The 144,179-nt window shown below is 46.7% G+C and overlaps 3 protein-coding genes and 1 pseudogene across 3 annotated transcripts; 2 read left to right on the top strand and 2 right to left on the bottom strand.

Moving 5' to 3' along the window:
- Positions 1-45,946: 45,946 nt before the first annotated feature.
- Positions 45,947-112,859, bottom strand: LOC137542637 (cholecystokinin receptor-like). The gene is made up of 6 exons (XM_068264624.1): positions 112,451-112,859; positions 75,145-75,627; positions 56,234-56,479; positions 54,423-54,681; positions 52,639-52,775; positions 45,947-46,766 (listed from the first exon to the last, which is right to left on the bottom strand). Exons 2-6 carry the CDS (start codon positions 75,341-75,343, stop codon positions 46,234-46,236), a joined length of 1,374 nt encoding a protein of 457 aa, XP_068120725.1. The 5' UTR covers positions 75,344-75,627; positions 112,451-112,859; the 3' UTR covers positions 45,947-46,233.
- LOC137544651 (E3 ubiquitin/ISG15 ligase TRIM25-like) lies at positions 89,707-91,485 on the bottom strand. The gene is made up of 2 exons (XM_068265746.1): positions 90,466-91,485; positions 89,707-90,309 (listed from the first exon to the last, which is right to left on the bottom strand). Exons 1-2 carry the CDS (start codon positions 91,483-91,485, stop codon positions 89,707-89,709), a joined length of 1,623 nt encoding a protein of 540 aa, XP_068121847.1.
- LOC137542605 (E3 ubiquitin/ISG15 ligase TRIM25-like) lies at positions 98,268-100,517 on the top strand (annotated as a pseudogene).
- On the top strand, positions 112,479-114,592 carry LOC137542621 (E3 ubiquitin/ISG15 ligase TRIM25-like). Its single transcript, XM_068264623.1, has one exon. The coding sequence runs from the start codon at positions 112,480-112,482 to the stop codon at positions 114,346-114,348; it is 1,869 nt and encodes a 622-aa protein (XP_068120724.1). The 5' UTR covers position 112,479; the 3' UTR covers positions 114,349-114,592.
- The last annotated feature ends 29,587 nt before the right edge of the window (positions 114,593-144,179 follow it).

The raw sequence follows: 144,179 nt of genomic DNA, 5'->3' as shown, positions 1-144,179 counted from the left end.
ACCGTGGTATCAGTTATCACGGTTTTAGTGAATGTAGCCCCTGGTGTGGTGTGATCGCTCTGCAGTATTAAGACTCCCTGCTGGACAGGAACTACTACACTAACGTTACGCCGCTCTGCGCATGCGCATTGCACTGCAACCGCGACCGTGCATTCACAATTAACGACAGTAATTGCCATTGACTTGCATCGCTGCATAATCCATCCACAGACCATGTGGCAATGCTCTGCAGGGTTAGCGGCAGCCTTGTGTCAATGACGCTAGCTACTTCCGCTAGCTACTTAGTGTGTAAATCACTATTGACTTGCATGAGCTCTTATGTTCTCCCTGTGTCTGTGTGGGTTTCCTCCAGGCACTCTGGATTCCTCCTACATCCCAAAATCATACAGATAATTTAATTGGATTCCCCCTAAACTGGCCCTTGACTACAATACATATGCTACATAATACATACATAAACATACTGTATGACTACTGTATGGTAGGGATTAGATTGTGAGCCACACTGAGGGACAGTTAGTGACAAGACAATATACCGTATATACTCGAATATAAGCCAAGTTTTTTTTACCAAAAAATTGCTCCAAAAGTGGGGGTCACGGCTTATATTCGAGTCATATCACTTAGCCTGTCCCCCTCCGCCATATAAGCATTGCATCAGCGTTCACTGTCCCACCTGGAGACCATTATATAGCGTCAGATCTGTGCTGGCAGCATTGAAATCAGCAATGTGGTGAGCTGCATACCCCGATGCCTCCGCCTCCTCCCTCAATCTTCAAAACCTGCGGCAGAGTCAAGCAAGCAGTAAAGTATTTATTGTTTTGCGTGGTTCCCCTTCCTTCCTGTATATGCAGCGCAGTGTAAAACAGGAGCTTTCACTCACTGCTCCTAGCTGTCAGAATTCCTCTGCTTGCCGCGGTCCCGGTCTCACTTCTATGATGCATGACAAAGCACCTCGTCATAGAAGTGAGACCGGGACCACGGCAAGCAGAGGGGTTCTGACAGCTAGGAGCAGTGAGTGAAAGCTCCCGTTTTACACTGCACTGCATATACGGGAAAGAAGGGGAACCACACGAAACAAATACTTTACTGCTTGGCTCTGCCAGAGGTGTTGAAGATTCAAGGGGGGAGGCATCAGGGTATGTGGCTCACCACATTGCTGATTTCAATGCCGCCCGCACAGATCTGACGCTATATAACGGTCTCCATGTGGGACAGTGAACACTGATGCAATGCTTATATGGCAGAGGGGTGGGGTGGGACACAGACCCCTGCTGCACTGTATGGCAGAGGGGGCACTTGGAGTGGGACACAGACCACTGCTGCACTGTATGGCAGAGGGGGCACTTGGGATGGGACACAGACCACTGCTGCATTGTTTACATGGAAGAGAGGGCACTCAGGGTGGGATACAGACCACTGCTGCATTGTTTACATGGCAGAGGGGGCACTCAGGGTGGGATACAGCCCACTGCTGCAAAGTTTATATAGAGGGTGGGATTCCAGAGGGGGCACTCTTATAATGGATTCCAATTTACTTTAACCATATAGGTTTTACAGAAGTGGAGAGTATTTATAGCTGCTGCATTTCCTAACCTCGGCTTATACTCGGGTCATTCATTTTTTTCCCCTTTTTAAGGCAAAAGTTGGGGGTCGGCTTATACTCAAGTCGGCTTATACTCTAGTATATATGGTACTCTGTACAGCGCTGCGGAAGATGCTGTCGCTATATAAATACTAATAATAATAATAATTGCCCTCACAATGAACTGCGGCAGGGGAGAGTACCGTGACACTACAAAACACGGTAAGTGTGAAAGGGGCCTCAAATGGCGCTTCTTCCTGATGTCCCCCATCAATCACAACACTTAAAGGAATACTGTAGGGGGGTCGGGGAAAAAAGAATTGAACTTACCCGGGGCTTCTAATCAGGGCCGGCCCTAGACTCTTTGCCGCCTGAGGCAAGTTTTGAAAGAATTGCCGCCTGCTAGCCCCCCCCCCCCCCCCCCCCCCCCGTGGGGGGCCGCTGAGCTTCAGGGGTATCAGGGGTAGCTGGCAGGACGGAGGTATTGGGCCGAGCGGTGGAGAGGGGGGTCGGACTCCCCCTTCCCTCGCCTGGGTCCCCCGATCTGCGCTCCCCTCCAGCTTTAAATGTAGCGTAAGCTTGCGACAGACAGTAAGAGGCACGGGCGGGGGATCACTCACCTTCCTCGTTCCAACGTGCGCTCCACTGACGTCACTTCCTGCAACGCCGGCCATATACAATACAGTGGGCGGCGTTGCAGGAAGTGACGTCAGTGGAGCGCACGTTGGAACGAGGAAGGTGAGTGATCCCCTGCCCGTGCCTCTTACTGTCTGTCGCAAGCTTACGCTACATTTAAAGCTGGAGGGGAGCGCAGATCGGGGGACCCAGGTGAGGGAGGGGGGGGTCCGACCCCCCTCCCCACCGCTAGGCCCAATACCCCCGTCCTGCCAGCTACCCCTCCAGCTCGGTGGCCGGCACCCCTGCACCCACGGATGGGCGGATGCCGCCCCTAGAACTTTGCCGCCTGAGGCAAAAGTTTCACCCCGCCTCATGAGCGGGCCGGCCCTGCTTCTAATGGTCCCCCACAGACATCCTGTGCCCACGCAGCCACTCACCGATGCTCTGGCTCCGCCTCCGGGTCACTTCTGGAATTTCTAACCTTAAAGTCTGAAAACCACTGCGCCTGCGTGGCCGTCTCCTCGCTCCCACTGACGTCACCAGGAGCGTACTGTGCACACAGACCGTACTGGGCCTGCGCAACCCGCTCCTGGTGACATCAGCGGGAGCGAGGACACGGCAACACAGGCGCAGTGGTTTTCAGACTTTAAAGTGTGAAATTCCAGAAGTGAACCGGAGGCGGGGCCGGAGCATCGGTGAGCGGCTGCGCGGGCACAGGATGTCTGCGGGGGACCATTAGAAGCCCTGGGTAAGTTCAACTCTTTTCCCACTACAGTAGTCCTTTAAAGCGTAACTGCAATAAAAAAAGTGTTTGACTTACCTGGGGCTTCTGCTAGCCCCATGCAGCCTTCCTGTCCCGCGCCGGTCCTCCACTATCCACCGTTCTCTAGCCGCCAACTATTTTCAGTACTGTCCTACCGTCAACCTGTAAGTCGACAGCAAGCCACGTGTATCTTTCCAGCCCGCAATAGTGTCCTGCGCTAATAGCGCAAGACGATATTGCGGAGAAAGATACGCGTGGCCCGGGGCGTGCAGACGCAGTTGCCGAGACCAAAGAATCAAAAGTAGCTGGCGGCGGGAGAATGGAGGATTGTTCACAGAAGCCCCTTGTAAGGGAAACTCTTAGTTTTGTTTTTTTTATTTCAGTTCCGCTTTAAAGCCGGCCACACACATATAGATTTTCACCCAATGCTCCAAAATGATTGACTACTCTCTGAGGGGTACCGATTCCTACCACATACAGCACATTACAGCAGGGAATATACTAAAAATCGATCAAACCACAGCGTTCAATGTACTGCAAGCTACAGGCCATCCGTCTACTGCTGCTCCGCCCCTGATCCAACTAGATTTTCGGTCTTGTCTGCTCCATACTTTTGATTGACTGTTAGTCATTTAGTCAATATCAATTGAAACTCAATCAGCCATTGTAAGTGAATCGATTCCCTTTTAATTCAACCAGAGTGATCACATTTGCAGGAAATCAAACAGGAAAATCGATGTGTACACAAGTACCTTCAGGGCCGGAGCTACCATAGGAAAAAATGGGCAATTGCCCCAGGGCCCCAGAGCCTGTAGGGGGCCCCAAGGTGTCCCTCCCTATCTTAGCTGTTGCTCCCCAGGGACTCTGCAGAGTCTGTTAAAGGACTTCTGAGGCCAAATTCTGCCCCCAAAACCTAAAAAAAGTTAATTACCTGCATGAGTTTGTATGGCACGGAGGACGCCGTCCGCGCCCTCCGTGCCGTTCCGCCTGGTCCCCTCTGCGCAATAGCCCCCCGATAGGCTGCGACCCCACGGTCCGGGTCGGGATCTGCAGCCTGCAGAAAGATGGCCGCCGGAGCTGGCCACGGCTGCGCAGTCCGCATAGCTGCTACTGCGGCTGCGCAGCTCTAGGGCCAACCCTCCGATCACGCTGCCTTTTACGTGGATCGGGGGGTTGGCCCTGGAGCTGCGCAGCCGCAGTAGCGGCTATGCGGACTGCGCAGCCGTGGCCAGCTCCGCCGGCCATCTTTCTGCAGGCTGCAGATCCCGACCCGGACTGTGGGGTCGCAGCCTTTCGGGGGGCTATTGCGCAGAGGGGACCAGGCGGAACGGCACGGAGGGCGCGGACGGCGTCCTCCATGCCATACAAACTCATGCAGGTAGTTAACTTTTTTTAGGTTTTGGGGGCAGACTTTGGCCTCGGAAGTCTTTTAAGTTGGGAGGTGATTGGGGGAGGGTCAGCAGCCAGCTCAGGGGCCCAGGAGGGAAATTTGGCTGCAACAAAGGGCCTCTAATGGCGCTTTTTGATCGGGGGTGTCTGTTGGGGGGGCGCCCAGGCTAATTTTGCCCTAGGGCCCAATTGTTACTTGATCCGGCCCTGAGTACCTTAAAGTGGAACTTCAGCCTAAGCAAACATACTGTCTTTAAGTTACATGAGTTATGTTGATTCGATTGGTAATATAATCTCTTACCCACCCTGTTTTAAAAGAACAGGCAAATGTTTGTGATTTCATGGGGGCAGCCATCTTTGTTATGGGGGCAGCCATCATTTTGGTTGAAAGGAGGTGACAGGGAGCATGAGCAACTATCCGGGTATCTCCCGTATCCGGATTTGAGCAGCCCTACTCAGCAGCATGTTGTCTATTTAGGTGTTTCTTCACGTTTGGGAACAGGTAATAAACTGAAGGGGCCAGGTGGGGGGGATGGTGGACCAATTGGAAACCCAGGGTGTTCAATCTGGCAGCCATAATGTTGGTCGTGTGAGCAGGAGCACTGTCCTGCAAAAAGAAAAAAAAAAAAAAAAAGATGCAAGGATGCTTTGGTGAACTTCCCACTGCATTTCGTCTTAACTGCCTCCTTTCAATGGTCCAGAAGGTTAGCTTGAGAGTGCCTTGTGATACTAGAGCCCCGAGTTAGGTAGTCCACCAACATACTATCTTTGTCCAGAAACAGGCAGCACAAGTGTTTTTACCTGATTTCTCAGCGTGGAACTTCTTTGGCCGTAGGAGCCCATTGTGGCACCATTCCTTTGACTGTTCCTTGGCTTCAGGATCTTGGATGTGGAGCCAGGTTTTATTCTCTGTCACTAACTTAGATTAAAAAAAAATTCAAAATCGGCCAAAACAGCTTTGGATGCTTCAACTTGTTCCTCCTTCTGATCACTATACAAACATTACCTCAGGCTCACCCACATCACTGAAAGCTTGCATGTCTAGTATAACCCAACATGCTCCCGTGAGATGTCCAGTATTTGGGCTGCTCACCAGCCCTCTCCTCAATAATCAGCGCATGGACAGCATTGCAGTTTGCCGGGTCAGTTGAGGTTGGGATGCCCACTGCAGGGCTCAACTTCAACAGTGAAACACCCATTCCTAAAACAAGATATCCAGGTTTTGACAGTGTTGGAGGAAGGACACTTCTCCCGCTGTGTTGGTCATAATCAGAAATATTTTAATTGGCAAGCATGACTGGGTCGTGCTCGTAATTGGGTTTAGCAGTGCGGAACACAATGCATTCACATATCATGTTTGCAGGGGCGTAGCAATAGGGGGTGCAGCGGTAGCGACCGCATCGGGGCCCTTGGGCCAGAGGGGCCCCGAATGGCCCTCCCTCAACAACAGTATTAGCTCTATATTGGTCCTGTGCTCATAATAATCATTTATATATATACTTTGAATAGTGGTAATCATTAACAAACTATTCCCCATCCCCTTCTTGCACCTCTGACATTGTAGTTGCCATTGGCAGCTTTTAGTGCGCCGTTTCAATTGCTATGTATAGAGTGCATGGGGGCCCCATTGTAAAACTTGCATCGAGTCCCACAGCTCCTTAGCTACGCCACTGCATGTTTGTGTCATGTTCATATCGCAGTTAGTGTATACAGGTCCCAATTCTGACTCCGAAAATTATTTAATGAAAAAGCTGGGAGTTTAGCTCCGCCTCCCTCATATCCAAAGAATTATGCAACTATGTTCTGGGTATTTTTAGTAGCAGGAACTTTCCGTTCCTTTTTTTCAGTCTGCTGAAGCGATGGCGTCTGCTGATCTGAGCCAGGAGCTGGAGTGTCCCGTCTGTCTGAGCATTTATACCGATCCTGTAATCCTGAGATGTGGTCACAACTTCTGCCGGGTCTGTATTAATCAGCATCTGGATACACAGGAGGGGTCTGGAGGTTATTCCTGTCCTGAATGCCGAAACTCATTTACTGAGAGGCCAGCTCTGCAGAGGAACATTGCTCTGAGGAAGATAGCAGAGAGTTTCCAGTCTACTCAGCCAGATCAGGAGGAGGCCGGAGTCTGCTGTACTTACTGCATTCACTCTGCAGTACCGGCTGTTATGTCCTGTCTACACTGTGACGCTTCTCTGTGTGATAATCACCTGAGAGTCCACAGCAAGGCACCAGAACATGTCTTATGTGACCCCAACACCTCCCTGGAGAACAGGAAATGCTCCGTCCATAAGAAGATCCTGGAGTATTACTGCACTGAGGATGCTGCCTGTATCTGTGTGTCCTGCAGGCTGGATGGAGAACATCGGGGACACCAGGTGGAGATGCTGGATGAGGCATCTGAGAAGAAGAAGAAGAAGCTGAGTAATTATCTGCAGAAGCTGATGGCAGAGACAGAGGAGGCTGAGAAAAGAGTCCAGAATCTGGAGGAACGCAGGAGAAAAGGACAGTTAAAAGATGATGCACCAGAGAGTGTTATGGCCAAGTTGACAGACCTGAGGAGTAAGATTCAAGAGAATCCACACCTGAGTGACATCATCATCAGGCAGGCAGAGCAGTTGTCTGTCTCACATGATGATGTCATTCAGAAACTGGAAACAAAGCTAGACAGGCTGTCCAGGAAGATGCGTCACATTGAGGAGCTGTGTAACATGACTGACCCACTGACTGTCTTACAGGAATCAGACACAGGTGACTTGTGTGACACGGAGGACAGAGAGAGACATGATAAACAGCTCCATGATGGAGGGGATCTGGATGTGGCCGGCATCTCACACACATTACACACAGGACTATCTGATATCATGTCTGGGGTAATTTTGCAGAAATATACAGACACACAGGCCTATCCACATTCTAGTGCAGAGGACAAAGTTCCCGTCACTGCTAAACTATCCAGGCCACACCCCCAACCCACCCCTGAGGGGACAAATACCGGGGTTGTTCAGCCAACATCAGGGCTGCCAGTGTATGCAGACATATTGCTGGATGAAAAGACGGCTTGGAATTTTCTGATTGTATCATATAACAAGAGAACCGTGTCCTGGTCAGGTGATAACCAGAATCGACCAGAAACATTGGAGAGGTTTGAGAACTCTCATGTGTTGAGCAGGGAGAAATTCTCCTCAGGAAGACATTACTGGGAAGTGAAAATTGGGGCATCTAAGAGCTGGAGTGTTGGGTTGTGTTACCCCAGCATAGAGAGGGGTGAGGGTCAGTCACTGTTCGGATATAATAACAAGTCCTGGTGTTTAGACAAGGATAGTGACCATTATTCAGTGATACACAATGGCAAAGTCATTTGGTTACCTGAGGAGATCAGCAGTGATAGAGTCAGGATATATCTGGATTATGAGGCCGGGCAGATCTCCTTTTATGACCTGTGTGACCCGATCAGACACCTCCACACCTTCACCGGTGCCTTCACAGAGCCCCTTCATGCTGCATTGTGTGTATGGGAAGGTTCTCTAGAGATAATTAGGGAGAAAGCATCGTGTCCTGTGCAAACCAATCACCATATAGGTAAACAACAATTCACTTAACCACTTCTCCTCCCCCGGGACGAGTAACTACGTCCCTGCAAAATGCCATAACTGCTTACAGGGGTGTAGCTACTACGTCCCTCCCCGCCCCGCGTTCCCGCTCGCCCCTTCCCCCCCCCCTCCCACGCTCATTACCGCCGCTGATCGTTAGTCGCTAGATCATTGAATGGGAGCACAGTTCCCATTCAGTGATCTAAGTCCCCAGGTGAATGTCTATGAGACGGCGCCATCATTCACAAAACCCATCCATGCATTGCTTCCTGTTTGCATAGTGATACTACGCATAGGGAACTGAGCAGTGAGGACATCTTGTGGCCAAATAGTAAAATTACATCTACATTTTTTTTTCAACAAGGGACCTATTTTTAACTTATTTTTACATTTTAAATGAACCCCTGACCTCCCACACTCCCCAATAGTTGTTTTTGAAAAAAACAAATAATTTTCAAATAAAAATAAAAAAACATAGTTACCTTAGGGACTGAACTTTTTTAACCATTTCAGCCCTCAGTCGTTTTTCACCTTATGCATCTGAGCAATTGTCACTTCCCATTCATTTGCCAATAACTTTATCACTACTTATCACAATGAATTGATCTATATCTTGTTTGTTCTGCAACCAATTAGGCTTTCTTTAAGTGGTACATTTTGCTAAAAATTATTTTTTTCTAAATGCATTTTCACAGGAATATTAAGAAAAAATGGAAAAAAAATCATTTCTCCGTTTTTCTGCCATTATAGCTTTAAAATAATACATGCTACAATAATTAAAACCTACAGTATGTATTTTATTTGCCCAGTTATTACATCATTTGAATTATGTCCCTATCACAATGTATAGCACCAATATTTTATTTGGAAATAAAGGTGCATTTTTTCAGTTTTGCGTCCATCACTAATTACAAGCTTGTAATTTAAAAAATATTAGTAATACACCCTCTTCACATGCATATAAAAAAAAAAGTTCAGATCCTTAGGTAACTATTTATGTTTTGTTTAGTTTTTGTTTTTTTAATTGCATTTTTTTTCATTTGGGTAATTTTTGGTGTGGGAGGTAAACAGTTAATTTCAAATGTAATAATATGTGTTTATTTAATAAAAAATGTATGCAGATGTAGTTTTACTATTTGGCCGCACGATGGCCATGGTGAATTTTTTTTTTAGTCCTGGAATCTAATTGGCTGTGGCTCCACTCCTTTGAAAATCAATAGGTGAATTTTGATTGGCTTTTGTAGGCTCCACCCACTTTTCTAAATATTAATCCCAGTCACCCAGTGACCAACTGTGCAAAGTTAAAGAACCCTGCCATTGACAGACAGTGTAAGAATGGCTGCAGTTTACATTCTGGCAGTGAAATTTTTATTTTTCTCCACCCACTGATGTCCTAATGTTTCCCGGGTATGTATTTGGCTGCTGTTGGCTGTGGCCACTTTTTCTAACCCTAACACACAATTGTCAATAGTCAATGACCAAGTTTGTCATGAATAATTTTCATTGAAATGAAACACATCTGATTCGCTGTTTGTAGCCCCACCTCTTTTCTAAATATTTAACCCCAGTCACCCAATGATCAACTGTACCAGGTTTGAGGCTTGTGCCATTAACAATGCAAAAATGGCAGCAATTAACTATTTGCCTTGAAAATCAATAGGTGAATTGTGATTGTTTTTTTGTAGGCTCCACCCACTTTTCTGAATATTAATCCCAGTCATCCAGTGACCAACTGTGCAAAGTTTTAGAACCCTACAATTAATAGTGTAAGAATGGCTGCAGTTTACATTTTCCCAGTGAAATTTGTGTTTGTCTCCTCCCACTGATGACTCGGCATTGCCCAGGTATGTATTTCTGGTGTTGGCTCCGCCCAGTTTTTCTAACCCTAACACAAAATTACTTAATGACCAAGTTTGTGAGCTTTGTGGTCTTTGGCATCAATAATTTGCATTGAAATAAAATAAATCTGATTGGCTGTGGCTCCACCCCTTCTGAATTTGAACCCCAATCACCCAATGGCCAACTGTACCAGGTACAGGTGATTAACAGTGCAAGAGGCTTGTGCCATTAACAGTGCAAGAATGGCATCAATTAAATATTCCCCTTAAAGATTAATAGGTGGATTTTGATTGGCTTTTGTAGGCTCCACCCACTTTTCTGAATATTAATCTCAGTCACCCAGTGACCAACTGTGCAAAGTTTGAGAACCCTACTATTAATAGTGTAAGAATTGCTGCAGTTTACATTTTCACAGTGAAATTTGTATTTGTCTCCGCCTACTGATGACCCAGCATTGCCCGATTATGTATCTGGCTGGTGTTGGCTGCGCCCACTTTTCCTAACCCTAACACACAATTACTCAGTTACTCAATGACCAAGTTTGTGAGCTTTGCGGTCTTTGGCGTCAATAACCTGCATTAAAATGAAACAAATCAGATTGACTGTTTGGGGCTCCAACCCCTTATATAAATTTAAATCCCAGTCATGCAATGATCAACTGTACCAGGTTTGAGGTTTGTGCCATTAACAGTGCAAGAATGGCAGCAATTAAATATTCCCCTGAAAAATCAATAGGTAATTTTTGATTGTTTTTTGTAGTCTCCACCCACTTTTCTGAATATTAATCCCAGTCACCCAGTAACCAACTGTGCAAAGTTTGAGAACCCTACCATTAACAGTGTAAGAATGGCTGCTGTTTACATTTTCCCAGCAAAATGTGTATTTGTCTCCGCCCACTTATGACCCAGCATTGCCCGCTTATGTATTTGGCTGGTGTTGGCTGTGCCCACTTTCCTAACCCTAACACACAATTAATCAATTACTCAATTACCAAGTTTGTGAGCGGTGTTTGGCAACAATAATTTGCATTGGAATGAAACAAATCTGATTGGCTATTTGTGGCTCCACCCCCTTTCTGAAATTGAACCCCAGTCACCCAATGATCAACTATACCAGGTTTGAGGCTTGTGCCATTAACAGTGCAAGAATGGCAGAAATGTAAATATTCCCCTTGAAAATCAATAGGTGAATTTTGATTGGCTTTTATAGGCTCCAACCACTTTTCTGAATAATAACCCTAGTCACCCAACGACTAACTGTGCAAAGTTTGAGAACCCTACCATTAACAGTGTAAGAAAAACAAAAGTTTGCTTTCTTAAAACAGAAAGAATTTGCAATAATTCAGGTTGGAGTGAGCTTGAGATGTCTCCCAGTGCATCACTGCTGAATATATGCAAATTAACCATTGTTACCCTTAGAAGCTAAACACACCTCCAGAACCACTGGAATGCAATGATGTGTCAGCTTGTTAATTTGTACAGAGCCATAATAATCCAACATGCATACAGACTGTTTTGGATTGTTTGATCCTCATCAGTGCATGGCATGGATTAATTTGGCTCTATGCAGTAGGGCTTGTAACACCGAGAGGTACAGACTAACCAGCAAGCTCATGGTGACCCAGAACTCATTGGAGTGTGTAAGGGACTACAATGGTCCTAAAAGCCCCCTTACTAAGATGTTAAGAAAAACAAAAGTTTGTTTTCTTAAAACAGAAAGAATTTGCGATAATTCAGGTTGGAGTGAGCTTGAGATGTCTCCCAGTGCATCACTGCTGAATATATGCAAATTAACCATTGTTGCCCTTAGAAGCTAAACACACCTCCAGTGTAACAGTGTAAGAATGGCTGCAGTTTACATTTTCCAGTGAAATTTGTATTTGTCTGTTTTTGGTTATGGGAATAAAAAGTATCCTATACTTTATTCCAGGTAATGTACTATGTGTGTGCCAAATTTCATTCAAATCCGTTCAGCCGTTTTTGCCTCAATCAGTGTAAAGCAAGCACCCAAGGAGGGGAAAAGGTTAGATGTGCCAGGGCTTGCAGCGTCTCTGCACTCCAGACGTTCCAGTACTCCCTCTCCAGTCAAGCCAGCACTATCTGCAGTATTCAAAGCTCTTTATTTCTTTAAAAAAAGCATGACAAGCTTTTCACTGCTGTGAAAAGCTTGTCATGCTTTTTTTAAAGAAATAAAGAGCTTTGAATACTGCAGATGGTGCTGGCTTGACTTCAGCCGTTTTTGCGTGATCGAGTAACAAACATCCAAACATCCAAAACATCCAAACATTCGAACTTTCCCATTTATTATATTAGTAAGATAGTGTGCGTAATTTTACTTTACGCCACTAGATGGCACTAGAAATACTATCCTGATTTAGCAGGAAGCATTTGCTTGTTTTAAAAATATTTTTACATTTCACATTTCTTTACTACATTTTTTTATGAATGGACCTGGCCCCTGATCGGGGTTATGTCCATTCATTCCTCTAAGTCAGGGATGTCAAACCGGTCCTACGAGGGCCGAGATCCTCACACATTTTTGATACAGCTCAAATGAATTGATGGGTCTGAATCAGGAAAGGTGGGGTCCATCAGGTAGAACACATTCCTTTCTTTCTCAGTCCATCCTAAACACTGGCATGGATCTGGCCCTCCAGGCCTGGAGTTCGACACATGTGCTCTAAGTGGTTAAACTTTTTTTAGGTGTTTGATAACTTTTTGGGGTGCCTCTGTTCCTCTCAGTCTGTATCCCAACCCCTGCAAAGGCCACTAGTAGACCGGGCCCTTTTTAGTTCTTAACCCCCCCCCCCCTTTTTTTTTAAATCTCCTCATTGACCCTTACAGCACTTTTTCTGGAGAGTGGCCAATCCTATCAGGACACATATACCTCAACACCCAAGCCTTTCACCTTGGTTGCCGTTCTCCAACCTGGGTTTGTGAGTACCATCTTCCTTGTTTTCATCTTTACCAATTATCTTGACATCTATGCCATAAGGGCGCTCTGGTCTCTCCTGTGCTTTTATTTCCTAGATATTTTTGCAGCCTTGTGGGTCACCTGTACACACACACTAGTTTCTCGTCTCTTAATGGCCGCCATTGGCGAGTTCGCTCTAGCATGGGTACAAGTCTTAAGAGGTGGACAAGCCTTTGTTCATGAGGTTCCTGTCCGATGAAGATATCAGGGTCCAGGATAATGATGGTGGTGTAGAAAGCCAAAGTATTAGCTGTGGAAATGTGTTATGCTAGGAACACACGATGTGTTTTTTCAGTCGATTCTCCATTCGATTGATTTCCGATTCGTTTTTTCACTCTCGCTTGATTTTCTTTGTTTTTCTTTTGTATCAATTTCCATTAACTTTTATGAGAAATCGACCAGAAAAACAATCGAAAATAAGATCGGACATGAAGGAATTTATCTATTGAACCTTGTATCTAACACAAAATTGTATGGTGTGTTCCTAGCATAAGGCCTGGAGGGACTAATGATTCTGTCTTCCATGCAAATTGTATGCCGTCTGGAGTTGGGCCAAACCAAATCAACAGGAAGTGCATTTTATTGGCCAAGTTCGAATCTGCATGCTTAGAGGATACCCGAAACTGACATTTGACATGATGAGGTAGACATGTGTATGTACAGTGCCTAGCACACAAATAACTATGCTGTGTTCCTTTTTTTCTTCCTCTGCTTGAAAGAGTTAAATATCAGGTATGTAAGTGGCTGACTCAGTCCTGACTCAGACAGGAAGTGACTACAGTGTGACCCCTCACTGATAAGAAATTCCAACTAAAAAAAACACTTTCCTAGCAGAAAATGGCTTCAGAGAGCAAGAAAGAGGTAAAAAAGGGGAATTTCTTATCAGTGAGGGTCACACTGTAGTCACTTCCTGTCTGAGTCTGAGTCTGCCACTTACATACCTGATATTTAACTCTTTCAGGCAGAGAAAGAAAAAAAAAGGAACTCTGCATAGTTATGTGTGTGCTAAGCACTGTACATACACATGTCTATCTCATCATGTCACATGTCACTTCGGGTATCCTTTAGGGTTAACATGTATACATACAGGGCCCAACACATGGCTCAGCATGTTTTTGCATTGCTTTGAAATATATATACAATATAATATACATTGCTTTTGACATACAGAATATCAACAAAGTTGGCTTACGCAGAAGCCTTATTTAAGTCAGGTTCACTTTAAAGCGGCCCTAAACTCAGAACTTCCTCACTGCCAGGGCCGAATTTAGGCCAAGGCCACCTAGGCCGCCTAGGCCATGGTCTAGGGCACCACAGGAGCAAAGGCACCCAAGCAGCAGGCTAAACTTATGCAGCATTTGCAAGCTTGCCAATGCTGCAATGCAGGGAAATCAGGCGAGCGTCTGACCATGGTACTTCATGAGTCATCTGGCTACCTATACTGAAGGGGAGGGGGGTCATCAGCTTAAGGGGTCATCTGGCTACCTATACTGAAGGAGGGGGAGGCTGATGACAGTGGCATTTGGTGGTAAAAAGTACAGATCCGTGTAATCCCTGTTCGCTGCTCTAAAAGATAAGCAACAGCTCAATAACCTACTCTGACTGCATGCTGTTAGTGTAAACACGCTGCCTCTGTAATCTCTGCGCCTGATGCAAATGTTTCACCTTGCTTCATGAGAGAACCGGCCCTGTGAGACAGGTTACAGTACCCACAGTGCGACACAATGCAATGGAAGTGATTCGCATGTTGCTAAGTGGTACCGCAAGGGTATACGATTGCATTGCAGTGAATGGCACCACAACAAACTTTATAGATTGTAGTAATAGTGGTGTGACGTGCATGCGTATAGCGGCAGTCATGTGACACACTTCCTGTCTGATATCCCTCTTACATCAGGTTCTCTTTAAATTACCGTATATACTCGCATATATGCTGACCCATGGTAAAAGCCAAGGTACCCACTTTTCCCTCAGAAACCGGGGAAAAGTGATTGACTCATGTATAAGCCCCCTGCCCAGTATAGCCCCCTCCACTGTAGCTAGATGTGCCCAAGTACAATTCCGTCTCAAGGCGCCACTAGATGGCGCCATAGGTATGAGACACAGCGAATGCCACACAGCAAGAATCCCGATCATTGCACTGCTGACATGTTGCTTGCGCGCTCCGCTCCACAAGCCAGGGCACACAGGTAGTCTTGAGCAGCACACTCTGCACACCATGTTGCAGGGGATGTAGACACAGCAGGGAGCCAGCTGGCAAGTGTAGGATCACTTGTGCACGATCCTTACACTTCTCTGCCAGTAACAAAACCTGCTCCACCCTCCATTCTGCTTCACTGACTCCCATATAAGCCAAGGGGGTAACTTTTCAGCACATTTTTTATGCTGAAAATTAGGCTTATACGTGAGTATATACAGTATCAATCTGTTTACATATCTTGTCCGTGGTAAATATGGCATTTTCTGCCCGGTTTTGGCACAATGAAGACTCGCAAGTATTTTCCCTGGAGATTGTGTTATTCTGGGAGAAGCTCCAAGACTCGCATCTGCAGGAAATCAGAGACAGAACTCCCAACCTCTGATTCTGTCCTTATTCAAATCATTTAATGATTAAACTTACTATAAATACTTTTTCTGTTCATTATAAAACTTGCAGGGGGTTGTCTCTGATAGTTCTAGTTTTAGACATTTTCCTACAGTTCTTAAAGAGGACCTGAACTTAGAACTTCCTCTCTGCTCTATAAGATACACAATAGCATAATAACCTTTACGCTGGTTTCACAGTGGGACGTTACAGGCGCACGTTAGTGCAGCCTGTAACGCAGCCCACCGCACAGCAATGAAAAATCAATGGGCTGTTCACAGTGCCCACGTTGCGTTACACAGTAACGCTGCGCCATTACACAAAGTACTGCATGCAGTACTTTGTAAGCGACAGAGCCGTGTTAGACTGCTTGCACATGCTCAGTAACATTGGGGAGGAGCGGAGAGCGGCCAGGCACATGGCTAATTAATATTCACTGCACTCAGTGACGTGCAGTGTTTACTTCTTGGAACGGCCGCTCTGTGCGGCGATTGGCCGGCGGGACCACGTGATGCCGCATGCGTCCAATAGTGCGCATCACGGCATCACGGACGCCAGAGTGAGCTGCAGAACACGGCTCACTCTGACGTCCACAGCAGAGAGCACCAGGCGTTGCGTTAGGGGCACGTTATGCGACCATAACGTCCCCTAAAACGCAACGTCCTGGTGTGAAACCAGCCTTAAACAAAAAAACACTTCATTGTTACAGCTGATACAAATCCTGCAATAAACCTGCAATGTGTCTAATTCCTGATTCATGGAAGCAGACATCTTGTTCACCGCTTTCAAATGAGCTTATCTGCCATCTCTGCCGTGGCAGTCATGTGACACAGGGGAGAGATCAGATTACAGCTTGTGATTAGACACAGATGAGGGGGAATTAAACAGGCTAAACTCTCTAAATACATACAGGGTGCATTTCTTTCTGTTTTCCTTCTGTCCTGTGCAAGAGTTCAGGTCCACTTTGAAAAAAATTGAAGGCCATATTCATAATTGTTCTGTCCTATCTAGCTAGCATGTGTATGAGGCTTAACACTTAAGGCGCATACACACATCAAATTTTGAATGGCCAATCACTGAGCAATTTTACCACCTGCATCCAATGTTGCCACCTCATCCCTTAAAGGACTTACGAGGCCAAAATTACGAAAATGACACTTTACCTTTTTATCTGCAGAATCCACGGAGGACGCCCTCCGCGTCCTCTGCTCCGTACCGCCGTCAATCTAGTCCTTTTATTTCCACCAGGGCTTGTCCTGACCCCACCAAACGGGTCGCATCGTCATTTCACCCCTAAGATGGCCGCCGCCTTGATCCGTGGCTGCGCAGTACGCTTTGCCGCGAGTGTGACTGCGCAGCCTTTAGCCCGCCTCCAGCCGCTCCCGACGTACGCTTCAGGAGGATGCCAGGAACCACTACGCGGCTCGAGGCGGGCTAAAGGCTGCGCAGTCGCACTCACGGCAAAGCGTACTGCGCAGCCGCGGATCAAGGCGGCGGCCATCTTAGGGGTGGAATGGATGCGACCCGTTCGGTGGGGTCGGGACAAGCCCTGGGGGAACTAAAAGGTTTAGATTGACAGCGGTATGGAGCGGAGGACGTCCTCCGTGGATTCTGCAGATAAAAAGGTAAAGTGTAATTTTCGTCATTTTGGCCTCGTAAGTCCTTTAAGGCCTCTTTCACAGTGAGACGTTAAAGTCGCACGTTAGAAAATTTTATAACGCAGTCTAACGCACAGCAATACAAAGTCTGTGCGACATTCACAGTGCTCACGTTGCGTTATGTGTAACGTGTAGCAATATTTAGAAAGTGCTGCATGCTGTGCGTTTAGCAATCCATTTGCTGTGTTATGTGTGTTGCACATGCTCAGTAAGGTTTTTTTTTTTTAAATGTAACATGCGCCGTTTTCGTTCCATCACTGTGCAACGAAAACGGCGCACCAAGAGACACATAATGTAGTACAAAATAACGTCCAATTTTATAACCTACATGCGCTGCGTTAGGGGCACGTTGTGCGACTTTAATGTCACATCAAACGCAACGTCCCATTGTGAAAGAGGCCTTAAAGAGGAACTGAACCGACACATCTAAGTTATACAGGTACTGGGGCTACTCACACATAATTAGTGCCTACACTGCATCTAACTAGCCACAAGGCATGTATAATTCATATGTGCCGGTATTTAAAGGGATGAAGTGGCAACCCTAATACTGACCCTAGCCAGAATTCAATCTCTGGTCTCCCATGTCAAAGGCGGTGCCCTTAACCAGTACACTTAAGGTGGTCATACATCTAGCGATTTGCCTAGGGTTAGAGTTAACCATTCAATTTGATCATTTTATCGAATCGAGAGAGAATTGTGTGTTCCAGTATTCCCAAATGATGAAGAGTGGCTGATCTCATACATCTCTTGACTTAGCGGCTGATCGACCACCCGATTCAATGATAAAGTAAAATCTGCAGCACGGTGGCGTAGTGGTTAGCTCTCTCGCCTTGCAGCGCTGGGTCCCTGGTTCGAATCCCGGCCAGGGCACTATCTGCCAAGAGTTTGTATGTTCTCTCCGTGTCTGCGTGGGTTTCCTCCGGGCACTCCGGTTTCCTCCCACATTCCAAAAACATACAGATAAGTTAATTGGCTCCCTCTAAAATTTGCCCTAGACTACAGTACTTACACTACATAATATAGACATATGGCAATGGTAGGGATTAGATTGTGAGCTCCTTTGAGGGACAGTTAGTGACAAGATATATATATATACACTGTACAGCGCTGCGTAATATGTCGGCGCTATATAAATACTAAATAATAATAATAATAATAATCTGTTCTGCTAAGAGCATGGCCGATGAGCGCTGCGACCAATTTCGGGCCGGCATTAGTCGCATGTATTGATTTGGACAGGCTGCAAGATGTTGGGCTGTCGTGGTCAATCAGGTGCGTGGCAACAGTGAGTGACAAGTGGGACAAGTGAAGAACGCCATAAAAAGTTCCCCCTATATAAATGCACACAGGGGGTGCTTTTATACACTAGGGCGTAGGTCCCCAACCTGTAAGGCCCCCTGCACACTGCAAATCTGATTTGCGATTCAGATTCACTCGCGTTCCCAGCCTGTCAGCGGCTGTCGCCGAACCCGGAAGTAGCCGCCGGCTGGGACAGGAGGACCGGAGCGGAGCTGCAAGGGCACCATACAGCTTCAGGGGGCTGAGGGATGCCCCAGGTGAGTAAAAGTCATTTTTTGATTTTGACTTAAGTATTCCTTTAAGGTGGCCATACATCAGGAAAGTTAGTGACCGATCGACCATCTGATTTGATTATTATAATCGAATTGGATGAAAAACGGTGCTACCAAGTGCATGCCCAACCGACAAAGCAACCAATTTTTCGGGCCGAAAATTGGACGTATTGTCGATTGCACATGCTGCAAGATGTTGGGCTGACTTGCTCGCTCGGGTGTGCAGCGGGAATGGCGTACAAATTCGGGACAATCGACGAACACGGCGAAACCGCTGACACTGTACCCCCAATGATAAATGTTCCCCTAGTGCAAGGTATACATGACCTGTCTGTGGCCTCCGCTTGTCCCTCCGCTGGCCCCACCTGGTTTCCTAGTAAGGGCGCACAGGTGTTATATTGTGATGTCTGACATCACACATGCACGCCCTTACTAGGAAACCATGTGACGTGTGTGTATGTCCCCAGCGGGGGACAAGTGTAGGACGCGGACAGGTATTGTACACCTTGCACGGGGCACCGGGGAGATATTTACCATTAGGGGACAGCGTCGGGGTGGCAAGGCAGACAGATACCCATACATCGCTAGATGTATGGCTACCTTAATTTGATCTCTCCCCGTGTCATCTGACTGCCATGGCAGATAAGCTAATTGGTAAACGCAGGATGTTAATAATATGTCTGCTTCCATGAAAGCAGGAAGTAGACACATTGCAGATTTATTTCAGTATTTGTATTGGCTGTAAACAAAGGAATGTTTTTCTTAAAAGGTTATTATACTGTTGCTTATCTCTTAAACTAGAGAGGAAGTTCTGAGTTCAGGTCCAATTTAAAGAGAAACTCCAACCTAGAATTGAACTTTATCGCAATCAGTAGCGGATACCCCCTTTTACATGAGAAATCTATTCCTTTTCACAAACAGACCATCAGGGGGCGCTAAATGACTGATTTTGTACTGAAACCCCTCCCACAAGAAGCTCTGAGTACTCTGGGCAAACTGCCACAATGTAACAATGTTCACAGACAGGAAATGGCTGTTTACAGCTGTCTGTAACAGCCAAAACAGCTAGGAGCAGCTACATAACCTGCCCACAGTAACAATGTCACCATGTAATACATGTCAGAATGTAAATCGGGGAGAGGAAAGATTTTCCAATGAGCAAACACTGACTAAATCATTTATACATAATTATGGTAAAAAATGAAGCACTTTTTTACTACATTATTTTCACTGGAGTTCCTCTTTAAGGAGCCCATTGTGCCTTTTTTGTGAGATTGGCAGCAGGTCAGGACTGTGTCGCTAGCGGCGTTCGATTTCTTGATGCGTGGTGTACACAGTGAAGCTTATACTCACCTGTCTGTGACTTCTCTCCACTGCCGGATGCTCCTCCCTCTTCTCTCCCAGGCTCCTGTGTCACATAACAAACGCTAAAGGCCTCCCATGTCAGGTATGTGCCACGGTGGCCCTAGTGTTTGGCCTCTAGTATTTGTCTCAGGGTACCCAGGAGATAAGAGCGCCCGGCAGTGGAGAGAAGGCTCATGTCTGGGAACAGGTGAGTGTTAGCTCCACTGCCTACACTAGTCTGCACGGCCCGGGGGAGAGGGGTGAGGACATAGATGGAGACTGGGCAGGCAGTACTCACATTTTTTTATTCAATTATATGCTGCAATCTATTGAAAATCTGTGTACAGTGTGTGGAAAGATTCTTTCAGATAGATCCCCCACAGACTGAACTTACATTGCATTGAACAGAATTCAGTTGCTTTGTAATATATCACCATCTAGTGGCAGAATATGAAAATACAGACAGGTTACTATAAATATGCTTTCCAAAACTACTACATGTAGGTCTGCTTTAAAGTGAACCAGAGATTAAGCACCCTCATGTATTTTACCATATATATCAGTGGCTACATTAGAGAAAACACCTACCCTGCTCTCTGTTTCATTCTTCATTGCTCAGCCTGCTTGCTGTCAGCCCTGATAAAATCCCCAACTGAGCATTCAATCTGGCTTTGCTCAGGAGTCATTATAACTGAGTCATTATAGCAGAGCCATAAGGGGGCAGGCTTGGGCCTGAAAATACACCAGAGAAGACAGACTCAGCTATAATGATTCCTGAGCAAAGACAGACTGAATGCTCAGTCGGGGATTTTATCAGGGCTGATTAGAAGCAGGCTGAGCAGTGAAGAATGAAACAGAGAGCAGGGTAGGTGTTTTTTTTCTAATGTTCCCATTGATATATATGGTAAAATACATGAGGGTGCTTTGTCTCTGGTTCACTTTAAGGCTGGATCCACACTTGTCCAGAAGGGAGTATCAATCACCCCCACAGTGGATGCAACTGCAGGGGAGGTGAGGCTGCGGCTCTGGGGCTCGCACATGGCCGTTTTTATGGGCGGGGCCCAGCGCAGGAGGGGGGAGTAGCAGTCACTCTCAGCTGCACGGAGGGGGGCCCTCCTCCCTCCCTTCGGGCCCTCCTCCAGCGCTCCCCCCTCCAGATATCAGAGCAGTGGCCGGGCAGGGAGATTTACCTCTTCCGCGTTCCAGGCGCTGGAGCTCCAATCCCCGCTGGTCTTCTCTGTCTCAGCCGCTTACTCTGCTGCCGCTTCTTCTACTGAATTGTGGGAATCAGAGATCTCTACTCTCATTTCTGCTGCAGCGACGGCGTCTGCTGATCTGAGCCAGGAGCTGGAGTGTCCCGTCTGTCTGAGCATTTATACCGATCCTGAGATGTGGTCACAACTTCTGCCGGGGCTGTATTGATAGGTAGTGTTACAGTCAAAATCGGGATTTCCTTATTCGGAAACATAGATATTGCCGTCCAAAGTGCTTCAGTACCTTGAGGTCCCTTTCACACTGGCGCGGTGCGTTGTGGCAAACTGACGCACTGCTGCAGCCTAATAAAAGTCTATGGGGAAGTTCATACTTCCCACGTTGCGGTATGCTGCTCCAGAAGTTAACGTTAGGGCAGAATTAACGTTAGGGCATACCTACATTACCGTGCGGCTCCTTCAGCGTCCTGCGGTGATCTGCGTAAGCCTGGAAGTCATGTTAGTCTATGGCGACGCAGGTTTTTTAAAACCTTGATGGTGCAACGTCACGGCGCACATGCGCAAAAGCGTATTTTTACAATACGCTTCTGTGCATTTCCACATACCCGAAGCAGGAAGTGACCACAAGTGCGCATGTCACTTCCTGCTTGGCCGAATACCAGACATGGAACATCGTGTACTTGCCAGGGGTTCCCTGAAGACCTTTTTTTCGGTGGTGCGACGTGGTGCACGTGACGCACCGCATCGCTAACACCAACATACAGTGTGAAACCAGCCTTAGGCTCCCTGCCCACTGCATGCGATTCCGATTCCGATTCAGTTTTTACATCCGATTCCGATTTTTTTTTTATCCTTACTGCATGCTGCGTTTTTTCCTCCGTTTTTTTTCTGTTGATTTGCATTCAGGGAAAATCGGAATTGCAAATCAGAATCGGAAATGGAAACCGAATCAGAAACGCAAATCAGATTTGCAGTGTGCAGGGAGCCTCAAAGTGGACCCTCTTGCACGGGACAGAAGGAAACGTAGAGGAATGCACCCTGTATGTATTTAGAGAGTTTAGCCCGTCTAATTCCCCCTCATCTGTGTCTAACCACAAGTTGTTATTTGATCCCTTAGCTGTGTCAGCTGACTGCCACGGTAGATAAGCTAATTTTAAAGCACAGGATATTAACAATAGGTTTGCTTCCATGAAAGCAGACAGTAGACACACTGCTGATTTATTGCAGGATTTGTATCAGTTGTAACAAAGAAATGTTTTTCTTTAAAGGTTATTATGTGTATGCATTAAAGAAAAGAGGAAGTTCTGAGTTCAGGTCCACTTTGAGGAACATCAGAGTCACATGAAGTGCGGCTTTGAACACCGCTTTGCGACTCTCTCCGGACATAAAGGCTTTCCTGTCCTGCAGATGAGGTTATGCAGATGTCTGCCCTGCATATTAACACATATTTCCAGATCAGGAGGAGGCCAGAGTCTTCTGCACTTTATATTCACTTTCATGTACCAGCTGCTATGTCCTGTCTGCTGTGTGATACTGAACCTTTTATGCATGATAAACATCTAAGAGTCCACAGTAAAGGCTCATACACACGCTCAACAAAAGTCTGTTAAAGCGGTATTGTCACCATAAAAATCAAATTTCAACAGCAACTGGTCTGAGTGTATTAAGTGATAAAGATGCTAATCCTGCATTCAAAACTATTTCTGCTGTTATGATTTGGAGTTATCACATACATAAGGATCACTGGCCCTTTAGTAGTCCGTGCCAAAGAATTGCATCCTGGGGGTTCTTTTTATCTATAATGTATTCCTCCTCTTCCCTTTATTTCCCTGCCAGCTGCTTATCTGAAACCTGATCCCCCTACTCACTTGTGTTTACAAGCAAGGCTGAGGAGACTCAGTGATTGGAGGAGACAAGAGAAAAAGTAAAGGGCGGAAATGACATCACGAGTTAGCCTTAACTTTGGGCAAAAGACATGGCTCCCACCAGGAACAGAATTCTCGTCATTTACTATATAGCATTCACTGAAATCAAAACGTGGACAGTATAATACATGTGTTATGTAAGTAGATCAAGTATTTATCTACTTATATATGTGGTTTTTTTCTCTGGCATAGTATGGCTGATCCTACTGCTTTAAATGCACGATTATCAAACAACTTGAAGAAGTTGGACAACATTTGTCAAGTAAAAGATGTGCAAACGACAAGGCGTTATCACTGATAAAACAACGACTGATAAGACTCAGCAGAAGTCAATCACATTCCCCCCCCCCCCCCCCCCCCCACCGTGACCCCCAGGACCGGTTCTAGACCTTTTGCTGCCTGAGGCAAACGTGAGGTGCCCCCTCTCTCCCTGATTTGGAATGATCGCACAGCACCCGACAATTTCACAGCTCACCCGACACAGCTTCATTTAATGTTCTCACATGACATGCTGCAGCTCAACACAATAGCACCCTGGTCGGCAGTGAGTCTGTCTTCTCCTCCTACTCTGACTGCATGGTGTAAGTGTAAACACACAGTACAAACATGCTGCCCCTGTAATCTCTGCGCCTGATGCAAATGTTTCACCTTGCTTCATGAGAGAACCGGCCCTGGTTCCCGTGCTACCCTGGCCCTGCCACTCTCAGACTTAAAGGAGAACTGTAGAGGGAGGTATATGGAGGCTGCCATATTTATTTCCATTTAAGCTATACCAGTTACCTGGCTATCCTGCTGACATTCTGCCTCTAATACTTTCAGCAATAGACCCTGAACAAGCATGCAGCAGATCAGGGGTTTCTGACAATTTTGACAGATATGACAAGATTAGCTGCATGCTTGTTTCTGGTGTGATTCAGACACTACTGCAGCCAAATAGATCAGCGGGGCTGCTGGGCAACTGGTATTGCTTAAAAGGAAATAAGTATGGCAGCCTCCATATACCTCTCACTACAGTTCTCCTCTAAGATCATAGTGTCGTCCGGATCATGAACGATTCGGATCTTTGATCCGAATCTCTTTTGTGAGTCGAATCATCCGAATCATCAAAATGAGTGATTCGGATCGCAAAAGGGGTGGGGCCAGGAGCGACACGCCCCCTCAGCGGGCGGCGGGGTCCTGGAAGCAGAGCGGAAGTGGATCGCTCTGTTGGAGGGGAGCCCAGGACAGGTAGATGAGAGAGAGGGGACATGGGTGCCACTGCCAGATATGTGTAGAGCACACATACTGGCTGAAATGTGCTGCTCATTATAGGCTGGCTGTTCCGTAGTTGTGCACAGTGAACACATTGGAAACTTTTGGCTCAGCTCAGCACAGCTCAGTAACTTTGCAGGCACTGTGATTGCCGGGCAATATGATCCTCCTGCACTGCTCTAAACAGCTGCACTTATCTTCTGGGAATGCTTTGGGGAATGCTTTCTTTCACTGTGCGACGTTTCCATTCAAAGTATACAGATGAGCATACAGGTGAAATATATGTAAAGCATATGATTGCAGCATGTGGGTATTGTGTGCAAGCAAACATTTCTGCTCTCTGCTCGTCCCTCCTCCCTTCTCTGTCCACTCCCTGCCCTCTGTCCATCTCCTCCCCTTCTCTGTGTGTCCACCCTCCTCCCCTTCTCCTGCCCTGCTAGTCATTTCACCCCCGAATGCTTCCCTTGTAAAATGATCCGAGATTCGGATCAAAGATCTGGATCCTCTAATGATCCAATTCGAATCATCCGGATCATTGAAAAGATCCGAACTTCCCATCTCTATAAAGATCATAGTGGCAGTGGAGATGGAGCTTACCTCCTCTCCCCTCCTCTACGGTACTCCCGCTGCTGTCCACTAGGTGTCACTGTCCTCACTGCTCTCTGCATTCCTCTCTATCTGAATTTCTCTTCACATCATGCAATGTGCATCAGACTAAAGGTGCCCATACACTCGTCAGATTGGCAGCAGACAGATAAGAAATGCATCTGATGATCTATCTGATGCGTTTTTAGAACATTTTTTACCAGGATAGAATTCCAATAGATTTCAGTTTGAAATCTGTTGAAATTCGATCTGATGGCATTTTTTTGCCATCAGATTTCCATTAAGGCCAATGCAAACTGATAAGCAATCTCATCAGATCGACCTAAATTTTCCACCCTGCTAGTTCGATGGAAATCCATCGAAATCGATCGAAATCGGCCGTCGATCGGTCGATTGGCCAACCGATTTGCGATCGATCGATCGATCGATCGATCGCGATCGATCGGTCGGCCAGAAAATCGGCTGAGTGTATGGGCTGCTTAATGCTGGGCATACACGGCTCGATTGTTTCCCCGCTCGATTCCGCAGGCAATTCTCTTATCTTCTGCTTGTTTTTCTCATCTTTTTTCCATTATCCTCAATGCAGAATCGAGTGGGGAAACGGATCGGGCGGGAGATTGGACATGTCAAATTATCTAGCCATCTAAATGACTCAGAATGAAGCCGTGTATTCCCAGCATAAGAGGAAGGCAGAGACTAGAGAAGGGGGAATAGGTACTCCCATCTGTAGGTCTGAGTGTAAGGCCGGACTTATACTTTTAGCACCCTTTGGCCAACTTTCTTGTTGCTCCCCTTCCAAGAGCAGCAGCCCCTCCCCCATTCCTTGTGCAGCCCCTCCCCCATGTGTAACAGCCATTTACAGCAGCCTCTCTCTTTCATGTACAGCTCTCTTGAGCAGCATCACTTTTCCTTATGCTGCTCCCCATTTTCAGCTCCCCTTTCAATTTGCAGCCTCCTCTTCCATATGCAGCAACTCTTCTTCAATGTCCAGCCGCCCAAGGCTCGAGCCTTTGTCGGCCTTTCCAGACATCCAGCCTGATGGAGGCAGGGACGGATCTAGACCAAGTTGCCCTAAGTTGCGCCTGGGCCAAGGTCACGTTTTGGCGCCTAAACTGCCATTCCCCATCCAAATTTTGCCGCCTTTTTAAGAATTCAACAACAAGAGACCCGCTTGCCCCCCCCTAGATCCGTCCCTGGATGGAGGAAGAAAGAAGTCTGGGCCCCTCCTGCCCTCCAAGCCCACCCCCTGCTGCTCCCCCATAGTTACGCCAGTGCTCAGCCCTATCAGTGGGATTTAGCTCTGCTTTGCTGTTGGCTCTCGTGCAGGTCGGAGTTCCCCTGTAAAGTTTAGGCCTCAGTCTTTATATGTAATGCAGGGAGAAGATAAATGTGGATATGACATGTATGCAGCAGCGTTGTGGAGAAACAGAGGTATGACCCCCCCCCCCCTCCCCTCCGATTGGTGCCGTAGCTCAGGCCTGGCCAGCAGCCGGCAGGGATGGTGCAACATGTTGTGGTTCCCCAGCGGGTCCAGCAATCAGCGGCCAAACACGAGCTAGGCAAACATATCCAGCCGCTTAATAGAGAAATTGGCACCTGGTTAATCTCCCTTATCTGCTGCTTATCTCTCTCATTTCAGCCTCTTGCAATCACCACAAAAGCCTTTTATTTAATCACTTCAGCTGCGGTGCTGAGTGTTTGCTCTGCGCCCGCTGCCCGGACCCCGGTCACCCCCACTGATGTCATACGCTATCAGCATGCGGTATTGTGCTGCCAATCCAGGCCTGATAAGGAATTAGCAGACACTTTATCTGCAATTACCCGTGAAATTAATAGACTGGCCGAGTATCTGGGACTCAGGGCCGGGGATATCAGCTGAGCTCAGGTGCTTAGCTCTGTCTGTGCGCAAACAGTCTGAGGGTGGGCAAAAATCACTGAAACCCATAATTCATTTCAGAAACATGCTTGTAATCCAAAGCACTCTTATATTAAAGTGAATTTCCTTATAGGGATTAAAGGATACCTGAACTGACATGTGACAGGATGAGATAGACATGTGTATGTACAGTGCCTAGCACACAAATAACTAGGCTGTGTTCCTTTTTTTCTTTCTCTGCCTGAAAGAGTTAAATATCAGGTATGTAAGTGGCTGACTCAGTCCTGACTCAGACAGGAAGTGGCTACAGTGTGACCCTCACCCTTTTTATCTCTTTCTTGCTCTCAGAAGCCATTTTCTGCTAGGAAAGTGTTTTATAGTTGGAATTTCTTATCAGTGAGCGTCACACTGTAGTCACTTCCTGTCTGAGTCAGGACTGAGTCAGCCACTTACATACCTGATATTTATTTGGGGTTGGGGTGATTAATGCGCTCCTCAGAAAGACTCCTTCAAATACCAAAGCTAATTGCCTGGTGCGCTTTCAACAGCAGGGGTGTATGCCCTTAAATATACAGTATGCTAGGGTAGTATTAGCGCTCAACAGGTCTTTCCTGTGTGTCACTGGTACATCCACTCTGTGATTATACCCCACAAACAGCTCAATACTTATACAATACAATCTTATAAAATACAATTCCCCTTAAAATTCCTCAGGTTGCAATATATTCAAATCACCTACTAAAAAAAGTTCTGAAACAGATAAAAAGTTCTTATAACAGTATCCCAAGCTTCATATAAAAGTAGCCATTCAAGGGTATTGCTCCAATTTCCTATAGGACCCTTTTCCTGGACTTCAATTTTCAATAAAACACATTACAATGACATTCACAAAGTCCTAGTTTCCAGGTCCAAACAACGAAAAGTGTCAGTATTACAAAGAAACTTTCACAGCTGCATGCTTTATCCTCATAAATATAGTATGTCTGCTCACCAACTCAAGTTGCCAATCACAACAGTTGGCATTGATCGCATGTGGCCCAGGCTGTTAGATACCTCTGGTTCCCCTCTGTCTCCGGCCGTTTTCCACTCGCACATACAAGGGAAAGAAAACTATATAGCGTAGTATGTTTGAGGATTAACACCCCACAGTGCACTTCACACAATCTATAGGTTGTGACCCAGCACCTCATGCAGGGGATATTCTAATGTAATCCTAGCCTCTTACCACATCTTATGGCTGACCCAGTTTGACCAGCACACTCGCTTGTAAAGCACCCTTTTTCCTTCACAGCATCCGAATTACAACAGGCATCTTAGACTCAAACAAACAGTTGCATAGCGTAATACTGTTTATTCCAAATAAAAGAAGTTTTAAAATTGCACTCACAATTCTCCAAGTAAAAATGCGCATATCAGTAAAATCCACGTGGTGTAGCGTCTCCTTCCGTGTATAGGCTCCGCCCAACTAGTTTCGTCACGGATGACTCATCAGGGGCATGGATGAGTCATCCATCCGTGACGAAACTAGTTGGGCGGATGCTGTGAAGGAAAAAGGGTGCTTTACAAGCGAGTGTGCTGGTCAAACTGGGTCAACCATAAGATGTGGTAAGAGGCTAGGATTACATTAGAATATCCCCTGCATGAGGTGCTGGGTCACAACCTATAGATTGTGTGAAGTGCACAGTGGGGTGTTAATCCTCAAACATACTACGCTATATAGTTTTCTTTCCCTTGTATGTGCGAGTGGAAAACGGCCGGAGACAGAGGGGAACCAGAGGTATCTAACAGCCTGGGCCACATGCGATCAATGCCAACTGTTGTGATTGGCAACTTGAGTTGGTGAGCAGACATACTATATTTATGAGGATAAAGCATGCAGCTGTGAAAGTTTCTTTGTAATACTGACACTTTTTGTTGTTTGGACCTGGAAACTAGGACTTTTGTAAATGTCATTGTAATGTGTTTTATTGAAAATTGAAGTCCAGGAAAAGGGTCCTATAGGAAATTGGAGCAATACCCTTGAAAGGCTACTTTTATATGAAGCTTGGCATACTGTTATAAGAACTTTTTATCTGTTTCAGAACTTTTTTTAGTAGGTGATTTGAATATATTGCAACCTGAGGAATTTTAAGGGGAATTGTATTTTATAAGATTGTATTGTATAAGTATTGAGCTGTTTGTGGGGTATAATCACAGAGTGGATGTACCAGTGACACACAGGAAAGACCTGTTGAGCGCTAATACTACCCTAGCATACCTGATATTTAACTCTTTCAGGTAGAGAAAGAAAAAAAGGAACACAGCCTAGCTATTTGTGTGCTAGGCACTGTACATACACATGTCTATCTCTTCATGTCACATGTCACTTCGGGTATCCTTCAAAGTGGCCCGGAACTCTTGCACGGGACAGAAGTAAAACAGAGAGAAATGCACCCTCTATGTATTTAGAGAGTTTAGTCTTTCTGGTTCCCCCTCATCTGTGACTAATTACAAGTTGCAATTTGATCTCGCAGCTGTGTCAGCTCAGGAATCTCCTCTGCCACGGCAGAGCAGCTAATCTGTATACACAGGATGTTAACCCTATTTCTGCTTCCATGAAAGCAGGAAGTAGACAGGCTGCAGATTTATTGCAGGATTTGTATCAGCTGTAACAAATAAATGTTTTTTTAAAGGTTATTTTGCTGTTGCTGATCTTTTAGAGCAGAGAGGAAGTTCAGAGTTCAGGTCCACTTTAATGGAAACTCAGATGATTCGCTTCACAATCCAAAAACATTTCTAGGAAAATATCTAATACAAAGTACAATATGAAGTATAAATACATACAGTAAAGGAAATGATTCTACACTTTACTTTTGAAAATAATTGTGGATGGTGAAAACGTGAGGAGGAGGATTAAGGTGCCCATATAGATCTGGCGATGAGACGGATCTCTCTTTGATTAAAGGGAAGGTTCAGGGACAGTTGAAAAAAAATAAAAATCCGAATCCACTTACCTGGGGCTTCCTCCAGCCCGTGGCAGGCAGGAGGTGCCATCTGCGCCGCTCCGCAGGCTCCCGGTGGTCTCCGGTCGCCGACCCAACCTGGCCAGGCCAGCTGCCAGCTCCGGGCTTCTTCTGCGCTCCATTGTGCGTGTCCACTCGTGCATTCTGACATCATCGGACGTCCTCCGGGCTGTACTGCGCAGGCTCAGAACTACTGAGCCTGCGCAGTACAGCCCGGAGGACGTCCGATGACGTCAGAGCGCCGGCGTGGGACGCAGAAGTTCCGGGCCTTGGAGCGCAGAAGAGCCCGACCTGGCAGCCGGCCTGGCCAGGTCGGGTCGGCCACCGGAGACCACCGGGAGCCTGCGGAGCAGCGGCGAGGGCACCTCCTGCCTGCCACGGGCTGGAGGAAGCCCCAGGTAAGTGGATTCGGATTTTTATTTTTTTTCAACTGTCCCTGAACCTTCCCTTTAAATCTGATTGTAGAGAGATCTGTCGGCTGCCCATACACTGCAGGCCGATTACCGATCTATTTCAGCAATCTTTTGGGAATCGGCCTCACGACACCACTGATTCCGCCCATCTGGCCACTTTTGCCTACTTTTGAGGAATTCAGGGAATTGTGACACCGTACAACCTCTTCATTCAATTCTGCAATGTCAAAGGATACCACAACTGACATGTGACATGATGAGATAGACATGGGTATGTACAGTGCCTAGCACACAAATAACTATGCTGTGTTCCTTTTTTTCTTTCTCTGCCTGAAAGAGTTAAATATCAGGTATGCAAGTGGCTGACTCAGTCCTGACTCAGACAGGAAGTGACTACAGTGTGACCCTCACTGATAAGAAATTCTAACTATAAAACACTTTCCTGGCAGAAAATTGCTTCTGAGAGCAAGAAAGAGATAACAAGGGTGATTTCTTATCAGTGAGGGTCACACTGTAGTCACTTCCTGTCTGAGTCAGGACTGAGTCAGCCACTTACATACCTGATATTTAACTCTTTCAGGCAGAGAAAGAAAAAAAGGGAGCACAGCATAGTTATTTGTGTGCTAGGCACTGTACATACCCATGTCTATCTTATCATGTCATATGTCACCTCAGAGATCCTTTAAAGAAAAAAAAGACAGTTCTAAAGGGACTCCGAGGAGTAAAAAAAAAACAAAATCGAAACTTACCTGGGGCTTTCTCCAGCCCACCGTAGGTCGGGACTCGGGAGGTCCTCCTGGCTTCTCTCTCGGTCCCTCAGCAGAAATCACGACCGGAGACACCCGGGCCGAGTGTCGGGCTGACACTTCCTGAACGATGACGCTTGTCATCATCACGGCGGCTGCCATGACAGTACTGCGCATTACAGGTAAAAAATTGTGCATGGCATGTGCAGTACTGTCACGCCGGTGGCCATGATGATGCATAGCAGTCGGCGTGATGAGCCAGAAGAACGCCGGGGGACCTCCCGAGCTACGGTGGACTGGAAAAAGCCAAAGGTAAGTTCCGATTTTGTTTGTTTCTTTACTCCTCAGAGTCCCTTTAATGACTTGACAAGCTGGATACGTATTTTGCTTGTATATCAAGAAGTTGTTGTTTGTTTTGATCATATTATATGTACTGGGATAGGCCCCCTGTGGTTCAGGTAATGGCTGCCACACATCATGACAGTCACACAGTCAGGCCCCGGGAAGTCCCGCTATAGCAAGCATCTGACACATGGAAAGGCTAAAGCAGAGATTCAAACTCATATTTTTCTGTGATTTCATCTTCTAAAAAAGTTCAGCCTTTGCAGAGGCGTATCTAGAGGGGTGCAGGCATGGCTCATGCCATGGGCGCCATATCTGCCCCTGTGCTACGCCCCATGCCTCCCTGTCACTCCAAACTCAGATCAATGCTGTTATCTGGAGAACATGGCTACTTAATTTCTGTATGTAGGGCGCACTTGGCTTAGTGTAAAGAGGACAGAGAGGAAATAAGAGATATTTTCCAAAAAATAACTTCAGCAATATCCCGAGCCAAAGAACACAGGCAACTATAACACATGTACATGAGAGAGGATGCAGTTTTTAGAGGGAAAAGGGGCTCCGACCAGGGGTGGAGGTGCCATTTCAGTGTTTGCCATACTAGCAGGGATGTATCAAGACCAAGTTGCGCCTGGGGCAAGGTCAGGTTTTGGCGCCTAAACTGCCGTTCATTTTGCCGCCTTTTTAAGAATTCAACAAACTGCGCCTGGGGCAAGATACCCGCTTGCCCCCCCCTAGATCCGCCCCTGTGCCATAGGCTCTATATTACCCAGATACGCCCCCTGAGCCTTTGCAGTGCTTCTTTTGAAATGCTTTTATAAATGAATAGTAATAATTAGAGAAATGAAAATAAGTACCATATTTTTTGCACTATAAGATGCATCTGACCATAACACGCACGCAGGTTTAGAGGAGGAAAGTAAGAAAAAACTATTCTGAACCAAATCATAGCTTCCCTGGGGATGTAGTGGTCCCCTTCCCTGTATAGTGTTCCCTGGTGTCTAGTGCTCATCCTCCACCACATTGCTTCCCTGGTGGTGTAGTGGCACCCCTCCATCCACCATATAGCTTCCCTAGTTGTCCACCCTTCCCTGTATAGCTACCTTGTGGTCTAGTGCCCTCCCCCTCCCATACAGCCCCCCACCCCACCATCTAGCTTCTGTGGTGCCCCTTTCTCCACCATTTAACTTCTCTAGTGTCTAGTGGGCCTAGAGATGAGCGTAATGACCTAATTACGATTTTGCGAAATTTCGCGTAATTAGTGTAATTACGATTATGGCCGTAAGTACATAATCGTAATGAAGAAGGATTTCGCGAAATTTCGCGTAAGCGTAATTTTCGCGTAATTTTCGCATTACAGTCGTATCATGCCGTAATTTCGCATTAAACGCTACCGTAATTTCGCATTAAACCGTAACGCTCTGTATAATATAAAAAAGCCGCCGACTTTAAGGGTTAATAGCAAAGCCCCCTTAAATGTTAAGAGCCTCAAATTTGGAGAATATATTAAGGAGATCAGGAGGAATAAGAGGAAAAATTTTTTTTTCAAAAAGACCTTATAGTTTTTGAGAAAATCGATGTTAAAGTTTCAAAGGAAAAATGTAAACATTTAAAAACCCGCCGACTTTAACGGTTAATAGCAAAGCCTGCTTAAAGTTTAGGAACACCAAATTCCCAGGGTATATTAAGGGGATCAGTGGGAATAAGAGGAAAAAATTTTTTTTCAAAAAGACCTTATAGTTTTTGAGAAAATCGATTTTTAAGTTTCAAGGGCGAAAATGTCTTTTAAATGTGGAAAATGTCAGTTTTTTTTGCACAGGTAACAATAGTGTATTATTTTCATAGATTCCCCCAAGTGGGAAGAGTTTTACTTACTTCGTTCTGAGTGTGGGAAATATAAAAAAAAAACGACGTGGGGTCCCCCCTCCCAGACCTCTTTAACCCCTTGTCCCCCATGCAGGCTGGGATAGCCAGAATGCGGAGCACCGGCCGCGTGGGGCTCCGCACCCTGACTATACCAGCCCGCATGGTCCATGGATTGGGGGGTCTCGGAAGGGGAGGGGCAGCCAAGCTTTCCCCTCCCCCTCCGAGCCCTTGTCCAATCCAAGGACAAGGGGCTCTTCTCCACCTCCGATGGGCGGTGGAGGTGGAGGCCGCGATTTCCTGGGGGGGAGGTTCATGGTGGAATCTGGGAGTCCCCTTTAAAAAGGGGTCCCCCAGATGCCCACCCCCCCTCCCAGGAGAAATGAGTATAGAGGTACTTGTACCCCATACCCATTTCCTTTAAGAGTTAAAGTAAATAAACACACAGACACTTAGAAAAAGTATTTTAATTGAACAAAAAACATAACCACGAAAAAAGTCCTTTAATATTCTTAATTAACCATTAATACTTACCTGTCCCTTTAAATAAATGATCCCTCGCAATATCCTCGGAAATGTTCTATCAGTTACAATGTAACAAAGTTATTACAATGTATCAACTTTGTTACATTGTAACTACGCCGCACCCGACGTCACTCACCGCCGCCGCCGCCACCGCGTCTGCGCTGCAGGACCCGACAGAGCTCTGAGCTATAGCTCAGAGCTCTCTAAGCATCTTTGTATTTGGGCTCCAAGGAGCCCCATTGGTCCTTAGCAGACCAATGGGGTTCCTTCTGATTTGAAGGAACCCCATTGGTCTGCTAAGGACCAATGGGGCTCCTTGGAGCCCAAATACAAAGATGCTTTAGAGAGCTCTGAGCTATAGCTCAGAGCTCTGTCGGGTCCGTGCAGGACGCTAAGTCCCCGCCGGCTCCGCTGCCCTCCCCGCCTCTCCCACATGTCACCCACATGTCACCCACATGTGGGTGACATGTGGGTGACAGATGTGGGCGGGGTGGACAGCGGGAGCTGCGGGGACTTAGCGTCCTGCACGGACGCGTATGCGGCGGCTGAGCGGCGAGTGGCGTCGGGTGCGGCGTAGTTACAATGTAACAAAGTTGATACATTGTAATAACTTTGTTACATTGTAACTGATAGAACATTTCCGAGGATATTGCGAGGGATCATTTATTTAAAGGGACAGGTAAGTATTAATGGTTAATTAAGAATATTAAAGGACTTTTTTCGTGGTTATGTTTTTTGTTCAATTAAAATACTTTTTCTAAGTGTCTGTGTGTTTATTTACTTTAACTCTTAAAGGAAATGGGTATGGGGTACAAGTACCTCTATACTCATTTCTCCTGGGAGGGGGGGTGGGCATCTGGGGGACCCCTTTTTAAAGGGGACTCCCAGATTCCACCATGAACCTCCCCCCCAGGAAATCGCGGCCTCCACCTCCACCGCCCATCGGAGGTGGAGAAGAGCCCCTTGTCCTTGGATTGGACAAGGGCTCGGAGGGGGAGGGGAAAGCTTGGCTGCCCCTCCCCTTCCGAGACCCCCCAATCCATGGACCATGCGGGCTGGTATAGTCAGGGTGCGGAGCCCCACGCGGCCGGTGCTCCGCATTCTGGCTATCCCAGCCTGCATGGGGGACAAGGGGTTAAAGAGGTCTGGGAGGGGGGACCCCACGTCGTTTTTTTTTTATATTTCCCACACTCAGAACGAAGTAAGTAAAACTCTTCCCACTTGGGGGAATCTATGAAAATAATACACTATTGTTACCTGTGCAAAAAAAACTGACATTTTCCACATTTAAAAGACATTTTCGCCCTTGAAACTTAAAAATCGATTTTCTCAAAAACTATAAGGTCTTTTTGAAAAATTTTTTTTTCCTCTTATTCCCACTGATCCCCTTAATATACCCTGGGAATTTGGTGTTCCTAAACTTTAAGCAGGCTTTGCTATTAACCGTTAAAGTCGGCGGGTTTTTAAATGTTTACATTTTTCCTTTGAAACTTTAACATCGATTTTCTCAAAAACTATAAGGTCTTTTTGAAAAAAAATTTTTTCCTCTTATTCCTCCTGATCTCCTTAATATATTCTCCAAATTTGAGGCTCTTAACATTTAAGGGGGCTTTGCTATTAACCCTTAAAGTCGGCGGCTTTTTTATATTATACAGAGCGTTACGGTTTAACGCGAAATTACGGTAGCGTTTAATGCGAAATTACGACATGAACGAAACGCGAAATTTCGCGTTGAAAATTACGCTTACGGTATTTTCAATTACGATTTTAATGGCAATTTCGCTACGCTAATTTCGCATCGTAATCGCAAATTTCGCATGCGTAATTATAGTAATGCGAAATTACGAAAATTTCAGCTCAACTCTAAGTGGGCCCCCTCCCTCCATCATATAGTTTCTCTGATGGGATAGTGCCCCCTCCCCATATAGATTCCCAGGTAGTGTAGTGACTCCCTACCTCCATCATTTAGCTTCCTTGGTATGGGACTCTAAGCCCCTCCCCTGCCGTACTTTTAGCCATGCCCCAATTTTACATGGGATGTTCCCGCCGTGAAGTTTCCTGTAGTTATGTGGTTTTCCCCCTTCCTCCCTAATACATCCCCCACAATAAAGTTTCCCTGGTGCTAGTGGTTTCCCTGGTGGTGTTGGTACATGTACCCCATTTTGTGTTCCCTCAACTGAGATAAATGCAGAGTGTGCGCCTGCGAAAGCCGTGCTGTTATCTCACCTGCTCTGCTGGAGTTCACCAGTGTCCAATCTTCTGTCACTACTCAGCTCTCCCCCTAGTGCCTGGCATCTCTTTCTGCGCAAGTGCAGAAAGAGATGCTGGGCATTAGGGAGAGTGCTGAGCGGAGATTGCCCATTGCTGGACTCCAATGGAGCAGGTGAGATAACAGCACGGCTTCTGCATGCGCATACTCTGCATTTTATTTTTGATGGGAGGGGGGGGGGGGGCACAGGACGGAAGAGGGGAGAGGGAATGCTAGGACACGGGGTGGGCTGCACAAGACTTGAGACCATCGCTCCCAACCTGAGACAGACCCGGGCTAATCAGGATGGTTGGGAGGTATGATTGCCTACAGGGCACCATGCATAAAATAAAAAAAGCGGGACTCTGCCTCTCAACGCCCTCCAATGTCATGCAAAGCATCCTCTCTAAAAAGCTCGCCCACCACTGAGTACAGTGCCCGGTGTTGATGATTGGTTAATTTGGATTTTTGTATGGGGTAGGAGGGTATATATGCTACTGCTGTTTTTCCTTTTTCTCATGTATCAACTTGAAAAAGCAGAGACTGTTTCTCCGCAAAACGCGTTTTTGTAAAATAAATGTATACTTTTATAGCCACCTTGGCATTGTCTCTATCCCCACGGGGACTTACTTAACTTATACGCCTACTACTAAGCCGTGCAGGCAGCTCTGAAAGGAGCGTCCTGGCACTTCCTGGCAACTAACTTGGGAGTTCCTGGAGTGAGTGACGTCACATCCGCCCCGCGATTGAGCTCAGTCCCCGGCTCGGCTAAGTGGGACCAGGCGCATCCAGGCTGTGTACGCTGTGCCAGCCTTATTGAATCCAGGCGAGACATGTCCTTTTTGGGGACTCTACTTGATAAACAAAGGACTCAGAGCGCTCCTTTCTTTTTTCTTACATCAGTGTTGATGATGACTTTTCACCCATTTTCTGCCCTACTACTTTCCTCACTGGAATGTGAATGTAATTTGCTGTATGGCAATCTTTTAGTTGGCACTTAGCTGTGAAAATGGACCAATCGGGAGAGAGAGACAGTAAAGGAAGGGCCTGGAGCTGGAGGGGAGCGAAATGCGGAAGGCAACGCATGATAGGGTGGCTGCCTCCCTTTTTCCACCGGCACCCCAGGGTTTAATATTGTTGGAGGGGAGGATCTGCTTCCGGGGCCAAGGAGAGGAAAGGGCTGGCCCAGGAGAGGGGGAATATATAGAGGGGGCGGGCCCAGCAGGGTCAGCAAGCTGGAGGTTGTGAAGCTCCCTTCCTCCCCCCCCCCCCCCCCTCCCCCTTGTTGTTTTTGTTTCCTTTTAGGTTATTCGTCATTGCAGCTGGAGGGGTGGGGGGCTCTGGAGGTTAACGGCATAAGAGGTGGGGATTTGTCGCGGGACAAATCCAGATAACTCACGGGCGTTGGAGAATGGCGATTATGTAGGCATGCAGTCATCCCCGAGCCGGTGACTGTGGCTGGGGGCCGGTTACAGGCTGCATGCCATGTTACGGATTATTACGGTGTTCTGGTGATACCTCCGGACCCCTCACCCCAACTCTCTGGTAATTCCTGGATTATGTCATGTTCAATGATTACGGTGTGTTTTTTCCTGTTAAATTATATTGTTAAAAAATGGGCTGCATTGGCCTTCATTTAATCCAATGCACGGTGTCAGCATGGTTATTTTTGCTAATAAGAATGGGGTATGGTTTAAAATGAGTAAGGGGAAAAGGGGGTCAAGGCTTACCACTATCAAGCAACTTTTGATTGGTTTGATCCAAATAGGGGTGGTGTACAGACTCCTCTGGCCAGCCCTACAGGCCAGGTTAGAAAGCTGTGTCACCTGCTTCTACAGGCCTGTACCAAGAGGCGGGGCTTATAATAAATGCAGGCTCAGGAAAAGGGAGTCTGACCCTTCCGCAAGTTACAGAGCAAAGTGGCTAAGCTGCTGGTGGGTCTATCTCTTGTAGAAGGAGAGGGATGAAGCGCCGGCACTGCTGTAAGTCACGTTTTATTTAGGTCAGCAAAACATCAAAGTGCGTATACATGCAGGCATGAAGGCATAGTTGTGAAGACGTTATTGTGAAGACACGTACCCCTTGGTGGATGATGGTGGCGTGCTGGTGGGTGCAGAGGGAGGAAGAGCCTGACGGCCGTTTCGCGCTATGCGCTTCTACGGAGGCTGCAAATGAGGATATGGGACACGCAGCTTAAATACATTTACTAGGCGGCGTGCGGCGTTCTACCGCTGAATGTCCCGCCCCTCTATCATCACTGGTCCTTCCGCCTCGGCTGCGTACAGCGGAAGCAGCTCGAGGCGGATGACGTCAGGTATTCCCCAGCGACGGTGGCCCGAATAGGGAAACACTTAGATTAGGTTTCCCAGGCAACAAATGCATCTCGGGCCACCCCGTCATCCGGGAAGATATGCTGCCATCATGTGGCATGTTTTGTAATTGCAGCATCATGCAGTCAGAGGATTTAGGAGGTAGATTATTGAGTAGGGGATACGAACAGGAAACAATCCAGAAAGCCTTTAAGGCGGTGCATAAGATTGATAGGAAGGACCTCCTTATGAGACAGAAACGTAAGAGAAGATCCCTCAATGAGGGCCAAGTCCCATTCACATTTCAATATTCCCCTATGGCCAACAAATTGAAGGAAATTACGAAGAAAAACTGGGATATTCTCCTTGGGGATCCCCTTTTGAGGCCCCTAGTTAAGGATGGACCTCTTTTTTCATATAGGAGGGCCCCAACAATTGGATCCAGAGTCACCAGGAGCGAGTTTATCTCGCAAAAGAACGGGAACTGGTTAAGTGACCATCTGCCACAGGGAAACCACCGGTGTGGTAGGTGCGTGTCGTGCGAGTTTATGGCCACTGGCTCCCGACATCAAGTGGGTCCCCTCTCGCGCTTCACCCGGGAATTCATCACGTGTCAAACGTCGTTTGTAGTATATGCGTTGTGGTGCCCCTGTGGCAGATTTTATATAGGAGAGACCACGAGGCCACTCACAAGGAGATATCGTGAGCATTTCCATTCTATTGAATCAGGCAAAGGCTCCACTCGGGTCATTACCCATATTAGAGAAGTCCATCAGGGGGACCCCACAAAATTGACTTTTGCCGGTTTGAAACATGTGTTGCCCCCGAGACGTGGAGGCAACAGGGAAAGAATTCTAAAGAGAGAAGAAGCACGGATAATATTACAGTCTGATGCGATGGGCCCCCTGGGCATGAATGATCACACGGACCTTGCATGTTTTTTGGACCCACAGATATGATAATTGTGGGCCATGTGCATTCATGAGCCCTTAGCTATAGTCTATCTCTGTCTTTTTGAACACATTGAATGTTAATAATACCCCTACAGAGGAGTTACATATATGTCTGCCTACTCCCTGACAAAAAATGGCCACTCCCTGCTTCTAAGATATAATTTAAAGATACAAATATGATGAGGATATATTGTCCAGAACACTAGGTAATTTTTCTCCCTTTTCTCTCCCCCTCCTGTTTTCCTCCAAATAGCCGTTCCAGATTGGTTGTTGTTTTTAATTAAATTAATTTTTTTTTCCCCTCTCCCCAATTTTAATCATCACTTCAGGTTTGTTCACAGCCATATGTGCAGGGTGCATCACACACAAATATGGATGTTTCTAGCACCTCCTTGCCATGATCCCAGTTTTGCATGTCTCATGGCCTTATCCCATACACACAATTTGTGGTTGCTACATATTGTTCACATATTTATCTATGCACTAATTTTGCACTTTATAGGGCCCATTCAGAGTCCCAATTTTTTACATGTTTTTAGCACATACTTGCTCATCACATGATGCCCTCTGTCCATGTGTCACACTTTGCACGTATGGTCGTCTATGAAGCTGCAATTACAAAACATGCCACATGATGGCAGCATATCTTCCCGGATGACGGGGTGGCCCGAGATGCATTTGTTGCCTGGGAAACCTAATCTAAGTGTTTCCCTATTCGGGCCACCGTCGCTGGGGAATACCTGACGTCATCCGCCTCGAGCTGCTTCCGCTGTACGCAGCCGAGGCGGAAGGACCAGTGATGATAGAGGGGCGGGACATTCAGCGGTAGAACGCCGCACGCCGCCTAGTAAATGTATTTAAGCTGCGTGTCCCATATCCTCATTTGCAGCCTCCGTAGAAGCGCATAGCGCGAAACGGCCGTCAGGCTCTTCCTCCCTCTGCACCCACCAGCACGCCACCATCATCCACCAAGGGGTACGTGTCTTCACAATAACGTCTTCACAACTATGCCTTCATGCCTGCATGTATACGCACTTTGATGTTTTGCTGACCTAAATAAAACGTGACTTACAGCAGTGCCGGCGCTTCATCCCTCTCCTTCTACATACGGACTCTCTGATGCTTGAGCACGCATGTTGTCACCAGACTGTACCTGACTGTGTGGTATGAGCTGCCTCCCCCTCTCCCTCCATCCCAATAGAAGTTTGTTGTCTGCAGTGCCATCGTTTTAGCATTTCCTTCTTTGCAACATGGGTCTATCTCTTACAGCACCAGGGTCCCCTGTCCAGTCTCCCTCTGCCTGCCAAGAGATTATATGTTCCACCTGTGCTTGTTAACCCATCCTGGCAGAGTTCCAACATTCCATGAGTCTCACTCCTCTTGCTGCATTCTTGTTATTGCAGAATAGCTAGTAGCTACAGTCCCAGCCTGGCTGAATTATGATCCTATTGTCATAGCTACAGCAGGCGTTCTGTCTAATACAACCTATCTGCTATTTCAGTGAAGATGATGGAGAGATCGCCTCGAGCTGTGTTATAAATAAACTGTCAGAAATGTTTTTTTTTCCCAGGAAAAGATCACTGATCTTTCCTAACCCCTCCCTCTGCATTCCCTGGTGCAGTGTGGCGTCCCCAGTGGCCAGAGCTGGCACTGCACACACTCTAGGGAATGCAGTCACTGACCACACTGTGCTGGGCTCTCACTCCACCAGATTCCTCTGGTCTTATATCACTCTGGAATAGCGGGGTGGGAATTTGAGTCGCTGCGCCCGGTTCCCACAGATGTACAGAGCGTGGTGGGGAGAGGGCGAGAGATCGCGCTAACGCAGTCCCATCTGTGCTGCCATCATTGTCTCTGGAATGCTGGACTGTCAGATCAGAGGGAATACTCTCCTGTTCCCATCACTGAGTTACCAGTATATACAACAGACGTCACAGTAGCGGGGACACAGATGACTCCAATGTGCAGAGCCCAGAGGACAATCACAGAGAAAATCAGGGATATATATATACGGGATACATATAGTGTGGTTGTATGCAGGGGTGCAGCTAAGGTTTTTGTGGCCCCAAGCGGACTGCAGGAAGTGGCTCTATCTTGCGGCGAAAAATGGGCGTGGCTATTCTGCTGAAAATTTGCATGGCCATGACATTGTATGGGCGGAGCATAACCGTAACCCCACAGCAGCAAATATAGCCAACTATGACCATTAAATAATAAATGCAGCAACAGTTACCCCAGACACCAGAAAATAAACGCAATGTGGGCAACATTTCATCAGAAAATAAACGGAATTTGGGTAACATTTCAGCAGAAAACAAACGCAATTTGGGCCACATTTCAGCAGAAAATAAACACAATTTGGGCCACATTTTAGCAGAGAATAAACGCAAAAAAAAAAAAAAAAAAAAAGAATTTACTCACCTTACAGAAGTTTCCTCTCCCGGCCGGTTGGAGCACCGGCCTCTGGCATGCTGCTCCCCGGACGATCCTCCTGCAGTGTCCCGCGCTGAATTGAATAGCAGGGCTACGGGAAGATGGTGCCCAAAACCCTGTACTGCATCCACAAATAGTCTCCAGTACTGGGCTTCGGACGCCATCTTCCCGTAGCCCTGCTCGCCTGCCGGAAGACTATGCAGGCTGGAGCGGGGCTGCGGGCTATGAACTGGCTGGCATGGCGTCTATTAGACACCGCGGCCAGCCCAGTGCGGACAACAGTGTGACGTCACGATGACGTCACGGAGCCTCCGAGGCCCCAAAAAACATGAGGCTCCAAGCGGCTGCTTGGTGTGCTTGGTGCGTGGTGGCGCCCCTGGTTGTATGTGTAGTACAGCTAAGAAATAGAACATTAGAAGCAAAAAAAAGTCTCATATTTTTATTTTCATTTATATAGCTTTTTCTTTATAACATTGCATCATTCTGTCATATTTGCAATTACAAACCACACTCTGTATTTTAAACTATGAAACAGAGCAGAGCTAATGACAATTTGAACACCCCTGCAGTAAAACTTTATCTTGAGCCATGTCTCACTTTATCTTTCATGTATAATGCTGGGAATACACGGTATGTTTGTACTGTTCGATCGAGCCATTAGATGGCTCGATTGATAATATCCAACATGTCTGATTACCGCCGGATCGATTCCGCGCTCGATACCGCGGGGGGGGGGGGGGGGGGGGGGGAATGGAAAAATATAAGGAAATCTAGCAGAAGATAAAAGAATCACCCGCGGGGACGAGCGGGAATCGATCCAGCGGCATGATCTAGCGGTACAAATGTACCGTGTATTCCCAGCATTAGTGCTTCAGAAAATAGCACTGTAGCAGACCTGAGTTGGATAGAAGAGCTCAGAGAATCTCTTTTGCATAGATAATAATTGAAGTTTCTGTCCTGCACTAGAAATCAGTATGAGACTCATTTCTCATAAAAGTTTATTTTCACTTCAGATTCCCTTTAAAGGATAAGGGCTTGTTCACACTAAGGGCACTTTCGGGGTTTTTTAAGCGCCGGCGATTTCTGAAATCGCCCTAAAAGCGTTTGTGCAATGATTCCCTATGAGATTGTTCACATATGAGCGGTTCGATTCCGATCCGCTCAGCAAAGCGCTGCCTGTACCATTTTCTGAGAGTTTTGCATCAATGGAAGGTATGGGGAAATCGCAAAGCGCTTGAAAAAAACGCTTTGTATAGTGATTTATTTATTATTTTCCGGGTCAAAGAGTTCACTTCCTGACGTCACAAGAAAAAAAGAATCGCTCTGCAAAAGTGCTTTTAGCAAAGCGTTTTACAAAAAATTGGTAACGCGCAGGTAAGTGTCGGGAGGCACTAAGGGCCCGTTCAGACTGCACGCGTTTCCAGCCGCGTTTTGGAAACGCGTGCAGGTGGCCGACACGCACGACATCAGACATTGCATAGAGTGCAATGTCTGATGTTCACACTGCATGCGTTCCGGACCTATGCGGTCCGGGAACGCATGCTGCATGCAGATTTTACAAAAACGCGCGGCTGTCCCATTCACTTTTCAGTGATGGGATCAGCCACGCAATGCATATGAACGCAGATGGCGTGCGTTCGTACGCGTTGCGTTCTGCATGCGTGGCCATCCGCGTTTTGCAGTCTGAACGGGCCCTAAAGAAAAAAATCACTCACAAAATCGCAAAATGCTGACGTCAGTGATGTGAACAAGACTTTACTGTACTTATTGAAAACAGATTGCCCAGCAAGCTCACGGTGAACCACCAGAACTCCTAGAAGTGTGTAAGGGGCTGAAAGGGACCAAAAAGCCTCACTGAGATGATATGAAAAACAAAAATGTGCCTTCTTAAAACAGAAGGTATTTGTGGTTTATTCTGGTTGGAAACAACACTGAGGTGTGTCCCAGAATGCATCACTGCTGAAATATGCAAATCATCTCTGTGATGTCCCTGATAGCTAGCCACACCTCCAGAACTGCTGGAATTCAATGATGTGTCAGCTTGGTAATATTACAGAGCCAAACTAATTGCATTCCAGCGGATCTGAAGGTGTGGCTAGCTATGAGGGAGAACAAAGGGATGATTTGCATATTCAGCAGTGATGCATTATGGGAGACCTCAGGGCTCCCTCCAACCTTAAAGGGGCACTATGGCTAAACTCTTTATTTTAAGTCCCTTTAACATAAAGATTTGTATGTGTAGCAATGTTAATGATAAGTATTGTGGCTGATGAAAAGTATTTTTTACACTGATAGTACATATATAATATATATAGCTAAGGAGTCACGTCGGGAAGATTTCCCTATCTGACGCCGATTCAGCATAAACTAAACCATTGTGTGATAGGAGGCACTATAACTGCTCTCCATGTTGCCGTTATATCTCTCCCCTGATTTGAAGCTGGCACAGCTACGGACACCTATTGTTGTCCGTTGCTGTGGTAACCAGCTTCAAATCAGGGGTCCTTAGCGAGCAGCGTGGACCTATAGAGGCGTACAGCACTGTCCTGCGCTGTACAGCGGCTGCAGCCTGTAAAGAGCCCGAGTTGGAATTCTGTAGTTACAAGTTGGGATAAACCTATCTGAGCGGACCCGAGGGGGGGGGGGGGGGGGGGAGAGATATAACGGCAACATGGAGAGCAGTTACAGTGCCTCCTATCACACCATGGTTTATGCTGAATCGGCGTCAGATAGGGAAATCTTCCCGACGTGACTCCTTAGCTATATATATTACATATATCAGTGTAAAAAATACTTTTCATCAGCCACAATACTTATCATTAACATTGCTACACATACAAATCTTTATGTTAAAGGGACTTAAAATGATGAATTTAGCCAGAGTGCCCCTTTGATAATCACTACTACTGCTGCATAATCACAAATACCTTCTGCTTTATAAAGGGAAACGTCTGTTTTTCTTAGAAACAATGGTTATAGCTTCAGATTTTTATGTTCTATATTGCTAGAGCCTTGCTTCTCAGCATGCAGTTTGTGTAGGTTTTATGGCTCCTGGGGGTATATGGACTTTACGGTTAAGTTAAATAAATGTAAGCTTTAGAAACCTGTATTTTCAGAATCAACAAAACTGATGCGGTATTGTGCAAACACTTGGCATCCCTGCGCTCTTACAAGGGCATATAGCCCAAGCTTTCTTGCCACCTCTAGTCGAGTAATGTTTACTACACATGAAACAATTCCTGACACCGGGTTTCATCAGATGCCTTCATCAGGGGACCCTCCGAAACCCGGGGTTAGGAATTGTTTTATGTGCAAGTGAGTACCAGTGTTGTGTTGTGTTGTGCGCGCAACCAACAAGCGGCACAGTCTGCACTAGCTCTCCTATTGTGTTCTTCCATATGTGTAACGTTATGGCTGGCCCTCCTATCCAGTGACAGAGGCAGAAGACCTACAGAGAACCACGCTGAGGGTACAGAAGTCGGAAATGTTGCGAACAGCTTCCTAGTAAAGGGATGCTTTGCTCAGTATTAGTATAGTGTTCCCAATAAAGGGGGGCCCTACCCAGTATTAGTATAGTGTTCCTAATAAAGGGAGACTCTATCCAGTATTAGTATATTGTTTCTAATGAAGGGTGGCCCGGCCCAGTATTAGAATAGTGTTCCTGAAATGACTATGCTCACCATCCTGAAGCAGCAGAAGCGACAACCCCCCCCAAAGCATAGAGAGCTGAATGGGTAGGCTGGATGGCAAGTTCCATGCAGCCCATCCATCTAGCTGTCTATGCTCCAGAGTCAGTGTAGTCAGTGTGGCTCCAGTAGGGAGAGTGCAAATTCAAAAACTCATGACAGGAGCCTCTAGACTCGTGCCTTGTGTACGTATTGCTAATGCCTTGGACATCAGGGACCTTTTCTCCAGTATCGAGACCATGAGTTCCCAAACTCATGACAGGAGCCTTTAGACTCGTGCCTTGTGTACATATTTTTAATGCCCTGGACATCATAGACCTTTCCCCCAGTATGGAGAGCACGAGTTCACAAACCCATGACCGGAGCCTCTAGACTCGTGCCTTGTGTACGTATTGCTAAATCCCTGGACATCAGGGACCTTTCCTCTGCTCATTATATATGAATAAATCACATATTGTCACACTTGCCATCCTCACCCAAGAGAGAATTCAGCTTGCGCTGTAAGAGGAGACCGTCCTTGAGCAGTGGTTGGGTTGTCTAACTGTAAGTTTGATATCACAACTGGTACAGCCCTCGTGTGTTGGCATCAGTGTATGCTAATAAAGATGTGTATAAACTAGGAATAAATTATTCATGATTTTTTTTTTTATTAAAACAATAACAGAAAATTTTCATACAAGAATCAATTGCCAACACGGCTCAGCATTCTTGTATTTTTACATTTTTCACAACAGAGGTCCTTTCAGATTCCAAGGCCACTTGGGACAAATTTTGTGGTCCAACCATGGAAAGCCACAACAGTGCTCTGCTCTCCCATGTTAAAGTCCTATTTCAAATTGTGCCACAAAGGCCAGACCAGTTCAATCAGTCTTTGTCTTTTTCCATCAGCCTGTCCTGAGAGTCATAGTCTCGTGATTTCCACATCCAGGCTCAGGGAGAACCCAGACTGGTGACTGTAGTGTAGTTGAATTTACTGAAAGAAGCCCCTCTGGGGCCAACATCCTCTTTTGTTTCACGAAAACGTTGGCAGGGCTTGATGCACCCAGCCAGAGTCCCCATAAAGGCTTTACGAAAACGTTGGTTCATGAAGCAGTAGATGATGGGGTTGACACAGGTGGAGGTGTAGGACAAGAGGTGGATGAAGGAGATGGGGGCTCCTGTCAGAATATCGTATGCAGAATCTTCATCAAAGGCTTTCCAGGTGTTGGCAACATAGACAGGCATCCAACAGATGAAGAACACGACCACGATAACGATCAGCATGCGGATGACCCGCTTCTTGGCCTTGAGCTTGGCTTCTAAGTTGCTGACTCGGGCTTGGCTTATCTTGCTGCGGGTGCTGGAGGTCAGCGTGGTCATCTCTATGGTACTCCGGCGCTTGTTGACTTGGATGTAGCAGCCATCATTTTCGTCACAGTTGGTGTCTGAGGTTGTAGCAGCCTTGCTTACTCCATTTTTATAGACTACGGGTAAAAGAAGCAAATAATCATTTATAAACACTGAAATAATTTATTTGATACAACATTTCAGACACTTCAGTATCATCTCCAGCAAAGCACAAAAGAAAAAGGAATATTGTTTGGAAATAAGGATGGAATCAACAAAATATGAGATATAAGAGATTCAACTTTCAGCACCACTAAGCCCAGGCAGTAGCAGTGATGGTGAAGGTACATAGACCTCTTTGAGTGTTAACAGTGCCAGAATTATGAATGGTGTCTATACACTGCGAGATGGGAGGTACATGTAAAATGGGAAGGTCCTAACAGTGCTACAATAAATTATCTATAATTTTTACCCATGTATGTTAGTGTTGGCACAAGGACTACTAGAAATCTATGGGTCCTATAGGAATATTTTGATGGAGTCTTCCATTCCATCTCCTCCACCCTGGCAACAGGGCACCAGACCACTTGGTAAGTCTTCAATGGATATTTCCAGGTTCCTGCTTCCACACACTGTCCACAACTTCTCACACCACTCCGTCCTTCAGTACAACCACGACTCATGTTAGTACCATAATCTCAGGCCGGGGAGGAGGCCAAGTGGAAGTCCAAGTATCCTCATAAAAACTAAACTTTGGAATGAAGAGCTGAAGCTCACTTCCCCAGTAAAGTTTACTCTGGTTGTTAGTTTTCTTTTCTTTGAATGGTTATATTGTCCTCCTGTAACGATTGGTGTCAGCACACAGATAGAATCTGATTATTGGTGGACTGCAGTATCACCAAGAATGCAGATATATACCCGATTATTGATGATCTGCAGTATCACCGATAATCAGATATATTGCTAACCTCTGGACACCTAAGGTATGTGAGTGTTTGGTGTAACAGTAATACTTTGAGTAATGCACCTGTTGAGCAGGTGATAAGAAGCAGCCTGGAATACTGCTTATGCTGACAGAGGAACCTTCCAACAGCCTGAGAATCTCCAAGGGGTGGAGTCAGGCTGAAGGTAGGAGGAACCTGCACAGGAGCGACACCTGAAGGATGGATGTCACTAGCAGGTCAGGAGACTATCTCTTAAGGGAGAGAGATAGTTCCCAAGGAAGAAACAGATATCAAACAATGCCTAGTCTTGGTGTGAGGTCCGTGGTCTCTACACCCAGGAACTAGTCTGATGCATAACATAAATGATAATACAATTCCCTAGTCTTGGGTGTGAGTTCCGTGATCATCAACACCCTGGAACTAGTCTGGAATATCACATAAATGATAACACAATTCCCTAGTCTTGGGTGTGAGTTCCGTTATCATCAACACCTTGGAACTAGTCTGGAATATAACATAAATGATAAACACAATTCCCTAGTCTTGGGTGTGAGTTCCGTGATCATCAACACCCTGGAACTGGTCTAACAAATAACAACAGTACAAGGTAATCTGGCTCAGTGTGAATTCCCAAGTCCTCTTGGTTCAAACACACTGTAAGGATCGGACTATGGTCTGAATGCTTCCACAAAGTGTTTGCAATGACAGACAACCAGTAACTGACAAGCAGCAGAATATATAGTAGCTGGACTCTGCCACCCCGCCCGAGCCACTCAGCCAATCATGAGTCCTGCAGGAATCAGCTGATCTTCCTGATCAGCTGACACTTCCCCTGCTGGTATAAAGGTCCTGAGTTCAGGCCCGCGCGCACGTAGCTCTCCATCTGCCTATGTGCACTAACAGACCCAGCCACACCAAGCGCACGCCGCTGCATGCCAACTGCCGCATTGGACGCGGAAACGTCCGCTTTGCTGTCAGGACATGCGGCAGCCTCTCCGCATTCCACCATACTACCAGACGCGTGTCCAAGCGTGCAAACCGCCGCGCTGGACGCGGAGTCAGCCGCCTTGCTCTTGACACACGCGGCGGCTTTTCCGCGTTCTCACACACCTCCAGTGTCACTATCACTTTCCTTCTGATTTCAAAAATAGCATGTTCCAAGATGTCCCCCAGTCCTAGTACTTTATTATTTAACACTGGGGGCGGGGATTTCAAGACCGTATGTGAAATATGGACCCTGGGAGTAAGAAAAGAACACTTTATTTTGTGTGATTTTATATACTGTGGCAACTAATTACCGGTAGTACTGTAATTTATAATGTAGGTACTCTTTAAGGTAAGTTCATGGGGTGACTTTGATGGGCAGGGCAACCACTCACCAAAGTAAAGGTTTGGGAAAAGATGGACATCCCTGCGTGGAGACTGGAGACAGTCACTATAGACTTTGTTAGTAGACCTGGAGACAAGATACCTGGACACAAGGAAGAGGAGCAGTGGGGACTGGAGGGAACCTTCATGGGAAGCTAAGCATCATCTTTTCTCCTCACAGTCACCAGATCTGTGGCAGTGGTGATGGAACATTTTCTATCCTTCCTTCCTTGACCGCACCTGCAATTCTAGAGAACCTTAGCATTTAATATAATGTGGAAGATGGGAAGTTTATTTGGGTAGAAGCAGTTTCTACCATCAGGTCCTGTGAGTTTTGGTGTTATGTTGCTTGGCTGCGCCTGGCACTGCCAGTAATCATACTCCTTTATCAATTGCAGTAGACATCCTGCTTTTAAGGATTCTTGAATAACACCATAGGCTACACAGGAAGTCTGCCATACTCGCATGGCTTATCACGTGTTTGCAAATCTGTGCAATGGCTCAGACACATGAGCCAAAATTTACTCCGATCAAAATGACTGAATTGTCCATTAACCAGAATTCTCCTGCAGACTGATTTGAAAAGTCCAATGAATTATTTTTTTTTTTGTATTGGTTGCGGAATCATTAGATGTGCTGGTAAATTTCAATCAACCCTTTCCATCCATGCCTCGCTATGTGCATGTGTATACGGCCAACTGATGTTTATGGGAACCCATGGGACCATGCTTGGATCAAAAGACTGGTAAAAAGAGCCTTCATGCCAGTATGTATGATGTTTTGGCACTTCTGACCAACCCATATCTGATCCAGAATCAATAAGAATAAACTACCATATTTTTTCGGCGTATAAGATGCTTCGGAAAATAAGACGCACCTAGGTTTAAATGACAAAAACCAGGGAAAAAATATATGCTAAGCCTGGTGCGTCCATGGTGCAGAAGTATCTTGTGGAGCTTCTCCCCAGTTATTCTGTCCTCCTGTGTCCCCCATGTGTCCCCATGTGTCTCCTTCTGTCCCCAGTGATGACGTGATCAGCAGAAACCGTCGCAGTGAAGGAGAGCAGAGGTCTGATCACCACAGGATCCATGGATAAGGTGATCCAAGCTGCTGATACTGATAATTATACTCGAGGGCAGAGGAGACTATACGGGGGGGGGGGGGGGGGCGGGAGACACAAAGGGGGACAATGCCGGCCAGGGAGTCCCCGACATCATGGGGGGTTGGGGTTTGTATCGTAGCATTCATAAGTCGGGGACACCCTGTATTTGGCATATAAGACGCACTGGGCTTGATTTACAAAACGGTGCTAACTTTAGCACTGGCCCTTAGCACGTCTAAACTCAGTTGAAATGTGAGAAGTAGTGATCGTGCGCAAAGTACCGCGCACAAAGTTTTGAGCGCGCACTGCACAGAGCACAGGGCGCTCCGCGCGAAGTGCCCACTAAAGCTTATAGGACTTAGCGCGCGCATAGGACTTTACGCGCGCAAAACTTTGCGCGCGGTACTTAGCGCACGATCTGATTGAGAAAACTGGTGCTAACCTACTTAGCACCCTGGTTAGCGCGCCTTAAGACTTTAGACGTGCTAAGTAGGTTAGCACCTCTTAGTAAATCAAGCCCTCTGTCTTTTTCTCCAAATTTTTGGGGGAGAAAAAAGTGTGTCTTATATGAAGAAAAATACGGTAATTTCCTCAAAGGCTGCCTGTGAGTCAGATCACATGTACCAGTCCAAAAAAGGACCGTGTTTTTTTTTTTTTTGGGGGGGGGGGGGGGGGGGGGTTAAATGACAACCAAAACCATTGCAAAAATGCTGTGGGTGATCCATAAAGGGGAACTGAAGAGAGAGGTATATGGAGGCTGCCATGTTTATTTCCTTTTAAGCAATACCAGTTGCCTGGCAGCCCTGCTGATCCTCTGCCTCTAATACTATTAGCCATAGCCCCTGAACAAGCATGCAGCAGATCAGGTGTTTTAGACTTTAAAGTCAGATCTGACAAGACTAGCTGCATGCTTGTTTCTGGTGTTTTTCAGATACTACTGCAGAGAGATAGACCAGCAGGGCTGCCAGGCAACTGGTATTGATTAAAAGGAAATAAATATGGCAGCCTCCGTATACCTCTTACTTCAGTTCCTCTTTAAGTTCTCTTTCATGTGTATTTGCAATATCCTAAAATACCTTCTCTGATTCTCATCATGAGATTAGGTTAAAAGCATGCTAAAAAATGTGCTTTTTTATTTTTGCTTTGGATTTTGCTGCTGTACATACAGCAAAGCTGATCTCCAAAGAGGAGGTGTGTGACAGACTTCTGGGAAATGTCCAACATGTTTTATTATTGTAATATGTGTCTTGAAGTGAGAAATATATAGAGGCTGACATATTTATTTCCTTTTAAACAATACCTGTTCCCTGACCATCCTGCTGATTTATTTGGCTGCAGTAGTGTCTGAATCACACCAGAAACAAACGTGCAGCTAATCTTGTCTGATCTGACAATAATGTCAGAAACACTTGATCTGCTGCATGCTTGTTCAGGGTCTATGGCTAAAAGCATAAGAGGCAGAGGATCAGCAGGATAGCCAGGTAATCTGCATCGTTTAAAAGGAAGTAAATATGGCAGCCTCCGTATCCCTCTCACTTTAATGACACTAGAGTGGGGCCAAGGGATAAAGCGGCAGTTTGCTTTTCTCCCAGGCTTATTGTATATTTGCAAATACATAAAACCCATGCCTGTGCTTTCAGCGATAATTAGAGAGAGGAATTGTGGCAGACTTGCTATCAGGCTTTCTAAACTCTAGTCTACAGATGGGCCACTAAAGCCATCACCCCGACATCTGAAGGCCTCAATACAGGACTAAGATGAAATTCATTTAACATTTGCTTAGAAACATATCGCTGATTATAATATAGTAGGAGTAAATAGAAAAACATAAGTTATGAAGCTTGAAACTGTACCCCTAATTATGGTAATATTATGGTACTCCACCCATTCCATGAGAATATATCCGTGCAGCATGCCTCCCTCTACAGAGTTTGGAGGTGAGTATTATAGTTATCTACACTGCTGTTGTGAAGGTCCATTTCCCTTTGCCAATATGCCACCATTCCCTCCTCCAGTTAGTAGTGGCAATAAGAAGATGACCATGTGCCAATGAACTGAGGAGAAGCTGGTGAGTGGACATCGGAATGAAGAGGAATCTCAGAGCAGCAGCACATGGAATTATAAAACTTCTCAAAACACTTCTTTGGGCACTCTGCATGATATTCATTCTATGAAATGGGCTGTTACTATTTAGGCATGGACTGCACAAAGGTTCATCTCGCACGTGGCTCAAAAGGAATGCCTGCTCTATGTACAGAATGAAGGTCTGTGACCTGGCCATGGGAGGAGAGAAGACCCAAAATCCAGAAAATGGGTAAAGGAAAGTCATGCAGAAGTTGTGGTTTAAGGGGGCTTATAGGTGGTGCAGGAGGACACGCTGTGTTCCCCCCATGTGACACATTCTACCAAAAGCATCCCAGGTCTACAGATGAGGAAAGCAGAACAGAACCATAGAGAGTGGACAAAAGAGGAGAACCAAGAGGAAGGTCTTGTGGCACCCTGTAAGAGCTTTAGGAGTTCACGTTTTCTATTTTCATTCGCAACATATCCAAAGGCTGCATTTTGAGATATGAGATGTGATATAGGTAGGGTTACCTTTGGCCTCCTTGTTCTCCTTGTTCAGGTCCATCTCAAACTGGATCCCTCTGTAGAGCTCATGAGAGATGAGTCCATAGGCCACAATCATGACCACTCCAGGGATGAAGAAAAGCATAGTCAGCAGGATGACATACCTAGAGATGATCAGAAATACCCATTATTTCCCTCTAGAGGATGGAGGAGGCCAGTAGCCCAGGCAAGAAACCAGAACAAAGACCCATGTTATATTCATATCTCAATCTTCATATCAAGGCAAACAATCAATATCTGATATCAGTTTATCATAGCTGTGCACACTCAATATTACATCAATAATATACCAGAAGACAGCACGTCTGTTGTAATGTATCATTGCCCAATGCCACCACTAGAATTTAGTGCTCACGCTTGAAGAAAGCTATGGTAAGCATTACCCTAGTTCCACCTCTTCCTCTGAACCTCTACCTGCTCTCCTCTTCCCCCTACATCTACCTGCTCTCCTCTTCCTCTCCACCTCTACCTACTCTCCTCTTCCCCCTACATCTACCTGCTCTCCTCTCCTCCCTATATGTACCTGATCTACTTGTTGTGGTTGGTGGTGTCTTCCGCCTATTGCACTGGCCATTGTTTTTAGTAGGGTGGGACATCTGGGGTGGGTTTGTTGGGGAAGGTGGTCCCTTTTCTGTACATGTGCAGTGTTTAATTTGATCAGTAAATTTTGTAATTTTGAATTCTTCTATATTTTTGTTTGTACAGTTTCTACACTATCCTTGATGACTTTGACAGAGGATATTACAATAGAAGAGGCATGTAGTCAGGCAAGTTGCCTCTATAAAGTCACCAGCGCCAGATGGTTTGACAGCTGAGATTAACATGTATTTCCAATCTTGGCCTCTTGCTTGGTAAAGCATCTAATAGCTTCTGTATTTTGTAGCTCGCAGCTACCATGAGACACTCGAGAGTAATTCTCCTGTCAACAGGGAAGGACCCATCTGGTGTTGACAATCAGATCAATGTCAACAAAGATTTTGGCTAAAACAATGTTTTGATGATTGTCACATGTGGCGGCTTTCCTGCAATCTGCACTATTTAATTCAGGGTAGCTTTTACCTTTTCAGAGGTTTTTGATGTCTGGGATTCATCGGAAGAGAGCTGGACTCGAGGTTGGTGAAAGCTCTAGCATTAGATCAAGCCACGGCACATTGGAAATTTGCCAACGCTTAAGTGAATTGCTGGCACAAATGAAAGTTGTTACATAGTTAGGTGGGTTGAAATAAGACATACGTTCATCGTGTTCCACCACCAAACACGATACAACACTGTCCTGCACCCTTACATATCTCAATGATCCATAGGAAGGTGAAAACCCCTACAAGGCTTAAACCAATCAGCCCTAAAAGGGGAAAATGTCTTTCCTTCCCGACTCCAGGTGGCAATCGGCTAAATTCCTTGGATCAACACCACTGGGAATCTTCCCCAGGAACATCTATTCTTACAGATATTATTGGGGAACAGAATGAACATCATCAACAGGAATAGCACATGTTGGGGAGAGGGTAGCCCAAGTAGCTACAACAGCTTAGATATGACCCTAGTGCTGCAAGTCGAGAGTGCTAACCACTACTCTGCCATGGCACCCTACGGCACGGTAAGTATAGCAGCAGCTGATATTCTCATGCAAGTAAGTATAGCAGCAGCAATTTTCATGCAGGTAAATAAACCAAGTTATTCTCATACAAGTATAGCAGTAGTATATTTTCTTTGAGGAAAAGAAATTAGGAAATTACATTAGGAAATCTCACCATGCTTGCTGCAACTGGTCATTGGGCCACTGGAGGCGACACTGGTAGCCCTCAATCATCATCATCCTAAATGTGACCAGCTTATTATAGACCAGGTAAGGGATCATGATGAAGATGGAGAGGATCCAGGAGGCAGTTATCACCTTGTATGCGTGGGAGCGAGTCTGCCACACCCGGGACTGCAGGGGGTTGCAGATGGCGCTGTAACGTTCTATGGCAATGGCCACCAGGTTAAAGGTGGAGACGCTGACCGAGATTCCTATATAAAGAAGACACAGGAGACAGTAAATGTCTTGGCGATCACTGCGCTTACCGAGATATGGTGCCCACAGGCTGCCACTTATCTGCCGAAACTGCCACATTTACCTCAGATTAGCCAAAAGTTTAATGGAGCTCCAAAGAGGTCTACAAACCTAACAACTGCACTTTTTTAATTGTTTCTGTGTGTAAATGATTATAAAATAAGAGGGCAACTTCAATAGCAAAAATATCAAACATTGACTTTGTCAGCCAACACCCCTAAAAAGCTAGATCATTCATTTAATTTTTCACCATTACAGTTTTATAGTAGACTATCTCCGATGTCAAATGTTGGGAGACTTCCTGTGCAGCCTAGTGTTGGGAGACCTCCTGTGCAGCCTAGTGTTGGGAGACTTCCTGTGCAGCCTAGTGTTGGGAGACATCCTGTGCAGCCTAGTGTTGGGAGACTTCCTGAGTAGCCTAGTGTTGAGAGATTGTCTGTGCAGCCTAGTGTTTGGAGGACTTCCTGTGCAGACTAGTGTTGGGAAACTTCCAGTGCAGTATAGTGTTGGGACACTTCCTGAGTAGCCTAGTGTTGGGAGACTTCCTGAGTAGCCTAGTGTTGAAAGATTTTCTATACAGCCTAGTGTTGAGAGTACTTCCTGTGCAGCCCAGTGTTGGGAGACTTGCTGTGCAGCCTAGTGTTGGGAGGACTTCCTGTGCAGCCTAGTGTTGGGAGGACTTCCTGTGCAGCCCAGTGTTGGGAGACTTGCTGGCTGTGCAGCCTAGTGTTGGGAGGCCTCCCTGTGCAGCCTAGTGTTGGGACACTTCCTGTGCAGCCTAGTGTTGGGACACTTCCTGTGCAGCCTAGTGTTGGGACACTTCCTGTGCAGCCTAGTGTTGGGACACTTCCTGTGCAGCCTAGTGTTGGGACGCTTCCTGTGCAGCCTAGTGTTGGGACGCTTCCTGTGCAGCCTAGTGTTGGGAAGCTTCCTGTGCAGCCTAGTGTTGGTAAACTTCCTGTGCAGCCTAGTGTTGGAAGACTTCCTGTGCAACCTAATGTAGGAAGATGCCTTGTGCAGTCTAGTATTGGGAGACTTCTTCTGTCTTGTAGTGTTGGGACACTTCCTTTGCATTCCAGTTTTGGGAGACTTCCTGTAAAGGTTGGTGTTGGAGACTTCCAGTGCTGCTATCACTAATGGCTGAACAGTTCAAATAGAACTTTTTGCCATTGACCGCCTCCTGCGACCACTCTCAGGTCACAGAGGTATTGACGTAATGCACAGGTGTTGGCTGGCGGAACTCGTCCTTGAGCGTGCGCCCGTGACCTGGAACGTGCTTGGCTATGGGCATGCAATCCAGGATGCATGCTGCCAGCTAGCTATCTCTCCACAACAGTCCCTCCCATTCATAATGCAAGATAAGCTGGAAAGTCCAGTTGTGAAAGTAAAACTTATAGGAGAGACAGAAAAAACATTTTCTGTATAGAATTCTTCGTTTTTCGGTACACTTTGTCTATAATGATAGGTGGAAATGGCAGACATCTCTCAGGTTTGACAAGGAGTGCTCACCCATAAAGTAGGCAGCCAACTTGCAGATAACCTCTCCAAAGATGAAGTTGCCCATGAGGTTGGGGATGAAGGTGAAGGGCATAAACAGGAGGGCCATGATGTCTCTGACAGCCAGTGAGAGAAGAAAGGAGTTGCTGATGGTCCGTAGGTGTTTGTTCATCACCAGGACAATGATGATGAGGGTATTTCCGAAGACTCCGAGGATGAAGATGATGCAGTAGAGGAGGATCCTCACCCATATCAGGTCTGAAATGATAGAATATTTTAATCACTACTAAAGACCCTATCATAAGGTAAAAGGCTTTCCAGTAACATCCATTGGACATTCCTAAACCGGACTTGGCATCCTCAGGCCTCCTGGACATTAATTATACTCTACTAAAGCTCCTACAGCTATTAGAGAACAGGACAACTCACATCTCCTTTAATTACAACTCACACTTGACATCATAACAAAGCCGATTAAACTTAGAGGGAGAAGTTTGGAATACAACAGACCTGAAAGAAAACTTGTGAGAATCCAGGATGAAAAAAAAAGTATCAAACTATCAACCACAAGGTGGACCTCGTGGGAAACCACTGACAGTCACAGTAACATCGAATAAGCTTTTCCAATTTCCCTAGACTAGTGGCCAAGAATTACTTTAAAGGCTCGTACATGTGCAACTTTTCTGCCTAACTATCATCCAAACTTGGGCTGTTGGACGATAGTTGGCTGAGCGAACATGTGACTAATGACTAGACAAATGTCCGATAACAGGCAGTTAGCCCGATCCAACAGGCAGTACGACTGTTGGGCTGATATTGTGCAGTTGGCCACGTGTGTACGAGTTGTTTGAACGATTTGTACTTGTTTTGAATGCGGCCGTATCATGCAGTCCGTCGTTCGCTTGTCTGAGTTGATCGTTCAGTAGGTTACCTCGGGAGTGCGAAACCTCTGGATCCTAATGAGGCTTACCCTGTTCTCTCCTGCAGCCCTGATCCAGCGCTGGCAGCCCCTGAATGTGGGCTGCAGGATCATAACAATCCTGTGAGAGCCTAGCGCAGGCGCACTAGGGGCTTTCGTTCAGGCTCAGGCGGAAATCGCCGAGCCGGACACCTCGAAGCTGCACAGTAGAACGGATCTGATTGGGCTCGGGTATTTCCGCTTGAGCCCGAAAGCCGCAAGTGCGCCTGTGTTAGGCTCTCCCAGGTTTGTTATGATCCCGGATAGTGTTGCTCCGATACCCCCAATCATGAATTCGAGTAAATCTGGCCACGGCAGAATTGAAATCCGGATATGTTATGATCATGATCTGGATTTGAATCCGAGCTCCGGATTCGACTCTGATTTTAGTTGTGATTACATGTAGAATCTGTGATCACGGATTTGACTTTAACGTTAATAGCAAAACCCCCAATACATGCTACAATCGCCAAAACTGCATGGATTATAAAGGTGATCAGTGGCTACAACATAAATTTCTTTTTTTTCAAAAAGACCTAATAGTTTTTGAGAAAATCGATTTTAAAGTTTAAAATGAGAAAAGTATTCGTGATTAAAAACCGCCAAAATCCTCCGACTTTAGCGGTTAATAGCAAAGCCCCTTACTTGCTAGAAACACCAAATTTGCAGGTTATGTTAATCGACGATCACGCACACAATCACGAGTGCTTTCAGACTGAATCTGTGATCGAGAGGCGATCACGATGTCGGATAGTGAAAAAATGCTTGCGAATCACTGAGCATCACTGATCCTGATCATCCCTGTTTGGGGGTTCCAGTGCTGGTTCTGGGCTGCAGGGGAGGCCAGAATAATAAGCCTCATTAGGATCCAGTGGCTTTCCGCTCCTAAAGAAAATTACCCCCCAGGGACTTTTTTTTTTAACAGGTTTAAAAGCACTTTAAAGCGGTATTGTCACCATGAAAATCAAATTTTAACAGGAACTGGTCTGAGTGTATTAAGTGATAAAAATGCTAATCCTGCATTCAAAACTTTCAAAACTTTTTCTGCTGTTATGGTTTGGAGTTATAACATACCTTAAGAGCACTGACCCTTTAGTAGTCAGTGCCAAACAGTTGCATGCTGGGGGTTCTTTTTATCTATAATATATTCATCCTTCCCTTTATTTCCCTGCCTAGCTGAAACATGATCCTCTGCTCACTTGTGTTTACAAGTAAGGCTGAGGTGACTCAGTGATTGGAGGAGAAAAGGAAAAAAAAGTTAAGGGAAGAAATGACATCAGTATTTAGCCTCAGCTTTGGGCAAAAGACATGGCCCCCACCAGGAACAGAATTCTCTTCATTTACTATATAAAAATCACCAAAATCAAAACATGGACAGTACAATACATCTGTTATGTAAGTAGATCAAGTATTTATTTACTTCTATAGGTGTTTTTTTCCCCCTGGCATAGTATGACTGATCCTCCTGCTTTAACACTTTAAAAGCACATTGAAAACAACAACAAAAACTACTATATGTCCAAGCCCAGAGTTGTTCAAAAGTAAACCATTTATTCACGTTTCACTATGACACAGCACTCAACTTACAAGTTCAGCTAACGGTCTCCTGAAACGTAACCTGTTTGAAAGTAGGGACCGCCTGTACTGACTAAAATATAGGCAGTTGGTCTCTGCATAGCACATTCCAAAATGCACCACACACCTCTGATGCGGAGCAGCTCCTGACCTTAGATGAGACCACAGTGGGTGGAGAATGCGGGCGTATTCACCCCCACCCCCCTCTTCACCCAGTGGGTCAGTACAAATGACCTCTCTGGTGCCACTGGCCTTTATTCAATTCACTTTTTCTTCTAAGTTTCTCCTAGGAGATGATTTTTCATCTTCCGTGTATCAAAAAGTAGGTGAAAAAGTACTGTCAAAAGTATTTTCTTGGTTGCTGGTGGATGAAACTGCATTTTATTGATAAGCAGGGCCGGTTCTAGACTGTTTGCTGCCTGAGGCAAACCTGTGAGGATGCCCAACCCCTCCCCCCCCCCCCCCCCGCCCGATTTGGAATGATCGTACAGCACCTGAAAATTTTTACCCTCAGTATAGGTAGGTGGCCAGGTACAAGTTCACCCTGTATACCTGGGTAGCCAGTATAGTTGCCCCAGTATAGGTAGCTAGTATAGTTGCCCCCAGTATAGGTAGCCAATATTGTTGCCCCTGTATGAGAAGCCAGAATATTTGCTCCCAATATAGGTAGTATATTTGCCCCAGTATAGGTAGATAGTATAGTTGCCCCAAGGTAGTGTAGTTGCCCCAGTATAGATAGTATAGTTGCACAGGTATAAGTATTATAGTTGCCCCCCAGTAGAGGTAGTATAGTTGCCCCAGTAGTATAGGTAGCTAGTATAGTTGCCTCAGTATAGATAGTATAGTTGCCCCGTATAGGGAGTATAGTTGCTCCAGTATAGGGAGTATAGTTGCCCCAGTATAGGGAGTATAGTTGCCCCAGTATAGCTAGTATAGTTTCCCCAGTATAGTGGCCCCAGCATAGGGAGCATAGTTGCCCCAGTATAAGTAGTATAGTTGCACCCAGTACAGGTAGTATAGTTGCCCCAGCATAGGGAGTAAAGTTGCTCCAGTATAGGGAGTATAGTTGCCCCAGTATAGCTAGTATAGTTTCCCCAGTATAGGTAGTATAGTTGCCCCAGTATAGCTAGTATAGTTTCCCCAGTATAGTGGCCCCAGCATAGGGAGCATAGTTGCCCCAGTATAAGTAGTATAGTTGCACCCAGTACAGGTAGTATAGTTGCCCCAGTATAGCTAGTATAGTTGCCCCAGTATAGGTATTATAGTTGCCCCCCCAGTACAGATAGTATAGTTGCCCCAGTAGTTTAGGTAGTTAGTATAGTTGCCCCAGTATAGGGAGTATAGTTGCCCCAGTATAGGTAGTATAATTACCCCAGTATAGCTAGTATAGTTGCCCCCCAGTACAGGTAGTATAGTAGCCCCAGTAGTATAGGTAGCTAGTATAGTTGTCCCATTATAGGTAGTATAGTTGCCCCCAGTACAAGAAGTATCATTGCCCCAGTAGTTTAGGTAGCTAGTATAGTTGCCCCAGTATAGGTAGTATAGTTGCCACCAGTGCTTGCTAACCACCCCCCCCCCCCCCCACCCCACCCTACCTGCGGCCACCGATCGCATTACCTTCTCAGCAACCGCTTCCTCTAAAGTCCTCATCTTCATCATGCCGCTACACTGCAGACCTCATATAATAATAATAATAATCCAAACATTTGTATAGCGCTTTTCTCCTGTCAGACTCAAAGCGCTCAAGAGCTGCAGCCACTGGGACGCGCTCAGGAGGCCACCCTGCAGTGTTAGGGAGTCTTGCCTTGAACTCCTTACTGAATAGATACTTGACCTAGCCAGGATTCGAACCCTGGTCTCCCATGTCAAAGGCAGAACCCTTAACCAGTACACTATCCAGCCACCACATCAGAGTGACCCGCCGCACGTGTGACAGGACAGCGGCTCCCATAGCAGCGTATTACTTAATTTACATCCTGTACATGCGGTGGCGAGCGGCAGCATGAAGAAGATGGGGTCTTTAGAAGAAGAGGCAGCCGAGAAGGTGCCGCCTGACGCAAACTTAGGAGAAAAAAGGAATTGCATATGGCCCCCTCTTTAGCGTTTTCATAGCTGCTTTCTGCTCTCTTCCCACTGAAGACCCTCAGAACATCTGCAGCTCAGTAGATGTCAGTAGATGGTCATTTATAAAGACTGCAGTCTGCAGAAATGTTTTTGTTTCATTTTATTTCCCTTCTCTCTGTTTTATGTCAGGCTTTTGACTCTAAACATTGTACTGATGTGGATTCTGAATGGATCTGCTTAGAAGGACATTATAAGGAACGTCTGGGCTGGATTGAGGAACGGGCTATCTTATCTCACCTACTTCAGTTTGTGAGGAAGTGAGCTCGAATAAACCTACCGATAGGAAAGTGGGAAAGGGATTTTCTTTTCACAGAAGTGTTTGTTTATTGGCCGTGTGCCCGTCTGGCACTTAACATGTAAATTATGGTCCACTGGCCTGGAAAATACAAGATGTAATTGCATAGGAAGTTGCAGTCAATGATTCTTAAGGGGCCCATACACCTAACGATTTTCCCGCCAATATACAGCAGATTCGATCACTGTGAGCAGGTAATGTATGCAGGGGGGGGGGGGGGCGCAGCAGCAGCACCACCACAGAATGTTATCGGTTTCAGGCTGAAATCGATTCGCAATCTGTTTGCAGTAAAGTGGCCATACGATCCCTCTCTGATCAGATTCGATCAGAGAGGGATCTATCTGTTGGTCGAATCTAATGGCAAATCGATTAGTGTATGGCCACTCTGAATCATTTAAGGTTGCCGGTGGTGGACCACAAGGTCGTGTCCTGGGACCAGCACCCCATCATTTATTTGAAGAGAAATAGATGAGGTTCTAACAACAGAAAACATTTTAATTATATACAAAAGGAAAGGAAATTTGATGTAGTTTGCTCAGCCTCAGGGGCTTTGAACAACCGAGGGAAGCCTCATTACGATCCTGAAGCTTCCCTCTCTAGGGGCTCGTTTCCACTGTAGCGAATCCGCATGCAGACACTGCATGCGGATTCGCATAGGCAATACAAGTGGATTGTTTCCACTTGTGCGTCGTGCGGGTGCATTTTGGTGTGCGGGGGAAATCTGCACGGCAGAGCCGTCAGATTTCGCGTGCGGCAGGAATGTGGGCGAATCGCTCGCAATGCTTTTAATAGGGAAATCGCATGCGGCTTTGTCATGAGGTTTTCCCCGCGATTTCACGTGCAATTTCGCATGTAATGCTATTGAAATTTACACAGGCAGTGACATGGTTAAATTCGCCTGCTTCTTAGCCATGCGAAATCGCGGGGAAACCCGCATGCGGAAACGCATCCGCATGCGATTTCGTCTGCGGTGGAATCCAGGCGATTCCGCACTGCAACAGTGGAAACGAGCCCTAAGTAGTAAGTGTTAGATTTTTGAACCCAAAGCGCTTTAACCACTTCAGGACCACAGGCTTTACCCCCCTAAAGACCAGGCAATTTTTTGTGAAATAGGCCACTGCAGCTTTAAGGCCAAGCTGCAGGACCGCATGACACAGCACACCAGTGATCCCCCCTTCCTTTTCTCTCCACCAACAGAGCTTTCTTTTGGTGGGGTGGTCTGATCGCCTCCAAACCCCCCACCCCCAGCGTTTGTTTGTTTTGTTTTGTTTTTTGTTTAAATATTATTTGTATTTGTAAATACATTTCCTTATTTTTATTTTTTTTATTAATTTAATTATTAAACCCTCCCCCGCCAGCCAATCACTGTGTTCGGCTGTCATAGCTTCAGCCTATGACAGCTGATCACGCCGAGACTCTGGAGGGGACAGCCGTGTCACACGGCTGTCCCCAGTACAGCGCTGCTGTAGACTGCAACGCTTTGTACGGTAATTGGACGATAATTAGACGGCGATCGCTGCTGGGAGACTGAAGGCGGATCTCCTGTAAAACGAAACCCCGGGACTTTAACCCGATTGGCGTGATGCGGTTGGCAAGCAGTTAAAGAGAACCCGAGGTGGGGATATGGGGGGCAGATGGGACACAGACCCATGCTCTCCACATAATGACATGGTTCTGAGTTCCCACACCGCCGCTCTCTGCCCCCCCCCCCCCCCCCCCCACCGCCGGGCTATAGCCTCCCCAAGTTTAGTGACAAGATTTGTCACTAACTTGGAGGTAAATAGAGGAGAGAGGAATTCCCTGTTTAAACCGCCCACCAGGGGCGTTCCTGCAGGGATTCCTGAGCTGCCATTGGGCAACTCTCTCCCCTGGCCACGCCTCCTGCCACTCCGCCGCCTCCCAACACAGTCTCTCAGTGCAGCTACGTGACCCAGGGGTCAGCAAAGTGAAAGTGGGCTACTGCATCCAAAGAAAGCAGCGGTTTTTGCGGCTACCTGATCCGCATGGCCCCCACAGATCAAGTAGCCTAGTTTTTTTTTTGTATTTTGTGAACCCACCACAGGTTCTCTTTAAGGAGCGGGATTTTCAGCTGCAGAAGTTGTATCTGACACATAATCATGTAGGTCAGGCCTCTGTCTGTAGTTGGGCTTCAGTAATAAGTTTTGCAAATATAATACTGATTATACAACAAACTTGTAGCGCAGTTTTGAAAATAAACAATGAGGGTAATATTTCCCTCCTGATCACGTGTCATCCTCTCCTGTATGTAACGTGACACTGGATGGATCACGCTACAAGGAGACAGGAGACACCGTCACACCTACACGCTCGGGAAATGCCAAGGACACGCCAGGTGCTGTGACAGGCGGGGGAGACACTGTGCCCACCCCTCTCACCTACACAATCATATCTCTCAGGGGGGAGCCTCAGCAGAATGGCAAAATATCCATAGCAACAGGATGGGGGCAACAAGAGGAGATGAATATAAAAAATACAAGTCTTATCTGGCGCTGCAAATGTTAAAGTGAACCTTCAGACTAAAATTCTACTCAGCAGCAAAAGGCTTGGTGTTTCTTTAACAGTTTCACAGCATCAGAACTTTGCTTTTCTTACCCAAGCCTCATTTTTAGCTGCACAGAAGCTAAGCTCCGCCCCATCAAAGAAATCTGCCCAGGCATTTTTCCCCTGATGCTGTGCAAAGCATGATGGGATTTCTGATGTTGTTGTTCTCTTTGCCTAGCAACTGGGAGGGGTGATCAGGACACAGGACAGTTGGAACTGCGTCTCATGCTCCCTGTCACCTCATTTCAACCAAAAAGATGGCTGCCCTCATGAAATCAAACATTTGCCTGTTCTTTTAACTACTTGCCGTCCGGCTAACGCCAATGGGTGTGGCCACGGTGGCAGCCCCAGGACCGCCTAACGCTGATTGGCGTCAAGTCCTGGGGCTCTGATTTGCAGGAGATCGCGCGCAAGGAGCGCGCGCATCTCCTGCTCGGGGGGCGGAGCTCTGCCCCCCCTTCAGTCTCTGAGTGGCGATTGCTGCTCGGGAGACTGTTAGACGGCGTAATCGCCGTCTATTTACATAGTACAGCGCTGCGATCAGCAGCAACGCTGTACTGGGGACAGCCATGTGACACGACGGTCCCCCTGGAGGACAAGAGAGCGATCGGCTCTCATAGGCAGAAGCCTATGACAGCCGATTGCATGATTGGCTGGATGCAGGGAGGGAGAGGAATAACAAAGCAAAAAAAAATAAAAATCATATTTTGTTTAAAAAACGCACAGATAAATATTTATTAAAAAAATAACAACTTGGGGGCGATCAGACCCCAACCACAGAGAGCTCTCTTGGTGAGGGGAGAAGGGGGGGGGGGGGGGGGGGAATCACTCGTGTGCTGTGTTGTGCGGCCCTGCAGCTTGGCCTTAAAGTTGCAGTGGCCATTTTAGTTAAAATGTGCCTGGTCTTTAGGGGGGTTTACCACTGTGGCCCTAAATTGGTTAAAACAGTGAGGGTAAGAGATTATATTAATGATCTATTTTAATTAACATAACTAATGTAACTTAATGACAGTATGTTTGTTTAGGCTGGAGTTCCTCTTTAAAGAGGAATTGCAGTGAAAATAAAGGTGATCACACACTATACAATAAAATGATCCGATTTTACGTCAATTCGATAAATATGATCAGATTTCCCGAAAAAAAAACAATTTTTTTTTTACATTCGACTGAAAAATCCGATCGGATTTCCCGTTCGATCCGGAATGCCGGAAATTTTTCTTATATTTTTCTAAAGATGGTATGGTGTGTGTTAGATTGTCCATTTATTACTACACATACCCTAGCAATTTTGTTAGAGTTTCCAATCATTTTTATCATAATTGGGGAAAACTTGAACATAGGTGTGTGGTACATTGGTCATATTTTTGAAATGTTACAATCAGTCAGAAAAATCGATTGCAATTCTTAAATTGAACAGATATTTAAAAAAAATTGTATGGTGTGTGGCCACCTTTATATAATGAATAAAATTGCTTATTTTTATACATTATTAATTCATAAATCATGTAGTCAGTGTTTGCCCATTGTAAAATCTCTCCTCTCTCTGATTTACAATCTGAAATTTATCACAAGTGGTGACGACATCTTGACTGCTGGCAGCTGCAGCTCTGCTGAATGTTTGTTTCTGAGACTTCCGAATCCAGTAAAAAAATGACCTAGTCTCCCAGAATGCTCTGGGAAAGGATGGGGGAAGGGTGACATCACTGGGGGGAGGGGGCTACATAGCAATATGCAGCAATATATACTAATAGGAAGTGTTTCTGGTGCTGAAACCTGAATAATTTACTGCATTCTGCTTTATGTCACTTCAGTGACTCTTTAAAGGCCCGAGTCAGGTATGACCATTCTGATGCATGAACTGAATATTGTTCTAATATCCAGCAAAACTCAGGGTCCAGGGGCCTCACACAACTGTGGTACCGCATTTTTCAGACCATAAGATGCTCTGGACCATAAGATGCACCTAGGTTTAGAGGGAAAAAACAGGGGGAAATAACATATACTAAACTTGATGCGTCCATGGTTTAGGGACGTCTTGAGGATCTTCTCCCCTCAACCCTCCCCCAATTATTATTTTCCACTTGTACCTCTTTTTTCTCTGTCCTTCCTGTGTCCCTCCTTCGCCCACTTGTGACCTCCTGTGTCTTCTCTGTCCTCCTGTATCCTTCCCAGTCACTGCGTGTCTTCTTTTTCCTGTGTATCCTCTGTCCCTTTGTATCTCTTTTGTCCCATATCCTCCTGTGTCTCCTCTGTCCATCTGTGTCTCTTTTGTCCCATGTCCTCCCGTGTCTCCTCTGCCCCCTGTGTCTCCTTTGTCTCTTGCCCTTCTGTGTCTCCTCTGTCCCTGCGTCTCCTTTGTCCCTTGCCCTCCTGTGTCTCCTCTGTCCCACCTTTGTCTCTTGCCCTCTTGTGTCTCCTTTGTTCCGTGTCCTATTGTGTCACCTCTGTCCACCTGTGTCTCCTTTGTCTCTTGCCCTCCTGTGTCTCCTCTGTACCCCTGTCTTCTTTTTCCCTTGCCCTCCTGTGTCTCCTCTGTCCCTCTGTGTCTCCTTTGTCCTGTGTCCTCCTGTGTCTCCTCTGTCCCCCTGTGTCTCCTTTGTCCCGTGTCCTCCTGTGTCTCCTCTGTCCCCGTGTCTCCTTTGTCCCGTGTCCTCCTGTGTCTCCTCTGTCCCTCTGTGTCTCCTTTGTCCCGTGTCCTCCTGTGTCTCCTCTGTCTCCGTGTCTCCTTTGTCCCTTGCCCTCCTGTGTCTCCTCTGTCCCTCTGTGTCTCCTTTTTCCCATGTCCTCCTGTGTCTCCTCTTCCCCCTGTGTTTCCTTTGTTCCATGTCCTTCTGTATCTCCTCTGTCCCTCTGTGTCTCCTTTTTCCCATGTCCTCCTGTGTCTCCTCTTCCCTCTGTGTTTCCTTTGTCCCGTGTCCTCCCGTGTCTGCTCTTTCCCTCTGTGTTTCCTTTGTCCCATGTCCTTCTGTGTCTCCTCTGTCCCCGTGTCTCCTTTGTCTCTTGCCCTCCTGTGTCTCCGAGTCTTCTGTCCCTCTGTGTCTATTTTGTCCCATGTCCTCCTGTGTCTCCTCTGTCCCCCCCTTTGTCTCTTGCCCTCCTGTGTCTCCTCTGTCCCCCTGTGTCTCCTCTGTCCCATGTCCTCCTTTGTCCACCCTTTGTCTCTTGCCCTTCTGTGTCTCCTCTGTCCCTCTGTGTCTCCTCTGTACCCGTGTCTCCTCTGTCCTTTGCCCCCGTGTCCTCATCTGTCCCCTTGTGTCCACCTGTCTCTTTTTAAGTCAAGTTCTGTCCCCCTGTGTCGTCCTTTGTCCATTCGTCCTCTCCCACGTGTCCCCTCTGTCCCACTGTGTCCTCCTTTGCAAAAGAGGCCACAGGGGGACACCTTCGGACAATAAAGGTGCGTACACACGCACTACTATAACAAAAGAAACATACTCAGACAGAGGCGCTCAAGCTCATAATTGACCCACAACTGTGTTCTCCTACCTCAGATTGCCTGATGAAGCGGGATGTGTGCCCGTGAAACGCGTTGCATTATTTCTGGAGACCAATAAATATCTGTTTGTTATTGCGGCTTGCATTTAGCCTGGTCATTTTTGAGGGTAGTGGTTCCACCCACCCCCTCATTTTAAACGGTTTCTAATTTATTTTATCCTATTTTGGCGCCTCTATTTTTTACTCTACATATCTTGTCCACCCCAGGTGGAGGGGTGTATCCCCATCTTCTTGCTATAGAGAGCGACTTTTTATGCCTGAGTGGGGTCAGGTAGATAATTCTCCCCACCTGTCATTACAGTGGTCGCCTGCGTGGTGACCCACACTTGTGAGTATATTCTCATTCAAATTACTTTTTTCCATATTGGCGTAACATACTACACTAGATACGGCTCTCGGTCTTTGTTTCCTGTTTCTCAAGCATAACAAAAGAAAGGTCCGTCAGACCCTCCCGCTGGGTGGGCATTCCAGCGATAGTAGAGCGTGTATACAGTTTGTCCGCAGACTGATAAGGCTGTTTCTGAACGATCCACTGAGCGGATCGTTCAGAAACAGCCTCATCAGTCTGCCGGCAGACTGTATACACGCTCTACTATCGCTGGAATGCCCACCCAGCGGGAGGGTCTGACGGACCTTTCTTTTGTTATAGTAGTGCGTGTGTATGCACCTTAAGATGCAGGGACTTTTTCCACTGCCTCTTGTTGTCCAAAAACTACGGTGAATATCTAATAAACAACAGCACACATTCTTCTTTAACGCAGTCGCCAAAAGAGCGGCAGGGAAAGTTAGAGTTCCCATTTATCAAAGTGTTTTTTTTTTTTTTTTGTATGAATTCGGTAAACAGGAAATCGCCGCATTTGAAGATCAGTGCAATTAGACAACAAATGTTTATCTGCTCATCAGTCCATATAGAAAAGTTCTGGGAAATCCGGGGATCTCAGGAACAAAACAAGAAATAAACCATCGCCAAGCCCTGGGAATGTGCGTCTGGCTGGCATCGTACTCTAATTACAGCCGGAATTTGCAGCAGCAGCTATTTGTATGATAAGCTGGGAGCCACAGAGGGACCCCCTGAGTATTATTCTTCTCTTCATCCTGCTTATTTCATGTTCTGGTTTATTTTGTTTATTTGTGAGATTTTCTGTCCCTTCGTTCTCTGTTGGAGGTGCCATCTTTTATTTTACACTTAAAGTGGACCTGAACTCAGAACTTCCTCTCTGCTCTAAAAAATAAGCAACAGCATAATAACCTTTACAGAAAAACATGTCTGTTACAGCTGATACAAATCCTGCAATAAATCTGCAGTGTGTCTACTTCCTCCTTTCACGGAAGCAGACACATTAACATCCTGTGTTTACAAATTAGCTGCTCCGCCTTGGCAGAGGAGATTCCTGAGCTGACAAAGCTGAGAGATCAAACTACAGCTTGTGATTAGTCACAGATGTGGGGGAATTAGACAGGCGAAACTCTCTAAATTCATACGGGGTGCACATCTCTCTGTTTTCCTTCTGTCCTGTGCAAGAGTTTAGGTCCATTTTAATAAATGACTTAAAATCAGCTGAGGATTTATCCACAATATTAGAGTGAATAAGGAAACTGCACTGGACCCCAATGTGCTGTGTCCGCCAGATGGGCCACATCGCATGTTGGTGACTGGATTGGCAAAGGTGCAGGGACGGATCAAGACCAAGTTGGGCCTGGGGCAAGGTCAGGTTTTGGCGCCTAAACTGCCATTCATTTTGCCGCCTTTTTAAGAATTCAACAAACTGCGCCTGGGGCAAGATACCCGCTTGCCCCCCCCCCCCCCCCCCCTAGATCCGTCCCTACAAAGGTGCCATCCTCTATAATAAAACCTAAGGGTCCGTGCACTGTCCCTGTGTAGCGTTGTCTGTGCTGAACCATCGTGCACATGTGCGCACTGCGCAGCACGGACAACGCTACACAGGGATAGCGTGGGACCAGGGAGCCGAGCGGGCGGCCGTGCTTGCGGCGGGCGTGCGGTGGGTCAGCGGGCGGCCTGGTCTGCGGCGGGTGGGTGGCGTGCGCTGCGCTTTGACACTGCGGCGGGTAGAGGGGAGGTGAGAGGAGCGGTGGAAGGAGAGGTGAGGTGGGAGGAGATTCGACACAGACCTAGAGCCCGTTTTTAAACGGGCTTAGGCCACCTAGTTATAGATCTATTTATCAGAGCTGTTATCAGAGCGGTTTTCCTGAAGAGGGGGCCTTTGCGTCAGGAAACGTTAGCTTGTGTCTGCTTGAATACATTATATAATTTGACATAGTGCCAGACTTTCTGCATTGTTTACAGGTTGTCTGTTATTATGTGGCAAAACCTGCAGCCTTCACATGATATATATCAGAGCATAGGGAGAGTACAGAAAAGTTATAGTTGTGTTACTGCAGTTATTGTGGTTTTTTTTTTGTTGTTGTTGTTTTCTAATAAGTGGTGGTTGTACTGAATATATTACAACTTTTTGTTTAGGGAACTGCATTTGTCTGCACTAACAATAACACACAGCCAGAACAGACCCAGAACCAGCAGCCAGCACAGCCAGAACTAGCAGCCAAGACAGCCAGAACCAGCAGCCAGCACAGCCTGATCCAGCAGCCAAAGCAGACGGAACCAGCAGCTGACTCTGCCAGAACTAGAAGCCAAGACAGACGGAACCAGCACCCAGAACAGCCGAAACCAGCAACCGGCATAACCAGAACTAGCAGCCAAGACAGACGGAACCAACAGCTGGAACAGCCGGAACCAGCAGCCAGCACAGCCAGAACTAGCAGCCAAGACAGACGAATCAACAGCTGGAATAGCCAGAACCAGCACCCGGCACGGCCAGAACTAGCAGCCAAGACAGACTGAACCAACAGCCTGAATAGCCAGACCCAGCAGCCGAGCCAGCACAGCTAGAACCAGCAGCAGGCACAGCCAGAACCAGCATCCGGCACAGCCAGAACCAGCATCCGGCACAGCCAGAACCAGCAGCCGGCACAGCCAGAACCAGCATCCAGCACAGCCAGAACTAGCAGCCAGTACAGCCAGAACCAGCATCCGGTACAGCCAGAACCAGCATCCAGTACAGCCAGAACCAGCATCCAGTACAGCCAGAACCAGCATCCAGTACAGCCAGAACCAGCAGCCGGCACAGCCAGAACCAGCATCCGGCACAGCCAGAACCAGCAGTAAGAATAGCAGAGGCCAGTACTAGCCAGGTTCACTAGCCCATGCCAAGCCATGGCATCATTAATGCCAGATAAGCACATTGTGGCCAGACAAATGACTAACAAGGTAAACAATGTATTTCTTGATAAGTCTAAGGTCCCATCAAACATATGCTAAAATGTCATCATGATGTTGAGTAGTGAGGAAATTTCAGTGTGTTGGAAAATGTTGGCAGCCAGTGGTATTTTAGGTATACATCTCAAGAAACAGATCAACTTCTAGCTCCCGAGTCCCACCCCATGTGTAGGGCTGAAGAGCTTCTGTTGGAGCTTCTTATCTGAAGAGCTTCTCTTGGAGAAAGGAACCTCCACTCCATGCAAAATAGAAGAACATCTTTTACATGCAACTGTCAGCGAACATGACAGATAAGCTGTTGTATGAGGAGCAGACGAATCTCTGTTATGCTAGGCATACATGGAGCATTTTATGCACCGGATCGAGCCAGCGGCTCAATGCCGGCACGTCCGCGCGGATCGATCCCCGCTCATCCCCGCGGGCATGCCTTAGCAGCCGCTCGATTCCCCGCTATTGTCCGCCCGCGGAGATCGAGCGGGGAATCTATCCGGCAGGTCATCGAACCTGTCGGATATTATCAATCGAGCCATCAGCGGCTCGTTTGATAAGGAAGAAACTGCTCGTGTATGCCCAGCATTAGGTGCACCTGTCAGAGAACATAACACATTAGCTCTGGTTTGAGGAGCAGAAGAATCTATGTTAGGTGGACCTGTCAGAGAAAATAACAGGTTATCTCTGATATCAGGGGCAGAGGAATCTCTGTTAGGCGTACCTGTCAGAGAACATAACAGATTAGCTCTGGAATGAGGGGCAGAAGAATCTCTGTTAGGTGCACCTGTCAGAGAACATAACACATTAGCTCTGGTTTGAGGAGCAGAAGAATCTATGTTAGGTGGACCTGTCAGAGAAAATAACAGGTTATCTCTGATATCAGGGGCAGAAGAATCTCTGTTAGGTGGACCTGTCAGAGGACATAACAGATTAGCTCTGATATGAGGGGCAGAAGAATCTCTGTTAGGTGGACCTGTCAGAGGACATAACAGATTAGCTCTGATATAAGGGGCAGAAGAATCTCTGTTAGGTGGACCTGTCGGAGAACATAACAGATTAGCTCTGATATGAGGGGCAGAAGAATCTCTGTTAGGTGGACCTGTCAGAGGACATAACAGATTAGCTCTGGTATAAGGGGCAGAAGAATCTCTGTTAGGTGGACCTGTCGGAGAACAAAACACATTAGCTCTGATATGAGGGGCAGAAGAATCTCTGTTAGGTGCACCTGTCAGAGAACATAACAGATTAGCTCTGGTTTGAGGAGCAGAAGAATCTATGTTAGGTGGACCTGTCAGAGAAAATAACAGATTAGCTCTGATATGAGGGGCAGAAGAATCTCTGTTAGGTGGACCTGTCAGCGAAAATAACAGGTTATCTCTGATATCAGAGGCAGAGGAATCTCTGTTAGGTGGACCTGTCAGAGAACATAACAGATTAGCTCTGGTTTGAGGAGCAGAAGAATCTCTGTTAGGCGTACCTGTCAGAGAACATAACAGATTAGCTCTGGAATGAGGGGCAGGAGAATCTCTGTTAGGTGCACCTGTCGGAGGACATAACAGATTAGCTCTGATATGAGGGGCAGAAAAATCTCTGTTAGGTGGATCTGTCAGAGAACATAACAGATTAGATGTGGTATGAGGGGCAAATTAATCTCTGTTAGGTGTACCTGTCAGAGAACATAACAGATTAGCTCTGATATGAGGGGCAGAAAAATCTCTGTTAGGTACACCTGTCAGAGAGCATGAAAGATTAGCTCTGGTTTGAGGGGCAGAAGAATCTCTGTTAGGTTCACCTGTCTGAGAATATAGCAGATTAGCTCTGTTAAAAGGGCAGAAGAATCTCTGTTAGGTGGACCTGTCAGAGAACATAACAGATTAGCTCTGGTCTGAGGGGTAGAATAATCTCTGTTAGGTGCACCTGTCACAGAACATAGCAGATTAGCTCTGGTGTGAGGGGCAGAAGAATCTCTGTTAGGTGCACCTGTCAGAGAACATAACAGATTAGCTCTGGTATGAGGGGCAGAAGAATCTATGCTATGTGGACCTGTCTGAGAACATAGCAGATTAGCTCTGGTATGAGAAGCAGAAGAATCTCTGTTAGGTACACCTGTCAGAGAACATAGCAGATTAGCTCTGTTATGAGGAGCAGAAGAATCTCTGTTAGGTGCACCTGTCGGAGAATATAGCAGATTAGCTCTGTTAAAAGGGGCAGAAGAATCTCTGTTAGATGGACCTGTCAGAGAATATAGCAGAATAGCTCTGGTCTGAGGGGCAGAAGAATCTCTGTTAGGTGCACCTGTCAGAGAACATAACAGATTAGCTCTGATATGAGGGGCAGAAGAATCTCTGTTAGGTACACCTGTCAGAGAACATGAAAGATTAGCTCTGGTATGAGAAGCAGAAGAATCTCTGTTAGGTTCACCTGTCTGAGAATATAGCAGATTAGCTCTGTTAAAAGGACAGAAGAATCTCTGTTAGGTGGACCTGTCAGAGAACATAACAGATTACCTCTGGTATGAGGGGCAAACGAATCTCTGTTAGGTGCACCTGTCCGAGAACATAAATGATTAGCTCTGGTCTGAGGGGCAGAAGAATCTCTGTTAGGTGCACCTGCCAGAGAACATGACAGATTAGCTCTGTTGTGAGGGGCAGAAGAATCTCTGCTATGTGGACCTGTCAGAAAACATAGCAGATTAGCTCTGGTATGAGAAGCAGAAGAATCTCTATTAGGTACACCTGTCAGAGAACATAGCAGATTAGCTCTGTTCTGAGGGGCAGAAGAATCTCTGTTAGGTGCACCTGTCAGAGAACATAACAGATTTGCTCTGGTCTGAGGGGCAGAAGAATCTCTGTTAGGTGCAGCTGTCAGAAAACATAGCAGATTAGCTCTGGTCTGAGGGGCAGAAGAATCTCTGTTAGGTGCACCTGTCAGAGAACATGGCAGATTAGCTCTGGTATGAGGGGCAAACGAATCTCTGTTAGGTGCATCTGTCCGAGAACATAACAGATTAGCTCTGGTATGAGGGGAAGAAGAATCTCTGCTATGTGAAACTGTCAGAGAACATAGCAGATTAGCTCTGGTCTGAAGGGCAGAAGAATCTCTGTTAGGTGCACCTGTCGGAGAACATAGCAGATTAGCTCTGGTATGAGGGGCAGAAGAATCTCTGTTATGTGCACCTGTCCGAGAACATAACAGATTAGCTCTGGTATGAGGGGCAGAAGAATCTCTGTTAGGTGCACCTGTCGAAGAATCAGATTAGCTCTGGTATGAGGGGCAAACGAATCTCTGTTAGGTGCACCTGTCGGAGAACATAACAGATTAGCTCTGGTATGAGGGGCAGAAGAATCTCTGTTAGGTGCACCTGTCAGAGAACATAACAGATTTGCTCTGGTCTGAGGGGCAGAAGAATCTCTGTTAGGTGCACCTGTCAGAGAACATAACAGATTTGCTCTGGTGTGATGGGCAGAAGAATCTCTGTTAGGTGCACCTGTCGGAGAATCAGATTAGCTCTGGTATAAGGGGCAGAAGAATCTCTGTTAGGTGCACCTGTCCGAGAACATAACAGATTAGCTCTGGTATGAGGGGCAGAAAAATCTCTGTTAGGTGCACCTGTCGAAGAATCAGATTATCTCTGGTATGAGGGGCAGAAGAATCTCTGTTAGGTGCACCTGTCGAAGAATCAGATTATCTCTGGTATGAGGGGCAAACGAATCTCTGTTAGGTGCACCTGTCGGAGAACATAACAGATTAGCTCTGGTCTGAGGGGCAGAAGAATCTCTGTTAGGTGGACCTGTCAGAGAACATAGCAGATTAGCTCTGGTCTGAGGGGCAGAAGAATCTCTGTTAGGTGCACCTGTCAGAAAACATAGCAGATTAGCTCTAGTCTGAGGGGCAGAAGAATCTCTGTTAGGTGCACCTGTCAGAGAACATGGCAGATTAGCTCTGGTATGAGGGGCAGAAGAATCTCTGTTATGTGCACCTGTCCGAGAACATAACAGATTAGTTCTGGTATGAGGGGCAGAAGAATCTCTGTTAGGTGCACCTGTCAGAGAACATAGCAGATTAGCTCTGGTATGAGAAGCAGAAGAATCTCTGTTAGGTACACCTGTCAGGGAACATGGCAGATAAGCTCTGGTGTGATGGGCAAATGAATCTCTGTTAGGTGCACCTGTCGGAGAACATAGCAGATTAGCTCTGGTCTGAGGGGCAGAAGAATCTCTGTTAGGTGCACCTGTCAGAGAACATAGCAGATTAGCTCTGGTATGAGAAGCAGAAGAATCTCTGTTAGGTACACCTGTCAGGGAACATGGCAGATAAGCTCTGGTGTGATGGGCAAATGAATCTCTGTTAGGTGCACCTGTCAGAGAACATGGCAGATTAGCTCTGGTATGAGGGGTAGAAGAATCTCTGTTAGTTGCACCTGCCGGAGAATATGACAAATTAGCTCTGGTGTGAGGGGCAGAAGAATCTCTGTTAGGTGGACCTGTCAGAGAACATTTCTGATTAGCTCTAGCATGGGTGGCAGTAGTATTACTCTTAGGAGGACCTCTTGCACCAGCTGTGTAGAGGGCAGAAACTCTTGTAGAACAAATTAGGGCACCCCCTGAGTCTGGGGCAGGAGACTCCTTTACCTGTGACGGTGACACTCTGGTTCTTCTGGAAGTCACAGCTGAGGTTGAAGCCCTGGAAGCCCCTTGAGAAGTTCCCGGTAATATTGGGGTTCAGGACGAGTCTATTCCAGGTGGAAATCGGAATCCGGTTCAGCAGGTTTTGTCGGCAGAGCAGATGATGGAGAATGCTGGCATTGGCTGCCAGTTTCAGGGTGTCCATCCTCTCCGGGGACCCCTCGCTGACAGTCCAGGTGGGCTGCACAGACTTTCCTCCTCTATGGTCCTGTTTCTTCGGACATGGTGACTTTGCTGTTGATTTGCCCTCTCGGCTGAGCTCCAAGGCTGTATGAGCAGCAGCAGCAGGTCACTCCTGTGAGTACCAAGTACAGAGGACAGCATAGACTGGAACACAGCATGTGTATAGTAGAGAGATTGTAAGTGCTGCATATTCTTCTACAGCCAATTCAGCTCTATGCATCGCCCTCCTCTGGCAAAACCCTGGAACTGTAGACACAACAATGCAATGTAATTAATTGTACAGAGATTAGATGTACCCTGCTTATAGGCCTCCAGCACCCTCCAGTGGTCAAACCCAGAAACTGTAGCCATTACAAATATCTGAACAGAAGCTATGTAGCTAGCGACTCTACAAGCACATAAATCCCTCTTCTGGCCATACATGGGAACTGCACACGCTAAACATGACTGCACCGTGTGGAAGATCCTAACCATAGCTCCTTCAGGTGGCCAAACATTGTAACTTCAATCACTTCTCGTCATCTCTGCCTACAGGTCCACAGCTCCCTCCTCTGGCCAAACATCATAACTGCAGGCACTGCATGCAACTCCAAACAGATTTTTTTCTAAGGTGCTGTGGCTAACTTCTATTGCTTTTATCAAATGTAACTTTTTATTTGCACTTGTTAGAAGACAATAACACCAGAAGCAAGGCATTAAAATATATTTAAAAAATTTAAAAAATAAATAAAATAACGTTGAAAACTGTAAAGGCCAGATCATTAATAGTAATGCCATATAATAGTAATTGACCATCTTGTGTGGGCATATCTTACATTTTCATACTTCATTGCCTGTTCTATCTGAGCTTAATTACTGTATTTTTTGGACTATAAGACTCACTTTTTCTCCATCCCTGCTTATACGAACCTCGAACTCGACTCAATGTCAGGAACTTCCTGTACTGTGCCCATGCAGAGGGGGACAGTACAGGGTCATAGAGGAGGACACAAGGGGGACAGAGGAGGACACAGGGAGACACGAGAGGTACAAGGGGGCATGAGGCACAAAGGGGGCATAATTCACAAGATGCCCCTTCACCATGGATGCACCAGGTTTAGTATGTATATATACATATATATACTGTATATATATATATATATATATATATATATATATATATATATATATATATATATTTATTTTCCCCTGGTTTTTGTCCTCTAAGCCTAGGTGCGTCTTGTGGTCAGGAGCATCTTATAGTCCAAAAATACGATATGTCTTATATTTCTGGGTTAATGTAAACATCTCTACTGCAGGAATAAATGAAAGAGATCTTCATCTCAAGGTGTCACATGTTCTCTGCTTCTGACATACCATTCCATTCTTAATTTGTATTGAATGTTATTATTATTATTATTTAGTATTTATATAGCGCTGACATTTTCCACAGCGCTGTACATAGTACATATAGTCTTGTCACTAACTGTCCCTCGAAGGAGCTCACAATCTAGTCCCTACCATAGTCATATGTCTATGTATGATTCGTGTAGTGTATGTATTGTAGTCTAGGGCCAATATAGGGGGGAGCCAATTAACTTATCTGTATGTTTTTGGGATGTGGGAGGAAACCAGAGTGCCCGGAGGAAACCCACGCAGACACGGGGAGAACATACAAACTCCTTGCAGGTGTTGACCTGGCTGGGATTTGAACCAGGGACCCAGCACTGCAAGGCAAGAGCGCTAACCACTGCGCCACCGTGCTGCCCGTCAAAGGTATGTCACCTGTTTTCCAATATCCTATATAATAATTTGCAAGTGTCTCTGCATCCCACCTCCCTGTGTCAGTGCTTTTGTGCTGCTGCGCATGTGCCGCACTGACAGCCATTGGGACAGGACGTGCCAGGAGGCCGGGTGGGTGTGCGCGCGCAGACATGCGTCGGTGACAGACCTAGAGCCTGTTTTTAAAGAGACTCTGAAGCGAGAATAAATCTCGCTTCAGAGCTCATAGTTAGCAGGGGCACGTGTGCCCCTGCTAAACCGCCGCAATAGCGCCGCTAAACGGGGGTCCCTTGACCCCCAAACCCCCCACTGCGACACTTGGTCGCAGACTTGGTCGCTCCTGGAGGCAGGGCTAACGGCTGCAGCCCTGCCTCCAGTGGCGTCTGTCAGCGGCGCATCGCCGCCTCTCCCCCGCCCCTCTCAGTGAAGGAAGACTTAGAGGGGCGGGGGAGAGGCGGAGATACGCGCTGACAGACGCGCGTGGGGCAGGGCTGCGGCGGTTAGCCCTGCCCCAACCAGGAAGCGCTCCCCTGCATTACGGAGGGGATTTGGGGGATCAGGGACCCCCGTTAAGCCGCGGGATAGCGGCGGTTTAGCAGGGGCACACGTGCCCCTGCTATCTATGAGGTCTGAAGCGAGATTTATTCTTGCTTCAGACTCTCTTTAAACGGGCTTAGGTCAACTAGCTTGCATAATAAATTACGTGCAGCACAGAAAACATGTGCAGTGATAAACTGATTGTGTAACCCAATACCCCTCAGACCAATATTTAGTAAAGCCAATTGCGGTGTTAATACTGTTCGTTGTGAAAAGGCCGTTTGTAGAATTAGACTCACATTGCCAATATTGCTTAACTTTGGGACATTCCCATAAAATATGTGCTAATGTTCCCGCATTCATACAACCTCTCCAGCACCAGGGCAGTTTCTAGGCTAAATTGCACCCGGGGTGAGGGTGTAAAAATTGTGAACTCTTCCCCCCCCCATCCCCGGTGGACTCGCAAACCCTTACTCTTTAGGCGTAGCTCCCAACTGTCCCTCTTTCGGAGGGACAGTCCCTCTTTGGGAGTCCTGTCTCTCTGTCCTCCTCATTTGTCGCTCTTTCAGGACTTTGTCCCTCTTTCTATGTAAATATATATATTTCTCTACTAAAAATGTATTTGATTGACTCTAAACTTTATTCTCATCCTTTAAATGGATATATTACTAATTTTAAAATGTTAATATGAAGGAAAATGAACCAGGATGGAAAGGACCAGTGTGGTTTAAATAATAAAAAAAACACATTTTTCTTACAAAAGGTTGGTGTGATTAGGGGTGTGATCATGGGTGTGGCAGGGGTGTGGCTTAAGTGTCCCTCTTTCTCATCACAAAAAGTTGGGAGGTATGCTTTAGGGACAGTCACACAGCCACAGGTCACAAGTAGATCTGCCTACTTACTAGTGACCAGCCGCTCATCCAGGAGGAAGCAAGGACCAGGAAAACACACAGGTGAAGAGAGCCCGGGCAAGCCGACTCCTCCATGGGTGCCGCGCACTGAAAGCCTGCAGTACCGCTACAGGACGTCAGGTGTCATCATGCGGTGGTGACATGATGATGACTTGACGTCTGACGCAGGCAGCCCTGGAAGTGTCAAGGAAGGTGATCGCGCTGGTAATCTTCTTCCATTTGGCTGCACCGCACGTCACCAGCTCCCTAGCGGTTATGTCCTTCTGCCTGCGCCCCCCTTCTTCTACTTGCTGGTCTACGCCCAGGGTGGTCCCCCTGCCCATGAAACAGCTCTGTCCAGCACATAGGGGAGAACTTAGCTAATTTGGCTGCAGTAAGATACCACTTCAGAAGGATTTTTTTGCTGAGTTTCCCAGTGCGTAACACATCTAGAAGCTCATGACACCACTTTAGTGGCCTCTTACGGTATATATTTATTTATTGTATTTATAAAGCGTCAACATATTACGCAGCGCTGGACATTAGTTTAGGTTACAGACGATATTTAGGGGTGACATACAGCAATATGACAATACAGGAATACATGCAGACCAGATCACACAGCACAGTATGAGTACAAGGTAATGCTTAGTCACTGGAGGGGAGCATGGAGATCACACAGCACAGTATGAGTACAGGGTAATGCTTAGTCACTGGAGGGGAGCATGGAGATCACACAGCACAGTATGAGTACACGGTAATGCTTAGTCACTGCAGGGGAGCATGGAGATCACACAGCACAGTATGAGTACAGGGTAATGCTTAGTCACTGCAGGGGAGCATGGAGATCACACAGCACAGTATGAGTACAGGGTAATGCTTAGTCACTGGATGGAGCATGGAGATCACACAGCACAGTATGAGTACAAGGTAATGCTTAGTCACTGGATGGGAACATGGAGATCACACAGCACAGTATGAGTACCAGGTAATGCTTAGTCACGGGATGGAGCATGGAGATCACACAGCACAGTACGAGTACAAGGTAATGCTTAGTCACTGGATGGGAGCATGGAGATCACACAGCACAGTATGAGTACAGGGTAATGCTTAGTTACTGGATGGAGCATGGAGATCACACAGCACAGTATGAGTACAAGGTAATGCTTAGTCACTGGAGGTGAGCATGGAGATCACACAGCACAGTATGAGTACAGGGTAATGCTTAGTCACTGGATGGGAGCATGGAGATCACACAGCACAGTATGAGTACAGGGTAATGCTTAGTCACTGGATGGGAGCATGGAGATCACACAGCACAGTATGAGTACAAGGTAATGCTTAGTCACTGGAGGTGAGCATGGAGATCACACAGCACAGTATGAGTACAGGGTAATGCTTAGTCACTGGATGGGAGCATGGAGATCACACAGCACAGTATGAGTACAGGGTAATGCTTAGTCACTGGAGGGGAGCATGGAGATCACACAGCACAGTATGAGTACCAGGTAATGCTTAGTCACTGGATGGAGCATGGAGATCACACAGCACAGTATGAGTACAAGGTAATGCTTAGTCACTGGATGGAGCATGGAGATCACACAGCACAGTATGAGTACAAGGTAATGCTTAGTCACTGGATGGAGCATGGAGATCACGCAGCACAGTATGAGTACAAGGTAATGCTTAGTCACTGGATGGAGCATGGAGATCACGCAGCACAGTATGAGTACAAGGTAATGCTTAGTCACTGGAGGGGAGCATGGAGATCACACAGCAAAGTATGAGTACAAGGTAATGCTTAGTCACTGGATGGAGCATGGAGATCACACAGCACAGTATGAGTACAAGGTAATGCTTAGTCACTGGAGGGGAGCATGGAGATCACACAGCACAGTATGAGTACAAGGTAATGCTTAGTCACTGGAGGGGAGCATGGAGATCACACAGCACAGTATGAGTACAAGGTAATGCTTAGTCACTGGATGGGAGCATGGAGATCACACAGCACAGTAGGAGTACAAGGTAATGCTTAGTCACTGGATGGAGCATGGAGATTACACAGCACAGTATGAGTACAAGGTAATGCTTAGTCACTGGATGGGAGCATGGAGATCACACAGCACAGTATGAGTACAAGGTAATGCTTAGTCACTGGATGGAGCATGGAGATTACACAGCACAGTATGAGTACAAGGTAATGCTTAGTCACTGGATGGAGCATGGAGATCACGCAGCACAGTACGAGTACCAGGTAATGCTTAGTCACTGGATGGAGCATGGAGATCACACAGCACAGTATGAGTACAAGGTAATGCTTAGTCACTGGAGGGGAGCATGGAGATCACGCAGCACAGTATGAGTACAAGGTAATGCTTAGTCACTGGAGGGGAGCATGGAGATTAGGCAAGTTAGGTTCACTCAGATGCACAGCATGGGTGCACACAGGGCCAAGACAAGGTTCACCACCAACAGAGGCTGATCTGCCCAAGTGCGCCCCCCCTCCCCAAAACCCCCCACCCCCCCACCCCCCCCAAAAAAAAACCATTGCAATCGATCATGTTCGGGCGTCTTTAAGGATCCGACGCGGCAACAACAATCAGAGGCCATTGCACACACAAAACGATTGTCCATTTGAACGGTCATAATCGTCTGACAATTATTGCATAAGTGTACATGCGTATCATACTGGAGGAGGGGGGGGGGGGGGGTCTGTGCTATCAGAGAGATTTAACATCAGCCATTTGTCATTTATGTCTTCACTCTCTGCCCATCCTTAATCATAAACATATTGAACCCAAACAGCAGAAGACCTGCTATCTACCATCCAGCCTGCAAGGTCATAGTTGCCTCTACACACTATAATCTCCAGATCCAGGGATTAGATTGAGAGCTCCTCTGAGGGACAGTTAGTGACAGGACAATATACTCTGTACAGCGCTGCGTAATATGTCGGTGTTATAGAAATAAATAAATAAAATCAACCAGTCCACCATGCAACCTGAGATGGTAACATGAGCCCCTTTTAGTCTGACAGCAAAGACCCCTTTCACTTCTTAGTAGCCATGCTTATTGCAACAGAGCTGCCTTAGTGGTGTCAGTAAGGGAACCCTGGGAAGATTTAACTCATATTGCTCCTACAATAATAGTGTAGCCTGTCAGTAAAGCCTAATGGATGGATGTCAGGTAGAAAACACAGCATCACAGATCACTCTGCACACAAACACTGCTTATTTTTCTTTTGCCAGATTTCTGTTTTGTGAATAACAGACCAGGGCCCTTTCACATGGGCAGCTGACAGGCTGCACATTCACCGCCTGTCAGCTGCTCTCCTGCACTGTCCGGGTGCCTGGTACCATCACTGCACGGCCTCAGATCTGAATCCATGGGGTGGGGGGAGAGGGAATAATGTTCTAATTACTATGTATACGGCATGGATTAGATTGTAAGCTCCTCTGACATGACTGCATACTGTGTAAAGTGGTGCAGAAGATCAGGGCCGGCCCTAGACTTTTTGCCGCCTGAGGCAAATTTATATGCAAAAATTCTTCTCTTCACTCCCACTGATGTCTCCGGAGCATACTGTGTAGGCACAGGCCATACTGTCCTTGTGCAGTACGCTCCCGTGACGTCAGCGGGGAGAAGGTGGCACAGTGGCAAATTCCAGAAGTAACCGGTGGCAGGGACTGGAGCATCGGTGAGTGGCTGCGTGGGCACAGGATGTCTGCAGGGGATGATTAGAAGACCCAGGTAAGTCTAACTCATTTTCCCCTTTGCCCCCTACAGTACTCCTTTAAGCGGTTAAGAGACGGGTAAGGTCTGTCAGGGACAGGTGGGGGGGGGGGGGGGGTATGGCAGGACAATGAATCTAGAGGGAATGTGGAGGTGTATTGCCCTTGCTATGGGGGTAAGAGAGGGGGTGTTGCACTGAAAGGGGGGGATTCTGTAATTCATAAGGGAAACATTTTCTCAATACATACACATGCACTATATACAGTACATACGCCCACATGCTCTATATACATACATACACACACACACGCAGATCACATCATCACATCACACACTATATACATACACACATGCTCTATATACATACACACATTCTCTACATATACACACATGCGCAGATCACATCACACACACGGTCTGTGTATATATGTACACATACATACACATGCTCTATTTACATACATACTGTACATACATACATACATACATACACACATCCTCTACATATACACACACACACACACACACACACACACACATGCAGATCACATCACACACACACACACACACACACACACACACACACACACATTGTAATGATCCGCTCAGCTGTCTGCACAGACAGACAGCTGTTTGACCATTCCTTAAGTCTGAGGGCTGCAGGTCTCTGAAAAAGAGACCTGTCTTTGCTTTGCAAGTTTCAGACCTGTTCAGCTGCTGAGAAATTTGCATACATTTGTTATGCAAATCACCTACCTGCCTCCTTTGAAGGCTGGCAGTATAAATGCCATGTTCTCCCAGAATCCTTTGCTGCTCATAAAGGTTTGTTCCCGCTGGACTCACCTGGAGTGTCAGCCACTGCTATCTTAGTATAGTTAATTCTTGGGGAGTGCTCCTTGCAATCCTAGTTAGTGCAGTCAGTTTGTGTATTATTTGTACTGCCTATTCTGTCCTGTCTTGTCTGGCGCGATTGCACTGTCGCCAGCGGCGGACGATAGCGGATCGCTCTGTCTTGTTTGGATCGCACTAGCCTCTAGCGGTAGCGGCTGTGGATCCTTCTGATCTGAGTTCCTGGAGTGTAAGCTGGAGCAGCGGTTGCTACTGGCTACCTCATCTGTCTGTCTCGTTTGGATCGCACTAGCCTCTAGCGGTAGTGGCTGTGGATCCTTCTGATCTGAGTTCCTGGAGTGTAAGCTGGAGCAGCGGTTGCTACTGGCTACCTCATTTGTCTGTCTTGTCTGTTTGTGCTTATTTGTGTTACTTGTGGCTAGTTAGGGTGGCACGCTTATCACTGGGCGCCTAACGCGCGGTGATCGTGCAGAAAGCGCGTTCGCTGTTGCGAATGAGTGCGGTGTTCGCGTTTAGCTAGCGTTTGTTATTTTCTTTATCCTCTGATTGTTGTTTGCTGTGCCTTTGCTACTCTCGTGCTCAGTCCTGCTCAGTCTGGTGTCACTATTTGGCAATCGCCATTCTTGCGATTGCGTTCCCACTTCATTTCCGCCGTTGTGTGTTCACCGTCGCTGGGTGGCGACTAGTTTGGTGGACACTCATTGATTCTGTCTCTGTGCTCTCTCTCTTTAGGGGCTATCTTGCTCTGTGTTGCTTCTTTTCGTACAATTTCCATCTGGCATCTGTGGCAGCGCAGAGGGTTTATTCCTCTGCACTCCACAGCTCCATCTGCCGGTGGGAATTCCCCTCTACTGGTGCTTGCACCAAAAGCTGGGTTCTAGTATTCTGACACGCTTGTGGAGGACTTCCGCAGTGTCAGCGCACATCTTGTGCGCTGACCACGGAGATATCCTACAATCGTTACACACACACACACAGACATATAAATTATACACACACATGCTCTGCATACATACATACACACATACTCTATACCAGGGCCGGATTTGTACTTTCCAGCACCCTAGGCCGGCTGTCACCAACCGCACCCCCCATTCTGTCCAACTCTGACTAGTGATCACTGGGTTACATGGGCTCCTGTCTGTTTTGCTGCTTTGCTCCCCCTGTTCAACAAAGAAGCAGTGCATGCTCTGTCCACTCCATGTAATTTTGCACTCCAGCCTGGATGCACAGCAGCCGATAGTGTTCAGGGCTTGCATAATTCAGAAATGATGCTCATGTATGAGCAGCACTTGTCAAGTACACATACCCATAAGACTCCCAGCCTCGGCTGCTGTGCACCTGCATACAGGAGTGCGTAATAACAAGAAGCCCGAGAGGACAGAGTATGCACTGCTTCTTTGTCCTTTGTGCGACTTGCTTCAGTCAGAGTCACAAACAGCTGATGGTGCAGCGCAAAGGAGAGAAACCCATCCAAAACGGAGCAGGTAAGTAGAAGGATACGACACTACACACGCTGGCATAGATGTAGTGTAATGCCAGGTACACATGATGCAATTCTGACAGATTTACTGTCAGATTAATTATTTCCAATGTCTGATCTGATTTCCGATCAATTTTTCAATCGATTTTCTGTTCATTTCTATGAAAAAATCATTCAGCAAATTTATCGGATAGCAGATCGGACATGTTGGAAATAGTCGATCTGACAGTAAATCTGTCAGAAAATTGCATCATGCGTACCTAGCATAAGCTCAGGTGTACTTTACACAGTGACAATTTAGCACTTGGGGCAAGTTAAGACAGATCTTAGTCAGCAGGAAGTTTTTACGTTTTGTAATAGAATGATATTTATTGGCTAACCAAAAGAAAACAGTGAGCCTTTGGCTAATGAGCCATCTTCAGACTTTGTTCCTGTATACAAGATGTTAGGACACACAGCTATATATACAGTCAGCAGGAGATGTATACATTGTTTTGTAAATATAAATAAATGTAATACAGCTGTCATTCTGTTTCAAAACATCCTGCTTTCACTAATGGCTAACACAGAACAATGATTTGCTGCTTCTAAAACGTCAGGAAAGAGTTAAACTGAGAGAGAATGTTGCTGTCATTCCTTAGGAAATAAAAACAAACCATAAATTTAACAGGTCTCAGGTCTTTAACAGCTCTGACCAAGTAATAAACATCAGTCAGGGGGAGAGGAGAGCTGATAATTCCTGTCTGTGAATGCGTGCTGCATAAAGAAACTAATCTGAACTCAAAAGTTCTACTACTTGAGCCCATATATTTTTCTTCTCACAGCAGCTTGTATGTCCCCACTCATTATACTAAGGATAAGATCCTCAGATGACAACAGATGCTGTCATCACACACACTCTGCGGTGAGAGAGATGCAGGGATCTCTGGAATTCAGGCAGAATAGAGCAAAGCAGAAGTGTAACGATTGTGGAACTTTCTCCGTGATCAGCGCACAACGCGTGCGCTGACACGGCAGAAATCCTCCACAAGCGTATATTTGCAGGCACCCAGCAAAAGGTGCTACGCACCTGTAGAGGGAAATTCCTGTCGGCAGATGGCGCTGGGGAGTGCAGAGGAACCAATCCTCTGTACCTCCACAAATGCCAGACAGGAATTGTACGAAGCGCAGAACGCAATCGCAAGACAAGCGATTGCGAATGAGAACGAGCAAAGGGACAGGTTGTATGTGTGTGCACCAATCCAGTCGCCACCCCGCGACCGCGCACACACAACAGCAGATATGAAATAGGAACGCGATCGCGAGAGGTGCGATCGCCAGACGTGACACAAGGCAGATCAGAATAGAATACGAGGGTAGCAAAGGCACAGCAAATAATACAATGATGAGATACGGAAAATAACAAACGCTAGCTAACCGCGAACACCGCACTCATTCGCAACAGTGCAGGCGGTTATGCGCGGTCTCCACGTGATAAGCACAATAGAGACAGGCACGCCTAACTAACCATTAACAGACAAGCATGAGACAGAGGACGCGAGCGCTTGCTTAACGGTTACCTCACCGAGCCTCCAGCAAGCGATCGTAGCAGACAAGACAGACACACGAAAACAGGGACAAGCGAGAAATAGGATCCACAGCACTAGCAAAAGTGGCTAGCGCGATCCAGGAAGACAGAACAGAAGGATCCACAGCGTTAGCGAAAAGTGGCTAGCGCGATCCCAGGAGACAGAACAGAAGGATCCACAGCGTTAGCGAAAAGTGGCTAGCGCGATCCCAGGAGACAGAACAGAAGGATCCACAGCGCTAGCGAAAAGTGGCTAGCGCGATCCAGAGAGGCAGAACAGAAGAGATAGCTGGTAGCAACCGCTGCACCAGCTATGCTCCAAGAACAGAGATCAGAACGACTTCCTATCGACCACCGCTGGGACAGGACAATCTCAACAGACAAACAAAACAGATAAACAATCCTAACTGCACTAGGGAAATCTGCCTAGCACAGTTTCCAGGAATTACTCTAAGCTGATCTTCAAACAGAGAGTAAGGCTGACACCCCACCAGGAGTGTTACATAGGACGAAATCCTTATGACCAGCGAAGCATTGTGGGAAAGACATAGTACTTATAGTACACGCCTCCAATGAATGTGGCCAGGCAATTTGCATGACAACGTATGCAAATTCCTCTGCAAGCACAAGCTGCAAAACTGACAGAAGCTCTTCTTTCCAGAGTCCTGCAGCATGCAAATCAAAACAATGGTCAAAAAGCTGCCTGCCTGCACAGGCAGCTGAGCAAATCATCACAAGAAGTGATTTACTTTGTCATGTGACCTCTTATCTCTCCAAGTCCTGCGCCCTGCTGAATTTTATCGCCCTAGGCCTTGACCTTTGTGGCCTTCCCAGTAATCCGGCCCTGCTCTATACACACATACTCTACATATATACACACGCGCAGATCACATCACACACACACACACACACACACACCACACACACACACACACACACACACACACACACACACACACACACACACACACACACACACACACACACACACACACACACACACACACACACACACACACACACCTGCTTTATACACACACGTATCCCAGAGACATACACACTATATGCATACACATCACGTCACACACATGCCATACATATACACACATTGCATCCATCCATACACACAGCAGTGACAGCACCTCTCCAACTAGCAGCATCTCCTGTCCTAGCTAGCTGCAGCTGCACGTGTCTGTCTCTCCTTCTCTCTGGCCCTCTGAAGTGTCAGGGAGGAGGAGGGGTAGGAGACTTTCCTCTCCTGAACACTATGTATCAGTGTACTCAGCTCCGCAGTCGGCTGTGACAGGGAGCTGCGCATTAAACAGGAGCATACCTCCCAACTTTTTGCGTTAAGAAAGAGGGACACTTAAGCCACTCCCCTTCGACACCCCTGATCACGCCCCCGCCACACCCCTAGTCACGCATACTAAATAAAATATGTTGTTTTATAATTCAGACCACACTGGTGCTTTCTATCCTGGTTCATTTTCCTTCATAATAACATTTTACAATTAGTAATATATCAATTTAAAGGATGGGAATAAAGTTTAGAGTCAAACACATTTTTTAGTAGAGAAATATAAATATTTACATAGAAAGAAGGACAAAGTCCTGAAAGAGGGACACATGAGGAGGAAAGAGGGACAGAGGGACAGGGCTCCCAAAGAGGGACTGTCCCTCTGAAAAAGGGACAGTTGGGAGCTATGCAGGAGGGAGGGTTAAACAGCCTGTAGCCTCCTCTCAGTTGTTAGAAGTACTATTGTAACAGACCAGGCGTCCCCCCCTCTGCTCTTGTGGAACAGTCCAAATTACCGGCTGGATACATTGCCGGTAAAAACATTTTTCCGGCAGAGGCTTTTTAATTAATTTTCCGGCTGTACCGGGGGAATAACGGCCAGGTGGCAACCCTAGATGCAAACTGCAGCAGGAAGCAATGCAGAGAGAACAACTCACCTCCCTGGTTCCGATCACTGACGCCGCTTACTTGCTGCTGGTCGCCTCTTCTACATAGTCGCTGATACACACTAAACTTTCTGCCTAACAGGAAGTTTAGTGTGTATCAGCGACTATGTAGAAGAGGCGACCAGCAGCAAGTGAGCGGCGCCGGCGATCGGAACCAGGGAGGGGAGTTGTTCTCTCTGCATTGCTTCCTGCTGCAGTTTGCATCGGAGGGGGGAGCACATAGGGTGGCCCGGAGAGGAAGGGAGGGAGAGGTCGGGCTGCCCTCCCCGCGGCTCCCCCTCCACTATGAAGGGAGGTACCTACCTATCTAATCTATACTGGGGGCACCTACCTATCTAACCTATACCGGTGGGGCACCTACCTATCTAACCTATACTGGGGGCAGCTACCTATCTAACCTATACGGGGGGGGGGGGGGGCAGCTACCTATCTAATCTATACTGGGGGCAGCTACCTATCTAATCTATACTGGGGGCAGCTACCTATCTAATCTATACTGGGGGCAGCTACCTATCTAATCTATACTGGGGGCACCTAACTATCTAACCTATACTGGGGGCAGCTACCTATCTAACCTATACTGGGGGCAGCTACCTATCTAACCTATACTGGGGGCAGCTACCTATCTAACCTATACTGGGGGCAGCTACCTATCTAACCTATATTGCGGGTACCTACCTATCTAACCTATATTGCAGGTACCTACCTATCTAACCTATACACTGGGGGCAGCTACCTTTCTAACCTGTACTGGGGGCACCTACCTATCTAACCTATAGCTGGGAAAAAGGCCTATCTAACCTATACTGGGGCAAGTATACTGGCTACCTATACTGTGGGCACCTACCTGGCTAACCTATACTGGGGGGATCTATAGCTGGCTACCTTTACTGGGTCACCTATGCCTGGCTACCTATACTGGGGGGACTTGTAGCTATATGTCAGGAATCAGGATGGATGGAGGCGCGCTGAGCCCTACGCTGCTGCAGAGAAGCGCGCAGCACGTGTGTCACTCAGCCCTGTGACAATGTCCTGAGTGACGACGAGTCCTTCTCTCCTGCTCCCAGAATCCTGGCACCTACACTGGCACGAAGTCTGCAGACTGCTCTGCAGAAAGTAAGAGAAGACTGACCAGCAAGAAGTAGGGCTCCCCAACCTCCCTACGCTAAAGGGGGAATATGCTTATGCTGCTAGAGTAGATACACTAATGGGGGGGGGGGGGATCTGCTGCCTAAATACACTAAAGGGGATCTGCGACTGCAAGACTAGTAGCCTAAGCCTATATACACTAAGGGGTAGATCTGGCAGATCCCCCCTCCCCCCCCCCCCTTAGTGTATATAGGCTACTAGTCTTGTATATGTAGGCAGATCCCCCCTTTAGTGTATATAGGCGTAGGCTACTAGTCTTGCAGTCGCAGATCCCCCATTAGTGTATTTTGACAGCAGATCCCCCCGACCCCCCCCCCCCCATTACTGTATGTGTGTGTGTGGTGCACTCACACGCGAAGAGGATGAATGTAGGGGGCACCAAAATCTGGTTACGCTCAGGGCGCTGTGAAACCTAAGGCCGGCCCTGACCAATGGGCAGATCTCTCACTTCCCCGATTCCCCCCAGATATCTTTACACAGCCTCCATATACCCATAATGCAGCATGGAGGGGCTTAGTGAAGGCAGCAGTGAAGGTGTGGAGGCGTCTGATCGGGTCACACAGGGCATAAAAGGAGATCTGCCCAGCCTTATAATCCAGACATATTCTAACTCTATCACTGGGGATCCTGTCAGGTAACTGGATCACTTTCCTGTCATGTATTAATAAATACTTATTATACCCCCTCTCCAAACACCAGGACTTGTTATTATCTCCAATCACTGACTGCCATCCTCTCCTGGCTATACTGGGGTAACACATCCCGACTCTCCACATATCTGATCCTCCAACATCCACTTCCCAGTAATGTCGCCCTGAGGAGAATCTCTGGCTGCTCAACACCTGAGACCAATACTGAAATCTCTCTGGTGATTCTTGACGATACTGACTGCTGACTGACTTGGATGCAGTTCTCCTGTCAGCTGATATATGTAGATTATTACCAGCTGTGTTTACATCCAGTAATATGTCTGCATACACTGGCAGCCCTAATGTTTGCTGTGCAGTCCCAATATTTGTCCCCCCAGCCTGGCGCTGTGTGTGTTGTGTGATGGGGGTGGGTTGGGGGTGTGGCCTGGATAGTTCAGCAGTGATGGGAACTTTGTCCTCTGTACTAGAATGTGGATAGGCCTGTGTGTCTGTATGTTTCTGCACAATTACCCCAGACATGATATCAGATAGTCCTGTGTGTAATGTGTGTGAGATGCCGGCCACATCCAGATCCCCTCCATCATGGAGCTGTTTATCATGTCTCTCTCTGTCCTCCGTGTCACACAAGTCACCTGTGTCTGATTCCTGTAAGACAGTCAGTGGATCAGTCATGTTACACAGCTCCTCAATGTGACGCATCTTCCTGGACAGCTCCTCCTTCTTTATTTCCAGCTGCTGAATGATGTCATTGTATGATTGTGACACCTGCTGTGCCTGCCTAATAATGTCACTCAGGACTCTCTTCTCCAGATCTTCCAGCTGTCTCCTGATGTCTCTAAACAGGGCAGAGACTCTCTCTGTTTCACCATCTGCTTTTTCTTGTGCTTTTCTCCTGCGTTCCTCCAGACTCTGGACTCTTTTCTCAGCCTCCTCTGTCCCTGTCATCAGTTTCTGTAGATCATTTCTCAGTTTCTTCTTCTTCTTTTCAGAGGCCTCATCCAGCATCTCCACCTGGTGTCCCCGATGTTCTCCAGCCAAACTGCAGGACACACAGATACAGGCAGCATCCTCAGTGCAGTAATACTCCCGGATCTTCTTATGGACAGAGCATTTCCTGTTCTCCAGGGAAGTGTTGGGGTTACATAACACATGTTCTGGTGCCTTGCTATGGACTCTCAGGTGTTTAACACACAAAGAAACATCACAGTGCAGACAATATTTAACAGCCTTCACAGAAGAGTGCACACAGTTACTGCAGAAGACTTCGGCCTCCTGATCTGGATGAGTAGACAGGAAACTCTCTGCTATCTTCCTCAGAGCAATGTTACTCTGCAGTGTCGGCTGCTCCATAAACCCCTCTCTACATTTAGGACAAGAATAACCTCCAGACCCCTCCTGTGTATCCAGCACACGATCAATACAGACCCGGCAGAAGTTGTGACCACATCTCAAAATTACAGGATCAGTATAAATGCTCAGACAGACGGGACAATCCAGGTCCTGGCTCAGATCAGTAGACGCCATCGCTGGCAGCAGAATGAGGAAGTGAAGGTGCAGAGGCTGAGCTAATCTCTCTATTATTATCCTGGAGTCTCTGTAGTCAGACAAAGAAAAACACTGTGGCTGCTATTTGCCTTGACAACTCACATTACAAAAAGACTTAAGGTGGCTACACACTATGCAATCTGACTCAGGGGCGTAGGAATAGGCCCTGCAGCCCCTGCGCCCGCGGGGGGGCCCGGCCCCCCCCTGGGGCCCGCTTGGGGCCGTTTTGTGGGTGCTGGAGGGGTGGCAGCATGAGGGGAAAGCCTTGCCCACAGTCGGCGGGGAGAGGGGTAGTTCCCCCCTCTCCCTCACCTCGGGGCTCTCCCCTCTGTGCTCCCCTCCAGCTCGTAAGTGTCTGTGGGGCTGTGGTGGGCAGCGAGCGGCGGGCAGATACATACCTGCTTCCGTGCGTTCCATTGGAGACTTCTCCCTCTGCCCACCACAGCCCCACAGACACTTACGAGCTGGAGGGGAGCACAGAGGGGAGAGCCCCGAGGTGAGGGAGAGGGGGGAACTACCCCTCTCCCCGCCGACTGTGGGCAAGGCTTTCCCCTCATGCTGCCACCCCTCCAGCACCCACAAAACTCCGAGCGGGCCCCAGGGGGGGGGGCATATTACGATTTTCTGGTGTCTGCTGCCCACATTACGATTTTCTGGTGTCTGCTGCCCACATTACGATTTTCTGGTGTCTGCTGCCCTCATTACGATTTTCTGGTGTCTGCTGCCCTCATTACGATTTTCAGGTGTCTGCTGCCCTCATTACGATTTTCAGGTGTCTGCTGCCCACATTACGATTTTCAGGTGTCTGCTGCCCACATTACGATTTTCAGGTGTCTGCTGCCCTCATTACGATTTTCAGGTGTCTGCTGCCCTCATTACGATTTTCAGGTGTCTGCTGCCCACATTGTGATTTTCAGGTGTCTGCTGCCCACATTACGATTTTCTGGTGTCTGCTGCCCTCATTACGATTTTCTGGTGTCTGCTGCCCTCATTACGATTTTCTGGTGTCTGCTGCCCACATTACGATTTTCAGGTGTCTGCTGCCCACATTACGATTTTCAGGTGTCTGCTGCCCTCATTACGATTTTCAGGTGTCTGCTGCCCTCATTACGATTTTCAGGTGTCTGCTGCCCACATTACGATTTTCAGGTGTCTGCTGCCCACATTGCGATTTTCAGGTGTCTGCTGCCCACATTGCGATTTTCAGGTGTCTGCTGCCCACATTGCGATTTTCTGGTGAACTCTGCCCACATTACGATTTTCTGGCCCACATTATGATTTTCTGGTGAACACTGCCCACGTTACGATTGTCTGGTGAATGCTGTCCACGTTACGATTTTCTGGTGAACGCTGCCCACATTACGATTTTCTGGTGAACACTGCCCACGTTACGATTGTCTGGTGAATGCTGTCCATGTTACAATTTTCTGGTGAACGCTGCCCACATTACGATTTTCTGGTGAACTCTGCCCACATTACGATTTTCTGTCCCACATTACGATATTCTGGTGAACGCTGCCCACATTACGATTGTCTGGTGAATGCTGTCCACGTTACGATTTTCTGGTGACTGGTGCCCACATTACGATTTTCTGGTGAACTCTGCCCACATTATGATTTTCTAAAGGCCCACATTACGATTTTCTGGTGAACTCTGCCCACATTACGATTATCTGGCCCACATTACGATTGTCTGGTAAAATGCTGCCCACTTTACAATTAATTTACAGTGAAACGCTGCCCCATTACGATTATTTGGCTCCTATGGGGGGGGGCCCCATCCAAATATTCGCAGGGGGACCCAGTGATTTCTAGTTACGCCCCTGATCTGACTGTACAATTTTTCTACAATCTTACCATGGGTGTAGGGCCCGTAGTCGCATTAGGTCGCCTTCGCGACCTGGCCCGGCTCCTGAAGAGGCAGGGGGGCCCGGGGGCCATTGGGAGGGGGGCGCTGTAATGAAGGGGGGAGCCACAGCCGCGGGGAGGGCAGCCCGACCTTTCTCTCCCTTCCTCTCCCCGGGCCGCCCTCCATGCTCCCCCCTCGGTATGCAGAGTGAGCGCGAAGGGACGCGCTATACAAAACTACTCAAGATCAGCGATTGGAACCCGAGAGGTGAGTAGTTTAGTACAGTGCTTCCCTGCCCGCTCACTCTGCATACCGAGGGGGGAGCATGGAGGGCGGCCCGGGGAGGGGAAGGGAGGGAGAGGTCGGGCTGTCCTCCCTGCGGCTGCGGCTCCAACTCCCCCCTCCATTATGGGGGTGGGGGGTACCTTCCTAACCTATCCTGGGGGGTACCTACCTAATCTAACCTATACTGGGGGCAGCTACCTAACCTATCCTGGGGGGCAGCTACCTAATCTAACCTATACTGGGGGGCAGCTACCTATTCTAACCTATACTGGGCAGCAGCTACCTAATCTAACCTATACTGGGAAACACCTAACTATCTAACCTATACTGGGGGAACCTACCTAATCTAACCTATACTGGGGGTGCAACTAGACCTGGCTAACCTATACTGCGGGCACCCATACCTTGCTCTGGGGGGGGGGGGGCGCAATATTTACTAGCACCCAATAGGATTGCATATGTGGGGAAATCTGCTGCCAATAAGATTGCATTTGTGGGGAAATGTGCTGCCAATCTCATTGCATTTGTGGGGAAATGTGCTGCCAATCTCATTGCATTTGTGGGGAAATGTGCTGCCAATCTCATTGCATTTGTGGGGAAATGTGCTGCCAATCTCATTGCATTTGTGGGGAAATGTGCTGCCAATCTCATTGCATTTGTGGGGAAATCTGCTGCCAATCTCATTGCATTTGTGGGGAAATCTGCTGCCAATCTCATTGTATTTGTGGGGAAATCTGCTGCCAATCCCATAGCATTTGTGGGGAAATCTTCTGCCAATCTCATTGCATTTGTGGGGAAATCTGCTGCCAATCTGATTCCATTTGTGGGGAAATATGCTGCCAATCTGATTCCATATGTGGGAAAATCTGCTGCCAATCTCATTGCATTTGTGGGGAAATCTGCTGCCAATCTGATTCCATATGTGGGAAAATCTGTTGCCAATCTCATTGCATTTTGTGGGGACATCTTCTGCGAACCTGATTGCATTTGTGGTCGGCGGCCCTCCACCATGTGTTTTTTTTTAATCGGTTGTCTATAGTGGCAGTGTGTGCTGATCTCTTCTACCTCCGGTATGTTCACTATAATTTGTTGCTCTGTGCCTGTAGGGATAGTAAACTAGCTGCAGTGTGTGCTGATCTCTGCCAGGGCCGGGCCGACACATAGGCTCACAAGGCTGGAGCCTCTGGAGCGGAGGTCACTGCAGTCCGCGGGGGGGGGGGGGGGCGCTAGGAACAGGTCTGTATAGTGCCTGGCTTGCCGCCCACCACCCCAGCTGTATTCACGCTGTGAATTGCTGACCACTTTAATCAGCTGTCTGCTGCCGCTGTCCTCAGTCTCTTCTGGCTGCGTGTACAGAGGAGAGCGCCCCTCCCCTCCTCTGTGACACTGAGGGGTGGGGCTAAACACTGCAGAGCAACACGGGGAATTCAAGAATGTAGTGGGAAGACAGGTAGCTATGCAGGGGAATTGGGGAGATGCTCTGTGAGGAAGGGGGAGAAGTGTTCACAGCAGATCATGCAGGCATGATTCTGCTCACATCCATGACACACTGCCTGTCACTGAGCTGAATCATGGATCTGTTTGCCTAATGCTGCTGCCTAGTGTACATGAGACACTCACAGATGGGAGCTGTATCTCTCATTCTTTTTTGAAACCTGAAGCTTCGGCATGATTATGTGGGGGCTGTAAGATAACAGGAGTAACTGCAGTGTTAATAGGCCAGAGCTGGGCTTCCTGGGTGAAAAGAGAGCACACAGGGGAAAGCAACTACAGGGAGTGCAGAATTATTAGGCAAGTTGTATTTTTGAGGAATAATTTTATTATTGAACAACAACCATGTTCTCAATGAACCCAAAAAAACTCATTAATATCAAAGCTGAATATTTTTGAAAGTAGTTTTTAGTTTGTTTTTAATTTTAGCTATTTTAGGGGGATATCTGTGTGTGCAGGTGACTATTGCTGTGCATAATTATTAGGCAACTTAACAAAAAACAAATATATACCCATTTCAATTATTTATTTTTACCAGTGAAACCAATATAACATCTCAACTCATTCACAAATATACATTTCTGACATTCAAAAACAAAACAAAAACAAATCAGTGACCAATATAGCCACCTTTCTTTGCAAGGACACTCAAAAGCCTGCCATTCATGGATTCTGTTAGTGTTTTGATCTGTTCACCATCAACATTGCGTGCAGCAGCAACCGCAGCCTCCCAGACACTGTACAGAGAGGTGTACTGTTTTCCCTCCTTGTAAATCTCACATTTTATGATGGACCACAGGTTCTCAGTGGGGTTCAGATCTGGTGAACAAGGAGGCCATGTCATTAGTTTTTCTTCTTTTATACCCTTTCTTGCCAGCCACGCTGTGGAGTACTTGGACGCGTGTGATGGAGCATTGTCCTCCATGAAAATCATGTTCTTCTTGAAGGATGCAGACTTCTTCCTGTACCACTGCTTGAAGAAGGTGTCTTCCAGAAACTGGCAGTAGGACTGGGAGTTGAGCTTGACTCCATCCTCAACCCGAAAAGGCCCCACAAGCTCAACTTTGATGATACCAGCCCAAACCAGTACTCCACCTCCACCGTGCTGGCGTCTGAGTCGGACTGGAACTCTCTGCCCTTTACCAATCCAGCCACGGGCCCATCCATCTGACCCATCAAGACTCACTCTCATTTCATCAGTCCATAAAACCTTAGAAAAATCAGTCTTGAGATATTTCTTGGCCCAGTCTTGACGTTTCAGCTTGTGTGTCTTGTTCAGTGGTGGTCGTCTTTCAGCCTTTCTTACCTTGGCCATGTCTCTGAGTATTGCACACCTTGTGCTTTTGGGCACTCCAGTGATGTTGCAGCTCTGAAATATGGCCAAACTGGTGGCAAGTGGCATCTTGGCAGCTGCACGCTTGACTTTTCTCAGTTCATGGGCAGTTATTTTGCACCTTGGTTTTTCCACACGCTTCTTGCGACCCTGTTGACTATTTTGAATGAAACGCTTGATTGATGATCACGCTTCAGAAGCTTTGCAATTTTAAGAGTGCTGCATCCCTCTGCAAGATATCTCACTATTTTTGACTTTTCTGAGCCTGTCAAGTCCTTCTTTTGACCCATTTTGCCAAAGGAAAGGAAGTTGCCTAATAATTATGCACACCTGATATAGGGTGTTGATGTCATTAGACCACACCCCTTCTCATTACAGAGATGCACATCACCTAATATGCTTAATTGGTAGTAGGCTTTCGAGCCTATACAGCTTGGAGTAAGACAACATGCATAAAGAGGATGATGTGGTCAAAATACTCATTTGCCTAATAATTCTGCACTCCCTGTATACTGGGAGCACCAACCTAACCTATACTGGATGCCCCTATGCCTGTCTACCTATACTGGGGGCTCCTGCCTAGATAACCTATACTGGGACCACCTACCTAGCTAACCTATACTGGGTGCACCTCTGCCTGACTAACCTATTGTGGGGGGACCTACCTAGCCTATACTGGATGCACCTATGCCTGTCTACCTATCCTGGGGGCACCTACTCACCTAGCTAACCTATACTGGGTGCACCTATGCCTGACTAACCTATACCTGGGGCACCTATACCTGGCTACCTACCTACACTAAGGGTGTTTTTTCCCACTGCTATAGTATGTGGTGCAAGTTGTCGGGTGCTGTGCATCTTCTTTTGGGCTCTGGTATCCATTAACCAATTACTGACAAGCTGATGCATTACACATCCTATTAGAGCCTGTTAACGGCTCCAGGACGTTTTAATGCGTCGCTCGCTCCCGTCGCCACTGTACATGTGTGCGCACCTCCCCCGCCACCATAAATAGTTGCCTTAGGGACTTAGCTTTTATTTTATGAGGGTATATTACTATTACTTTACTACATAGGGGCTTGTAATTATGGATCAGACAAAAAAAAGACAGAAAAATTACACCTACTATATATTTCCCACCAATATATTGTGGGACATAATTGAAACGGTCTAATAATTGGGACAAATGGGCAAATACAATTTGTGGGTTTTATCCACAGGAGAATGTTTTATTTTGAAACTATAATGGCCAAAACCTGAGAAATAATGTTTTTTTCCCCATTTTTTTTATTTTTCTCTTTAAAATGCATTGAGAATAAAAGAAAATCTTAGCAAAATGTACTACCCACAGAAAGCCTAATTGGTGCCAAAAAAAAAAAAAGGTAAAGATCATTTTGTTCAGATAAATAGTAATAAGGTTATTGGTGAATAAAAGGGCGTAGCATTGACAGGTGAAAATTGCTCTTGTCCGTTAGGGTAAAAACCGCTATGGGGTGAAGTGGTTAACCTATTACTGCACAGGAAATTAAAATTATCAACTAGTGAGGTAAATTACTGACTTGTGCAGTGAATGCCTCAGGAAATGCCAAGAAATTGCAATTCACAAAGATTAAAGGATTGTTCACGCTGCAAGAGCTCTTTATTAGCTCTAGTGATTTGAAAACCTCTTGCTAATGCAATGCTCTGGGTGATTTTCACAAAGTGTACACACATCTAAAGGGATGCCAGGGATGCACTCCACAGGAAAAGCAATGGCCTTTTGTAGTGTGAGCTGTCAGGACAAATAGCAGCCACAGTGCTTTTCTTAGTCTCACTACAAAGGCTCCAGCAAGAGAAAGAGAGATTAGCTCAGCCTCTGCACTTTCACTTCCTCATTCTGCGATGGCGTCTGCTGATCTGAGCCAGGAGCTGGAGTGTCCCGTCTGTCTGAGCATTTATACCGATCCTGTAATCCTGAGATGTGGTCACAACTTCTGCCGGGTCTGTATTGATCGTGTGCTGGATACACAGGAGGGGTCTGGAGGTTATTCCTGTCCTGAATGTAGAGAGGGGTTTATGGAACGGCCGGCACTGCAGAGGAACATTGCTCTGAGGAAGATAGCAGAGAGTTTCCTGTCTACTCAGCCAGATCAGGAGGAGACCGGAGTCCTCTGCAGTAACTGTGTGGACTCTTCTGTGGTGGCTGTAAAATACTGTCTGCACTGTGAGGTTTATCTGTGTGATAATCACCTGAGAGTCCACAGCAAGGCACCAGAGCACGTCTTATGTGACCCCAACACTTCCCTGGAGAACAGGAAATGCTCCATCCATAAAAAGATTCTGGAGTATTACTGCACTGAGGATGCTGCCTGTATCTGTGTGTCCTGCAGGTTGAATGGAGAACATCGGGGACACCAGGTGGAGGTTCTGGGTGAGAAGAAGAAGCTGATAAATAACTTTCAAGAACTGAAAGCAGAGACAGAGAAGGCTGAGAAAAGAGTCCAGAGTCTGGAGGAGCGCAGGAGAAAAACACAAGAAAAAGCAGATGGTGAAACAGAGAGAGTCACTGCCCTGTTTAGAGACCTCAGAAGACGGCTGGACGGTCTGGAGAAGAGAGTCCTAAGTGACATCATTAGACAGGCACAGCGAGTGTCACAATCCTATAATGACATCATTCAGCAGCTGGAAATAAAGAAGGAGGAGCTGTCCAGGAAGATGCGTCACATTGAGGAGCTGTGTAACATGACTAATCCACTGACTGTCTTACAGGAATCAGACACAGGTGACTTGTGTGACACGGAGGACAGAGAGAGACATGATAAACAGCTTCATGATGGAGGTGATCTGGATGTGGCCGGCATCTCACACACATTACACACAGGACTATCTGAGATCATGTCTGGGGTAATTGTGCAGAAACATACAGACACACAGGCCTATCCACATTCTAGTACAGAGGACAAAGTTCCCATCACTGCTAAACTATCCAGGCCACACCCCCAACCCACCTCCACCGCACAACACACACAGCGCCAGGCTGGGGGGACAGATATTGGTGCTGCACAGAAAATATCAGGGCTTCTAGTGTATGCAGACATATTACTGGATGTAAACACATCTTCTAATAATCTACATATATCAACTGACAGGAGAACTGCATCCTGGGAAATCACAAGTCAGAAACACCAGAGAGATTTCAGTGGCCTCAGGTGTTGAGCAGCCAGAGATTCTCCTCAGGGCGACATTACTGGGAAGTGGATGTTGGGGGATCAGGTATGTGGAGAGTCGGGATGTGTTACCCCAGTATAGCCAGGACAGGAGAGACATCATGGATTGGAGATAATAACAAGTCCTGGTGTTTGAGGGAGTATGGTAATCAGTACTCAGTGAGACATGATAATAAAGAGATCCGGTTACAATATATAATCCTCAGTGATAGAGTCAGGATATGTCTGGATTATGAGGCCGGGCAGATCTCCTTTTATGCCCTGTGTGACCCAATCAGACACCTCCACACCTTCCAAGCCACCTTCACAGAGCCCCTCCATGCTGTGTTATGGGTAGTGGATGGCTGTATAAAGATATCTGGGGAGAATCAGGGGGTGTGAGAGGTCCGCCCACTGGTGACATCACAGGGAGACAATTGTGATTTAAAGGACCACTATCTCGAAAAAATGTAAAATACATGTAGACACATACAAACAAGAAGTGCATTTCTTCCAGGGTAAAGTGAGCCATAGATGACTTTTCTCCTATGTTGCTGTCACTTACAGTAGGTAGAAGAAATCTGAAAGAAATGACTGGTTTTGGGCTAGTCCATCTTAATGGAGGATTCTCAGCATGGCCATTATTGTTTGTAAAGACACTCCCTGAAAAGGATTTATGCAAAGATACAGGCTGGCCTCCCTGATTGCTGCACACTTTTTTGGCAGTTGGGAGGAGCAACCGCCATTCCCTAAGTGCTGTTGAAAATAAAATAAAAAAACCTCGAGACCCCTTCCTCATGGGAAGATGGGCTACTCCAAAACCTTGGTTCTGTCAGATTTCTACCACTTACTATACGTGACAGCAACATCGGAGAAAAGTAATTGATGGCTCATTTTACTTCGGAAGAAACATACTTCTTATTTGTATTAGTTTACTTGTATTTTAAATTTTAGGAGAGGTCCTTTAAAGTTTTTCTGAGATAAAATGAAAAAAATAATAATTCATACATACCTGGGGCTTCCTCCAGCCCCCTTCAGCCTGCTCGCTCCCTCGGTTCAGTCCTCCGCATCCTGGCTCTGCCATAAGGGCTCCTGATAATTTTGGCCAGTTGGCGCATGTGCAGTTTGGCTGCGCGCGCTCCCCTGTCTCACTCCTGCTCCGTTGTTCTGCGCCTGCTCAGTAGTACAGCACAGGTGCAGAAGGCTCCTAACGACGGCAGTGTGGCCTTGCCATACATGCACAGTAAGCCCCAACTGGCTGAAGTTACTGGGAGCCCTTATGGAAGATCCATGAGGCGGAGGACGGTGCCGAGGGAGCAATCAGAATGGAGGAGGCTGGAGGAAGCCCCTGGTATGTATTTGAAGACGAACAAGGAGGGCGCTATCGTGCATTAACCTTTTTTATTTTAAAACATAAAACCGCAGTGCACTTTATAGAATGTAACATTTGCAGGCATATAATACAATCAAGGATTTCCCTCCAGTGGATCCTCATCCCATCTTACCTCCTCCAGCCTGGCCCAGCAGATCTGGCGAAGGCGGAGATCACCGAAACACGTGATGACGCAATAACATGCTGACGCTGGATCCACCTCTCAGCTGGCTCCTCTCCTGGTAGATCTGAGTACAGCAAGTTACACCCATGCTGCTGGCCACAGCTGGAGGAGGAAGGGCGGGTCTCGGCACCACTGGAGAGAAATCCTCAATTTTACTACATGCCTGCAACTTTTACATTCTAGTAAGTGCACTATGGTTTTATGATTGAAAATAGAAAAGGTTATTACGTGATGGCGTAGTTATTGCACGGTGGTTAGCGCTCTCACCTTGCAGCGCTGGGTCCCCGGTTTGAATCCCAGCCAGGTCAACAACTGCAAGGAGTTTGTATGCTCTCCCTGTGTCTGTGTGGGTTTCCTCCGGGAACCCTGGTTTCCTCCCACATCCCAAAAACATGCTGATAAGTTAATTGTCTTCCCCCTAAATTGGCCCTAGACTACGATACACACACTGCATCATACATACATAGACATATGACTATGGTAGGGATTAGATTGTGAGCTCCTCGGAGGGACAGTAAAGTGCCAAGACGGCGCTGCGGAAGATGTCGGCGCTATATAAATACTAAATAATAATTTAAAAAAGTGTGTTCCTTGTTCTCCTCCTTAGATCCCCACCTCTGACCCACAGTATTGGAGCTGCACCAGTTGCTACCTCAGAAAATTGTTCCTGTTGGTCTGTTTGCACTGTAATGCAGGTATCTTACTGTACAGAGAATTGTAATTGGCTCATTGCCTGGCCAATAGTTACTAGCTGTCTATAAATCTCTATTTTTTTGTCCTAAACAATTGTACCATGGAGTTATTCCTTCTTCTCATCTCATACTAATTGCTTTATCAATCATAAATATAGGGAACTGAGATATAACAATTATCATATTTATTTATCAATTAGCACATTTCAAAAACACATAATTCATATCCACATAATTAAAACCAATTAAAACTCATAACCTATAGAACCAACCTACGCAGGATAGTTAATATAGATTCAGGTGCACCTATTTATACCGGTATATGCATATATATCTCTTCAGGCCCCTTTAAATCCTGTTCGGTTAGACTATATAACGTCATCCATTAGGGAAAGCAGTATCTTCAATCCACCCTGTATATTAATCTTTGAACAAGCCTCTTATCCATCTATGAGATACACCCCCATTACATGTAGCAAGCAGCTACAAAACCTTGCTCACCTTAGACTAGGGATGCTCGGATACCCCTTTTTATTATTCGAGTTTGGTCGAATTCGAATAGTAAATTATTCGAGGTCGGTCGAATATTCGAGTCGAATATTTTTTACTATTCGATTCGACCTCGAAATTCGAGCTCACTATTCGAGTCGGTATTCGAGCTCATTATTCGAGCTGACTATTCGAATTGGCCTTAAATAGCTTCCAACACTTGTTTTGGGGGTGAATGATGCAAGAAACATCTTTTTTTCCAAGTAACAACAGCAAGTGATTATGTGGGGATGTTCCTTTTAAAAAAAAAAAAAAGGTGGAAAGAGAAGTTGTGTCCAAAATTCTGTTCAGTAGTGTATATACTTCTTCTTCTTCTTCTTCTGTATCTTTTATATCTTCTTCTTCTTCTTCCTCTTCTTCTTCATCTTCTTCCTCTTCTTCTTCTATATCTTCTTCTTCTTCTTCTATATCTTCTTCTTCTTCTTCTTCTTCTTTATCTTCTTCTTCTTCTTTTTCTTCTATATCTTCTTCTTTATCTTCATCTTCTTCCTCTTCTTCTTCTATATCTTCTTCTTCTATATCTTCTTCTTCTATATCTTCTTCTTCTTCTTCTTCATCTTCATCTTCATCATCTTCATCTGTGAGGCTTGGTGGTGTATTCTCCACAGTCAGCATGCAACGCATGAGCTGGCGTGGAGGAGATACACACACTAGCACAAGGAAACAGGCTATCCCTAGTATAGTGGAGGGGAGGACTGACTCCAATAGGAGATTTGTGGCGCACAGAGCCGGTGCAGATCCGACAGCCACAAACAATACTTTTGCGATAACGTCTCAGCGCAAGGTAGCGCTGGGCGCATAAACCAGAACTGAGGAGATCAGGACAGGTAGACAGAATGAACGCTTGCTTAACTAGCCACTACTTAGTGACAGCAAGCGTCCACAATAACACAGACTGGAATGAGGCAGCCAATGCGTTGCGGCGATGGCGTGCCTCACAAAGACAGGACAGGATAGTCAGGAAATAGCAGGATCAAGATAGATGAACGTAACACAGATAAATATACAATAAGTATGATTTCCTAGCGTATTACAATTACAGCTATCAATGAAACTATTTGTAACGTCTGACTAACATATGTATATATCGGCAATGAACCGACATATGACATAAGCAGGAACGCTAACTAGGACTGGAGTAATACAGGGAACAGGACTCAGAAGGATTCGCTATCTCTTCGCAGAGATGAACACAATCCACAAACGGTAACAGGACAGGATTCAGAAGGATTCGTTATCTCTTCGCAGAGATGAACGCAATCCACAAACGGTAACAGGACAGGATTCAGAAGGATTCGTTATCTCCTCGCAGAGATGAACGCAATCCACGAACAGGACCAGGAGCAGGGTAACTACCTCAGCACGGGTGGTCACGGTACGCGCAACCTACCAAAACGTGCTGGAAAGCTGACTAACTGCACACAGGATATAAACAGTTCGTGTACGTATACATCAGCGACACTGATGTATCAACGTAACACAAATACAAGGAAAATAATAAACGTGCTGGTATGCATATATATGGGCAATGAACCAATATATGATGCAAAACCAGCAAAGTATCTTTAGAACAAGAAACACGATCGGGGCTGAAGCGACAGCAAGACTGGCTTACACTGAAGCTCTGAAAACCCAAGGAAACCCTGCAGGAAGCAGATCTTTATACTGAGGTCATCCAATGGGAGCAGACATGCAGATTCCCACACAGGTGAATGATAATCAGTCACAAGCTGACAGCAGGGAAAGACAGACAAAGCTATGCAGCTTGCATGGAAAGACATCAGAACTGCCTGAGCTGCAGCACTACTACTTCCAGCAACACCTGCTGCAGCAGCGATCATTACATCATCTTCATCTTTTTCTTCTTCTTCATCTTCTTCATCTTTTTCTTCTTCTTCTATATCTTCTTCTTCTTCTTCTTCTTCTATATCTTCTTCTTCTTCATCATCATCTTCTTCATCTTCATCTTCATCATCTTCTTCTTCTTCTTCTTCTTCTTCTTCTTCTTCTTCTTCTTCTTCTTCTTCTTCATCTTCATCTTCTTCTTCTTCATCTTCATCTTCTTCATCTTCTTCATCTTCTTCATCTTCTTCTTCTTCTTCTTCTTCATCTTCTTCTTCATCTTCTTCTTCTTCTTCATCTTCATCTTCATCTTCTTCTTCTTCTTCATCTTCTTCTTCTTTTTCTATATCTTCTTTTTCTATATCTTCTTTTTCTATATCTTCTTCTTCTTCTTTTTCTATATCTTCTTCTTCTTCTATATTGTCTTCTTCTTCTTCACTTATTTCTCTTCTATATTTTTTTTTTTAAAGAAATGCAGCTATTTTTGAGCGTAATAGCTGGTGGCGTATGGTGGAAGCGCCATTGTATGTGCTCCCTGGCAGTGGAAACACACAGACAGCAGGAGGTAAATTCAGCAAGAGCAGCAGCAGGAGGAGGATGATTGTGTGGCAGCAGGCAGTCAATGAGGCAGGCAGCGAGACATAATAGGCTATGGTACCTGGCGGTGGTACCAGGCCGTAAATACACAGCATGAGGTTCCAGACAGCGGTCGTGAAGCCCACATCGTGTCCAATACACAACTGGGACAACACAGTTTTCAACCCGGACACCTCAGAAAAACTAAACCTTTTTTATTTTTTAATGGTTTTTTTTTTTTTTACAGCAAATTTAACAAATAGCTATTGTTGGACGTAATAGCTGGTGGCAGAGTGGCAGCAGAAGGTAAAATCTGTGTACCCTGGCAGTGGGAAACACAGACAGCAGCAGCAGCAGGAGGAATGGAGGAGTAGTGTGAGTGTGGCAGCAGGTAGGTAGGCAGCGTGACATAATAGCCCTGGTACCTAGCGGTGATACCAGGGCTGTAAATAAACACAACAGGAGGTCCCAGACAGCGGTCGTGCAGCCCACATCGTGTCCAATACACAACTGGGACAACACAGTTTTCAACCCGGGCACCTCAGAAAAATTAAAACTTTTTTTTTTTTAATGGTTTACTTATTTTTTTATTTTTTTTTACAGCAAATTTAACAAATAGCTATTGTTGGACGTAATAGCTGGTGGCAGAGTGGCAGCAGAAGGTAAAATCTGTGTACCCTGGCAGTGGGAAACACAGACAGACAGACAGCAGCAGCAGCAGGAGGAATGGAGGAGTAGTGTGAGTGTGGCAGCAGGTAGGTAGGCAGCGTGACATAATAGCCCTGGTACCTAGCGGTGATACCAGGGCTGTAAATAAACACAACAGGAGGTCCCAGACAGCGGTCGTGCAGCCCACATCGTGTCCAATACACAACTGGGACAACACAGTTTTCAACCCGGGCACCTCAGAAAAATTAAAACTTTTTTTTTTTAATGGTTTACTTTTTTTTTTTTTACAGCAAATTTAACAAATAGCTATTGTTGGACGTAATAGCTGGTGGCAGAGTGGCAGCAGAAGGTAAAATCTGTGTACCCTGGCAGTGGGAAACACAGACAGACAGCAGAAGGGCAGTACACAGCAGCCCACTGTAGGTGTAAAATGTGTGGCTGCAGGCGACGTAATAGTCAAAGTGAACCAGGCTGGCTTAGTAGTGAGCAGGAGCCAGGAGGTGGTAAAGGGTGGGAAGGCATATTAACGATGGTTCCGGCAGCCAGTTCATGTCCCCCTCTCGCCGACAACAGGGGCCAGGAACTCGCCTTCCACCCACGCCTGGTTCATCTTGAGAAACGTCAGTCTGTCCACAGACTTGTGAGACAGACGTGAGCGTTTCTCGGTGACCACGCCACCAGCTGCACTGAAGCAGCGCTCGGACAGCACGCTGGAAGGGGGGCAGGACAGCACTTCCAGGGCGTACTGCGCCAGCTCGCTCCAGATCTCCAGGCGCTTGACCCAATACTCCATGGGATCAACAGGGGCATCGCTGTCAAGCCCGCTGTAGGACCCCATGTAGTCAGCCACCATGCGGGTCAGACGCTGGCTGTGACCGGAGGAGGATGCTGCTGCATGCACCTCCTCTCTAGTCACTGCTGGAGCCTCTACAGTCCTGTAGAGCTCGTTGCTGAGAGACAGCAGGTCTGTGGGGTGCTTGCTGCTGGATGCAGGCACCTGCTGCTGCCTCTGTGCTGGCTGGACAGTGGGGGTGGAAGGCTGGGGGAAGGCTTCCTCCAAGCGCTCAACAAGGGCCTGCTGCAAGCTCCTTATTTGTTGCGCTGGGTCTCCTCCTGCAGGAGGCAGGAACTGGCTCAACTTCCCCTTGAGGCGCGGGTCCAACATCATGCTGATCCAGATGTCCTCCCTCTGCTTCATCTGGATCACCCTGGGGTCCTTGCGCAGGCACGTCAGCATGTGCGCTGCCATTGGGAAGAGGCGGGCCACGTGTGCTGGCACATCGACGGCAGTGCTGTCCTCATCCTCCTCCTCTGCCGCCTCATCCTCTCTCCACCCCCGCACCAACTCAGCTGCACTGTGCTGATCCCCCTCATCAGCAACAAGGTCAGGGACCTCCACCAAGTCCTCCTCCTCCTCCCCCTCAGAGGTGGACTGTGCAGCTGCATGCCGCTCCTGCTGGGCCAAGGCTGCCGCTCCCTGTTCCAGCAAAGCATCGAGGGCCCTGTTCAGCAGACAAACCAGGGGCACCCACTCGCACACCATAGCATGGTCCCTGCTCACCATGTTGGTGGCCTGCAGAAAGGGAGCCAGCACTAAGCACACCTGCTGCATGTGCCCCCAGTCATCATCGGGGACGATGGACGGGATGTTGCTGGTCTTGTCCCTTTTCTGATTGGTGGACACAGTGGCCAGGGCAAGGTACTGGTTGACAGCGTGCTTCTGTTCAACCAGACGCTCCAACATCGCCAGGGTGGAGGTTCAGCGAGTTGGAACGTCAAGGATCAGCCGATGGCGTGGCAGCTGCAGCTCCTTTTGCACGTCTTACAGGCTCGCAGAGGCTGCAGGCGAGCGCCGGAAGTGACGCACAACATTCCTTGCCGTTTCCAGCAGTTCGCCCATCCCCTGGTAGGTGCGCAAGAACTTCTGCACCACCAGGTTCAGCACGTGGGCAAGACAGGGGATGTGGGTCAGGTTTCCCCTGTCGATTGCGGAAACCAGATTGGCCCCATTGTCGGCCACCACCTCTCCGACTCTGAGGCCTCTGGGGGTCAGCCAAATCCTCTCCTGCTCCTGGAGTTTGGCCAACACATGGGTTGCCGTCAGTTTGGTCTTCCCAAGGCTGACCAACTGCAGCAGCGCTTGGCAGTGGCGTGGCTTCACGCTGCTGCTGAGGCGGGGGGTTTGGCCAGGTGTGCCGGAGGATGGCAGAGCATCGGAGGAACCTGCTGCAGTTCCCCTGACCCTGCGGGGTGGCACCACCCACTGTGTTGCTGCTGCTGCTGTGCCCGCTGCTGCTCTTCCATCCTCATCCCCTTCCACCAAGCTGACCCAGTGGACAGTGAAGGACAGGTAGCGGCCTGTCCCGAAGCGGCTGCTCCAGGAGTCCATGGTGACGTGGACCCTTTCACCAACCGCGTGCTCCAGCCCTCGCTCCACATTGGCCATGACAAAGCGGTGCAGTGCAGGCATGACCTGGCGGGCGAAGAAGTGTCTGCTGGGGAGCTGCCAGTCTGGGGCTGCACAAGCAAGCAGCGCACGCATGTCGCTCCCCTCCTGCACGAGCGTGTACGGCAGGAGTTGGGAGCACATGGCCCGTGCCAGCAAGCCATTCAGCTGACGCACGCGACGGCTGCTGGGAGGCAGAGCCCTAACCACCCCCTGGAAGGACTCGCTCTAAAGGCTCTGGCGTCGCCTTTTGCTAGCACGGGAATCAGCAGAGACAGCAGAGGAGGCCACTGAGGACTGGCTGCCAGAACAGGCCTCAGTGTTGGTGGCAGGAGTTGCAGAGGGGGGAGGAGCAGTGCGTTTCTGCACTCCTTCTGGTGGTGCTGGAGGAGCAGGAGGGCGGGTGGCTGCTGTTGCTGCTGCTGAAGGCTGTGCAGTGATGGGTGTGGTGCCACTGCCAGCACCAGATGCCTTCAGCCTCTGGAACTCCTCATGCTGGTGGTAATGTTTAGCAGCAAGATGGTTGATGAGAGAGCTGGTGCTGAACTTTAGTGGGTCTGCACCTCTGCTCAACTTCCGCTGACAGTGGTTGCAAGTGGCGTACTTGCTGTAAACTGTGGGCATGGTGAAAAATTGCCAGATTGGTGACAAGAAAACCCCCCTACGGCCTGGAGCCGCTGCTGCCTGTCTCCCTGTGGTGGTGGTGGGGGGGGGGGCTTGGGTGCGGCTGGTGGTGGTACTGGCAGATGCTGCTGCTGAGCCTGAGACACCAGCAGGCTGTGGGACCTGCCTACTGCTGCTGCCAATGCTTGCAATGGTGCGCCTCCTTGCAAGGCCCACAAGCGCATCCTCCTCCTCCTCCTCAGAGCTGCTGATGATGACATCCCCAGGTGCTGGTGGTGGCGGCACCCAGTCTTTGTCTGTCACCACGTCATCATCATTATCATCATCATCCTCCGCCTCCTGAAACATGTCCTGCTGGGATGATGACCCCCAAACTCCTCTCCTGATGCATGGATGGGCTGCTTGACTGTCGCCACAGTCTTGCTGTCCAATCCCTCCTCCCCCAAAGTGCCCATCAGCATCTCCTCCACAAAATCGCCAACAACAGCAGACAATTGACTCATCATGCCTGGGGTCAAAAGACTGCTGAATGACAGATCGCCAACTGACGGTGAACTGGCCTCCTCCCCAGGCCCTGCTGGGTGGCTGCTGCGAACATGGGTGGTGGTGGTGGTGGTGAGGGTGGAGGCCTCGGATGCAGAGCTGATGGCGGGCTGCTCATCCGCCGTCATCAGTTGCACCACAGTGGCTGCATCCTTTTCCTCAATGGGACGTTTCCGACCCGGCTGGAGGAAAATAGGAGCAGGTACTACACGCTGCTGCTGCTGCTGTGTCTCTGCAGCGTGAGTTGCAGATGCTCCTGCTGGGCGCCCAAGGTGTCCACGGCCAGTGGCTATAGGCGGAATGTTAGCCACTGACGCAGCTGCTGCGGAACTGTGCATGGTGGCGTGGCTTGCCACAATGCTGCTCCCTCTCCTCCTGATTCCCTTGCTGCCCTTCCCCTTGCCCAAACCGCGCTGGCTGCCACTTCCAGACATCTTAGATGTTTTGGGCGTAAACAAAAAAGTTTTTTAAAAGGGCGGGTGAAAAAGTGGGGTACTTTAATGGAGTGGGTTGGTGGGTGAGGTGACACTAATCACTAAGTGATTAGATCGCTAAGTGATTACTAGTAAGGAACAAATACAAAATACAATAATCAGTAATCAGTAAGTGTGCACAATGAACAGTGAGTGAGTGTGTCCCCTAGTACACTAACTAGAAAATACAATAATCAGTAGTAATCAGATTCAGTAGAAGGCAATAGAGTGTGTGTACACTACAGACAGTGCACGCACACACACACGCAGGAGCTAGCCTATGAACAGTGACTGAGTGTCCCTAGTACAGTAAGTACAAGTAAATACAATAATCAGATTCAGTAGTAATCAGATGATTCAGTAGAAGGGAATACTGTGTACTGTGTACACTACAGACAGTGCACGCACACACACACACACGCAGGAGCTATGAACAGTAACAGTGAGTGTCCCTAGTACAGTAGTATAACTACAAAATACAATAATCAATCAGTAAGTAAAGGACAAGACAGGGTAGAAGACAGCAGAAACACTGGTATAGATGAGAAATAAACTAACAGAGGACAGGAGGACAGCTGCCCACACAGGCAAGGCCCTGAGGCCTAAAGCTATGTAACCTTGCCTGCAGCAGCAGCTGTCTCTATGTAACACACAAGCTACTAACTAAAATACAATCTCTATCTAGCTAACAACAATATAGGTGTATATAGCAGTTGTATGTGAGCAAAAACGCTAGGTGAATGACCACAATAGAGCACTTGCTAAGCCAAAGCACAAAGGAGCAGATCTCTCTCTGTACAAGTCTCAAACAAGGACGGAAAAACCGAACATGGCGGCCGCTATTTATAGGGTAGGGGCTGGCCAGGGTCCCCCTCTGTGATTGGCTGCCCTTAGAGGGCCTGGGAGCCCTCTGATTGGCTCTAAGGACATCAATCCGGGCTATGACGCTATTCGAGCTCGGTATTCGAGCTCGAATACCGCTGTTTGCTCGAATAGCTCGAATAGTGAATGGGCTATTCGAGTGAACTCGAATAGCCCATTCGAATAGCTGCAGCTATTTGAGCTCGGTATTCGAGCTCGAATAGCTGAAAAAGAACTCGAATATTCAAGCTACTCAAATATTCGAGCTCTGCTGAGCATCCCTGCCAGAGAGTTATTTTAACGGACGCCTGTCCCAAAAGGACGGGCAGTACGGACAAGGGAAATTTCAGGTCTTTATTACGGACTGCCCGTCCATAGACGGACGGTTGGCAAAATTGGTCTGTGTATCCATCTGCATATTTGTTGTCCATGTACTCTGAAGCAACAAATTACATTGTTTAAAAAAAGGATTTTTGTCTTTGTGAAGTGTGAGCTGTCAGGGTGACAAGAAGCCACAGTGTTTTTCTAAGGTCTGGAACCCACCAGCAGTATGTTACTAAGCCGTTATTAAAGAGAGTCTGAAGCGAGAATAAATCTCGCTTCAGACCTCATAGATAGCAGGGGCACGTGTGCCCCTGCTAAACCGCCGCTATCCCACGGCTTAACGGGGGTCCCTGATCCCCCAAATCCCCTCCGTAATGCGGGAGAGCGCTTCCTGGTTGGGGCAGGGCTGAACGCCGCAGCCCTGCCCCACGCGCGTCTGTCAGCGCGTATCTCCGCCTCTCCCCCGCCCCTCTCAGTCTTCCCTCACTGAGAGGGGCGGGGGAGAGGCGGCGATGCGCCGCTGACAGACGCGACTGGAGGCAGGGCTGCAGCCGTTAGCCCTGCCTCCAGGAGCGACCAAGTCTGCGACCAAGTGTCGCAATGGGGGTTTGGGGGTCAAGGGACCCCCGTTTAGCGGCGCTATTGCGGTGGTTTAGCAGGGGCACACGTGCCCCTGCTAACTATGAGCTCTGAAGAGAGATTTATACTCGCTTCAGAGTCTCTTTAAAGAGACACTGAAGCGAAAAAAAAACTATGATATTATGATTTATATGTGTAGTACAGCTAAGAAATAAAACATTAAGATTTTTTCGCTTCAGTGTCTCTTTAAGCCCTTGTGATTTGAAAACTGTTGCTAATGTAATGCTATGGGTTTGATCACACTAGAGCAGGGGTCTCAAACTCGCGGCCCGCGGGCCATTTGCGGCCCTTGATACAATATTTTGTGGCCCTCGCCGGCAAAAGCTTCTTTATAGTTCGCTCAGTGCTCCCAAGTAATCCGCCACATCCCCGCCGCTAAACAAGGGCTGCAGAGCCCCCAAATCGCCCGGGGGGCAATCCGCCAGCATTTCCTGGAAGAGGCAGAGCTTTCAGCTTCAGCTCTGACCCTCCTGATGTCAGTCGCCGCACGGATCGCCGCCTCTCCCCTCCCCTCTCTGTGAAGGAAGAGTGAGAGGGGCGGGCAGAGGCGGCGATGCGCCGCGATTGTGAAATTCCTTATGCGGCCCAGCCTCATCCTGACTTTGCCTCCTGCGGCCCCCCAGGTAAATTGAGTTTGAGACTCCTGCACTAGAGGGATGTGATTTTATAAAAATCCCCCATAGCATTAGCAAGAGATTTTCAAATCACAAGTGCTTAGAAAAGGCTGCTAGTGGGTTTGAGTTCTTAGGCCAGGCAGAAACCCACTAGGAGTGATTTCTAATCGCTAGTGATCTGAAAAAACTCTTACTAATGCAATTCTATAGGGGATTTTTATAAAATCACATCACACAAGTGGGAACACACCCATAGCATTACATTAGCAAGAGTTTAAAAATTGCAAAGCGCTCAGAAAAACGCTCCTAGTGAGTTTCTGGCCTCAGTCTGATTACAGAGACAGGATTAAAACAAAATAGAGAGAGAGAAAGAGATAAGCTCAGCCTCCACACCTGCACTTCCTCATTCTTCTGCTGCAGCGATGGCTTCTGCTGATCTGAGCCAGGAGCTGGAGTGTCCCGTCTGTCTGAACATTTATACCGATCCTGTAATCCTGAGATGTGGTCACAACTTCTGCCGGGGCTGTATTGATCGTGTGCTGGATACACAGGAGGGGTCTGGAGGCTATTCCTGTCCTGAATGTAGAGAGGAGTTTATGGAGCGGCCGACACTGCAGAGGAACATTGCCCTGAGGAAGATAGCAGAGAGTTTCCTGTCTACTCAGCCAGATCAGGAGGAGACCGGAGTCTGCTGCAGTAACTGTGTGGACTCTTCTGTGAAGGCTGTTAGATATTGTCTACACTGTGATGTTTCCTTGTGTGTTAAACATCTGAGAGTCCACAGCAAGGCACCAGAACACGTCTTATGTGACCCCAACACTTCCCTGGAGAACAGGAAATGCTCTGTACATAAGAAGATCCTGGAGTATTACTGCACTGAGGATGCTGCCTGTATCTGTGTGTCCTGCACTGTGATTGGGGGACATGTGGGACATAAGATGATGTCACTGGATGAGGCCTCTGAGGATAAGAAGAAGAAGCTGAGAAATGATCTACAGAAACTGATGGCAGAGACAGAGGAGGCTGAGAAAAGAGTCCAGAATATGGAGGAGCGCAGGAGAAAAGCACAAGAAAAAGCAGATGGTGAAACAGAGAGAGTCACTGCCCTGTTTAGAGACCTCAGAAGACGGCTGGACGATCTGGAGAAGAGAGTCCTAAGTGACATCATTAGACAGGCACAGCGAGTGTCACAATCCTATAATGACATCATTCAGCAGCTGGAAATAAAGAAGGAGGAGCTGTCCAGGAAGATGCGTCACATTGAGGAGCTGTGTAACATGACTGATCCACTGACTGTCTTACAGGAATCAGTCACAGGTGACTTGTGTGACACGGAGGACAGAGAGAGACATGATAAGCAGCTCCATGATGGAGGGGATCTGGATGTGGCCGGCATCTCACACACATTACACACAGGACTAGCTGATATCATGTCTGGGGTAATTGTGCAGAAACATACAGACACACAGGGCTATCCACATTCTAGTACAGAGGACAAAGTTCCCCTCACTGCTGAGCTATCTAGGCCACGCCCCCAACCTACCCCCACCGCACAACACATACAGGCCTATCCACATTCTAGTACAGAGGACAGAGTTCCCATCACTGCTAAACTATCCAGGCCACGCCTCCAACCCACCCCCACTGCACAACACACACAGAGCCAGGCTGGGGGGACAAATATTGAGGCTGTACAGCAAACATCAGGGCTGCCAGTGTATGCAGACATATTACTGGATGTAACCACAGCTGGTAATAATCTACATATATCAGGTGACAGGAAAACTGCATCCTGGGCAGGCAAATGCCAGAATCGTCCAGAAACACCAGAGAGATTTCAGTGTTCTCAGGTGTTGAGCAGCCGGAGATTCTCCTCAGGGCGACATTACTGGGAAGTGGATGTTGGGGGATCAGCATGGTGGAGAGTTGGGATGTGTTACCCCAGTATAGCCAGGAGAGGATGGCAGTCAGTGATTGGATATAATATCAAGTCCTGGTGTCTGTACAGGGGGTATAATCAGTACTCAGTGATACATGACAGGAAAGAGATCCAGTTACCTGACAAGATCCCCAGTAATAGAGTCAGGATAAGTCTGGATTATGAGGGCGGGCAGATCTCCTTTTATGCCCTGTGTGACCCGATCAGACACCTCCACACCTTCACTGCCGCCTTCACTGAGCCCCTCCATGCTGCATTATGGGTAGTGGATGGCTGTATGAAGATATCTAGCAGGGAACCAATGGATATGAGAGATCCGCCCACGGGTGACATCACAGGGAGAGAACTATGATTGGCTCTTTGTCTGGCCAATAGCTGCCTGTGTATTCCAGGGACAGTCTCCATATCAGAAATGTTGTCCCTGGATCTCAATTTTCTCTGTCCTGAACAATTATACCATGAAATCCTCCTTTCTTCTCACCTCATACTGATTGTTGTATCTTCTACTGATGGGAATCTATAACTCTGCACTAGCTTTGTTGTCACTGATGAGCAGCCAGTCATGTGATAAACAAACATAAAAGCAATTATTATTTTCTCTTTCTCTTATTTCATGTACTAAAAATAGGAAGAAATCATTATGAATATGTCATACTTACTGGCTGCATCCAGCAGGGGGAGGCTCATACACCTCATTATGTTTAGACAATCTTGTTTAGTAGCTGTATTCCTGCATTCAGCTTACAGCACACTGCAGGCTGACTCACACAGGAGAAACACAACCTTCTCTCCCCTTTAGTATAAATGGTGCCTGTTTGCATGCAGGGACTGCTGGGTTTTGATACTAGAAAACCCAGCCTCCTCTGTACATGGAGGGCTTTATTCACTAGAGCTGCCTGTTTACAAAAAAATGTTGTTTTTGGATCTGCTGATGAGTAACAGGGTCATTGCCATTCAATAAGCATTCTCCAGCTATCACTACAATCTGATATAACCCAGGTGATAATGATCACCAGCAAATAGCGGAGGATTCTGCCTTATACTCCATATTCTGTATAGAGAATCCATCTTTTATAGTGTTACTGGGATAAGTGTAATTCAAGTGTTTTAAAGAGAATCTGTACTCTCAAATTCTTACAATAAAAAGCATACCATTCTATTCGTTATGTTCTCCTGGGCCCCTCTTTGCCGTTTCCACAGCTCCCCACCGTGATCCTGGCTTTTAGTCGCCAGTTTTAGGCACTGTTTACAAACAAAAAACATGGCCGCTAACCAGGAAGTGATGTTTGTATATATCTCATGTTTTAGTATATTACAAGTTTTTATTACATAGAGAATTATCTGCACTCCAGTCTTGGATTCTCACAGTTCTCAGCATGAGACAGGCAGCTCCCTTCCCCCTCAGAGAGCTCTGTCTGTGAGTAGTAAACAAAGCACACACACAGAGCCTGGAGGGGGGCGTGTATAACTTCTCCCTATCACAGCAGACACAGCACATTCCTCCCTGGATGGACAAGGCTTGACAAAGAAAACAAGATTAGATATATTACAGAGACAGTGCAAATAGAAAAGGCTGCAGTTATCCAGACCACATTAGAACAGGAATAGGAACTTATAGGTTATAAGAAATAAGGCTGAAAAGTTTGTTACAGAGTCTCTTTAAAGAGTAACTGTCAGGCTGCAAAAGCTAATTTAAACCTCTATTCTCCTGTGTTAAACAGTTTAGAAGGAAGCCAAAAAGGCAATACTGAAGTTAAAAATCTCTCTTACTTTTGATGTGTGCTGAACAGCAAGGATGTTAGACTCAAGCTCTTAAAAGGACGAGAGGCCGCATACCATACTGCAAAGCATTCTGGGGCTGCTTGGGTCCTCCCCTTGCCTGCTAGTGAGAAAGTACAGGCTCATGTTACAACAGCCAGCACTGAAAAATCTCCAGGCAGAGTACACTGCAGGAGTCCGCTATTGTTCCTAGCCACATGGCTAATCAATATTCGCTGCACAGTAAAGTTTTCCATTACGGATCTTTTGTGTGAGTGGAATCATCAGGAAGCAGGGAGGACATGACGACACATTTGGCTTCATAGGAGACAGACAAACATGGAACCTGCCATGAGCTGTCAGGAGCATCATTCTCTGCAAATCTATATATATGTTACGGCCAGAACCCGAAGTTTGGCCAGAACTAGAAGTGGCCGGCCACTTCGGGTTCTGGCCGGCCAATGCGCGAACTGGCCGCTGCGCTGCGGCCAATGTGAGAAATGAAACAATTCCTGTAAGGTTTAATGTGATGTTGTGGCCGCAGCGCAGCGGGCAAAATGTATCACACATCTTTACTTTATTCAATGGCATTAAGCCGCCCGGCTTTTTCCTCTGCCTCTCTCTCCTCCCCCCCCGCCTCTCTCTCCCCTTCTCTTATGGGCACAGCCGGGCGGGGACACGCGTGTCCAGGAGAGTCGTTCGTCGCGGCAGGGGAATCCTGCCGTTCTTGCAGAGCGGGTGCTGGCAGAAGCAATGTCTGCAGCCTCCCCGCTCTGCTCTCCTGCCGCGAGGAACGACTCTCCTGGACACGCGTGTCCCCGCCCGGCTGTGCCCATAAGAGAAGGGGAGAGAGAGGCGGGGGGGGAGGAGAGAGAGGCAGAGGAAAAAGCCGGGCGGCTTAATGCCATTGAATAAAGTAAAGATGTGTGATACATTTTGCCCGCTGCGCTGCGGCCACAACATCACATTAACCTTACAGGAATTGTTTCATTTCTCACATTGGCCGCAGCGCAGCGGCCAGTTCGCGCATTGGCCGGCCAGAACCCGAAGTGGCCGGCCACTTCTAGTTCTGGCCAAACTTCGGGTTCTGGCCGTAACATATATAAAATCGGATGTGTGTGTGTGTCTCTGTGTGTGTGTGTGTGTGTGTGTGTGTGTGTGTGTGTGTGTGTGTGTGTGTGTGTGTGTGTGTGTGTGTGTGTGTGTGTGTGTGTGTGTGTGTGTGTGTGTGTGTGTGTGTGTGTGTGTGTGTGTGTGTGTGTGTGTGTGTGTGTGTGTGTGTGTGTGTGTGTGTGTGTGTGTGTGCCGCGATCACGCGAAAACGGCTTGACCGATTTGAATGAAACTTGGTACACAGATCCCTTACTACCTGGGATGATATGTTCTGGGGGTCTCGCGCCCCTCCCGCACACCTGGGCGGAGCTACAAACAGCAAATCAGATTCCACCCATTCAAGTCAATGAAAAAAATGTAAAAGGCTGCCATTCTCACAGTAATCAAGCCAGAGTCCCCACACATGGCACAGTTGGTCACTTGGTGACCGAGGTTACAAATCCAGGAAAAGTGGGCGGAGCATAAAACAGCCAATCAAATTTCAGCCGTTCATTTTAAATGGAAAAATGTAAACTGCAGCCATTCTTAGACTGTTAATCGCAGGGTTATCAAAACTTGGCACACTTGGTCACTGGGTGGATGTGATTAAGATTCAAGAAAATAGGTGGAGCCTACAACAGCCAATCAAAATTCACATATTGATTTTCAAAGGGAATATTTAAACTGCTGCTATTTTTACACTTTAATGGCAGAGGCTTAAAACTCGCTACAGTCAGTCATTGGGTGACTGGGGTCCAAATTCACTAAAGGGGCGGGGCCACATACAGCCAATCAGATTTCCTTGGTGGATAAACTGCTTCCATTCACACATTTTTGATGCCAGGAACCTGACAGCTCACAAACTTGGTCATTGAGTGACTGTGTGTCAAGGTTACAAAAAGTGGGCGGAGCCAAAACAACTTTTACTGGGAAAATATAAACTGCAGCCATTCTTACACCGTTAATGGCAGGGTTCTCAAACTTTGCACAGTTGTTCATTGGGTGACAGATTAAGATTTTGGAAGGTGGGTGGAGCCTACAACAGCCAATAAAAATTCACCTTTTGATTTTCAAAGGGAATATTTCATCTGCTACCATTCTCTTATACTGTTAATAGCAGATGCCTCAAACCTGGTACAGTTGGTCACTGGGTGACTAGGGTCCAAATTCAGGAAGGGGGCGGAGCCACAAACAGCCAGATTTGTTTATTTTTCAATGGGAATATACAAAGTATTGACCCCAAAGCTGATACACTTGATAATTGAGTGACTGTATGTCAAGGTTAGAAAAAGTGGGCGGTGCCAAGAACTTCATTTTTTACATTGCAGGGTTCCCAAACTTTACACAACTGGCCACTGGGTGACTGGGATGAATATTCAGAAATGTGGGTGGAGCCTAAAACAGCCAATCAAAATGTACCTATTGATTTTCAAGGGGAATATTCACATTGCTACCATTCTTACACTGTTAGTGGCAGAGGCCTCAAACCTGATACAGTCAGTCATTGGGTGACTGGGGTCCAAAATCACTAAAGAGGGTGGAGCCACAAACAGCCAATCAGATTTGTTAGATTGATTTCAGCCATTCTGTTATTGGCAGGGTTCTCAAACGTGACACAGTTGGCCACTGGGTGACTGCGACTAATATTCAGAAAAGTGGGTGGAGCCTACAGCAGCCAATCAAAATTCACCTTTTGATTTTCAAGGGGAATATTTACATGGCTGCCATTCATGCACTCTTAATGGCAGAGGCCTAACATCTGCTACAGTCAGTCACGGCGAGACTGGGGTTTAATTCTAAAGGGAGCGGGCGAAAAACAGCCAATCAGATTTGTTTAATTTAAATGGTAAAATGCAACTTATTGATGCCAAAACCCCAAAGCTCATAAACTTGGTCATTAAGTGACTGTATGTCAACATTAGAAATAGTGGGCGGAGCCAAAAACAACTAACTTTTTACATGGGAAATGTAAACTGCAGCTTTTCTTACACTGTTAATGGCAGGGTTCTCAAACTTCACACAGTTGGTCACTGGGTGACTAGGATTAATATTAGGAAAAGTAGGTGGAGCCTACAAGAGCCAATCAACATTCACCTATTGATTTTCAAGGGGAATATTGAAACTGCAGCCATTCTCACACTGTTAATAGCAGAGGCCTCAAACCTGCTACAGTCGGCCGTTAAGTGTTTGGGGTTCAAATTCAGTAAAGGGGTGGAGCCGAAAACAGCCAGATTTCTTTTCTGGATAAACTGCTTCCATTAGCACAATTTTGATGCCAGGAACCCAAAAGCTCACAAACTTGGTCACTGAGTAGTGACTGTGTGTCAAGGTTACAAAAAGTGGGTGGAGTTAAAAACAGATTTTTCTGGGAAATTGTAAACTGCAGCCCTTCTTCACTGTTAATGGCAGGGTTCTCAAACTTACCATAGCTGGTTACTGGGTGACTGGGATTAATATTCAGAAAAGTGGGTGGAGCCTAAAAATGCCAATCAAAAATCACATGTCACTTTTCAAGGAGAATATTAAAATTTCTGCCATTCTTGCACTGTTATGCTGGGAATACACGATGCGTTTTTGCGTTCGTTTTTGCCGTCGTTTTCGCTTTCGTTCGATTCTACTCTCGATTCACTGCTCGATTCTCCTCTCGATTCCTTATCTTTTCTTATCAATTACATTCACTTGAATGAGGAGAATCGAAACGAAAGTAGAATCAACCAGATCCAACAGGTTGGAATTTATCTATCGAACCCATCTATCTAAAGTAAAAACTTAACGTGTATTCCCAGCATAAATGGCACAAGCCTCAAACCTGGTACAGTTGGTCATTGGGTCACTGAAGTTCAAATTCAGAAAAGGGGACAGAGCCACAAACAGTGAATCAGATTTGTTTCATTTCATGGGAAAATACAAATTATTGATGCCAAGGACCCCAAAACTCACAAACTTGGGCATTGAGTAGTGACTTTGTGTCCAGGTTACAAAAAGTCGGCAGAGCCAAAAACAAATTTCACTGGGAAAGTGTAAACTGCAGCCCTTCTTACACTGTTTATTTCAGGGTTCCCAATCTTTGCCCAGATGGTCACTGAGTGACTGAGATTAATATTCAGGGAAGTGGGTGGAGCCTATAATAGCCAATCAAAATTCACCTGTTGATTTTCAAGTGCAATATGTAAATTGCTGCCATTTTTACACTGTTAATAGCAGATGCCTCAAACCTGCTACAGTTGGTCATTGGGTGACTGGGGTTCAAATGCTGGAGAGGGGTGGAGCCACAAACAGCCTATCTGATTTATTTAATTTCTATGGGAATATACAAATTATTGATGCTAAGGGCCCAAAAGCTCACAAACTTGGTCATTGAGTGTTTGTGTGTTAGGGTTAGAAAGTGGCCGGAGCCAACACAAGTCAAATACATACCCGGGCAACGCCGGGTCATCAGTGGGTGGAGACAAATACAAATGTCATTGGGAAAATGTAAAGTGTAGCCATTCCGTTAATGGCAGGGTTTTTAAACTTTGCACAGTTGGTCACTGGATGACTGGGATTAATATCTAGAAAAGTGGGTGGAGCCTACAAAAGTGAATCAAACTTCACCTGTTACTTTTCAAGGGGAATATTGAATTGCTACCATTCTTGAACTGTTAATGGCACAGGCCTCAAACCTGGTACAGTTGGTTATTGGGTGACTGGGGTTCAAATTCAGAAAAGGGTGTGGAGCCACACACAGCCATCAGATTTGTTTCATTTCAATGCAGAATATTGATACCAAAGACCACAAAGCTCACAAACTTGGTCAGTGAGTAATTGTGTGTTAGGGTTAGAAAAAGTAGGCGGAGCCGACACCAGCCAAATACATACCTGGGCAACGCCGGGCAATCAGCTAGTACTATATAAAAATTCTGTGAAATCCAAACGTGGACAGTGAAATGCATATGTAATGTAAGTACAGCCAATATTTAGCTTCTGATATATGTGTTGTTTTTCTCTGAGACCTTATACCTAACAGCTCCTCTTTAAAGCGAAGCTCTAAAAAACATAACAATACTCTCAGGGGCGAAACAATTGCCCCTGCAAGGGATGCAGCTACAGGGGGGTAAAGATTGGGGGGGGGCAAGGCTGGTGGGGCAGGAGGGGGGCAACCACAGAACCACATTAACAGCGGCACAATAATGGGGGCACAATGAGGGGGGCACTATAATGGAGACACAAAAAGGGGGTAGGGACTATAGTTGGATCAGTACAATGGGGGGAGGGGCGCTATGAAGGGATAATGATAAGGGAAGAACTATAACAGGAACACTGTAATGAATGCACTGTGAGTTCACTACTGGAGGGCACCATGAGAGTGACACTACAAGTGTTACATTACAAATTCATTTTTAAACCACTCCCCATATACATTTCCAAATATCCTCTTGACTTGCTTAATAAGGAGAGGCCTCAACATTCCTGCATCAAAGGACAACTAAATCTCCAGTGCTAAGAATTTGGTCTTACAACCCAAAACAGCTCAGCTGAAGGAGCTAACAGCAGACTTGGAGTGCAAGGTCGCTGCTCCTCTCGGCATCTTCCTGCTGCTCAGACAGGGGGATGTACCAAAGACAAACTTATTGGAGTGTAGCCCTGTCCTCCTGGTTCAGTGATGCTTCGCCTATGCTGATTTCTCTGCCTAGGCTGGCTCCGCCTTTGCCCAGGGGATGCAGAATCCCCCCCCCCCCCCCCCAAGCATTCTTTCTGGGAGGAGTGGTATATTTTTGTACTGGCTTTAGAACTCTTAGTAAGCAAACATTCCGCAGAGCTGCACCTGGCAGGACTAAAGATGTCACCACCTGTGATACGTTTCAGAATGTAAATCAAGGCAAGGAAAGATTTAACAATGGGCAGACACTGGCTAAATAATTTAAAAATGAATATTGAAAAAAAATAAAAAAAAAATAAAAATAAACTGTATTCATTAAGTTATTTTCACTACAACTCCTCTTTAAAAGAAACAGTGCAAGCTTTTGGCTAATAAGCCTTCTTAAAGGGAACCGACACTGAGAGGGATATGGATGTTTCCTTTTAAACAATACCAGTTGCCTGGCAGCTCTGCTGATCTCTTTGACTGAAGCAGTGGCTGAATCACACACCTGAAACAAGCATGCAGCTAATCCAGTCTGACTTCAGTCAGAGCACCTGATCTGCTGCATGCTTGTTGAGGGGCTGTGGTTGAAAGTATTAGAGACACAGGATCAGCAGGAGAGTCAGGCAACTGGGATTATTTTAAAAGGAAAAATCCATATCCTTCTCAGTTTAGGTTCCCTTTAAAGAGACTCTGTAACATTCAAAAGATCCCCTGGGGGGTACTCACCTCGGGTGGGGGAAGCCTCCGGATCCTAATGAGGCTTCCCACGCCGTCCTCTGTCCCACGGGGGTCTCTCCGCAGCCCTCCGAACAGCCGGCGACTGTGCCGACTGTCATTTCAATATTTACCTTTGCTGGCTCCAGCGGGGGCGCTGTGGCGGCTTTCCATTCCGAACTACACGGAAATACCCGATCTCATTCGGGTCCGCTCTACTGCGCAGGCGCAGGAAACTTGCGCCTGCGCAGTAGAGCGGACCCGACGGCGATCGGGTATTTCCGTGTAGTTCGGAGCCGACAGCCGTCAGAGCGCCTGCGCAGGAGCCAGGAAGGTAAATAATGACGTCACCGCTGCCCGGACTCCACGGAGGGCTGCAGCGAGACCCCTGACGGATGGAGGACGGCGTGGGAAGCCTCATTAGGATCCAGGGCTTCCCCCACCCGAGGTGAGTACCCCCCAGGGGATCTTTTTATGTTACAGTTCCTCTTTAAAGAGAACCAGAGAGGAAGCACCCTCATGTATTTTATTACATTTATCAGTGGGAACATGACAGTAAACACCTACCCTGCTTTTAGTTTCATTCTTATCTGCTTAATTAGTCTATTAGCAGCTGTGATAAGAATCCACGACTGGCTCAGTCTAGGTTTGACCTGGAATCATTATAGCTGAGTCACTCTTCTGTGGAGTCTTTTCAAGCCCAAGCCTGCCCCCTCCTGGCTTAGATTTCCTGCTTTGCATACTGAGAGCTGTGATGACATAGGAGGGGCTGCTGCTGCTGAGAGAGAAGCTCTTTGGCTGCAATATGATCCCTGTGTGCTCTGTAGGGTAAAACACAAAAACAAAACCGGGAGCCCCCAATAGTGTATTACTGAGATAATTGGATTAATATATAATACGTAATCAGAGATATACTCACAAACATGGGTTGCCGGATATCAGGCAACCACTTATAGTGCGGATGGGGATATTAGGCCTGTCCCCACTCAGGCCAAGAAGTCGCTCTCTGTGGTAGAAAAGAAAGGGTGTTTGCACCCATCCACCAGGTGGATAATCGTATGCAAGAAATTACAGAGGCGCCAGCAGAATAAAATATGATCAATTTTAAAACAACAATAAAATCCGGGGGGTAAGGGTGGACTTACCTCCCTCGGAACCAAAAACACAACCACTGTAGAAAGTGTAGATAAAATTTAATCTGTACTCCAGAATAACAATTGCAACGCGTTTCGCGGGTCTCAAGCCCGCTTCCTCAGGCAAAACACAAAAAACGGGAGCAGCTGCAATAACACAAATATATACATAAAAATAGAAGCATAAAAATAAAAATAAAAGCATAAAAACATGTGCAATTTACATATCATCTTGATATCTAAAAATTATCAAGAAGGCCACCCAGGACCTCAACGATCATCAAAAAAGATTGGGAGTATTCAATCTATTGTTCACCACAATGTTTGTTAATCCTCTAGTGGTGTGTACTTTATATTATACATTCTTTCTCCATATGCATGCTATCAATGAACAATGAACGCTCCTTCTCCTTATGTGTGCTATCAATGAACAAGGATATCCCATATCTTACTATATCAGATCACCACGTTTGTCTATCTGTCTATTAGTTACCGGTGTAAGACTATCGTGTATCATGAACACGGTGCAATAATGTCTCATGATGGTACTCACCTCAGAAGTTGTGCACACACAGCGCAGCGCCTCTGTGGCGAGCGGGCGCTGCACTAGCTACTGATATACTACATGATTGCTATGATCGTGCCCAGCCGGAGGGTGTTTCCTGTTGGGGGCGTGGTGTATGCAAAAATCCGCTCTTCAACAGGCTAATGGGAGCCCCGCACTAGGCGGAAGTGTGTTTACTATGGGCGGAAGTGCTCCGGCCGCCATTTTGGATAAGGGCATAGTCAAAACGAGGGGTGGACTTGCTCACTATGACCACGTACAGCTGGGGGGGGGGGGCGCGTCATCTAGGGGCACCGCCACAAGAGCTGCCATGATGGATGTGGGCTTCCCTGTGTAACAGGGAAAGAAAGGGGAGGGGAATAGCCGATTATCTACCAGACCTCATTGGTCAATGCAACTTATTTTATAGGGTGTATGAAATATAGCCTATATTAATCATAGCAGCGACGGAGTCACTACAGGCTACACCTAAAAGCAAGTTATGGTGGGAGCGTGTATAGCGCTCTTGCACTGTACAAATTCTGGTAGCAAGGGACAAGCAAAGCAGCCCTCATAATTGACATAAGGAGGATGTGTCAGAGGCAGATCAATTACCTGCCCATACCCGTGTACTCCATCTGTGGGGACATACATATTCAGACAAAAATCGTTTATCAACAATAACAATAATCAACAATAATAAAAAGTGTTATAGTAATCTGTTGATTGCACAATCAATAATATGAATACTAATAAAACATAACAATACATACAAACAACAATAAATGAAAGTAATTTAAAAAGGAGAGCAACTGTGGCTATATCTCTCATCTTTATGTGATTGTATAATATTATTCTGGATGTGTATATATATATACATATACATATATATATGTGTATACAAACACATACATATATATATTCATAATAATTGCTATGGGGGCTGGTGTGGATATTGGCTCCATTTTTATCGCTTATGGGGCACTATATACTTCACATACGCTTCGTGAGAGTAGGGAAGGGGGGGAAAGGAAGGGGGGAAGGGAGAGGGAGGGAGGGGGGGAGAAGGGGGAGGATTAACTCCCTTCTGACCAATGAGTGAAGGAAAACACTAGAACGGTTTCTCTAATTGTTCATTTAGTCCTACTGGAACTAATGTTTTTAAGGTTTGTATCCAGAAGATCTCCTTATTTTTCAGTATCTGGACAGCATTGGCACCCATCGGGTTTATGGCTTCTATTGCCATAAAAGACACTTCCACTGGGTTCCTGTTGTGGACAGTGTCAAAATGTCGAGAAAGACTGTGGTTTGGGAATCCTTTTTCAATATTGCGTCTATGTTGTCCAATTCTGTCCCGCCATAGTTGCGTTGTGCGGCCCACATACTGTAGACCGCACGGGCAGGACGCCACATAGATTACAAATCTAGTTTCACAATTGATGTATTTTTGTATAGGGTAGGAGTTGTTATTACTGAATGCTGTGATGCAATTAGAGCTGACAATAGAACTGCAGGCCAGACATCGTGTCTTTTGGCATGTATAACAGCCTGCTGGTTGTGTGGACGTGGGTATTTTTGTTTTGAGTTTGCTTGGGGCTAAGAGATTACGTAGATTTGGTGCCCTACGGTACGTCATGATTGGTCTAGTTGGAATAGATTCACGTAAAAACGGATCTTGTCTTAGAATCTCCCACCTGTTGGTGAGTATATCTTTTAGGGCCCTGTGTTGTGCACTGTATCTCGTGATGAATCTAAGCGTATTGTCGGATTCTGTGTGTGCACTATCCGTTTTGGTAGTTGTACCTTGTGCACGTTTTGCTCTGGCTCTGGCATTCTGTATGAGTTTTTTTGGGTATTTACGTTCTTGAAATTTCTTAACCAGGATGTTGGATTGTGTATTGTAATCCTTAATGTCTGTACAATTTCTGTAAACACGCTGGAATTGGTTGTATGGGGTGTTTAGAGTCCAGGGCTTATGATGGAAGCTCTTAAAGTGGATATAATTGTTGGAGTCGACAGTCTTAAAAAATGTTTTAGTTTTTATCTGTCCATATTCATGAAACAGGACCAAATCCAGAAAGTTCATGGATACATTACTATGTTGTGATGTGAAAGAGAGGCCTACTCTGTTGGAGTTGAGGTAATTAAGAAAATGCGGTATGCGCAGTGGGTCACCCTTCCAAATGAATACCAGGTCATCTATATAGCGTTTGTAGAGCACTATATGTTCCCAAAAGGGGTTGTTGTGATGGATATATAAATTTTCAAAAAATCCCATGGCCAGATTGGCATAACTGGGTGCGAAGCTGCTGCCCATGGCTGTACCCCCCACCTGACGGTAGATGGTATCCATGAAGGAAAAATAGTTGTGTGTTAAAATAAATTCCACACATTGGGTAAGGAATGTCTTTTGGATCTGCGGCATGTTAGTATCAGAATTAAGATAAAACTGTACTGCTTCAACCCCAAAGGCATGAGGGATGTTAGTATATAAGGCTGACACGTCACATGTCAGCCAAGTGTACACACTTCCGCCTAGTGCGGGGCTCCCATTAGCCTGTTGAAGAGCGGATTTTTGCATACACCACGCCCCCAACAGGAAACACCCTCCGGCTGGGCACGATCATAGCAATCATGTAGTATATCAGTAGCTAGTGCAGCGCCCGCTCGCCACAGAGGCGCTGCGCTGTGTGTGCACAACTTCTGAGGTGAGTACCATCATGAGACATTATTGCACCGTGTTCATGATACACGATAGTCTTACACCGGTAACTAATAGACAGATAGACAAACGTGGTGATCTGATATAGTAAGATATGGGATATCCTTGTTCATTGATAGCACACATAAGGAGAAGGAGCGTTCATTGTTCATTGATAGCATGCATATGGAGAAAGAATGTATAATATAAAGCACACACCACTAGAGGATTAACAAACATTGTGGTGAACAATAGATTGAATACTCCCAATCTTTTTTGATGATCGTTGAGGTCCTGGGTGGCCTTCTTGATAATTTTTAGATATCAAGATGATATGTAAATTGCACATGTTTTTATGCTTTTATTTTTATTTTTATGCTTCTATTTTTATGTATATATTTGTGTTATTGCAGCTGCTCCCGTTTTTTGTGTTTTGCCTGAGGAAGCGGGCTTGAGACCCGCGAAACGCGTTGCAATTGTTATTCTGGAGTACAGATTAAATTTTATCTACACTTTCTACAGTGGTTGTGTTTTTGGTTCCGAGGGAGGTAAGTCCACCCTTACCCCCCGGATTTTATTGTTGTTTTAAAATTGATCATATTTTATTCTGCTGGCGCCTCTGTAATTTCTTGCATACGATTATCCACCTGGTGGATGGGTGCAAACACCCTTTCTTTTCTACCACAGAGAGCGACTTCTTGGCCTGAGTGGGGACAGGCCTAATATCCCCATCCGCACTATAAGTGGTTGCCTGATATCCGGCAACCCATGTTTGTGAGTATATCTCTGATTACGTATTATATATTAATCCAATTATCTCAGTAATACACTATTGGGGGCTCCCGGTTTTGTTTTTGTGTTTTACCCTACATATCTACTCGTGGAACTCTCCATTGAGCGACCGGTGGTAGACCCTAACTGACGAAAATGAATTTTATCGAGCGTCGGAATACCCATAGAATCGACCTTTTGTCTGCATTCAAGAGGCCAATAGTGTCAAGTACACCTGATCAGACACAGAAAGAGGATAATACTAACAATGAGATCCAAATAGATCTAAAACCCATATTTCAAAAGCTGGAAAATGCGTTAAAAGATGAATTCTTCAATCAAGCAGACATCTCAATGCAACAAGCATACATAGATGAAAAAATATCCCCAGACGGTATCAGAATAAAGACCCTTTCAGCCTTCCCGAAGGATACCGGTTTTACGGAGGACTGGTATGAATATCTAGAGACTTGCACACAGGGGATGATGCATAGGCTTATAAACAAACGTACTACACTTATTGAAGAAATACAACCCAAGATAACCGAATATAGAAATGCTCTAGCACCCTATACTAACAACATTAAATACCATACCTTTATGTCTGGACTCATTTCCAGAGTAAAAAAATTTGAACAAGAGACCATTGATAAAAAATTAAATAAGCTCAATAGAGATAGATTGGCATACGCCGAGCATAGGGAACGGGAACGGAAACCCAAATTCCTACCCACACACCCACCCCCTCCCCCACCGCCCACGGGACCCCAACTGGTAGATAAGACTCATCCTGGTTTCACAGCAAGCATTCCTAAATTGATGAATTTAAATATTCCTCCACCACCTTTCCTATATCCCAACTTTCCCCCACCCCCGTTTCCAACACCCAACTTTGATCCAAAAGACCAAATAGGGAGAGTCAATCACATACCAACAGAACATGAATCCATAAAAAATATCACCCCCAAAGTCCATACTCCAATGCCCACAAACTCAGAAAAATTTATCTTTTCCAAGCTACCACCACCCAAAAACCTTTTTTCTGTCGGCCTTAGAACACCAGATAATCCAATACGGATAACACATCCGATCACAAAGAAAATTGACCAGCACAAAACTAAGAAAAATAGCTCACAGCCAAAAACAGGAGGCAGTACCATAGTAGGCCTGCTTAAAACACCAAAATGTAATTTTGCAAAAGGACCTCCACCACCAACCTTGTTTAGACACATTACCAATCTGCCAGTGAAAGTCACTGATCTGCTAGTAGTCACGCCCACTGGGTCTTTGTCTAGTACGCAGACCCAATCTAACACGAGTGAAAATATTACACTAGAAAAGTCAGATCTGGTGAAAACCATTAATGTAGAGTCCAACAGTAGGATCTTTGAGGACCCAACATGCTCTCCGAATAGCAACGTCATTATCCCTCCCCTTCTTACAAGTGATCCCATTGGTAGTCCGGGGAAGACCTCTCTTAGTCAATTAAGTACCTATGGATCACAGGAATCCCACACAATATCCTCCTCTCCAGGACCACATGGTACCAGAAGAGAAGAAGATACTACACTTATTCACACAGGCCTCCTTGATATCACCAGTGATCAATCGGAGTCTTTTTTAGAGTTACCCACTACCTTCAGCAATCACCCACCAGATCCGCTTCACCAACAATTACCCAGTCCAAAGGCATCCAAGATCATACTTCAACCCAAGACCGTTCGAAAGAGACCACTTTCAAACATCGTAAACGGGGATCTAGAGGGAAAGGGGGAAAAAAGGAACAGAATATAAGGGGCACCATAGAGGGACAGACCAAATCTATTTTTAATCTTTCAGATCATATATTAAAACAGAACGAAATCCAGGTACTCAACCGAGGCCTGTCATTTTGTCCAACCAATACCACCCAACTCAGTGAATTGTTTACAGATCTAAACTCTTTTGTCCGAAAGTTAACACTCAAGAGACATTTTGCTCTGAAACAAATAGAAAAAACCCAAAAACCCATTTTTTCCCAGGAAGCATCTGATACTCTGGTCACAGTTAATGAACAAGAAATGGAATTAGAAAAGTGCATAACCACATCACTTAAGGGACGGTCCAGATTTTACCCTACAGGCTCTAAGGGTAATTTCATAGAGACATTTTACGCCATGGTATTGGAGGATGTCCAGGCACTCTGTCAAGAGTCCAGTGACTACCCCTCCAACCTTACTCAAGCGGAAAAAACAGCATTAAATCAGTTAAAAAAGAATCCAAATCTTATCATAAAACCTGCGGATAAAGGGGGAGGCATAGTTATCCTGAATAAACAGGATTATGTCCAGGAATCGCTCCGCCTTCTAGGTGATTTGAATAGTTATGAAATACTCAAGGAAGACCCTACACGTACTTACCATAATCTGTTAAAAACTTTCATCAATAAGGCCCATATGGAGGGATTGATTACAAAAGGGGAACGCAGTTTCATTATCATTGAAAACCCTTCTGTTCCATATTTCTATCAATTACCCAAAATCCACAAATGTTTGCAAAAGCCCCCCGGCAGACCGATAATCTCGGGTATTGACTCTGTAACTTGCAACTTGTCCAGATTTGTGGACCGTCACCTACAAAAACATGTTCAAGGTTTGGAGTCATACACCAAGGATTCCAAACACTTGATTGACATGCTGAAAGATTATGAGTGGAGTCCGGAATACACTTGGCTGACATGTGACGTGTCAGCCTTATATACTAACATCCCTCATGCCTTTGGGGTTGAAGCAGTACAGTTTTATCTTAATTCTGATACTAACATGCCGCAGATCCAAAAGACATTCCTTACCCAATGTGTGGAATTTATTTTAACACACAACTATTTTTCCTTCATGGATACCATCTACCGTCAGGTGGGGGGTACAGCCATGGGCAGCAGCTTCGCACCCAGTTATGCCAATCTGGCCATGGGATTTTTTGAAAATTTATATATCCATCACAACAACCCCTTTTGGGAACATATAGTGCTCTACAAACGCTATATAGATGACCTGGTATTCATTTGGAAGGGTGACCCACTGCGCATACCGCATTTTCTTAATTACCTCAACTCCAACAGAGTAGGCCTCTCTTTCACATCACAACATAGTAATGTATCCATGAACTTTCTGGATTTGGTCCTGTTTCATGAATATGGACAGATAAAAACTAAAACATTTTTTAAGACTGTCGACTCCAACAATTATATCCACTTTAAGAGCTTCCATCATAAGCCCTGGACTCTAAACACCCCATACAACCAATTCCAGCGTGTTTACAGAAATTGTACAGACATTAAGGATTACAATACACAATCCAACATCCTGGTTAAGAAATTTCAAGAACGTAAATACCCAAAAAAACTCATACAGAATGCCAGAGCCAGAGCAAAACGTGCACAAGGTACAACTACCAAAACGGATAGTGCACACACAGAATCCGACAATACGCTTAGATTCATCACGAGATACAGTGCACAACACAGGGCCCTAAAAGATATACTCACCAACAGGTGGGAGATTCTAAGACAAGATCCGTTTTTACGTGAATCTATTCCAACTAGACCAATCATGACGTACCGTAGGGCACCAAATCTACGTAATCTCTTAGCCCCAAGCAAACTCAAAACAAAAATACCCACGTCCACACAACCAGCAGGCTGTTATACATGCCAAAAGACACGATGTCTGGCCTGCAGTTCTATTGTCAGCTCTAATTGCATCACAGCATTCAGTAATAACAACTCCTACCCTATACAAAAATACATCAATTGTGAAACTAGATTTGTAATCTATGTGGCGTCCTGCCCGTGCGGTCTACAGTATGTGGGCCGCACAACGCAACTATGGCGGGACAGAATTGGACAACATAGACGCAATATTGAAAAAGGATTCCCAAACCACAGTCTTTCTCGACATTTTGACACTGTCCACAACAGGAACCCAGTGGAAGTGTCTTTTATGGCAATAGAAGCCATAAACCCGATGGGTGCCAATGCTGTCCAGATACTGAAAAATAAGGAGATCTTCTGGATACAAACCTTAAAAACATTAGTTCCAGTAGGACTAAATGAACAATTAGAGAAACCGTTCTAGTGTTTTCCTTCACTCATTGGTCAGAAGGGAGTTAATCCTCCCCCTTCTCCCCCCCTCCCTCCCTCTCCCTTCCCCCCTTCCTTTCCCCCCCTTCCCTACTCTCACGAAGCGTATGTGAAGTATATAGTGCCCCATAAGCGATAAAAATGGAGCCAATATCCACACCAGCCCCCATAGCAATTATTATGAATATATATATGTATGTGTTTGTATACACATATATATATGTATATGTATATATATATACACATCCAGAATAATATTATACAATCACATAAAGATGAGAGATATAGCCACAGTTGCTCTCCTTTTTAAATTACTTTCATTTATTGTTGTTTGTATGTATTGTTATGTTTTATTAGTATTCATATTATTGATTGTGCAATCAACAGATTACTATAACACTTTTTATTATTGTTGATTATTGTTATTGTTGATAAACGATTTTTGTCTGAATATGTATGTCCCCACAGATGGAGTACACGGGTATGGGCAGGTAATTGATCTGCCTCTGACACATCCTCCTTATGTCAATTATGAGGGCTGCTTTGCTTGTCCCTTGCTACCAGAATTTGTACAGTGCAAGAGCGCTATACACGCTCCCACCATAACTTGCTTTTAGGTGTAGCCTGTAGTGACTCCGTCGCTGCTATGATTAATATAGGCTATATTTCATACACCCTATAAAATAAGTTGCATTGACCAATGAGGTCTGGTAGATAATCGGCTATTCCCCTCCCCTTTCTTTCCCTGTTACACAGGGAAGCCCACATCCATCATGGCAGCTCTTGTGGCGGTGCCCCTAGATGACGCCCCCCCCCCCCCCCCCAGCTGTACGTGGTCATAGTGAGCAAGTCCACCCCTCGTTTTGACTATGCCCTTATCCAAAATGGCGGCCGGAGCACTTCCGCCCATAGTAAACACACTTCCGCCTAGTGCGGGGCTCCCATTAGCCTGTTGAAGAGCGGATTTTTGCATACACCACGCCCCCAACAGGAAACACCCTCCGGCTGGGCACGATCATAGCAATCATGTAGTATATCAGTAGCTAGTGCAGCGCCCGCTCGCCACAGAGGCGCTGCGCTGTGTGTGCACAACTTCTGAGGTGAGTACCATCATGAGACATTATTGCACCGTGTTCATGATACACGATAGTCTTACACCGGTAACTAATAGACAGATAGACAAACGTGGTGATCTGATATAGTAAGATATGGGATATCCTTGTTCATTGATAGCACACATAAGGAGAAGGAGCGTTCATTGTTCATTGATAGCATGCATATGGAGAAAGAATGTATAATATAAAGTACACACCACTAGAGGATTAACAAACATTGTGGTGAACAATAGATTGAATACTCCCAATCTTTTTTGATGATCGTTGAGGTCCTGGGTGGCCTTCTTGATAATTTTTAGATATCAAGATGATATGTAAATTGCACATGTTTTTATGCTTTTATTTTTATTTTTATGCTTCTATTTTTATGTATATATTTGTGTTATTGCAGCTGCTCCCGTTTTTTGTGTTTTGCCTGAGGAAGCGGGCTTGAGACCCGCGAAACGCGTTGCAATTGTTATTCTGGAGTACAGATTAAATTTTATCTACACTTTCTACAGTGGTTGTGTTTTTGGTTCCGAGGGAGGTAAGTCCACCCTTACCCCCCGGATTTTATTGTTGTTTTAAAATTGATCATATTTTATTTTGCTGGCGCCTCTGTAATTTCTTGCTGTGTGCTCTGTGTGCACTCTGTCTGTATACTGTAGATACTGATGATGACTGCAGTTTCATTCCTATGAGAGACACTCCTACAGGCAGCTGCACATCATACCAAAATGAAAGCACACCGATGAAAGGCTGCAGCAGCCTTTCTCATATAGCCTAGATAGCAGCCTAGTCTCATATAGCCTAGACAGCACATCCAGAACAACTCATAACCCGGAAGGAAAAGGGATATGAGCCGGCGGCCATTTTTTATTTTTCCTGGAGCAATAATGGATAAAAAACACTAAAAAAGGCACACCAGAGCGGCGAAATTATCAGGTAGAGCATTTATTCTTTACAAGCTATCAACTGATATGTTTATTTTGTGTGAAACGTTCATCTCTGGTTCCCTTTAACTACTTTATCCACCACTACAGTATATCTCCTCCCCCTACCACATGTCAGCTGACGATTTTGCATCATACTTTACAAGCAAGATTGATGCAATACGTAATAGCTTCAACACGCAACCACTTTTACCAGCTCAACCATCACCTGTAGATTCCTTCTGTCCGCCTGCATCCTCGCCCACTACTAACTGCCTTTCCCCCGATCCACAAGACCACTCTCCCACTCTAATATCTTTTACCACACTCACTGAACATTGTCTTTCCTCACTAATCTCCAAAGCTCATCTCACTACCTGTGTCCTGGACCCCATTCCCTCCCATCTAATTCCCCAGCTTTCCTCCACCCTTAATCCCGCTCTAACAACTCTATTCAATCTTTCTATCTCCACTGGCACCTTTCCTTCCTTATTCAAACAAGCTATTATCACACCACTTATCAAAAAAACCTTCTCTTGATCCAGCCTCTCTATCCAATTACCGGCCTGTCTCGCTCCTCCCCTTTGCTTCTAAACTGCTGGAACGTCACATCCATTCAGAATTGTCTGCCTATCTCTCTACCAAGTTTACCAACTCCTTACTTGACCTCTTTCAATCTGGTTTCCGCACACACCATTCCACTGAAACTGTCCTCACGAAAGTTGCTAATGACCTACTGGTAGCTAAATCCAAAGGCCAGTTCTCCATTCTAATACTCCTTGACCTTTCCTCTGCCTTTGACACAGTTGATCATGCTCTGCTTCTGCAGACACTGTCATCTTTAGGAATCAAGGGACGAACACATTCCTGGATCTCCTCTTATCTCTCTGGACGCTCTTACACTGTGTCCTTCTCTAACACCAATTTCTTCCCACGCCCACTGTCTGTTGATGTTCCTCAAGGCTCTGTTCTTGGGCCACTTCTTTTCTCAGTCTACACTCATGGCCTGGGACAACTAATTAACTCTTTTGGCTTCCAGTATCACCTCTATGCGGATGACACCCAAATCTATCTCTCAGCTCCTGATCTGTCATCACTACTATCTAGAGTCCCCGACTGTCTACGTGCCGTTTCTGCATTTATGTCCTTTAGCTTCCTCAAACTACCCCCTCCAACATGGCAGCCCCCTCCCCACCCACACAGAGGGTTTTCAGCGCCCGGGGACAAAGACTATTAATGCGCCCCCTAAGGTGAAGGGTCGTGACCAAATGTGGGCGTGGTTATGGGTGCTCCACATTTGGTCACACCCCTTCAAATGTACATGGAGGTTAGCAGGCTCACGCTCACCCACCCTCCCTCAGTATGTACCTTCCAGCATGTTCCAAGACAAATTAAGCAATCATGAGCCCCCCCCCATCAAGACAAATTCCGCAATCATGAGCAAACATGAGGCCCCCAACATGACCAACTCAGCAATCATGAGGCCCCCAACAAGACAAATTTAGCAATCCTGAGGCCCCCAACAAGACAAATTCAGCAATCATGAGGCCCCTAACAAGACAAATTCAGCAATCATGAGGCCCCTAACAAGACGAATTCAGCAATCTTGAGGCCACCAACAAATCATGAGGCCCCCAACAAGACAAATTCAGTAACCATAAGGCCCCCAACAAGACAAATTCAGCAGTCATGAGGCACATAAATAGACAGCATTTCACATAAATAGGCAGAATGCCCCCTTAATACGGTAGACACCTCTCACCTGGCAGCAGTTCCCCAAAATACACTCAATCTGACAGCAGTGCTTCCCTAAAAATAGGTAGCCCCAGGTCTATAGGTGTCCCTAGAATAGGTGGCCAGCAGTATAGATGTCCCCAGAACAGGTAGCCAGGGGTAGAGATGTCCACAGAACAGGTAGCCAGGGGTATATGTGCCCAGTATATGTAGGCAGGGGGATGTGTCCCCAGTATATGTAGCCAGAGGTATATGTGCCCAGTATATGTAGCCAGGGGTATATGTGCCCAGTATATATAGTCAGGGGTATATGTGCCCAGTATATATAGCCAGGGATATATGTGCCCAGTATATGTAGCCAGGGGTATATGTGCCCAGTATATGTAGTCAGGGTTATATGTGCCCAGTATATGTAGCCAGGGGTATAATATGTGCCCAGTATATATAGTCAGGGGTATATGTGCCCAGTATATGTAGCCAGGGGTATATATGCCCAGTATATGTAGCCGGGGTATATGTGCCCAGTATATGTAGCCAGGGGTATATATGCCCAGTATATGTAGCCAGGGGTATATGTACCCAGTATATGTAGTTAGGGGTATATGTGCCCAGTATATGTAGGCAGGGGTATATGTGCCCAGAGTAGGTAGCCAGGGGTATATGTGCCCAGAGTAGGTAGCCAGGAGTATATGCCCAGTATATGTAGTTAGGGGTATATGTGCCCAATATATGTAGTCAGGGGTATATGTGCCCAGAGTAGGTAGCCAGGGGTATATGTGCCCAGAGTAGGTAGCCAGGGGTATATGCCCAGTACATGTAGTTAGGGGTATATGTGCCCAATATATGTAGGCAGGGGTATATGTGCCCAGAGTAGGTAGCCAGGTGTATATGTGCCCAGAGTAGGTAGCCCGGGGTATATGCCCAGTATATGTAGTTAGGGGTATATGTGCCCTATATATGTAGGCAGGGGTATATGTGCCCAGAGTAGGTAGCAATGGGTATATGTGCCCAGAGTAGATAGCCAGGGGTATATGCCCAGTATATGTAGTTAGGGGTATATGTGCCCAATATATGTAGGCAGGGGTATATGTGCCTAGAGTAGGTAGCCAGGTGCCCCCCTCCCTGGCTCCCCAGCAGGAGGGGAGCAGCGCAGAGAAGAGGAAGAGCTGCTCTCCCTTCCTCGCTGTCCCCTCCAATGTCCGGGTGGAACTTACCTCCGTCTCGTCGCAGCGCCGGATGGATCTGCCACTACTCTGGTCTGGTCCAGACCAGAGCAGCGGCTGCGCACCCGAACTTCCGGCCGGCGCTGGAGCGAGACGGAGGTGAGTTCCGCCCGCCGCTGCCAGCCACCCGGACATTGGAGGGGAGAGCGAGGGAGGGAGAGCACCTAAGGTGAGGGAAGGAGGGGGTAGATGGCCCCCCTTCCCCACCGTCCGCACAGCTCTCCCTCATCTCTGCGCTGCTCCCCTCACCCGCCGCACACAAAAAAGCCAAAAAAAAAAAACCCGAAGCTCAGCTGGGCGCCCTTGGGGACCAGGCGCCCCGGAGCACTTGTCCTACCCCGACCCCCCCTAGCTCCGCGCCTGCACCCACACACTGGGGCACAGAAATGGATCCATTTCTGTGCCCAAAGCTGCCTGTGTAGAGGGGGATCCGTTTTCCCCTCCGTGTATCCGGATCCATGTGCGGTCCGGGAAAATGTTGCAAATCCGGACCCTGTGTTCAGGTTTCAAAACGGACCCAGGTGCACGCTGGCAGATCCTTTTTTTTTTTTTTTAAGCGAAGATTGATTCTATTTTTAACATTGGTATCTGTGGCTCCGGTTTTGATCCGGGCCAAAAACTGGAGCCACAGATACTTTTTTTGAACAAGTTTGAACCTACTCTAAGGCTCTATCCCTAAAGATACATAGAGCTTTATTGTAGGTATGTCAGAAGTATCAGGAGAATATTTTAGGGTGGGGCAGGCAGCGTGGGCGGAGCTCAGAGCCGTCCTACCGGTTTTCTCTTTTGAGGTTACATTTTCTCACCAATCTGGTGGGGGGAGGGGAGTCGCTATTCTGGAGAGAGCTCAGCTTAGATAACAATCAGACTACAACTGCCCGGGAGTTATTCTGCTTTATGTGTGCTTCTGATTGGGACAGCTCTTGTCTGTTATATATAGACAATGCATGTCACTCACAACTGACTGTTATTATTGAGGATCGCAGGCACATGTGTCAGGCAGAGGCCCTGTGGTGACATATATAGAATGTACTACATTATTCAATATACCCACTTTTACTGTAAGTTTACTGGTTTCAGCTTCAGAAATACTTCCTATAGCTAAATATTGCTATGTAGCCTCACCCTACCAGTGATGTCACAGCCTAGGCTGTTTAGAAATGCATAATTCTACTCCCAGAGCATTCTGGGAGACCAGGTATATTTTCTACTGGCTTCAGAACGCTGAGTATTCAAGCATTCTGCAGTGCCAGCACTAAAGATGTCGCCAAATGTGAGAAATGTCAGAATGTAAACCAGGGAGAGGAAAGATTTTGCAATGGGCAAACTGACGAGGCCGGTTTCACACTGGGCGTTGGGATCAGTGGCGTAGCTAAGGAGCTGTGGGCCCCGATGCAAGTTTTACATTGGGGCCCCCCCAAGCACTCTATACATAACAATTGATACGGCGCACCAAAACCTGCCAATGGCAACTACAGTGTCAGAGGTGCAAGAAGGGGATGGGGAACAGTGTGTTAGTGATTACTACTATTCACAGCATCTATAGAAGTGATTATTATGAGCACAGGACCAATAGAGAGCTAATACTGCTGTTGAGGGAGAGCCCTTCGGGGCCCCTCTGGCTCAAGGGCCCCGATGCGGTCGCTACCTCTGCACCCCCTATTGCTACGCCCCTGGTTGGGATTTATTTTGGGTTGTGATGTGGGGGTCACATCACAACCCAAAATACTGGCTAATGGACAGAAAACAAAGAGTTGTGGTCAATGGATCGTACTCAAAATGGGAGACTGTTAGCAGTGGGGTCCCACAGGGGTCTGTTCTGGGTCCAGTGCTCTTCAATTTATTTATTAATGACCTAGTAGATGCAGTAGTGAGCAATGTTGCTATTTTTGCAGATGATACAAAATTGTGCAGAATCATCAACTCTCAGGAAGATAGTGTCATATTGCAACAGGATCTGGATAGGATGGCTATATGGGCACATACATGGCAGATGAAGTTCAATGTTGACAAATGTAAAGTCATGCATTTTGGTCGTACCAATGGTCTAGCACCATACAAAATAAATGGGATACAGTTGGGGACATCAAACTTGGAGAAGGACTTAGGAGTACTCATCGACAACAAGTTAAATAATCGTACTCAATGCCAAGCCGCTGCAGCTAAAGCGAACAAAATTTTGGGATGCACTAAAAGGGAAATAAAAACTCGAGATGCTAGCATAATATTGCCCCTGTTTAACTCTCTAGTAAGGCCACATCTGGAATATGGAATTCAGTTCTGGGCACCACATTACAAAAAAGATATTGCAGTTTTAGAGCAGGTGCAGAGACGAGCTACAAAATTGATACGTGGGATGGAAGGTCTCACTTACCAAGAAAGGTTAGATAAACTGGGTTTATTTAGTCTAGAGAAAAGACGCCTTAGAGGGGATCTAATTAACATGTATAAATACATCAGAGGGCAATATAATAGCTTGGCGGATGAGCTTTTTGTCCCTAGGCCTTCTCAAAGGACTAGAGGACATGATCTGCGCATGGAGGAAAAACGTTTTAGCCATTTATTTAGGAAAGGGTTCTTTACAGTAAGAGTGATTAAGATGTGGAATGCATTGCCACAGGAAGTCGTTATGGCAAACTCTATACCTGCATTTAAAGCGGGCTTAGATGCTTTCCTTGCGTTGAAAGACATCCATGGCTACAATTACTAGGTAATGCCTAATGATGTTGATCCAGGATTTTATCTGATTGCCATCTGGAGTCAGAAAGGAATTTTTCCCTTTTGGGGCTAATTCGACCATGCCTTGTGGGGGGTTTTTCGCCTTCCTCTGGATCAACAGGGGTATGTGGGGGACGGGCTGGAGTTGTACTTTGTACTGGTTGAACTCGATGGACGTATGTCTTTTTTCAACCAAAATAACTATGTAACTATGTAACATGACACGGCACAGCCTTTGGGGATTTCCAGGTTAATAGACGGTAATCCCCATCTGGCAGCAGGCCAAGCAGGAAGTGAGACTCTCCAGCGCTTACTTCCTGTGGCCAAAAAGATGAATTGCGTGGAAGTGTATTGATAAAATATGCTTCCTTGCTTCCACGGATGCGTGACGCAAATACGTGCGGCAATCGCTTTAAAATATCTGCGTCGCCATAGACTTACACGACTTCCGGTATGATGCACATTGCCTCAAAGATGCCCGACAACGCACGGACGCGCTTGTGGCGGCGTCAAATATGACATTTCCGCCGCGGCGCATCCCAACGCACAGGTATGAAAGGCCCCACAGACTTTTTTATTGCCGAGTGTTACCGGGCGGTAACACAACGCAGTAAAAACGCCCCAGTGTGAAAGGGGCTTCAATAATTTACAAAGTAAAAACTAAGCAGTTTTATTATTTTCAGTGCAGTTCCTTTTTACCAGCTGGCACATTGGCTATAAAATAGCTGAACGCCGTACCAGAGGCCAGGTCAAGCAGCGAGAGGTGAAGCAGTAACTGATATTAAGCACCTACTAAGGGCTGGTGCACACTAGTGTTGGGCGAACATCTAGATGTTCGGGTTCGGGCCGAACAGGCCGAACATGGCCGCGATGTTCGGGTGTTCGACCCGAACTCCGAACATAATGGAAGTCAATGGGGACCCGAACTTTTGTGGTTTGTAAAGCCTCCTTAGATGCTACATACCCCAAATTTACAGGGTATGTGCACCTTGGGAGTGGGTACAAGAGGAAAAAAAAAATTAGCAAAAAGAGCTTATAGTTTTTGAGAAAATCGATTTTAAAGTTTCAAAGGGAAAACTGTCTTTTAAATGCGGGAAATGTCTGTTTTCTTTGCACAGGTAACATGCTTTTTGTCGGCATGCAGTCATAAATGTAATACATATAAGAGGTTCCAGGAAAAGGGACCGGTAACGCTAACCCAGCAGCAGCACACGTGATGGAACAGGAGGAGGCGCAGGAGGAGAAGGCCACGCTTTGTGAGACACAACAACCCCGGCCTTGCATGAGGGCAAGAAGCGTGCGGATAGCATGCTTTGTACCGCCATGCAGTCATAAATGTAATAAAGATAAGAGGTTCCATAAACAAGGACCGGCAACGCTAACCCAGCAGCAGCAGACGTGATGGAACAGGAGGAGGCGCAGGAGGAGAAGGCCACGCTTTGTGAGACACAACAACCCAGGCCTTGCATGAGGACAAAAAGCGTGCGGATAGCATGCTTTGTACCGCCATGCAGTCATAAATGTAATAAAGATAAGTGGTTCAATAAACAGGGACCACGCGGCAACGCTAACCCAGCAGCAGCAGACGTGATGGAACAGGAGGAGGCGCAGGAGGAGAAGGCCACGCTTTGTGAGACACAACAACCCAGGCCTTGCATGAGGGCAAGAAGCGTGCGGATAGCATGCTTTGTACCGCCATGCAGTCATAAATGTAATAAAGATAAGTGGTTCAATAAACAGGGACCACGCGGCAACGCTAACCCAGCAGCAGCAGACGTGATGGAACAGGAGGAGGCGCAGGAGGAGAAGGCCACGCTTTGTGAGACACAACAACCCAGGCCTTGCATGAGGGCAAGAAGCGTGCGGATAGCATGCTTTGTACCGCCATGCAGTCATAAATGTAATAAAGATAAGTGGTTCAATAAACAGGGACCACGCGGCAACGCTAACCCAGTAGCAGCAGACGTGATGGAACAGGAGGAGGCGCAGGAGGAGAAGGCCACGCTTTGTGAGACACAACAACCCAGGCCTTGCATGAGGGCAAGAAGCGTGCGGATAGCATGCTTTGTACCGCCATGCAGTCATAAATGTAATAAAGATAAGTGGTTCAATAAACAGGGACCACGCGGCAACGCTAACCCAGCAGCAGCAGACGTGATGGAACAGGAGCAGGCGCAGGAGGAGAAGGCCACGGTTTTTGAGACACAACAACCCAGGCCTTGCATGAGGACAAAAAGCGTGCGGATATAGCAGCAATGCTTTTTGCCGCCATGCAGTCATAAATGTAATACAGATGAGAGGTTCAATAAACAGGGACCGGAAACGCTACACCATCCCAGATGTTCATTGGTCATGTTACTTGGTTGGGGTCCTGGAGTGTTGCGTAGTCATTTCCAATCCAGGATTGATTCATTTTAATTTGAGTCAGACGGTCTGCATTTTCTGTAGAGAGGCGGATACGCCGATCTGTGACGATGCCTCCGGCAGCACTGAAACAGCGTTCCGACATAACGCTGGCTGCCGGGCAAGCCAGCACCTCTATTGCGTACATTGCCAGTTCGTGCCAGGTGTCTAGCTTCGATACCCAATAGTTGAAGGGTGCAGATGGATTGTTCGACACAGCTACGTCATCTGACATGTAGTCCTTGACCATCTTCTCCAGGCGATCGGTGTTGGAGGTGGATCTGCACGCTTGCTGTTCAGTGGGCTGCTGCTGCATGGGTGTCAGAAAATTTTTCCACTCCAAGGACACTGCCGATACCGTTCCCTTTTGGGTACTAGCTGCGGCTTGCGTTGTTTGCTGCCCTCCTGGTCGTCCTGGGTTTGCGGAAGTCAGTCTGTCTGCGTACAACTGGCTAGAGGAGGGGGAGGATGTCAATCTCCTCTCTAAAGTCTCCACAAGGGCCTGCTGGTATTCTTCCATTTTGACCTGTCTGACTCTTTCTTCAAGCAGTTTTGGAACATTGTGTTTGTACCGTGGATCCAGAAGGGTATAAACCCAGTAATTGGTGTTGTCCAGAATGCGCACAATGCGTGGGTCACGTTCAATGCAGTCTAGCATGAATTGAGCCATGTGTGCCAGAGTCCTAGCAGAATCCTCATCATCCTCTTGTGAGCGTTGTGATAGTTGTTGTGATGCATCATAGTCGTCACCTTCCTCCTGGTCTGCTTCTGCTGACCATTCGCGTTGAATTGTGGAAGTCCAACGTGCACCGCTCTGGCCCTCGTCAGTGGTGGCATGAAATTCCTGCTCCAACTCCAGCTGTTCCTCCTCCTCTTCTTCGTCATAGCTGCTGGGGCCAGCGTTCCCTGAGGCGGATGGCCTGATGTTGGTACCATCACGCTGATCGTTTTCTCCTTCAGATTCCCCCAGTTGCATCATGACAGCTGTTTCCTTGATTTTTAACATCGACCTCTTCAGTAAACACAGCAGTGGTATGGCAATGCTGACTGAAGAGTTGTCACTGCTCACAAGCAACGTGGATTGCTCAAAATTTTGGAGGACTTGGCAGAGGTCCAACATGTTGGCCCAATCGGATCCACAGAAGCTTGGCAGCTGTCCGGATGCGCCTCGGTACTGCGCCGTCATGTACTGGACCACTGCACTCTTCTGCTCACAAAAGCGTGCTAGCATGTGCAGCGTAGAATTCCAGCGCGTAGGGACATCACACAGCAAGCGATGGTGGGGGAGATTGAAGCGCTCCTGCATCTTGGCGAGTGCCCCCGAAGCAGTACTGGAATTTCTACAATGTTTGGCCACTCGACGCACCTTCAACAGAAGATCGGCCACGCCTGGGTATGTCCTCAGGAACCGCTGAACTACTAGGTTCATCACGTGCGCCAGGCAAGGGATGTGTGTCAGCTTAGCCAACCTTAAAGCGCGAATGAGATTACTCCCATTATCACACACAACCATGCCCGGTTTCAGGTCCAGCGGTGCCAGCCACAAATCCGTCTGTTCCTTTATTCCCCTCCAAATTTCCTCCCCTGTGTGCTGCTTATCCCCAAGGCAGATCAGCTTCAGCAACGCTTGCTGACGCATGCCAACAGCTGTGCTGCACTGCTTCCACGATCCTACTGCTGCTGGGTTAGCGTTTCCGAAAGAGGTACAGCTTTGAGATGCGTTGTGTTTGCGGCGTGGGCAACACCCGCGCCGTAGCAGGTGAGGAATCGCTGCCAGGCTCCACAAGGTTCACCCAGTGCGCGGTAAGGGAGATGTATCGACCCTGGCCGAACGCACTCGTCCAGGTGTCAGTGGTGAGGTGAACCTTGCAGGCAACGGCATTCTTCAAGCTTCGGGTTATTTTGCTGACCACGTGCTCATGCAACTCAGGCACTGCAGAGCGCGCAAAGTGGTAGCGGGCGGCTGGGAACCACGTAACGTGGGATGGCCACTGACATCATGCCCTTGAAGCTGTTTGTCTCCACCACTCGATATGGCAGCATTTCGCAGGCCAGAAGCTTGGCTATGCTGGCTGTTACTGCCACGGCCCGGGGGTCATTTGCTGGCAATTTTCTCTTGCGCTCAAACATCTCCGACACAGACAACTGAACCGTAGCGCTGCACACGGAAGGGCTGTTGGTTGTTGTGTTTGATGAACACTGGGAGACCTCAAGAGCACTACTCCGGAAAGTGACAGTGTCAGCGTCGTCTGATGTTTGTGAATGTTGTGAACCACGCAATGGCTGGGCTACTGCTGCTGCTGAGGCGGGTCTGGTGGTGAGTCTGGTGAACCCAAGGGAGGCAGTGTTGCTGGTACCCTGTCCTGCCGCGTTTGCCCACAGAGTGGGATGTTTGGATAGCATGTGGCGGCTCATGCTGGTGGTGGAGAGGTTGTTAATACTTTTCCCCCTGCTCAGGCGAGTCTTGCACACCTTGCAAATCGCCATGGTAACATCCTCAGTGCAGTCTTCAAAGAAAGCCCAGACTTTGGAGCACCTGCCTCCTTGCTGGCGATTTCTGTTTCCTCCTCTTTTGCCTCTCACTCTAACTTCCACGCTTGTGGTGCCTGAAATTGCGCGCCG

Source organism: Hyperolius riggenbachi, chromosome 2, assembly GCF_040937935.1.
Source record: "Hyperolius riggenbachi isolate aHypRig1 chromosome 2, aHypRig1.pri, whole genome shotgun sequence".
Classification (NCBI taxonomy): domain Eukaryota; kingdom Metazoa; phylum Chordata; class Amphibia; order Anura; family Hyperoliidae; genus Hyperolius; species Hyperolius riggenbachi.
This window is presented reverse-complemented; position numbering and strand designations above follow the sequence as displayed.

What these genes read in the sequence shown, in the direction of transcription:
- LOC137542637 (XM_068264624.1), bottom strand. Translation starts at nt 75,343, where the DNA reads ATGGACACCCTGAAACTGGCAGCCAATGCCAGCATTCTCCATCATCTG. An exon ending in GTTGGCTGCCTACTTTATGG is followed by an intron (nt 54,682 to 56,233) that starts GTGAGCACTCCT and finishes TTCTTTATATAG; the next exon opens with GAATCTCGGTCAGCGTCTCC. An exon ending in GGAGAACAAGGAGGCCAAAG is followed by an intron (nt 46,767 to 52,638) that starts GTAACCCTACCT and finishes TTTTACCCGTAG; the next exon opens with TCTATAAAAATGGAGTAAGC.
- LOC137544651 (XM_068265746.1), bottom strand. Translation starts at nt 91,485, where the DNA reads ATGGCGTCTACTGATCTGAGCCAGGACCTGGATTGTCCCGTCTGTCTG. An exon ending in ATATCATGTCTGGGGTAATT is followed by an intron (nt 90,310 to 90,465) that starts GTGCAGAAACAT and finishes GGGACTGCACAG; the next exon opens with CAAACATTAGGGCTGCCAGT.
- LOC137542621 (XM_068264623.1), top strand. Translation starts at nt 112,480, where the DNA reads ATGGCTTCTGCTGATCTGAGCCAGGAGCTGGAGTGTCCCGTCTGTCTG.